Source organism: Bos indicus, chromosome 28 (assembly GCF_029378745.1).
Source record: "Bos indicus isolate NIAB-ARS_2022 breed Sahiwal x Tharparkar chromosome 28, NIAB-ARS_B.indTharparkar_mat_pri_1.0, whole genome shotgun sequence".
Classification (NCBI taxonomy): Eukaryota; Metazoa; Chordata; class Mammalia; order Artiodactyla; family Bovidae; genus Bos; species Bos indicus.
Window position 1 is genome coordinate 35,985,916 of NC_091787.1, and position 144,179 is coordinate 36,130,094.

At 45.5% G+C, this 144,179-nt stretch overlaps 1 protein-coding gene across 2 annotated transcripts; it reads left to right on the plus strand.

The window, feature by feature from the left end:
- Positions 1–13,415: 13,415 nt before the first annotated feature.
- Positions 13,416–100,304, plus strand: SH2D4B (SH2 domain containing 4B). 2 transcript variants are annotated; one of them, XM_070781876.1, is made up of 8 exons: positions 13,416–15,216; positions 35,918–36,077; positions 37,652–37,799; positions 53,105–53,252; positions 70,062–70,278; positions 74,202–74,326; positions 93,995–94,215; positions 97,472–100,300. In XM_070781876.1, the coding sequence occupies exons 1-8, from the start codon at positions 15,033–15,035 to the stop codon at positions 97,562–97,564; spliced, it is 1,296 nt and encodes a 431-aa protein (XP_070637977.1). In that variant the 5' UTR covers positions 13,416–15,032; the 3' UTR covers positions 97,565–100,300. The 2 variants fall into 2 exon arrangements, with proteins under 2 accessions (XP_070637977.1, XP_070637978.1); XM_070781877.1 differs by lacking the exon at positions 93,995–94,215 and having other exon boundaries at positions 13,416–15,230; positions 35,914–36,077; positions 97,472–100,304.
- Positions 100,305–144,179: the final 43,875 nt, after the last annotated feature.

The window sequence follows — 144,179 nt, forward strand, 5'->3', positions numbered from 1 at the left end:
GCACTATAATACGGCGACTGTGATACAACTTTGGGATTCAAATGGATACTGTTCTGGTGAACTTGTCAGTTTTAGAGATTCCAGCTTTGGAGAAGGAGGAAGTCTGCCTCACAAAGGTCTGGGAGAGTTCTCTCTTCCTCAGTTTTCTTGCCATGCTCTGCATTTTGTATGTCAGCAGTGGCTTCAAAAGCATGGTTTAATAACTACCAAATTAAATTATCACCTAAGACTCTATCACCTCAAGTGACTTTTAAACTAATCTTTCTCTCTTTTTTCAGTATAAGTTGAGACAGTCCACGCACAGAGTATAAAGTAACAAGTACGTGTTCTGTTCCCCAGTGACATCCACCACAAAGTACCCTCCTCGGAAATGTGCATGCATATTCAAGTATCTTTTCCACACAAACGAGAATTGTGTTTTGCAATTAACTACTTAACTATATCTCAGAAATATTTCTCCGCAGCCAAATACCCATCCACAATGCATTATCACAGTCCACTGAAGGACTGCCATGAGTGAATGAACCTAGTTTTAGAATGGGGATTGTGTTCACAGTCACAGGTAAAAGAAAACCCAGTTCAAACTGACCGAAACAATGAAGGGAGGTTTTTGGCTCCTGAGCCTGGAAAGTCCAGAGGTGGGGTGAGTTTCAGGGTTTGATCTGAGTGACTCAGTGATGTCAGCACTGAGGATCTGGTTTCCTTTCCTGTCTGCTCCACCTGTCAAGGTGTTCTCATCACCCAAGGCAGAGGGAGGGAAGACCCCACCACGAACCACCTGGAGCTGCTGAAGAGGACGGCATGGTGGTAAAGCCATTGAGGGGATCCCCTCCAGCAGCCCCCTGTGTGTGTTCATCCCACTGAAATGCCGTGGTGGGGGAACCAGACTCCTGTAGAGGAGACGGACATGGGAAAGACTGCCAATCACCCCTATTCACTCCTGTGGATGAACATTTTGGTTACAGGGTGTTTTGTTCTTACAAGGGCTATTAAGAACCCCACTATATTTTACTATTAGAATTACTTCCAAGAAGGTTTTTGTAAGGAAAACATTTTAAAGAAATTCTCCAGGGAGGTGGGCTGCCATCATAATGAGCAGCTACTCAGGGCTGGAGTGTTCCTGTGCTGCCAGGCTATTGAGTGGTAAGGGTGGCCTGAGCACCTGGGATGTACGGGCTAGTTCTGGGGTGAGGGGTGGTGGGCAGGGGATGGGTGATGTGTCCTCCAGGAGCCTGTGGCCTGCGACAGCACAGCTTCCACAGGGAGGCTGAGCAAGGTGGCCCTGCAATCCACCTTTGCCTTCGGAGACAGCTGGTCCTGTGAGAAAGGAGTGGTTTGAATGGCATCCTTGTGTACAAATGAGGACATGTGCACTGGAGATCCAGGGCCGCCCTGAGGTTGCCAGGGAGGGAGCTGCAGAGCCCGGCAGACAAGCCTGCAATGGGGCTTTGGGGTCCAGATGGCTCACTGCCTGACTGCTGGGTCGACCCCCTCCTGGAGAAGGGCAGATCACCTGATGGGCTCAGCCTATTGGTGTGGCCACTTCCCCAGACAGGTAGCTATGTGCCAGAGGCAAAACTAGACAGTGAACCCAGGGTAGGTGGGGAAGCGGGGGCGGTCTTGGCTCTGTGAGGGTGTATTCCCGCGGAGACTGAGTGGGGTTGCCATTGATCCTTTGCAGTACCAGGCTCTCTGCTCTAGATTAAGGCTTGTGCAGGAGCTCAGGCTTGAAAACAAACACCCCAAGCAAATACCTCACTGCCTCAGTTTCTTCATTTCTCAGGTGGAAATAATTTGAGCTCTTGATTTCACAAGGTTTCTGGGAGAATCTGATGAGTTTGTGTAGAGGAGAGACAGCAAGGTAAACTTGAAAGGTGCTATCAGCTGCCCAGCCACCTACTGCTCACTAGCCTGTAGCCTTTGGGAAGTTATTTAACCACTTTGGGTGTTTTTTGTGAAACACACCTCCAACATGAGGTTGTTTCAAGGTTTAAATGAGATGAGGTGGCTCATCTAAGCATTTTAACATAGGTTTAGATGGATTACTTAGTAGGCACCCCTCACAACTACTGCTAATGCAATTATTGAATTCTATCTAACTACCAGTCCCCACCAGGCTCAGCTGCCTGGGTTATGGGAAACACAGCTCAAGCTCCCAGCCAGAGCTGGGATCCAGCTCTGCAGCTCCCTCCCTGGCAACCTCAGGGCGGCCCTGGATCTCCAGCGCACAGGAAAGGCTTGTTCCTTTTAGGAACAAGGCTTAGGTCTGTTGGGGGCTCAGCCGGTATTTGAGGTTCAGGGTCTGTTTGCTTTCTATGTCATGGTGGTGGGGAGGCAGAAGACGGGTTTCTTCTTGCCGGGAGTGTGGATCCTGCCAGAAACCAACACAGCCTGAGACGTAGCTACTGAAGCCCCCAGAGGAAGCAGTGTTCCTCTCCGGCCAAGGGGGCCAGCAGGGGGCCACAGCCTGCCTTCAAGAGCTCCTGAAGGGATGATCTGGGGGAGACTGGGGAAGGAACCTGGGTTAAAGGAGCTTGGACGAGAAAGAAGAACCTGAATAGATGCTCTGAAACTAGCAGGATGACGTGTTTGGATGGGATGGGAAGGCTCCTATGGTTGGAGACCATATTTGGTTCCATTCCAGGCAGGGAGAACAGAGATGAGAGAAGTGCTGGGACCCACCCTAGGCCTCAGAGTGAGGGGCTGAGTCCAGCGGAGGGGCCTGGAGCAGGCCTGAAGCCAAGGCCAGGAGGTGGTCCGTGCACCTCCCACCTTGACAAGCGAGCGTGTCCAACCCTGATGCAGGATGGCTGCAGCAGGACTGGAGGCACTCGTGTGTGTGTGTGAGAGACGCATGCAGTCCTGGAGGCATGTGTGTAAGACATGTGCATGCAGTCCTGGAGGCATGTGTGTGTACGTGTGTAAGACACGCATGCAGTCCTGGAGGCATGTGTGTGTGTGTGAGACACGCATGCAGTCCTGGAGGCATGTGTGTGTGTGTGTGTGTGTGTGAGACACGCATGCAGTCCTGGAGGCATGTGCGTGTATGTGTGTAAGACATGTGCATGCAGTTCTGGAGGCACACATGCATGTAGGTGTATATACGTGTGTATGCGCACGCATGCACTACAGGTGCTGGAAGTCCTGCTGTACTAGCCCAGGTCCCCAGGAGGAAATCTTCATTTCCAAGACCTTTCGGATTTTATTTATAGCCCTAAGGTCAGGAGGGCAGCTGGTTAACAGTGTCTTAAGACTGTTCTAAGGCACATGAGCCCAGCAGTCTCACCTTCGGGCTCCACCTCGTGGCGGCACCTTCTTCTGGGTCACATCATCCCCTCTCTCCTAGCCCTCACCGCCGAGCCATTTCAGCCTTACTGTGCCTTCGCAGGGAGCCCGGGGTTGCAAGCTTTGTTTGTAGGTGATTTGGGGGGTCCAAGCAGTCATCAGCTGGGGCTGGGAGGAGGGCTGTGTTTTCTTTTTAGTTTTAGATCTGTTCTTGCTTTGTTCTACTTTTAAAAGTCAGCACAGCTATGATCATACATGTGGAGAACTGACCTCTGGGAGGGACTGAGCACCCTGTTGCTAGACGTAGGCAAACCCAGGCTGGACACCTCCTGTTGGGGGTGATATGGATGGGGCTGCCGGGGAGGTTTCCACTGCATGGCAACTCTTCTCATCCCTGAGAGGCTCTCTTTCCTGTGTATTTTGTCAGATTATTTTTCAAAAATGCGGCATCACTCATCTACATGTTAAGCACATGCGAAAGATTTAACTTATTAATTAAACAATGGATCTGGCAAGATTAACAAGCAGTTCAAAGGAGAAATTGCAGTGGACTATAAATCTAAAAAGAGTAAAGCAAATGTTGAGACTGGCTTTTTTTCAGGGGGAAAGGGTCAATGGTCATTCCCCTTTCCTGAAGGATCATGCAAATATACTATATGCATGTCCATAGACAAGAAGTATTTTGCATTAACTACAACTTAAAGAGTTGTAAAACAGCTCAAAGGCAATGACATTTGAGAATCAGGATCAGATAACTGAAGGCTGTTCTCTAAACCATGCAGAGTTTTCCACCCACAATCTCTTGCTTATTCCAAATTTCCTTCCACTTCTTGTTACTCTGGCAGAGCTCACTTTAAAAAAAAATAGGACCCATTCAGGGAGTCCAAAGGAGCCAACTTCTCACTGTGAAGTGGAGCCGGGGGATGAGGGTGTCTCCCAGGTGCCCTTGGTCAGGGTCAGCCACTATCAGAGGGGTCCTAAGGGCACTGGCTGCCTTCTCAGTGGGGACTGAATGGCTCAGGTCTGCTGCCCAGAGAGCCCACTGTCAGCAAAGCTGCTTTAGACCCACGGGGTCACCCGCTCCTGCAGACATGTAGGATTTGTCTTCGTTCCTCCAATTGTAAATCTCAATCATATCCCATTACCCTTCCAGTTTCGCCCATCTAAGCTTAGGGGACTATTGCCCGTTAGCTAAATCCAGGCCACAGCCTGGATTTGAGGGCTCCTGGAGGGATGATCCAGGAGTGTGGGATCACCAGGGCCCTGAGGATGAAATTGGCTCCTCCAGTCAACAGAACATCCGGTCACCTCTTCTAAAAGTTAGACATCTCACGTGTATCTGAATCTCTTTCCAAGCATAACTGCATTTTGAAGTGAGCTTTCCTCCCCTCTCTGCGGATCTTAAAACAATTCTTGGAAGCTGCAGGGGGTGGGTGGGTCTTTGCAGGATTCTCATATAAAAGAGAATCTGTAAGGATGTTCTAAGAAACTGGAGTGTGGGGGCCCAGTCCCTGGCTGGTGAACTCCCCTCCTTCCTCCGGGCAACACAATTCTTACACCTGGCCAAGGTGTGCATTAAAAGTTTTCGACTGTGTTTTTGTTTTCTCTTTCTATATTCCACCCTACACCTTCCTCGATCCCCAAACTGTATGGGGACAAATGTCAGTCACTGGCCTTGGAGGCAGCAATACCGGTGAACGTCCACGTGGTTCTCAGGAGTGAGGCTGGAATGGGCTCATCTAGGACCAATATTCGTTCCTTCTGTTCCAAGTATCTGCTGCTCAAGGGCAACAGTCAGATAGCCTCATTAAGAAACCTACTTTGGGCAACACTGCTGGGCAGGTGAGGTATGTTTGACATTAGAGGAAGCTTAACACACGGGTGCCACGCATGTTGAGTAGCAGAACTGGGTTTATAGCCCAGGATGTCCACTACAAGGACTGTTCTCACCCTGTCTGAAGACACCAACTCACAGGACACAATCAGTGTACATAGAAGGGGCCGATGTGGGGGCCACACACTGATGTGGTCTAGTGTGGAGGCAGCACAGTGCCAGTGAAACAGACAGAACTGGGGACCATTTCCTCTGTAAAGTGGGGATACTGATTATAACACTGCAGCTTCAGCAACAGTGCGATGATTCTCTATGTGTGACCTCCTAGACCAGCAGCTGTGGTATCACTTGGGAACTCGTTAAACATGCAAATTCTGTGGTCCCACTCTGGGCCTGTGGTAACAGAAACTCAGGAATAGAGCTCAGCCGTCATTGTTGTAACCAGCCCTTTGGTGATTCTGGGGCTTCCCTGATGACTCAGACGGTAAAGAATCTGCCTGCAATGCAGGAGACCCAGGTTTGATCCCTGAGTCAGGAAGATCCCCTGGAAAAGGGAATGGCTACCCACTCCACTATTTTTGCCTGGAGAAATCCATGGACGGGGGGTTGCAAAGAGTTGGACATGACTGAGCAACTAACACTTTCACTTTCACTTGGTGATTCTAACACAGGTTCAAGTTAGAAGACCACTGCATTAGAGTCAGCATTGGAGAAGGCAATGGCACCCCCTTCCAGTACTCCTGCCTGGAAAATTCCATGGACGGAGGAGCCTGGAAGGCTGCAGTCCATGGGGTCAGTCGCTGAGGGTCGGACACGACTGAGCGACTTCACTTTCAATTTTCACTTTCATGCATTGGAGAAGGAAATGGCAACCCACTCCAGTGTTCTAGCCTGGAGAATCCCAGGGACAGGGGGAGCCTGGTGGGCTGCTGTCTATGGGGTCACACAGAGTCGGACACGACTGAAGTGACTTAGCAGTAGCAGCAGCAGTCTAGTCAGCTGGTGGCTGGAGCAGGGAAGAGGGTGAGGACCCAGTGAGGGAGAATCTTAGGAAAGAGGCCTGGATGCTTGCACATCACTCGTGCCCATGTTCCATCATCTGAAGCCACGTCAGGCTGCCAGCTCAAGGTCTCTCTGTACGCCCAGGAAGAAGAGGCGAGGCTAGATATTGAAGGACACCAGCCGACTTTACCCTAAGTCCCACAGCTTGGGGAAGTGAGGATTGGGGCTGGAATCCCCCTTTGTAGGGAACTGAGAACCCAGCCTGTGGGGGGTTGTTTGCCTAGCTCACAGCCTCTGCTCAGCCTTCTCACTGCTCTGAAAAGCAGCCTGGAGGTAGCAGGCGCCTCTTCAAGCTGAATAGTATGTGGGATCCCACAGGGACAGATGTGGTTTGTGGGCAGATGGTGGCGGGGAGCAGGAGGCACACGTACTCTTGTCCATACCCACCAGGGGTGACCACTGGGGAGGTGAGACACCACTGCATGGCCCCAGAAGGACTGTTTGGCTCAGAACAAGACCCCAGAGGGTGGAGGTGGAGGATGGAAGGGCAGGAACCTGTTAGGGCTCACTAAGACTTAGGTTTAGGTCCTGGATCATTAGCAGCTGTCGACTTTGACAACAAAATTGGCCTTGGAATAATAAAACTGTCTGCCTCATAATCTTATTCTGAAAATTAAAGAAGTTAGGAGAAGAAAGGCCTTAGCATAGTGCCTGTGGCTTCATGGTGGGCATGCAGGAAGTATTGGCAGTGATCTCGGCTCGCTCTTCCAGGCCCGGATGGGAGCCCAGGGCTCCCTGGAGTTCTCAGGTGCTTATAGGGTGAGGGCACTGCTGCTCCTCTCCACTGGGCGGGATGGCCTAGGGGCCTGGTGGGGCCAGGCCTGTGGTTTGGAGGTGACTCTGCAGCTGAGAGAGGCAGCAGGCAGGCCTGGCTGATGCATGGTCTTTAGTAGGTGCCAGGGGACCTGGGGAGGTCTGTGTGGGCGGCTGCCCATAGCACAAGCCTGTTTGCCATCTGCGGTCTCAGAGTCGCCTCCTGCCCTTTGAGTTAATAAGAATCAGTCCTGGGCTGACACAGTCAATCTGTTATACTTGTGCTGAGTGGCCTGGTTCCAGGGGGATTCGGATGGAGTCAAGCGTTTTCCAATTAGCAGGACCAGGGCTCCTGGAGAGGTTTAGGGAGGGGGAATGCAGATAAGCGTAGGCTGTCTGTCTGTGATGGAGAGGGGGCAGCCCGCTCAATACTCCCTCCACCTGAAGACCCAGAGCTCCCTGCTGTACGAGCGGTGTGCAGCCCAAAGGACTCGGCATCCGGTGAGCCGAGGACCATCTCTGGAAACCACCTTTTTTTTTGCTGTGTCACTGGTTTCCTGGGGGAGGTGATGAAAGGGGGGCTGGGCAGCAGGAAGGGGGGATGGCTGCCGTCAAAGAGAGAGCGGAGCCGAGGAGGGACCTCCAGTGGGAAATGGGCCATCAGAAACGGCCCTTAGAGAGGGTCTGGCCGAGGTCCTTAGTGTCATGTCCAGTTCACCCCTGCGGCATCCTTGGCAAGACAAATGCAGGACTAGCTAAGTAACATACGGGTCATGATGACCTTAACGGAGAGGAGGTGAAGCAGAAGGGGACTGTGATAACAGGGAGGAGGGTGGGGTACTCTCAGAGAGGCATGGGGCATGGGGACAGGACCAGACTTCACACTGCCCCGTGTTTTCTCTCCATCAGTGTCTCCGCCTCTTGGAACGCTGGCCCGTTCCCAGACTCCCCGAGTGCTGCAGCCACAAGTTCGAACTGTAGTAGAAAATCAGCTGATTTCTCCTTGTTTTGCGTATCGGTCCCAGGCTCAGGAAACACACCTGTGGAGAACTCAGGACTTTTCCTGTAAACCAGAAGGAGTCTGGGGACATAGAATTAGCTCCCAACACCCACCAGCCCCACCTAGTATGTTGATTCACCAAGTCAGTGAGGAACTCAGTCCCATATTAAGGAGCAGGAAACAACTCCCACTGCCACCTACTGTGAGCCTGGCCATGTGGCTCTGACATAACTTACCGCACCCACTGAATGCTGATCAAAGCCTTGTGCAGAGACCTGATTACTTAAGCTCTGAGCCACTGGAAGGTCAGGTCTGGCTGGCTGCAACCCTGGGCTCTGAAGCTAGAATCACAAATGTGTGTGTCTGTGCTTTTTATTTAACATCAGCATTGGTGTCCTCAACCTGTACTCCACCCTGTACTCTGACCCCAGCAATTCCATGGTGGGAAAAGCCCCAAGCCCTCCTCATGAACTCTGCTAATACCTGGCACTCGGGCCCACAGGCCTCCCACTACTATGTCCCTTAATGGTTCCTTTTTGTCCCTCCTCTGTCCTGGCAGAATTAAAGTTCACTTTTTTTTCCTCTTTTAAATAAATCTCACAGCAAGCGTTTTGTGAGTTAAATCATTCTGATGAAGATCTGGAGCAGAGTGGTCCACCTTCTCAGGTGTGCAGCCGTCCCTTTGCTTCTTCCCCTGCCTCCTCTGGGCTCAGAGATCCTGGTTTTCAGTCCTGGAGCAACTCAGCTCGCCACAGCTTGGCCTCCCAAATGTGCATATATAAACCTGGCATGGTTTCCAGAAGTTCATGGGCCGTTCCTTTTTTTTTTTTTGGATTTACTTATTTATTTTTGTGCGTGCTGGATTTGAGTTGCGTGCAGGCACTTCCTCTAGTTGTGGAGAGCAGAAGCTGCTCTCTAGCTGTGGTGCTCGGGTTTCTCACTGCGGTGCCTTCTCTTGTTGCAGAGCACAGGCTCTAGGCACGTCCGCTTCAGTAGTTATGGCTCACGTGCTTAGCTGCCCTGCGGCATGTGGGATCCTAGTTTCTGGACCAGGGATCAAACCCATGTCCCCTGCATGGGCAGATGAAGTTTTAACAGCTGGAGCACTAGGGAAGACCCTGGGCCTTTCCTTTTATTAGGACCTGTTTACTCTCTTTAGAAGGCACTAGGGTTTAAAATACTCTTTTTCCTGATACATTAGACTGGGAGCATCCTACACATGCTTTTCCCCACTAGTAATATATCACGATTACATTTATGCCAACAGATATGCTCAATGTCAGTTCTAATATCTGTATAGTATTTCATTCTATAGACTCACCATGATTTATTAATCTAAGCCCCTTTTATTGAATCCATCTGTTATTTTGAAATTTCCCACGATTATGACTAATGATGCAGTAGTTATTCTTTTGTATGTCACAGAACCCCTAAGGTCATGACCACTGAGGGCGATTCTGGTACAATCACAGGTAACAGGCAAGGATCTAGCTAATTATCCCAGCTCTGATTATTGAATAAATATCCATCCTCTCCCTCACCCCATTATTAAGTGTCAATTGGATCACATTCTAAATAATGACATACGTATTTGGATCTGAGTATGGGCTTTCTCCGGTTTCCCTGGTGGCTCAGTGGTAAAGAATCCACCTGCAATGCAGGAGACAGTGGTTTGATCCCTGGGTTGGGAGGATCCCCTGGAGAAGGAAATGGCAACCCAGTCTGGTATTCCTGCCTGGAAAACCCCATGGACAGAAGAACCTGGCGGGCTGCAGTTCATGGGGTTGCAAAAGAGTCAGACACAGCTTAGTGATTAAACAACGGCAACTGGGCTTTCTTATTTCGATCTATCTGGTTTTTTGTGAGTGTGTCAGAACTGAAATGTTTGTTTTAGAAGTCTGAATACTGGCAGTATAGCGTTCAACATTCCACTGTATTTTCTAGACTGTTCTCATCTGTTCATTCATTTGGCTACCTTGGGAAACACTTTATCAAAGTGTCTTGCCCACATACCAGTTAAATTTCAGGTTTGGCTTGAAATTCTAGAAATGGATGAATTATTTGAGATTGTATTAGTTATGCTTCGCTGCATGACACATTACCCCAAAGTTCAGCAGCTTGAAATAGCACTTATACATCTTACATCCTGTCTGAGGGTCAGGAAACTAGGACCAGCTTGGCTGGGGGATGCTAGCTCAGGATCTCTCGTCAGGTGGCAGTGAAACTGTTGGCTGGGGCTGCAGTCTTATCTGACCAGATCCTCTGCCACTCACGTAACTGTTGGCAGGAGACTTCAGTTCCTTGACATGTAGGTTTTGTAACATGGTGTCCCCAGAGTGAATGCTGAGAGAGAGAGAAGAAAAGAGAGAGAGGAAGGGAGAGAACCTGAGGAGGAAGCAGAAAAATCTTTTATAACCTAATCTCAGAAGTGACAGATGATCACTTCTGGTGCATGCTATTACTGATCACACAGATGACCCTAGTGTGTGTGAGAGAGGCCACCCAAAGTCACAGATACCAGGTGTCCGGGATCATCGAGAACCATCTTGAAGGCTAATTAATACAGAGGTGGAGTGAACATGTTACGGTACTGCAGCTTTTCAATTGTGAATGCAGTGTGTCCCTGCTGCTGCTGCTGCTGCTAAGTCGCTTCAGTCGTGTCCGACTCTGTGCAACCCCATAGACAGCAGCCCACCAGGCTCCTCTGCCCATGGGATTTTCCAGGCAAGAGTACTGGAGTGGGGTGCCATTATACCAACTTAAATCCTCAGTGTGCTCTCAGCGAGGATATTCACTTTTTTTCACATAGGTCCACACAATGTTTGTTAAATTTATTCGCAGTGTTTCATATCTGGTTCCTATTGTGAACTGGATGTCTTTTAAGTGGCTGTTGCACTCATACAGGGACACTATTGATTTTTATGGCCATGATTTTTCAGGGGAGCTTAACAGGTAACAAAGCAGAAATTCCTCTAGACTGTCACTGAGCCTTTGGATCACAAAACAGAGACCAGATAAGATCCTAAATGTGCTCTTGGGACCAGTTTCCCCAAGTGACTGCGTGCTAGGGAGGTGGGAGGAGAATGTAAGGAAGGCCTTCCCGCAGTCCGTCTTTACGTGGGGCTCAGGGCAGCAGCAGCAGCAGGGCTGCCTGAAGTCAAGATGATGAGGTTCTCTGACCATGACTTGACCCTGCCTTTAAGGGAGCCCTGTGGTCAGGGCCTGGGGGGATAGCCAGGGCAAGTGGCCAGTCAACCTAATGCCCCAGAGACTTAGCCCATCTGCCCACGACTTCCAGGTATGAATTTCCAATAGCATCTCCTCAGAGCCCTGTTCTGCAGCGTTTACACAGCCTCTGGTCGATTCCCACATGAATGTTCCATCATCCATTCTCATTTCTAGCAGCTACAGTGTTTATCCAGCACCTGCTGCACACCCAGCAGAGCTCTCAGCACCAGGGATCAGTAAAGCACCTGCCCTTGTGATGCTTGTTACAAGTAGGGAGAGAGAGACAACACCAAACCAACTGTAAAATAGTCTTTTACAGAGTAAGTGATACAGGAATAAATAGAGCAGAATAAGGGAGGCTTCCCCGGTGGCTGAGCAGTAAAGTTTCCATCTGCAATGCAGGAGATGCAGTAGACACTGGTTCAATCTCTGGGTTGGGAAGATCTCCTGGAGGAGGAAGTGGCAACCCACTCCAGTATTGTTAACTGGAAAATCTCATGGACAGAGGAGCCTGGTAGGCCACAGTCCATGGGGTCACAAAGAGTCGGACACGACTGAGCATACACGCAACCAAGGAAGGATTGGGAATATAGAGGGGCTAAAAATTTGAGCAAAGACTTGAAGGGGCTGAAGGAGCTAGCTGAGACCTGGGCAGAGGGAACAGCCAGTATAAGGGAGGGAGTGTGTATTTGTGGAAAGGTGAGAATGGGAGTGGTGGTTTACAGGGACTTTGCGGAGGTGGGAGGGGTGGCTGGGAGGAGGCAGATTCTGTAAGCCTTGGACTCTGAGTGAAACAGGAGCCACTGCAGGGTTTCAAGTAGAGGAATGACGTGATCTACACTTTAAAATGACTTTAGATGTAAGCAGATGCCTGATAGGAAACTCTGGGATAAGGAAATGCCCTCTCTTGTGCCCTTGGTCCCCACGGGCCATGCTGCTACAGTCCTCATCACCTCCCTCAGAGACTTTGGCCAGAGTCCGCTGACGTCTCCCAACCTCCTGCTCTTCTGTCTCAGAGAAATGTCTCCAAGCCCTTATGCAGCTTAGGAACCTCTGGTGACAGGAAGGATTATCCCTGCCAAGGTTCTAGCCTTCCTGCTAGGAAGGTCTGGCTTTGTCTGCATGTCCCTCTTTGGGGGTGGGTGCCAGTGTGGGCAAGACTGTGCATGTCCTGTCCCGTGTCCAGAGGTCAGTTTTCTTGGGGGCACATTTCAGCACTTCTCAAATATATTTATTTCACGCATAGGAATTATATATCTTACTCACTATATAAAACAATACAGAACGGACTAAAGTGGGCTTCCTCCCCCTTCCAACAAGAAAGCAAGGAACCATGTGTGTCTTCTTTCATATTCTTCCTTCGTTTATACGAAAACAATCAAACATAGAATTTTACAAATGGATTGCACCATGCACAATACTCTGTCACCTTTCCATTTTTCTGCGCTGGACATTTTCCTCGGCCAAAGCAGACATATAGACTCTATTCTTTGTGACAAGTGTCAGTGTTCCTCATTAGGCCACTCCCCACCCCACTGAGGGACATTCGGGTGGTTTCCAGTTACTTTCGTAAGAACATTGCCTGCGTGCACCCTGCCCCCAGAGGGAACTGCGTTAGCATGCAAAGTTAAACACATCACATCAGCCGATGAAAAATGAAAACAAAATAAAACCAGTTGGAAGGCGGTAAAAGGCCATGTGTAAATACCCCTGGGACTCCTCACCTGGTTCGTTTCCAGTCGCTGGGCGCTATCTCGGCAGGAACTGCCACAGGCTCCTTTGCTCTGCGCTGCCGCCGCCTTGGCGTCCGGGCTCTGGACCGCCGTCGTGTACCGGCGCAGCGCGCCAGCGGCGGGAAGGGGTCCACCTGCGCGCAGATCCCGGGGCGTCCGGCGCGCTTGGCCGGTGCTAGCTGCTGGCTCTCCCTCTGGCTCTCCCACGGGCAGGCGCGCCCACTCCGATTGGCCGTCAGGGGGCGCTCCAGGCCGAGTCTAGCGGCCTCCCTCGCCCGGGGACCGCGACCGGCGGGCGGAAGCCAGGCCGGAGGTGGAGCGGGGAGCGGGGCCAGGCAACACCCACCCGCGCCGGCCCTAGCACGTCCTTCCGGAAACCCGATCCAGCCCGCGCCCCGGCCGCGCTCCACGCTCGGCCTCCTGCCCCACTGACCTGGGATAGCCAGGGAGCTCTTTGCCCGCTGGAACACAAAACGGGGCGCTAGCGTCATCCTTCCCATTTGGCTACCACCCACCCTCTCTCAAACATATCACTCCCACAAGGATGACACTATCACCGCCCTGGCCAGAGGACCAGACCTCTTGCCGATGGCAACCGGCCCGTCCCAGCAGGCCTGTATTGTGCACGCTCTCTGCCCTCCCTGAGTGGGGAGGAGAGAGAAGAGGGTGGCTGGCATCCAGAACTACAGCGCTGCATGGCAGGAGCCTGTGTGTCGGGCCTCCATAGTCTGGGTCCTACTGGGACAGGCCAGCCAGACCTGGGGGTGGGGCAGCCTGGCCCTCCATACTTCCTGTGACCCCCTGGGCATAATGAGCACCCACTCACACCTGGGTTCCATCACTCTGGGGTGCCTGATCCATCTTTAGTCCTCTTGGGGAGGGAAGAGGATGTGAAGGTTACCATCCGTCCCAGGCCATAGTGCCAAACTCTGTTTTCTCCTGCTCAGGCTACAAACCATCAAAATATTCATAGTATCTAGTGGATGTCAAATTTGAAAATTAGATGAAGTCCCCAGGTGGCAGCCTATGGAGTGGGTAGCCAGAGACAAGTCTCTTACCTTCTCTGAACCTGTTTCCTTGTCTGAACACAGGGGCAGCTGGGAGTAGCTCTGAGTGCTTGTTAGGGTGAACTTCGGATCTGTTGCATGAGCAACACTATCCATCCTCATGGCCAAAGACAGATGAGCTCCCTCCAAGCAGAAAGCAACATCCCCCTCTGTCCAGGGCGCTTCACATTCAGGGCATGGAGAGCACAGAGAAAACACACTTGTATTGTTTGTGATCATGTCCAGATACTTGCAACAACAACAACAAAAGGACCAGCAGTGACCACAATTGACCCCAGACTGAGCCAGCCCATTCCAGGGGAAAGGGAGAGGATATCTGCCTCCTTCATGTCCTTGAATCCTGTGATCAAGCCCCTCCGGTGTCCCTACTGATTCCATTTGGCTTTCTTCCTTAACTGCAAGCCAGAAAGAAGGGCAGATCTCTTTTCCTCCAAGGCAGAGTGTTAGAAGCATTATCTTAGTAGGCCAACGTCCTGGAAAAGAGAAAGACTGGCAATGATGGAGCAACTAAAGCGAAAGACAGCAGCCGAGAAGCTCCTGGCTGGCTCCTCTGGCCTGTTTGATGTTGACTCAAAAGACATGGAATTCATTGGCAAACCTGCCTCCTCCTCCTCCTCTTACCTTTGGAGGAAAGATCGGTTCCTGGTTGGCTGGGGCAGTGTCATTGATACAGCTGGTGTCATCGTTACCTTCCACTAACAGATCACTCGACACCTGCTGGGCCAGGCAGGGCCAGGCCTGGGCATTGCCCGCAGAGCTGGAGGCTTTGACTCTTCCATCATCTGAGAGCCCAGGGGAGGCCACGACCCAGCCTCTTGGGGACCCAACAGAAGGACTAGACTGTTCCAGGCGCCGGATTGCCATTGCAGGTCTTGGCTGCCTCTTTCCTTCCAGCTGCCTGATCCCTGTTGTTGTCCCGAGCAGAGGAGATGAGTTCGTCGTCGGCTGGGAGCTGTGGCAGAGTGACAATGCTGCACGGAGAAGGGGCTCTGGGAGTGGCTGTGGCGTGAGGAGCCCGGGGTGAGGAGTGGCCTGGGGTGTCCTGCTGCGTGCGCATCCCAGGCGCCGCCATGCTTCAGCAGATCCTGCATGACATGTACATCGACCCCGAGCTCCTCGCTGAGCTCAGCGATGTGCAGAAGCACATCCTCTTCTACAAAATGCGCGAGGAGCAGCTGAGACGCTGGAGGGAGCGTGAGGCTTGGGAGGCCCTGGCCCAGGTCGAGGGCCTCAGGCCCCCGAAGGTCAAGCGAGGTAGGTGGCTGGGAGTAACCAAAGGCCTGAGCCCTGGCCTCCTGGGAGATGGAAAAGTTGATAATATCAGGCTGCATTCTTTAAAATGTGTACTGATGTGATGAGGGTCAGGGGCTTGAAACCCTTGTTCTGTGAGCGTCCTATCCCATTAGCCTGGGCGTCTATCTTTTATGCAGGGCTCCAAGGCTGCACAGAGGACTGCCTGGGGACCCTGACGGCACGGACAGAGGGCAGGGTGCAACGAAGACACTCCGTTCCTCCCTCCCTCGCGAGTGCAGCTCAGTGGCTCCAGCACGGTGCCCCGTGCCCCTCCTCCCTGTCCTGTGAGAGGATGCTTTGGGTTGTGCTGGAGCCCCACTGGGCCTCTGGACCTGCATTAAGCGTGAGCAGCCCCAAAAGTAGTAGCAACTGCAGATGAGAAGCAAGGGTTCCACCCACATTTCAGGTAGTTGCCATGCAGTGATGTGCCAGCCACGGCTATGGACTGGGGCGCCTGTGAGCGAGGGCACATCTGAAGCAGACAGGCTGCTGAGTTGTGCGGTACTCGAGACCCTGCTGGGGAGGGCACTTTGGGTGCTGCACTTTACCATTCACAAAACCCGTTTGTCTTCTCTCTCATTGGCTGCCCACAACAGCCCTCCTCTTAGCCTCTATACTGTTGGCCAGAGTGAGGTGTAGACTTGATCAGTTTGCAAGTTTTCAGTCTAGGATAAGGTTCTGCCTCTCGATAGACATACAGGCCCCTGAGTGACCTGGCTCCCTCTCTTCACTCCAGGCTCACCATTAGCCCCTGCCATGTTCTGCAGGCCGCACCTGCACCCATCTGGCCATCTTGCTGTAGCCTCTCTCTTTACACACATGATTCTTCTCTTGAGGAATGTTCTCCTGCCTTTGTCCTCCTGACAGACTCCTGCCTCTTGCAGTCTCTTGGGGATGCTCTTGGCACAGGAAGTACTTGCTCCTTGGTGACTGCTTGGACCCATCCCTGCCCTAGCACTTGGCACACTGTCAGTGTCTTTGATCCTTTGCTTGCTTGGCTCTCCCACGGGACTCAAAGCTCCAGGAGTGAGATCATTCTCCATCCTGTCTTCCACCCTTGGGTCTAACACAGAGTTGTCATAGAGTATGAAATCCCCGTTTTGAGCAAGACGTGGTAGGACCCCAGGGAGGCAAAGCTGTGACTTGGCTGCCTGTGGCTCATGCCAAGGCTGGGACTGCACTGGCAGCTTCATCACTGCTGGTGAAAAAGACAGGCCACTTTCCTGCCCCACCCGCCCAGAGCCCTGGGGCCGCATGTCATGACTCTCCTGGGAGGAAGACAGATGCCTAAAACTTTAACTACAAAAATATTTTTACTACGATTTGTCACACGTTGACATCTACATTTTCATGCATAAATTATACATTAAGCTCATTTGGGTTTCTGGTGCAGAAGACTCTTTTCCAGATAGTTAATTTTCTGATTTATAAAGAATGGAGACGAGGAGGAGTGTGTGTATTCCAGGTCAGAATCCCGCTCAGATGTCAGCTCTTTTCTGCAGTCCCAGAGCTGTCTGGGAAGACCTCGGGGAAGCCCTGGGGGCAGGCTCAGCCCCAGAGGCTGAAGAGCTTCTTGGTATGGGTCTGGGTGCACATTGTCTGCTTCTTGTCCTGGAATCTTGATAAAGGGTTGCAACAAACATCCCACCTGTCCGAGACCTTTAATATTTACCATGTGCTTGCCCTCACTGAATGCCCCCATAGTCCTGTGACCCAGTCTCAGATGAGGAAGCCACAGCCCAATCCTCCAAAGTCACCTAGCTGCTAAAAATGGAGTCAGGATGAATATCCTGTGACTTTGACCATGGTCCAGTGACTGATGTTTTTCTATTCATTCACTTCTGAACTCAGTGCTTCAATTCAATGGATGGTCTGTGCGTGTATTCATTTGTTCATTCATTCATACCTTTAGCCAGCATTGCTAAGCTTGGTGAACTGGACAGAGCTTCAGCTCTTGAATCCATGGGTAAACAGATCAGATCCAAGAAAGCATGCCAACTGGAGTGTCAGGAGTGAGGCTTGGGAAAGAAGCAGCCATGGGGTGGCTCAGGGCAGGGTGTGTGGGCACAGGCTCTATCAGCTGGATCTTTTCCTTCCTTTCACAGACACTTCCTTCCCAGCTGGTGCCTCCCTCCCTCCAGTCTGTCCTGAAGGAAGCGCCTGCTGTGCCCTGTTGTACATGCCAGACTCTTGGGATCCCTGAGCACAGCTTAGTTCCCGTCAGCCTGGAATGACCTCGAACCTCCTCCTGCCCGTTGATCCCCCAAGTCCCATTGGTCCCTGGAGAACTCCATCCCACCCTCTCTCTTCTGAGGACACTTCTCAGCTCCTAGCAGGCCTGACCTTGCTGTCCCTAGGACTCAGGCAGGGCAAGGTGCATCCTGACCCCGAGAACGTCTCAGCTTTCCAGTTGCACCTGCAGAGGGTAGGGATGAACACTGGTGATATGGATTATTCCGGTTTACAGAAACTCGGTGGTTGTTCTGGTCCTGGGAGGGTCCCCAGAAGTGAGCTGGGCTGAAAGAGGATGGTCATGGCTGGGCGCATCTCACTCCCCTGATCATGCAGGTGTGTCTTTTTGGTTTAGCTTTGTACTTTGCTGAGACGCTTCTGGTGTTCTGCCCTGTTGTAGAAGGTACAGACCCTTAGCCTATGTTGTTTTCCCATTTCCCATCATATTTGCTAGTTTTTCATGTTTCTGGCAAAATTGATGTCTGATGGAAAATTGTGTTGTTTGTTGAGACTCTGGGAAGGCGTGTTACATTACATTCTGCTAGATTTAAGCCACAGCCATCAAGCATGATGGTGACTGCAGCTCCTCACATGTGATGTGGGTTCTTGCAGCCTTCACAACCTCCTGGCCCTTTCTGGGTTTTCTTGGGGCTAGAGCTGTGTGTCACCTGGAACACTGGATTCAGGACACATGTGTTCCTACTGCTGTGGTGACCCAGGAAGCCTCTCCACCTGGTCTTGCTGGTTCTGGCCACGATTGGCAGTCCCTGTCAGTGTTAAATTGGTTTCTCCGTGACCATCTCCTTATCTGTCTGGACATCCTCTTCCTGGGGTCCAGACCTCTTCCCCCACTCTCCTTCCTGCTCTCTCCTTTCATGTGGCTGACATTGGCCACACTGCAAGCCAGACCTGCAGCCTCACGGAAGTGCCTTATTCTCACCCACCCAGCCAGCCTTGTGCCTGCCCCTCAGTCTGGCCTACGGGAGACTGTAGGTCTGGCTGTCCAGCCCCTACTGCTTCCGTTCCCCAAGGGTCAAGAGGCAGCTCCCACCTGTTAGGCCCACCTCTCTCTGTCCTCCCATCCTATGCCACTCCTACAAGCAGCCCTGACCTGGGGCTAGAGGGAGACACCCGATCCAGCATCCCGTCTGAGCTCTCAGCCATTTCCACTGCACATCTGCCCTGGACTTGGTGCCCAGGTGGGCCTGGTCCATGCTCTAATGAAACTTGTGGGACACAGTCTTTCTCCCTGGACATCCACCTTGTCTCTGTTTCCTGGGAACCTTCCAGTAACCATGGCAACCTCACCTGCTGGGCCTAGACCCTCCTAGCCTCAGTGTGTTCCCTTTCCAGGCGTGGGAACCTGTACTAGCCTGCAGACATTCCCAATGCATCCATCTTCTCAGTGGTCCCCCTGTCTCAGGCTCATGCCCTGTGACCTTTCTCTGCAGAGTAGCCAAAGTGCCCTTTCAACACACTAAGCTCAGGGACCTCCCTGCCCCAGTGGCTTCCATCCACTCAAAGGAACACAGATGCTTCTTGAGGGCCTCTACCCATTCTCCAACCCAGTTTCTCCCTCTTTGGAGTTCCTCTGCGTGGAATGCTCTTTTCCCAAATCCTCATGAGCCTGGGTTCTCCCCTCTGTTCATTTCTCAGTTAAATGTTGAGCTCTTCACTGACTCTTTGCCCTTAAGGAGCCCCACCCTTGTCTTTATTATAACATCCAGCCTGACTTCCCTCAAAGCACTTTACCTCATCTGAAAGTATCATTTTTCTTTTTTTGTGTGGTAAAATATACACAACATAACAGAGAAGGCAATGGCACCCCACTCCAGTACTCTTGCCTGGAAAATCCCATGGATAGAGGAGCCTGGTGGGCTGCAGTCCATGGGGTCGCTAAGAGTGGGACTCGACTGAGCGACTTTCCTTTCACTTTTCACTTTCATGCATTGGAGAAGGCAGTGGCAACCCACTCCAGTGTTCTTGCCTGGAGAATCCCAGGGATGGGGAAGCTTGGTGGGCTTCCGTCTATGGGGTCACACAGAGTCGGACCCGACTGACGCTACTTAGCAGCAGCAGCAGCATACACAACATAAAGGTTACTATTTTAACCATTTTAAAGTGTGCAGTTCAGTGACGTTTAGAATATTGTGCAACCACCACCCGCGTCATGTACATCACCCCAGAAGGAAAGCCCATATCCATTACTCGGTCATTCCCCATCCTTCCCTCCCACAGCCCCTGACAAGCACTGATCTGCTTTCTGTCCCTGTGAATCTGCCTTGGAGGTTATCGTCTTCTTTTTCCCTCACGTCTGTTTGCTTGTGTACAGTCTGTCTCCTCCATTAGCCTGCATGTGCCGTGTCAGCATGGCTGGGGCTGCGCCGTGTCCATCCTAGCAAGTGAGGAAAACCTGAGGATTGTGGTTGGGGCCAGCTGTGGGCGGGGAGCAGCTGAGACCCTGGTGTGCTTGGTGTGTCAGAGGGGCTTGACTGAGGAGACAGGTATTAAAGGATTTCTCTTTTGAGTAGAAGGCTGTGAGTTGTGGGATTCCCAGGTGACTCAGTGATAAATCTGCCTGCCACGCAGGAGACATGGGCTTGATCCCTGGGTTGGGAAGATCCCCTGGAGAAGGAAATGGCAAACCATTCCAGGATTCTTGCCTAGGAAATCCCATGGACAGAGGAGCCTGGTGGGCTGTAGTCTGCGGGTTCACACAGAGTCGGACATGACTGAGCGACTGAGCACGCATGCGCACATGACTGAGCGACTGAGCACGCACGCGCACGGTGTGAGCTGTGCAGTGTGACCTCTCCCCTAGACGTTGAAAATCTTCAGTAGAAGTCTAACAGTCTCAGTATACTTGTGTTTCGTGATATATATTGTAGAAGCTGAACTATAGTCTGTAATATATGAAAAGTGTTAGTCACTCGGTCGTATCTGACTCTTTGTGACCCCGTGGACAGTAGCCCATCAGGCTCCTCTGTTCCTGTAATTCTCCAGGCAAGAATACTGGAGACGGTAGCCATTCCCTTCCCCAGGGACCTTCCCCACCGAGGGACTGAACCCCAGTCTCCTCCATTGCCCGTGTATCGTTTACCACCCGAGCCGCCAAGTGGTGGGAATTCTGTCACCTTTTCACTCGTACTTACAACTCATTTCCTTCTCATTTCTTTTTTTTTTTTTTTTTAACATACAATTCACCATTTTATTTTTAAAATTCCTTTTAGGCTTTACATTTTGGGTCTATGATCCATTTGAGTTAATCTTTGTATGTGGTGCAAGATGTGACCAGTTGTTGCTGTAATTTTGCATAGAGGTGTTCTTTTCTAGCCACGTTGGTTGCTCTGTCCTGCATACCTTGTGGGACCTTAGCTCACCAGATCAGAGATCAGTCGCTCAGTCGTGTCCGACTCTTTGCGACCCCATGAATCGCAGCACACCAGGCCTCCCTGTCTATCACCAACTCCCGGAGTTCACTCAGACTCACGTCCATCGAGTCAGTGATGCCATCCAGCCATCTCATCCTCTGTCGTCCCCTTCTCCTCCTGCCCCCAATCCCTCCCAGCATCAGAGTCTTCTCCAATGAGTCAACTGGTGGCCAAAGTACTGGAGTTTCAGCTTTAGTATCATTCCTTCCAAAGAAATCCCAGGGCTGATCTTCAGAATGGACTGGTTGGATCTCCTTGCAGTCCAAGGGACTCTCAAGAGTCTTCTCCAACACTACAGTTCAAAAGCATCAAATCTTCGGTGCTCAGCCTTCTTCACAGTCCAACTCTCACATCCATACATGACCACGTCAAACCCACACCCCTTGCATTGGAAGGCGGAGTCTTAACCACTGGACGCTGGGTAAGCCCTTCCTTCTCATTTCTTGTTTTAGGGTTTTGACTTCGATTTTTAGGTTGACTGACTCTGCTTTTTTCCTTTGCATCTGCCTAGTGTTCATTTCCTTGTATCTTTTCTTTCCCCCTCATTTGATACTACCGTTTTTTTTTAAGGGAGTCGACTGAAAAGTGTATATTAAATAGCGTATATTCGTTTAAAGCTTTAAAAATATATACTTGAACCCATTTTATCTTTATCAGGAATGATAAAGATAAAATATCCTTGTTTTTTATTTTAATATCCCTCTCCATGGTTTTGTTGGTATAATCAAGAATTTTGGGTTGATTTTGTTTAGTTATCTCTCAAGACTTATTTTTTATGCCAATAGTGGTTCTATAATCAAGTCATAACAACAATAATTACTTGGACACTAACTCCACTTTGTACTGCTAGTTCTCCACATTTTTTCCTCTGAGGGGAAAGTGATAAATATTTTATCCCCTCTCTGTGCCCCCTTGTACAAATGATTTGGCCAACCCAGCAGCATACCATTCATTGTTTGGATTCTCAGCACATCACACAGAAGTTATTAAACATCAAGGGAAATCCGTGTTTGAAGCTGTCTCCTGTCCCATCCCTGTTCTTGCTGTCATATGCAGTTGGCATGCTGATTTTCTTCAACTCCCTTTTTAAATTTCTCTCTTAGTTCCAACAGTTTTCCAGTAGCTCCACTTAGAGGACAGTGAGTATGTAGGAACGCTGGGAAATCAAGGGCATGGAAGCCCTGGATTTGGGGACTGTAACTCTTTGGGGTGTCACTCTGCTTCCCCTCATCTGGGATGAGGCAGGGGCTTTCTGGGTGGCAGTGAGGCTGAAGTGCACAAAGTTCTCACGCTGGCTCTGGCCGGGGGCCTCTGCAGCCCCCTGGCTCTCTCCCTGTCCTTCTGGCCTTCCCTGAGCCCAATGCCAGGGTTCTGACAGAGGCAGCTCTGTCAGAGCCCTCGGCTCCCTGTCTCCAGCATTTGCAGAAGCTGCAAAACTACAGACTCACCAGGTAGGCAGTGGGAGGAGCCAGGCAGAAGCTGTTGTGAGAGGATGTGGGGGCATGGCCTTAATCGCTTCTGGTGCCCAGCAGGTGTGGGTGTCCTCAGGGGTGAGGGTGCAGTCTTGTTGAATGTGGACAGAGGTCAGCCTTAGACAGAGCCCTTAACTGTCAGCTCTGAGCATCCTGGATATGGCAGACAACTGAAGGTATGGCCTTGTCCCACTGAAGGTTTTAGGGAAGGGGGCCTGAAGGAGCCCTCTGTTCCTCCTGGAATGGAGGCTCAGGTTCTGGAGGCTAAGGAGGAAGGCCCAGGATTGCAGGAAGAATGAGGCCTCAGAGTAGCTTCTTTCTCTGGAATGAAGGTGAACTCACCTAGATGGAATGTCTCACCCATCCTGGGCCCATGAAGTGCCTGTTTATCTCACCCCCTTAGGGACCTGAGGTTGGGTCCTTTGTGTTTCAAGAAATCTAAGATGGGCAATTGAAGAGTTACAGCCCCCAAATCCAGGGCTTCCAAGCCCCTGATTCCCCAATGTTCCTACAAACTCATTGCCTTTAAATGGATCTACTGAAAAACTGTTGAACCTAACAGAGAAATCTAAAAAGGGAGTTGAAGAAAATCAGCATGCCCACCTTAGATTCATGAAATCTAAGATGCCAGAGCTTGAAAGACACACTATTTTTATATACTGCTAAGAAAGCTGTAAGTGAAACCATGATACACCTTGTTTATAAGACACATCCTGATTTCAGAAACTTTTAAGATGTGTGTCGTCAAATTAATAAAATAGGTTATTATCTCTGTTTGAATTGAGGTAGAGTTAGAATCCGGGTCCAGGTTTGTTGGGGCTCCAGGTCCCCACACTTGAGTGCACAGCATCTTCCTCCTTCTCACAGCTACTCTTATGGTGAAACAACATATTCCAGGTGACTAAAGACCAATGCAGAAAAAACAAAAACAAAATTCTAGAAGTAATCGAGGAAAAAATGAGAGCATATTGGGGAGAGTGAAGGCTTTCTTAAAATAAGACACAACAAGAAAAATAAGGAAAATAAAGATAAATATGACTAAATTTTTAAAATCTTTATAAAAGGTACCAAACTGAGTTTAAAAAGAAAAACAGGAGAGATAAATGAGAGGAAAATATTTGCAACATTTGTAACAGGCAAAGGACTTGTATCCAGAGATGAAAGAAACTTCCCCAGTCAGCAAAAGAAAAATAGTAGAAAAATGGAGGAAAGATATGAACAAGCCATTCACAAGAGGGAAATTTCAAATCCACAATGACCATGAGGAAAGGTCTTCAGCATCACTAGTAAAGTATGTCATTGCCAATTAAAACAATAATACTGGCAAAAGTTAAAGAAGTTTGATAGTAGTAATGTTGACGGGGATCCTCCTACAAGGCTGCTGCTGCTGATGCTAAGTCGCTTTAGTCGTGTCTGACTCTGTGCGACCGCATGCACGGCTGCCCACCAGGCTTCCTCGCCCCTGGGATTCTCCAGGCAGGAATACTGGAGTGGGTTGCCATTTCCTTCTCCAATGCATGAAAGTGAAAAGGGAAAGTGAAGTTACTCAGTCGTGTCCGACTCTTAGAGACCCCATGGACTGCAGCCTACCAGGCTCCTCCGCCGTGGAATTTTCCAGGCAAGAGTCCTGGAGTGGGGTGCCATTGCCTTCTCCGCCTACAGGGCTAAGGAGGGACATATAAAGAGGGAGAGAGTTTCTGCAAGTACCTGAAGAGCTTGGCCCACAAGGATGGGATTCTCTTGCCTGCCTACCCCTCACCATTTTCCTGGATGCTGCCAAGAGCTCATGGGCTGTATATTTTTCACTAGGTAAAAAAAAAGTTTTTTGGAGTGTAGATGATTTACAGTGCTGTGTTAATTTCAGGTGTACAGCAAAGTGAATCAGTTATGCACACACATATATCCACTTTTCTTAAAAGATTCTTCTCCCACACAGGGCATTACAGAGTGTTGAGCAGAGTTCCCTGTGCTCTACAATAGACCCTTATTAGTTATCCATTTTATATATAGGAATGTGTATGTCAGTTCCAGTCTCCCAGTTTACCCCACCCCCTCTTTCTTCCCTGGTAACTGTAAGTTTATTTCCTGCAGCCCAGGGACTGATTAAACAGATGGAGTTTTGCTCAACTCTGGCTTCTCCTGCCTGCTGCAGGACCCCAGCTGGGCATGCCAGGCTGAGCTGCTCGGGTTGTATTTTCTCCTCTTGCTTGAGAGGTGTTCATGCCTGCCACCTCCCTTCTTCCCTGTCCACCTCACTGCCTCCTCTTCCACCCGGAGGTCAGCAGGGGCAGTTTCTGAGAAAGGCCACCACCTGGTTATCTCGTGACTCCCTGTAACCTGACGCCAGGTCTCAACTCTCCTTAGTGGAGTCATGCTGAAGTAGCAGGTTGCAGGCAGCTGCCGGCCCCTCTGTTATCTCTCGGAGTGCCTAGTAGCATCACTGCTTTCCAGGTTTTCTCACATTAAAAACTAGCAAAGCTTCCTAGGATTCTCTCATTTGAAACCAGATTCTGCATTTAGCTTTGGGGTTTAAATTCTTCAGGTGCATTTCCACACCTGTTTCCCGCCTGTCCTTTCAAAATGACATGATTCGGGGCCTCAGGGAGCATTTATTTTTATCTTACCATTGCATGGATATGCTTATTATTGGCCACCATGGTTGGGTTCCCTATACATTCCATAAATGATTTCAAACGTTTAAAACTTGTTGTTTCTTTTATAATGGCTGAGAATGTAGTCTATCCAGGTGAGTGCTCTGTGTGCACTCGAAAGAAAGTGTTCCATTATAGTGTGGACTGTTCTATAGTTGTCGGTTAGGTTAAGTTTGTCCATTTCTTGTTTAGACTTCTGTACCTTAACTAATTTTTAAAATTACCTTGTCAAATAATTACCAGGAGAGTTTTTCTTGTTGTTGTTGTCCAGAACAGCTTTATTGAGACATAATTCATAAACCATACAAGTCACTAGTACCCTCCAGGCCCCTTTATCCCTGCTCCAGCCTTTAGTAACCACTAATCTTCTTTAGGGGCTTCCCAGGTGGTGCTAGTGGTAAAGAACTTGGCTGCCAATGCAGGAGACATAAGAGACACAGGTCCGATCCCTGGGTTGGGAAGATCCCCTGGAGGAGGGCATGGCAACCCACTCCAATATTCTTGCCTGGAGAATCCCATGGATAGAGGAGCCTGGCGGGCTACAGTCTATAGGGCTGCAAAGAGTCAGACATGACTGAAGTGACTTAGCATGCAGTCTTCTTTAGGTCTCTGGATTTCCCTATTCTGGACTTTCATATGGATGGAATAATATAATATGTGGACTTTCGTGACTGGCTTCCTGCACTTAGCATAATGTTTTCAAGGTCCATCCACAATGTAGCATATATCCGTATGTCATTCTTTTTATGGCTGAATAAGGTTCCATTATATGAATGTATCACATTTTGTTTATCCATTCATCTCTTAAAGGATATTTGGGTTTTCACTTTTGACTATTGTGAATAATGCTTCTGTAAACACTCATGTGCAAGTTTCTGAGTGGATGTATGTTTTCATTTCTCTTGGGTGTGTAGCTATGAGTGGGACTGCCAGATCTTCTGATAACTTTATGTTTAATAACTTGGGGAATTGTAGATTGTTTTCCAAAACAGTTGCACCATTTTAATGTTCCACAAGCAGTGGGTAAGAGCTCCAATTTCTCCACACCCTCACCAATACTCGTTATTATTTATCTTTTTGGTTAAATCCATCCTGGGAGGTGTGAAGTGTTATGTCATTGTGGTTTTGGTTTGTGTTTTCCTGATGAGTAAAGATGTTGAGCATCTTTTCTTGTGCCTATTGGACACCTGTATATCTTCTTTAGAGAAATGTCTAGATCCTTTGCCCATTTTTTGACTGAATTGTCCTTTTATTATTGAGTTGTAAGAATTTTTATGTACTCCAGACACAAGTTCTTTATCAGATATATGATCTGCAAATATTTACTCCCACTCCTTGAGCTGCCCTTTTACTGTCTTGATGGTGTCCTTTGAAAAACAAAAGTTTTAAGTATCAAATTTTGATGACATCCAAATCGTATATATGTTTTTTGCTGTTTATGCGTTTGGTGTCATATCTAAGAAACCACTGTCTAATTTAAGATTATGAAGATTTATGCCTATATCTATATTTTCAAATTTGTTAATACAGAATAGTATATGATATTCTCTTTTATTTATTTATTTGGTTTTGTCTGTGCTGGGTCTTTGTTCCTGCTGCCAGCTTTCTCTAGTTGCAGAGAGTGAGGGCTCCTCTTTGTTGTGGTTGGCAGGCTCTCGATGTGGTGGTTTCTTTTTTTGCAGAGCACAGGCTCCAGGGTGTGCAGGCTTCAGTCACTGTGGTACAGGGGCTTAATTGCTCCATGGCATGCGGAATCTTCTGGGTCAGGGATCAAACCCATGTCCCCCACGTTGGCAGGCGAATTCTCATTCACTGTACCACCAGGGAAGTCCCTGATACTCTCTTTTAATCAGTTCATGTTTTACACTCTCTTTTTTATTCCTAATTCCATATATATATTATATATACACACATAATATATATATATAAACATGTATATGTTTATATATATGTTTTAACTTAATTTAAGCATGCTGGGTGATTTCCTATCATATTAAATTTTTTCAAAGAACAAATGTTTGGTTGTATTTATAATATATATGTCATATATTCACTAATATTAGTTTTTTCTTTAGTAATTATTTTCTCTTTTTATTTTCTTTTATTAATGTCTTAGATTGAGAACTTGGTTTATTCATGTCTCATCTTTTTTTTTTTAAAAAGAAAGCCTTAAAAATTTCTCACTGTAAAATATTTAAACATATAGACAAAAATAATAAGTAGTGTAATATGTACTTACGGACCCATATTACTAACGGTTAAAATGGTGCCTTCTTTGTTTAAAAACAAATTCTTTATTTGGCTGTGCCGGGTCTTAGTTGCAGCATGTGACATAAATTTAGTTCCCTGAACAGGAGTCAAACCCGACCGTCTACACTGGGAGTGCAGAGTCTTAGCTACAGGACCACCAGGGAAGTCCTCCCTTCTTCGTTTTTATTAAAGTGTGAAGTACACTTTAATATCTTTCTAAAATTTCACTCCTCATCACTCTCCCGATATGCAAGCCTATTATAAATACAAAATGTACCATCCTTATATCTTTTCTGTACTTTAATATATATTTTGTAAGCAGTATGTTGCTTAATCATTATATGAATGACATTATACTATATGCAGTCTGAATGTAATTTATTGGTTCTTCATTTTTTAGAGAGATATGTCTGTGTTGTTCAAACCTATTTATTTTTCTTGCTATGGAGTACTGCATTATAAAAACATACCAAAATGTATTTATCTGTTTCCCTTTACTGGTCATTTATGTTGTTTCTGATTTTTAATATTTGGACAGTGTTTCCATGAACCTTCTATTTCAGGTTTTTCTGGGCGCATGTGTACTTGGAAGTGCTTTGTAATAATGTGTAGCATTTTTAACGTTACTAAATATTTGCCGAATATCATCAAAATGATTGTATCAGTACCTTCTACCATCAGCAATTTATAAGAATTATTGTTGTTCCATATCCTTTCCAACAAGCAGACTTTTCCATCAGACATTTTTATTCTTTCCAGTCTTGTAGGAGTGAAATGGTTGTATTTTTTCATCATCATACACTCACAGTAAAATTGATGGTGGTTTCACTCCTTGATGAAACAGTAAACCTTATTATTTTATTGTGTGACAAACTGGAAGGCTACATAAACCATTTCTGCTGCATACTGAAGTATGATGGCTGTCCTGAGGAAAAGCAGGATGTGATTTTTTGAGTTATATGCTGAACTAGCCTCCTTTGTCATGGAATGCCATTTTTATTTGAAAGAAGACTGACAAACGATGTCTTTTTTCAAACTTGCATATTTGAAAATTAATAAGATGACTCTGTCACGTCAAAGAAAACAACTGATAAAATTTAAGGCAGTGATAAAATTCCAGCTTTCAAGCAAAAATTAGAATTTTTGGAAAACTTATTTCAGCCACAATGAGCTTATTGGATTTCCAATACGTAGAGGCTTTTCTTTGAGGTTTGAAGTGATGTTAACAGACATGATTTTATGATATTGTAAAATAAAATGGGTCCACATTTGGAAGATCTGCTCGACTCCATGGACCAGTATTTTCCAAAGGAACATTGAGAAAAGTTGCTAAATCATGCATGAGTGAAAGATCCTTTCAAAGTTCAACATAAACCAATGGATTTTAATTTTATTTTACTTAGAAATTTTAATTTTTAATTTTGAGGTAACCTTAGACTTACAGAAGAGTTGCAAAGTTGTTCAGAGAATTTCCCTTATACGCTGCATCTAGCTTCCACTAATGGTTACATCTTATGTCACCATGATACATTGACCAAAACTAGGAGATTAACATGACCCATGAATTTTAATAGGACAAAGTACAATAAATTCACTGATATTGTTTCAGGTTTCACATCACAACAAACATTTAAGAAACTACCACTTTAGTTTTGGTGTGGTATAATAAAAGATTATCTATAATATCTGAAAAGGCATGGATTTTTCTCTTTTCTTCTCTTTCTTATTATATATCTGTGTGAAGTCAATTTTTTTCATATGCTTCAACTAAAATTATGTATTACAGCAGAGTCCAGCTGCTTTCTATTAAGCTGGACATTCAAAGGATTTGCAAAAATGGAAAATGAAGCCACTCTCCCAATTAAATATTTGTTATTTTAGAATATATAGCTATTTTTTATAAAAGTGCTGTATATGTTATTATGTAATGGATTTGCTATTATTTTATCTTTTTTTGATCATGCCCTGCAGCATGTGGGATCTTAGTTCCTGACCAGGGATTGAATCCCTGCTCCCTGCAGTGGAAGCACAGAGTTTTAACCACTGGACACTAAGGGAGTCCTGATATGTTATTATTTTCAATAAATATATATTACAATTTTCTGTTTTAATTTTGAATATGGTAAATATTGATAGGTATAATCCACATAAACAAAAATTCTTTGAGATGCTCAATATTTTTAAAGAATATAAAGGGGTCTTGAGAGCAAGTTATTTGACAATAGTTGCTTGAAATGATACATAGTATGTAATGAGTTGACTTTTCTACAATGCATCTAGACTAGTGCTATCTGTATACCATTCTTAGAGAACTGAGAAAAAAGTCACCATTCAAATTATGTTTTCTAGGGCTTATTTCTCTCACAGGACTCTAGTAAAGAAAGATTGTTCTAGACATTAATAAGTCAATACATGTAAAATATGTTGAACCATGAATAGCAGATAAGCCTTCAGTATATGTTAACTGTTACTATTGCTTTTATTAATTGGTGCAGTTATTTGACAGTTGTGCATACTCAAGTATCTTCTCTCAGTTGGTTGCTGATTTTTAATTGTCTTTGTGGTATTTTTTTGTGTGAGAAAATTTTTAAGCTTTAATCTGTATTCAAATACATCAACATTGTCTCTTATATTCTTTTTATGTCTCATAGAAGAAATTCTTTCCTTCCCCAAAGTAATAATGATATGCTTTTATATTTTCCTCTAAAGGTTTCTAAGTGTTCCCTTTCACAGACTCACGAAATCACCTTTGTCAAGGTCGTTGGTGACCTCCATGTTGTTGAATCCAGCGGTCAATTCGGCCTTCATCCTGTTGACCCATCAGTAGCCTTTGACACAGTTGACCTGTCTTTAATCCCCAAAATGCTTTCTCGCCTTGGTTTCTGTGATACTGGGCTCTTTTTGTTGTCCTCCTGCCTCACAGGCTTTTTTGTCCTCATCTCCTTGGGGGTCCTTCTCCTGTCTATATGTTGGAATGTGCTGGACTTCTGTCCTTCCACCTCTTCTAGTTCCTTCCTATACCCACTCTTTATCTGTTCTCATCCATTCTTACGGCTTTAAATATCTATCCAGTGATGCCTATAAAAAATTATATTTTAGTTCTAGTCTCTCCTCTGAACTCTTATTCGATTGCCTGTAGGATGTCTAGCAGACATCTCAAACTTAACTTGGCCCAAACAGAAGTGTTGATTTATCCAAGCTATTTCTTTCATGTTATTCCTTTCAGTAACACCACTTTTCATTCCGTTACTTAAGTGGAAACATTGGAGGTTTCTCGTTCTCTCTCTTTCACAACTCATATCCCAAATTTAAGCAAATATTGCTCTTTCCTCCAGAATATATCTTAAATCTTAACCACTTTATACTGCTTCCACCAGGATCATCTTAGTCCAAGAAACGATTATCTAGCCCCTGGACTATTTCAGACGCTCACTGTCCTACCAGGTGTGCTTGTTCCCTGCTTCCCACATAATGGGGAGAGCGAGCATTTTGAACTATCCATGAGATTATGTCGCCTTCCCCACTTTCCACTTGTCATGACTTCCCATCCCACTTAGAACAAAATCCACAGTCCTTACCCGCGAGGGTCGCTGAATGAACTGAAGCTGATGCTTCTCCAACTGCATTTGCGATTTCCCTTCTTGCTCCCTCTGCTTGCAGCCATTGTAACCTCCTCGCTGCCCCTTGAGCTTGCCAAGCGCATCACCAGCACGTGACTTGAATCCTCCTCCGGCCCCTGTCTCACCTGGAGAACTTTGACTCCCGTCTACCCTGTAGGAGTCACAGTCCTGGTGACCACCATTTCCTTCAGGACCCACGTGGGAGCTGAGGCTTCCACCCTGCAGACTGCTTCACGTCTGTTTAGTATTGAGTCCATGGAAGTATCTCTTGTATTCCTATACATTTGTTCTTGTTATTTTGGTTCTATATTGTTATGTGTTTGGACAAGAGAGATGTTTTCTTAAACTTTTTTTTTTAATTTTAACTTTTATTATTTTGGCTGCACCACGTGGTTTGAAGGATCTGAGTTCCCAGACCAGGGATTAAATCTGGGCCCTCGGCAGTGAAAGGGCAGAGTCCTCACTATTGGACAGTGAGGGAATGTGTGGAGAAGGAAGTTTTATCTTCACTGGGACAGCAAAAAGAAAAGGCTTTAAACCTATAATTTTTCTTTTGAGCTTACTGTTACTTGTACTCATATATATATTTTTTTGCTACAACTTTTCCCCTTGATAATGTATAATTTCAGTTTTGATTTGCCCTAAGATCCATGAATTCTCTAGGAGTATTTTCTTGATGCCTATTTCCCCTCATTGATTTCTAAATTTTGTGTCATTATTAGAGAATATGGCCTATAACATTTTTCTCACAAATTGCAAGATCAGAAGAATAAAAGTATATTCTTAAACTTTAAGGGGTAAAGTTCTATAGTTGTTAAGTAAAATTTATTGACTATATTATTCAAAAACTTTATATTATCAATTTTTAAAATCTATTTGGCTTGCCAGCCTCTGAAATAAATATTGTAGAACTCTCCACTATGGATATATATACATTTTCAAATTCTCTTTGAGTTGTTAGGAGTTTTTGTTTTATGTAGTTGTCTGCTATGTTGTCTGTTGTATAAAGTTTTATGACTGTTACAGCTTCTTTGTGGGTTGCATCTTTTATTATCACATAATATTCTTTGCCTTGTCTGACATGTTTGTCCTTGAATTTGCTTTGTCTGACATTGGTACTTCTGCTTTCTTTTTGCTTGCCTTTGCACGGCCTATTGCTGACTATTTTTAACCTTTTTCTTTTTTACGTGTGTGTTATATTTAAACAGTACAGAATTGGATTTTACTTTTTTTTTTTTTTTTTGCTTCAGAGAAGCACGGATTCATTATTACTTGCAGCCAGTAAGGAGAATACTTGGCCTTTCCGAAAGCAGTGTCTGGATTTTACTTTTTATTTACATCTGACAGTCTCAGATTTTTAATGGAGAAATTAATTCTGTTCCCCTTTTTGTGTTAAAGAGTATACTTAGGGTTTAGGGCTTCTGTGTTATTTTTCATTGTTCTCTGTATCAGTTAGGAATGTGCTCGGCTGTAAGTGACAGAATGCACCATTAATAGTTGTCTGATTAAAGAAATCTTTCATATTTGTATTACCACATTTCATTTAATAATTAAAGAACTTTATTTCTTGGAGTTCCTCATTTTCCCTAAATAATAAGAAGTCTGGAGGTGTACTGCAGTGGCTCGATTAGTTTAGCTTCTCAGTCAGATCGGCAAGGCCTCATCTCCTCTCACATTTCTGCTTACTCATCTCTGGCATGTGGCTTTCTTCCTCATGGCTGAAAAAGTCCTCCAGCAGCTCCTGACATCACTTCTTCATTCCAGACAGGAAGAAGGAGGGGAGGTAAATGAGCAAAGAGTGAACACATTTCTCCTAAGAAGTCTTCACCTTTTGTTTAGAACAAGAAAGCCTTTCGCTGGGACATCTGCCCACATCTTCTTGGTCAAAAGTGGGGATGACTGGTCACTTCTAGGTCAACTACTTGCCAATGAGAATAATATTACGTGATGGGTTTAGACCAGTTTCATTTGTCCTTTGGGGCTGGAGTAGAAACTTGCCTTTCCTGAAATGCAGGGATCTCTGTTACTTCCCAAATTGGGGTTTTTAGCAAGCAAGGAAGGTGGCTGGAATGGATGGTGAGGAGGTAACTGATAGCATCTGCTATGATAGCTACTCATTTTCTGTTGTTTTCTCTTTTCCTTTTAAGTATTGTTCCAGGATTGAAAAACCTGTTATCATGCGCCTTTGCCCACAGCTAATTTGGAAGGTCTGCAATTCTGTAGTAGTCGCTTCCTTGCTTCTATCAGTCATAATTAAACTTACATTCCTCTAGTACTGCATTGCTTTTAACATAGTAAAAAGATAACAATGCCTTTATATATCAGCCAGGGGAGTTAATGCTGCCGTCTGCAATTGATAAATTCTGAAATTTCAGTGAGTTATAATGGAGGTCTAGTTCTGATTACGTCACAGCTTGACGTGGATTGGGTAGCTGTGGCATGGGTCGCCTTCGAACACTGACTCATGGATCAGGCCCGTTTTCTCTCCACCATCTTGGAGTCGTCAATTTCCTGCTGGGTGGGTGGGAAAGAGAACGTGGAAAAAGGCACGCTGACTGCAAACAGCCTTAGCCCGGAAGTGGCACAAGTTACTTCCCCTGATGTTTCATAGACGAGAATTCAGTCACGTGGCCCCACGGAATTGAAGGGGACCTGAGAAAAGTCACCTGCTGGGCTCAGGGAGAGGAGGTGGCGTGCTGGACATAGTGCAGTCACTGTCACAAACTGTCATTCCAGTCATCCATGCATTTGTTTTTCTCTGCATAGATACACTCACTGCCTCCTTAACGGGGGTGCCTGCAAGTCTCACCTGGTCACTGCATCAGCCCAAAGTCCACAGTCTACATGTGTACGGCATTAGGCCCTCTAAGGTCCTGATGTGGCTCAAAAGACATGTCATCCTCACACCCTCGAGACATGATACACAGTGGGGGGAGCAGGGTCAGAATGTCCACTGTGGAAAAGGTGGGAGTATGAGCCCCACTTAGTCACTAGTCTATAGCATCATGAGGTCCTCCAGGTCAGACTCTGTGAGGACTCCCTGCGCTGGCAGTGAAGGGATGACCTTGAATGGACACTGACCGTACTCTGGAGGCTCCTCCTTGTTCATTATTCCCCTAGGTTGCATCCGAAGTGAATACAGAGGATCTCATCCTCCTTGGACCATATAGATATAGACTTTGAAACCTGCCTCCTGGTCATCGAGGTTGGGTGCCCAAGGGTTGTTAAGTCATTAAGTCCAGACTCAGAGACTTAGTAGGCTTCTTATCTCTTTGCTTCCATGTGCCAGGAGCAACAGCTAAGATTCTTCTCTGGACGTATTTCAGAAATTGCGTTTTCCTTTGCATCTTTATCCCATGCCTCTACTTTTCAACTGAAGGTCATCTGCATTTAGGCTGTTTGAAAAATAAGTGTGAAAGACTGCACCCTTCGTGTCTTGTTTTAGCCTGGTTCCTCTCAGGAGCAGAGACAAGGTTGGGAGACAATCACACAAGAGTTTATTCAGGAAACACCTGTGAGAGAAAAAGGGCCGGGAGCTGGAGGAGGCTGGGAGAGCCATCGCGCTGTAGTCAGTGCAGGCATGACCTTGAGTGAAAGAGAGGGGAGGGAAGGTTGGGTGGAGGCGTTCCAGGCTGTCCAGGGAAGGTTTGTTACAGCCTCTGAGGAGTTGCCCTTCACAGGAGTCTCATGTCTCCCAGGAACCAGCCTGCCATGCTCAGCTGAAGACTGGGAGCATGACCTTGGGCTCAATTCTTTCTGTTTCTTAAACACTTAAAAAAAAAAAATTAAAAAAATTTTGGCTGCACCACCCAGCATGTGGGATCTTAGTTCCCTGACCAGGGACTGAACCCGTACTCCCTGCAGTGGAGTCCCAACCACTGGATTGCCAGGGACGTCTCCTCAATTCTTTCTTGAACTCATTTCTTTCCCCTAACATCTTGCCAAACACAGCACCTAGAAACTAATGCATACTCCTAGTGCTGTGTTTTCCAACCTCCTTTCTTAAGAGAGACAAGTTCAGAAGGCATGAGGGTCTTTGTTTTAAGTTACAGTGTCTGACAGCTTTACCAGATGCTTCGTTCCTGCATCACATGAATCTTCAGCCAACCAGCCTGATAAACACCACTACTAAAGCATTGACAGTCAGTTGATATTCTTGTTGCAGCCTGTACCCCACTTTGGGGTCAGATCTCCATTTTAGTCATGGTTATCAGTGGAATCTATTAGAACAGGCAGACTGAAAAATCTCAGTGACTTAATCCAACACAAATTTATTTCTTGCTCAGGTTATGGGCTGATGTGGGTCAGGGAGATGCAGGGGCCGGCTGCTTCCTCTTGCAACACCACCATCTCCAATTCTTTGCTTCCAGTCAACAGACAGGGGAGATGATAGACAGAGATGAGAAATGAGAGAGAGAGAAAACTCAGAAGATGCTTGACTCCAAAGTGCCTTGGCTTGTATGAAAGTGTTAGTTGCTCAGTATTGTCCAACTCTTTGCAACTCCATGAACTGTAGCCTACCAGGCTCCTTTGTCCATGGAATTCTCCAGGTAAGAATACTGGAGTGGGTAGCCATTCCCTTCTCCAGGGGATCTTTCCCATCCAGGGATCAAAGTCAGGTCTCCTGCATTGCAAGCAGCTTCCTTACCGTCTGAGCCACCAGGGAAGCTTTGGCTTGGAAGTGACACAAGTCTTCCTTCAGTGAGTCACCTGATGTCTGCTCTGCTGAAGATCTCAGGTCTCTGGGCTTGGACACCAGTTCCAGCCCTGAACACCTGCTCCAGCAGGCTGACCTGGCTGCCATATTGCTCCCTAGAGGGAATGGGAGGGGGAGATGGCTGTGGAACAGGTCAATCTCTGTCTGGCATCCTCTTTGCAGATGACAAGGTTTTGTATGGTGATGTGATGGTTGTGCACCCCTGGTCAACCCAGGTCATTCCTCACTCATTACAACTCTGACCTTTTTTTTTCCCTTCCTTCTCCTTCTTCCTCCTGTTGTGAGGCAGCGAGTGACAAGCACATCCAGTGGCTGCTGGGGGCAGATGGCGAGGTCTGGGTCTGGATCATGGGAGAAGGTCCTGGTGACAAGCCCTATGAAGAGATCTCTGAGGAGCTGATTGCAGAGAGAGCGAGGCTGCAGGCGCAGCGGGAAGCCGAGGAACTCTGGTGAGAGGTGCCAGCGGGTGTTGTGGTGGGGAGAGGGTGCTGGTGCCTGAACACGGAGGCTTGGGGTGGGCTCAAATTAAGGATAATAGATTATGGGTGGGAAGGAGAAGCCAGTGCCAGGCAGCTGGCAGGCTGTTTGGAGCTGTGCTAAGATTAGGTGGCCGAAGAACTAGTCTTATGTCAGGTAGAGCTTGTGGTCCAAGTCCCAGTTCCACTCATTAGTGGGGAGGTGATTCGAGGCCTCAGTTTTCTACACCTATGGTTTGGGGACCACAACACCTTTTTAATATAGTTGGATTTATTGAGATAATACATTTGATATTCTTTCGCCTCTTCCCTCACTGAGTTGTCCCTAGGACAGCAGGGCAATTTGAATATCACTCTTAAAGTCTGCTTGTTCCTCTTTGTGTTACCTCTGTTTTTCACACAAGATGGACACTGAAGCCTCTGCTGATACTGGGAGGGTCAGACTTCTTTCATAAACAACTTACGACGTATTTGTTGCTAAACTTGGAAGTTTGTATGAGGTCGGTGCCAACATTTTTCCCACAAGTTTTAATCACGGTGTTTTTGTTGTTGTTTTTGACTACACTGGGTCTTCCGTCCTGTATGCAAGCTTTCTCTACTTGCAGCGAGAGGACTTCTCATTGTGGTGGCTTCTTTTGTTGCAGAATGCAGGCTCTAGAGCCCAGGCTCCAGAGAAGGCAAGGGTCTTTGGGGTCGCACAGAGTTGGACACGACTGAAGTGACTTAGCAGCAGCAGCAGCAGCAGAGCCCAGGCTCAGTAGTTGTGGCGCACGGGCTTAGCTGCCCCTCGCATGTGGGATCTGTCTGGACCAGGGATTGAACCCCGGTACCCTGCATTGACAGGCAGATTCCCAACCACTGGACCACCAGGGAAGTCCAATGACAATGTTCTAAATAATAAAATTGTGACATATATTCATGTTGAGGTTTGACAGAAAACAGCAAAATTCTGTAAAGCAATTATCCTTCAATAAAAAAATTAATTAATAAAAAAAATTGTGACATATGACCAATATTAAAAACTATAAAGAATTAATTAAAGAACAACTCAATACCCATCACCTAGGATAAGCATGATGAGGATTAGGGCAATACCTGCTCTGTAAAGTGCTGTATTCACACCTTGATAAATTGATTACTGTAGATCCACAGCATTATTCAAGGTACCTGTATAGTATCCCATTACATGAGGAACTCAACTTATTGATCCTGTTGAGGGACATTTGTGCTGTTTGCCCTTTTTTTTAATGTTATAAAAATCCTCTGATGTGCATCTCCCTACACCTTTGTAAACTCAAGCAAGAAATGGGATTCCTGAGTTTGTTTTTTTTTTTTTTTTTTCCTGGCTTCCAAAGCAGTTCTGCTGATTTACATTCCTGTACAGGAGAGGAACGGTTTTTTTCCCACCTTTGCCAACATTTGTGAACCTCAGACACTTGCCATTCTGATAGACCAAGAATGACTGGGCATGGCTTTTATTTGAAATTCTGTCGGCATGTGGTCCCTTCTTTTCCCACGCCTCCTGATATCTGCTGTTCTCTTGAAAGGAAACAGAAGGAGGCAGAGATCACCAAAAAGTTCCGGGATGCTCTGGCCAATGAGAAAGCCCGGATCCTGGCAGAGAAGTGGAAGGTGGAGATGGAGGACCGCAAGGCTGCCAAAGTCCTGGAGGAGCGCATCCATGAGGAATTCAAGGTGGGCCAGTGCCTGGGTGTCGGTGTGAGGCCACCTGTTGCAACCCCCAGGCTGATCTCTGGTTGGACCAGTCCTTGGCCAACCACTCTATGCTTTAGAGCACTCTCATAGTGCTTTATGAGAATAGAAATCAGACGTGTCTGAGTAGGAAGGAACTTGATATACCATCTTGGCTAATTCACTTCTCCTTGTACAGATGAGGAAATTGAGGGCCAAATAGGGAAGAGACTGTGTGTAGTGGTGATTGGTTTGGGGACAGAGCCAGGATCAGAACTCAGCCCTCTGCATCCCAAACCAAGGGTCCTGAAGTGGGGCCTGAAGAGAGCTGAGTCTGTGGTCAGACCAGCCTGGGATCCAGTTCCAACTCTATTGCTCACTGTTGTGTGACCTTGGGAAGCTTGCTGAACTTCTCTGAGCTTCTTGTTTGTAATATTCGTAATAACAACAATCTCCTTGAGATTTTTGGAGGATTCAAGGAGATGAAAAATGTAAATTTTTCTGCCCAGCACAGGACATTGTTTGTAAGTTTGCATATCTGTTCATTCTGAGACTCAGAGTTTGGAGCTGGTAAAGGAGCTTTACAGTCCTGTAGCAAGAAGCTTAAGTTTCCTGAAAAAAAGCTTAGGTTAATATTTTTTCTTCTGGTTCCTATTTTGAGATTTTTTTTTTTTTGGCTATGTAGGAATAATATATTTCTCAGGGGGTAGAAAACTCAGAAAATACTCTAAATAAAAAGGGAAAAAAAAAAACAGAGAGAATCATGCTGAATCTCAGCAGTTGTATATTTTTGTGAATTGTATATTAATGGCATTTGCCCATTTTTGAATTTTTAAAAACATTCCCCCTATAATGATTAGATAAAGGGGACATTGGCCTTTTAATATCATTTCTGTTGTAAATATTTTTTCTCAGTGTTGTTGTTGCGGTTTTCTTAATTTTGGTTATAGTGGTTCATGATGTACAGAAGGTTAAAATTTTTATTAGCCAATTATATGAATCTTGTTCTCTATTAGTTGTTTTATGCATAGAAAGACCATCATCACAAGCTTATAAAAATACTAATCTACATTGCTTTGTATGTCTTTCCAGATCTCATTTCTTTGTACTCAATTTTCCTTCACTTTGCTGTGTGGTATGATATATGGCTCTCACTTTATTTTATTCCAAATGGCTAGCCCATTATGCTAACATCATTTACTATGTAAATCATCCTCTCTCCTCTCATTGGATTTCCTGCCTTGATTCTTACTTCTTACTTACTTTTGGATCCTTTTGTGGATTTTTCTTCTTTGACTGATTATTCCTGAGCCAGATGTAATTGTTTAATTGTATGTAACTTTAACATAAATTTTACCATCTATTAAAGTTAGAGTGTATCATTATTCTTCATTTCTAAAATGTCCTTGGCTAATCTCATCCATTTTTTCCCCATTAGAGCTACTTTTGAATTATATTCTCAGTATCCTCTTCTCCCCTAATATCCAAAAAAATCTGTGTGGTGGTTTTCATTGAATTGCATCAATACCATTGCTGTATTTGTGGAAGATGAACATTTTTTATAATATTAAATCATTAAATCTTACTCAGGAATGTGATAAGTTCTTCCTTTTATCCACAGTTTCTTTTTTTATCTTTGATATAGTTGTTTTTTTTTTTCTAAATACCTATAAATGCACTGGCCACCCAATCCCAAACATTCTCAGTGACATATGAGGGCTTCTTTTTTTTTGGACTTGGGTAAAATTTATTGTTTTCTTTAAGTGCTCTATGTTTCTTTCTTTTAAATTTTATGTTTAATATTTTTATTGTTATTGTGATTGTGCTCATTACTTTTAAACCTACTGCAACTTCTATATATTTGCATTGTTATTGGTCTCCTTATTTAACTTTCCCATGAGTTGCCCTTTTTCTCTAGGAGATTCTTTTGCATTTTTAAGTGAAGGAATATGTACTCTCAAGACACTTCATTAAAAAAAAATTCAAACTTGGAAAAAAGTGGAAAGAAAAACGACATGAGTACTCATATATTAATATTACCACCTACATTTACCGATTATTAATATTTTGCCTCGATTTCATGCTCTTTGCTCTTCTCTTTCTCCGTCCACACATGCATACCCACAGGCGCACACACGGTCACATAGACATACTTGTACTTTTTCGTTGCTGTCAAACACTTTGAGAGAAAACTGCAGACATAGTGCTTTCTAACCCAGGAGTTGGCAAACTATTTTCTGTAGAGGAGCAGATAGTATTTTAGACTCTGTGGGTCATGCTGTCTCTGACACAACTACTCACTAGGACATCATGGCACAAAAGCAGCCACAGACAACATGTAGACAAAAGAGTGAGACTGTGGTCCAACAAGGTTTTCAAATAATGCCTGTCATTGGCCTGGGAGCTTCCCGATCAAACTTAATCCTTCAGTGTGCATCTCCCACAAAGAAGGACATTTCCTGTCATAGCCACAAGAATCATTGTCACACTGATTGAAATTAACCATGTAATTCCATAGTAGTGACTCAAATCCCATCCACACTGGAGAGATACTTAGTTTGTATTGCTGGATTTTGCATAGGAGCCTGGTGGGCCACGGTCCATAGGGTCGCAAAAGAGTCCAACGTGACTTTGCAACTAAACAATAACAATTTAAGTCTGCTGGGGAAGAAAACCAGTACTTTTCACATGTCTCCAGCAGTGAGCATCGCCTGTTCCAATCCCTAGCCTCCCTCCTCCCCAGAGGTGGGCTGAGTCCCAGATGCCGGGAGGGTAGCTTGGTGGACTTGGAGTCTTGGGGCTCGGTTCCCAGCAGAGATTCTCTGATGTCTCCTTGAGGACCTCAGTGATTGAGGGGTAGAAATTGTATGCTGGCTCTGTGTTGGGGTGTATGGAGGAATCAGTAAAGCCATATGTTCACTGAGGAACCCAAATGCAGGCTTTTGTGTTATTTCCAAAGGTTATCGTTATTGTGTGGTTTTTTTTTGTATGTGTTTTTTCTGTGTGAACACATATAAATGTGTTATATGTGTTTAATATACATAGTAAGTATGTCTGCTCTGAGGAGCCTCAGAAGTGCAAGTAGCATCTTTGAGGCCTTGGAAGGCTCATTAAGGAACATCAGATCAGACGTTGGGGCTGGATGGTCCTTGTTAATGAGCTGAGATATTTTCTGTCAGTGCGTCCGTACTTAGTTGCTAAATCATATCCGACTCTGCTACACGCCTGTAGCCCGCCAGGCTCCTCTGTCCGTGGAATTCTCCAGGCAAGAATACTGGAGTGGGTTGCCATTTCCTTCTCCAGGGAATCTTCCCCACCCAGGGATAGAACCCGTGTCGCCAGCATCTCCTGCCTTGGCAGGCAGATTTGTTAGCACTGAGCCACCTGGGAGCCCCATTTTCTGGCAGAGCTGTCTATAAATGAACTACCCTTTTATTGTGACAGGCTCTCCATCACAGGAAGTGGTTATGTGTAGGCTGAAACAGTATCTGAGAAGGTTTCAGTGGTGGATTAAATATGCCTGGCAGCAAATACTTGGCCTCTCCTTCCTTTGAGAGGAGGAGTCTGGTTCCCCACCACTGAGCCTCTGTGACCTTGTGGCTAGCCTTGGTCTGTAGGGTGCAGTAGAAATGACTGTGTGTAAATTCCGAGGATGGACAAGAGCAGATTGCACCCTCTGGCAAGGCTCACTTTTGGAAGCTGCCTCACAAGAAGCCTTCCTGCCCTAGGTTCCCAGGCTATCTGCAAGGACACCCAGGCTAGCTAAAGAGAGGCTGTGTGAAGGAGCACCTAGGCACCACACACGCGAGTGAAGCCTTTGTGGTTCTTCCAGTCAGTGACCTCAGCCAAGTACTCGACCATGACTGACATAATGTGCAGCCGAAAGGCCACCCAGCCAAGCCTGGCCCGAACTAGTATCTTCAGAATCTCAAGCACATAAAACGTTTGTGTTTTAAGCCACTAGATTTTGCTGATAGCTTGTTGTTATAATATTTAGCAATAGATAACTGCAACAGCTTTGCCAAAGGGATTTACGCAACAGGTTAGAGATTGGTTAGATAATTTTTATTGTGTCTTCCTACATCAAGAGGCTAACATAATACGAATCTTGCATGCAGCAATGCACCGATAACATTCATCTAATTTAATACTTTTTCCCCTGAGACCAGAAGTGGAGGTTGTTTGGAGGAGGGTGGTGGTGGTAGTAATAAACTCCCTGTTCTCAAAGAGCTTACCAGGTGCCAGGGAAGAGAGAATTCTGAGCAGCCACTCAGCCCCAACCATGACCGGAGGCACCTTAGAGGGCAGAGGTCCTTCCAGGAACCCTGCACAAAGACAGAAAATGGAAAGGAGATAAATGGGGTGACAAATGATCTGCTGGGGGAGAGAAAAAAGCACATGATGGGTGGAGGCAGACAAAAATCTGGAAAGACTGGCTGTGAGGCCCTTGAATGCTATGCCAAGGAGGTGGACTATTTTCTGTGGGCAAAGCAGACCTGCGTGTATTCAGAGGGCCATGTTTGATCACGTCTTACGAGGAAAACTGGTGATGTGATTCAAGTGATGAACATTTAGGGTGCTGCTGCTGCTGCTGCTGCTAAGTCGCTTCAGTCACGTCCGACTCTGTGCGACCCCATAGACGGCAGCCCACCAGGCTCCCCCGTCCCTGGGATTCTCCAGGCAAGAACACTGGAGTGGGTTGCCATTTCCTTCTCCAATGCATGAAAGTGAAAAGTGAAAGTGACGTCGCTCAGTCGTGTCTGACTCTTAGCGACCCCATGGACTGCAGCGCACCAGGCTCCTCTGTCCATGGGATTCTCCAGGCAAGAGTACTGGAGTGGGGTGCCATTGCCTTCTGAGGGGAAGCCAATTAGGAGATCTTTGCAATGGTCAAAGTGGGAAATGATGAGGGTCTGGACAGAGTCTGGGACTATGAAGAGATAAAGGGGATGGACAAAGAAACGCTGGTGGTGAAATCAACAATCAGTTAGATGTTGGTATGTGGCGCTAGTGGTAAAGAACCCATCTGCCAATGCAGGAGGCCTAAGAGGCATTACTGACTCAATGGACGTGTGTTTGAGTAGACTCCCAGAGTAGGTGATGGACAGGGAGGCCTGACGTGCTGCAGTCCATGGGGTTGCAGAGTCAGACATGACTGAGAGACTGAACTGAAGAGACTTAGGTTTGATCCCAGGGTCAGGAAGATCCTCTGGAGGAGGGCATGGCAACTCACTCCAGTTTTCTTGCCTGGGAAATCCCATGGACAGAGGAGCCTGGCGGGAGGGCAGAGGAGCCTACAGTCTGTGGAATCTCAAAGAGTTGGACATGACTGAAGCGACTTAGCACATGAAGGAAAGCAGAGAGCAAGGCGTCTGAGCCCCAGTTGGAGGGATGGCTAGATGGCACCAGCCTTTTGCATGGGGATCTGGGAAGGAGGTTCAGGCTTGGAGGAGAGAGAATGTGCTTGGAATGGTCATGCTGAGGTTGGTGTTTGTTGCTTTTGTTTTTCCACCCAGAACAGAGAAGAGTGGGGAATGGAGGAGAGGAGAGAACCTGTATGAGAAACCTGGTGCTTGAGGGAGTTTGTCTGGGGAGCCTGGTCATAGGAAATTCATAAAATAGGAGGCATACTCCCAGAACCTTCTGTAGGGTTAAAGACAGAGTTTAAAAATAAGAGCTACAGATAGCTAGAAAACTGTTTTTTTTTTTTTTGTTTTTTTTTTAAAACAACATTCTGTTGTGGCTGACACTGTGCTTTGTCACTCAGTCATGTCTGACTCTTTGCGACCCCATGGACTGTAGCCCACCGGGCTCCTCTATCCATGGAGATTCTCCAGGCAAGAACACTGGAGTGGGTAGCCTATCCCTTCTCCAGGGGAACTTCCTGACCCAGGAATCAAACCGGGGTCTCCTGCATTGCAGGCAGATTCTTTACCAGCTGAGTTGCTGGCACTATTTGAATGCAGTTTACATGCATACAGAAGTTTTTTTTTTTTAGTAAAAAGGTCGTGGAGCCAGATAAAATTTGCATTTTCCCCCGTTTTTTTTTTTTAAACTCCTCAGACTGCTTTTGGGTGCTTCTCTCTCTGCTTCCACCCCCAGCACATGGGCAGCAGGGCTCCTGCTCTGCCCCTCACCCTCGAGGCCTGTGCCCTCCCTTCCCAGCCTGTAAGCCTCCTGCCCCATCCTGCCTCCTCCGGGTTTCCGTGATGGGGAACAGACTCGGCGCAGCTAAGTTCTCCTTTCATTTCCCTCTGTTTTCTACTCCAAGCCATTCTCTTTCTGTTCTTTTTCCTTTAAGGCTGGAGTTCATTTTGGCCACCTCACGACACGCTCTGCAACCATGCTATTGCTGCTTTAATTTCTCTCGAACATTTGTAGACTTTCTCTGAATTTCTCTTGGACAAGGCTGGCATCAGTGAGACACAGCATGGGGCGGTTTACCCTTTCCTCATCACAGATCATCACAAACGCTCTCTTCATCAATTCATTAAGTCACCCGCTCTTCTGGTCAATGTTTATGGAACAGCTACTATCTGCCTGGCCCTGTGCGGGGTACTGGTGATAGAAAAATGAATGATACGGGCCTGGCCCTGTCCTTTGGGAGCATGTTGTCCTACAAGACACAATGGTATCACTGGGCCAGGCCAAAACCAAAAAGGACTATGCCTTCCAGAAAAAGCATGTGTCTTCGTGACATTTTCCACTGGGGTGAGATGGACTGCGCGTCTGTGGGCTCCTGTGGTGTCCTGTTACTCATGTGTTATCAGGAGAAGGGGGACTGGATCAGCTGGACAGCTCAGAGGGCTTTGGGCTTGCCAGAAAAAGGCAATCGACTCCTAAGGTGGAAGGCAAGTGTTTGCCTACCTGCCTTTCGGCTGTATTGGCCTTTCGCTGCGAACCCAAAGAAAGATGGCCTTCAGTGATCACAGATGGGCCAAAGGATTCTGAAAGTAGCAACAGTGAGAGTTTCCAGGCAATTTTAGCTGTAAAGGTTGAGCATTTTTGCAAAACCAGGGTGAGGATGATGCCATACTCTTTATTTGTGGTGGAAAATGTCTTCTTTTATCAATTCATTTCTGTGAAGAGCTTACCTTTGCCACAGTAAGTGACCGGTCATGTTCCTTTGAGGTGGAGCTTGATGCAGGTTTCTGGCTCTCTTTTAAAAGTATTTCTTTGTTTCTTTCTTTACTTATTTGATCTTTAGTTATGGCACGGGGACTGTTAGTTGTGGCACGTGAGATCTAATTCTGTGACCAAGGACGGAACCCAGTCCCCCTGCTTGGGAGCACAGAGTCTCAGCCACTGGACCACCAGGGAAGTCCTTGGTTTCTGGTGTTGTCCCATTCTCAGGAGAAAAGAATTGAGTGAACTGTGGAACTGCCATCCATCCATCTGTCTGTCTATTTATTGGTAGTAAATTTTCCTCCATCTTTATTGAGGTGTGATTGACAAATCAAAATTGTATGAGAGGAGAAGGCAATGACACCCCACTCCAGTACTCTTGCCTGGAAAATCCCATGGACGGAGGGGCCTGGTGGGCTGCAGTCCATGGGGTTGCTAGGAGTTGGACACGACTGAGCGACTTCACTTTATTTTTTCACTTTCATGCATTGGAGAAGGAAATGGCAACCCACTCCAGTGTTCTTGCCTGGAGAATCCCAGGGACGGGGGAGCCTGGTGGGCTTCCGTCTATGGGGTCGCACAGAGTCGGACACGACTGAAGCGACTTAACAGCAGTAGCAGCAGTAAGGTGTACAACGTGACATTTTGATATACATATACATTATGAAATGGTGACACAATCAAGCTGACTAACATATCCATCACCTCACCTACTCTTTTTGTGTGATGAGAGCACTAGTTTGATGAAGCCCATGTCCATTAAATACAGTGTTCATTTATAGTCCTCTTGCTGTACGTTAGATCTCCAGAATTTTTGCTTTCTATATAACTGAAGCTTTGTGCCTTTTTGCCACACAGCTAAAGTATCTATAGATAGATTTTTAAAAGTAGTATATGTGTATATACAGCGAAATATTATTCAGTCTTAGAAGGAAGTCCTGACATTTGTGACAACGCAGATGAACTTGGAGAACATTATGCTAAGTGAAATAAGCTCGACACAGAAGGCCAAATGCTGCATGATCTTACTTAAATGTGGAGTCTAACAAAGTTGAACTTGTAGAAGCAGGGAGTAGAATGGAAGTCGTGGAGTTGGGATAGGAGTGGGTGGGGAGGGAAGTGGGCACTGGCATTTACCATGCTGCTTCCTGTTGCCACAGCTGGTTGGAGTCGGAACACTGTATTTAATTTGAGGTGGTTGGTCAAATGCCATTTATCTATGGTACACCAGTCATAACCCTTTTCTGGGGGTACTAAGTCTCCTTGTTATGGTAAATTGTGTCCAGTTAAAATACATATGTTGAACTCCCAACCCTAGGGTCTCAGGATGTAACTGTATTTGGACCTAAAGGTCTTTATAGAGGAAATTAAGTTCAAATGAGGTTTTTAGGGCAGGCCCTAAAACAATGGCTTCCCAGGTGGCTCAGATGGTAAAGAATCTACCTGCAGTGCAGGAGACCTGGGTTCGATCCCTAGGTTGGGAAGATCTGGAGAAGGGATTGGCAACCCTCTCTAATATTCTTGCTTTGAGAATTCCATGGACCGGGGAGCCTGGCAGGCTACAGTCCAAGCTAAATCAATATGTTTGTTACCCTTAAAAGAAGAGGAAATTTGGACAGAGACATGCGTGAACACAGAGGAAAGACCATGTGCTGCTTATAAGCCAAGAAGAGAGGGCTCAGAAAGAAATCAACCCTGCTGACACTTTGGTCTTGAACTTCTGGCCTCCAGAACTGTGAGACAATAAATATCTGTTGTTTAAGCCTACCTTCCCCAGTCTATGGTGCTTTGTTATGGCAGCCGGGAAAACTAGTATCCTCACAAGGAAGTAAGACTGGGGGGTTGAAAGCCCTCTGGCTCTGACATGCCTCAACTGTCTGTAATTTCCCTGCGATCACTCCTGTTTGGAAGACTTCTGTGAGTGGACGATAGATCTATAGTCCCTGGTGGAAGCTCTCTTGGTTAGTGCGCAGTGTATTGAGCAATGTGGTGACCACAATCCGATTAAGGATTCCTGGGAGAAGAATGGGAAACCCACTTTGCAAACTGTGATGTGCCATGCCAGTGTGACGCTTCGTTTTTATGCTGCTGAGATGCTAGTGACTGATGAAAGTGAAATACAACTTTGGGGTAAAATTCGATTTTTTCTGTTTTGGAGGCAGACAGACTTTGGTTCCAGTTTTGCATCCGTCATTAACTCTCTGCTCTAGTATTTTGCATCTTAAAGAACAACCAACTCACCCTCCCTTTTCTAGCTTAACCCCACATCCCCCTCTGGCTGCTGCTTCCTGTCTCTGCTCATTTTTAGAAGGAAATGTCTTGAAAGGAGTTGTCTGTGATCACTTCCTCTCTCTCCCCCATGCTGCCTGGATGGCTGCCCATTCGCTCCACCAGGGCTGCTGTTGACAAGATCTCACATCTCGTGGTCCTGAGACCACGTTCTGCGGTCCCTTGGTGCTTCTCTGTCATCTCTTGTGGTGTCTCAGTAGCCTGCAGCTCGGCTCACCACCCCCCTTTTCTTCTCAGCTTCTCCTGCAGACGTAGCCGCCTCTGGGTTTTTATCTTACCCCTTGGTCTGCCTTCTCAGTCTCACTTTCTGGCTCCAACTCTTTCTCTCAACTTATAAATGGCTCAGTGCCCCCAAGGCATTCTGGGTGTTTTCTCTGATCTACGTTCTTTCTCTAATTGACAACATCAAGTCCGTGGCTGAGAAACATCACCCCCGTGCAGAAGGCCTCTCACTCAGCCTCTGCAGCCTGAGCTTAAGTCCCTGGGCCCCTTAAGCCCCAGGTTTGTGCATCCCCCTACCCACAGCAGGTCTCTTGGATGTCAGATGGCATCTCAGACTCATTAAACATAGAATTTTGACTTGTTTTCCTTCCAGCTGTAGTGGATAATTCCCTACTCAGACATGCCAAACCCATTTCCAATGCTGGGGCCATTGAGCCTGTGGTTCCCTCTCTCTAGAAGTTTCTTCTCCCTGAGATTCACTCATCAGCCTTCGTATTATTTAGGTCTCAGAGCAGTCCCTTCTCAGAGGATTTCTGGTCACACTGTCTAAAGTAGCTGTCTAGACTCTATCACTTACCCTGTTTTAATTCTCTGTATACTTTATTATATAATATGATATATTGAATAGTGTATTATATAAATATTATATGTAATACGATATATTACATAGTATGATATATAGTACTTCTGATATTCTGATATATTTTTTATTTTACCAGATGAGTGTTTTTCTGTCATTGGAAGGCAAGCTCTGAGAGAGTGAGGCTAAGTGCCTTTTTCACAGCTATGGCCCCAGTGCCTGGAGCAGGCAGAGTCTCCTAGGTGCTCAGTAAGGATTTGGTGAATGACTGGAGAAGCCCCTTAACATCTTTATCCCTTAATTACTAACTCCTAGAGAGTGGGTCGTTAGGAATTTGTCTTTTTTTAGAATTTAAAAACGTGATTGTTGAATTGGAGAAAAATTCTCAATCTGTGTCATTTCAGAAGCGACAAAATCCTTGTTTGTTTGTTTGTTTGTTTTTTAAACGAGGGGCTCAAAACTCAGTTCCCGTCTTCTTTGTTTTTTCTTCTTGATCCATTAAACTATCAGCGGACTGAAAAAATTATAAGCCACAGAAACAGAAAATGAGAGGAGGGGAAGAACAGATGAAAATAATGCCCAAAGAAATTTGGTTTCTGGAAGACAGAGGGAGAGTGATGGGAGGTTAGCGGGCACCTGCAGGAAGGGGCTGGTGGTCCTGAATCAGCTCAGCCCAGAGGCCCCACAGGCTCGAGACTTGGGGACAGCGGGTTCAGTGAAGGATGGCGCTGCGAATGAGGGACTGGGGGCACGTTTCTGCACGGAGCGGCTGGACCCTCAGTTCCCTGCACGCACCTGTCTCTTCAGGCTGCTTCATCCCTCCCTCTGACCGGGAGTGGAAGGGACAACACTGGGGCTCAGCGTATCAGGACAAGTGGGGAGAACAGATGGGGGCGGGTAGGAATCCGGGGGAACAAGCACAGGCTTGAACTCTGAACCGTGGGACCTACAGTCAGGGTTGCCTGTAGGGTATCCAGAACTGGTCACATTGTTTTTTTGGTGGTGTTTTTGTCTATAGCAAGTTAATAATTTGAGCTACATAGACTCAGCCTATTAACTCTATTCTGGTGGCCCAATCTCAGGTGATCCTATTATAAAAATATTCTGTTGGCCAGGAACATTCATCTGCTCACTGGGCTACCCTTCTGGAACCAGGGCTTGGCCACTGGACCTGGGAGTGACTCCATAGTTATGAATCCTGGAGCTCCGTAGAGCACTTGGTTAACCCTTTGCATGGAGGAGAGGGTCAGAGAGTACCCTGAAGGGCTGAATGGGACCTGGTCTGGGTTTGGGGCATCTTACCTGAACCTACATCTGCCCCTGCCTGTCCTGGGGTACCATTTCTGGGAAACTTGCAGGGACAATTTGCAAAAAGGTACCTCAAAGCTTTGGTTTCTCATGAATCATGGGGCTCAGGCTAGGGGTCCTGCTTGCTTGAGTCTAAAGGCTGTCCTACCTGTAGCGTGCCTCCTATGCAGACTCCTGGGATGTTGGTGGTCAGGCACCACCCAGGTGGACACAGAAGATGTCAAATAATTGCAGAGAAAGAACCTCCAGGTGTTTCCACCTGAGGGTTCTCAGTGGAGTGGCTGATCCCTCATCCAGTCTTCTTAGAGTGAAACCCAAGGAAACCCCGAATACACACTCCGAGTCTCTGTTTCAGATATACTTTTTTTTTTTTTTTTTTAGTTTGGCTGCCTTGGGTCTTTAGTTACGACACGTGGTGCTGTGCGGGCTCAGTAGCTGTGGTGTGTGGGCTTAGTTGCTGCAAGGCAAGTGGGATCTTAGTTCCCCAACCAGGAATCAAACATGTGTCCCCTGGATTGCAAGGAGGATTCTTAACCACTGGACCACCAGGGAAGTCCCTCAGAAACACACTTGCTTTCCTCTTTGAATTGTGAGCAGTCAGGGAACACCAGACATCAGAAGAAAACCTCTGACACAAATGATAGGTACCAAATAAAACAAACTTTAAAGAAAAGAACAAAACAAAACAAAACAAAAAAACCCAGAAGAAATAGACCTACATCAGAATATGAGGGAGAAAAATCTCTAAAATCCTCAGAGATGAGTTCTGGCGTTTATGAAACAAGTACAGAATGCCACAAAGCAAAAAGGAACAAGCAAAGAATAAAAGAGGGCTTGGGAATTATAAATGTGCTAGCTGAAATAAAAAATTCAGTGGAAGGTTTGGGGGATAAAGTCAGTGAAATCAACCAGGAAGTAGAACAAAAAGGCAAGAGGCAGGAAGTAGGAGAGAAAGGATAAGGCACTTAGAGGGTCAAATCAAGAAGTCCAGCAGTTGACACATAGGAATTCTAGGAAGGAAAAAGCAAAATGAGAGGAGAGAAATTATCAGAAAAATCCGAAGCAGAGATGTAGTAGACTAGGACCTGAAACTCCAATCAAAAGCACCCTGAGTGCCTAGTAATCAATGAAAGAAACTCCACACCAAGACACATCTATTAAAAAGCTTCAGAATTCAGAGATAAAGAGGAAAATAGTGCCTTATGCAGAAGAATGAGAATCCGAGTGGCAGTACTGGATGCTAGAAGATAAGGAAGTGAAGTCCTCTAAGTTCTGCAGGAAAATGATTTTAATCAAATTCTATGCTTAGCTAGCCTAGCAGTTATATGCGAAGGTAACATAGATATTTTGACATGACTCTATATGGATATATAAATAATATACATATGATACAAAATATGTATATAGATCTAGCTATACATATGTTGCTGTTGTTTAGTTGCTAAATTGTGTCTAACTCTTTGTGACCCTCTGGACTGTAGCCCACCAGGCTGCTCTCGTCCAGAGAATTTTCTCAAGCAAGAATACCGGAGGGGGTTGCCATTTCCTCCTCCAGGGAATCTTCCCAACTCAGGGATCCAATGTGCATCTCCTGCATTGGCAGGCAGATTCTTTACCACTGAGCCACCAGGGGAGCCCCTGATGGCTTTACAGTGAACTATATTTATTTTAAAAAAATTTATTTATTTATGGTTGCACTGGGCCTTCATAACTGTGCATGGGTTTTCTCTAGTTGCAGTGAGTAGGGGCTACTTTTTGTCCTGGTGTGCAGGCTACTCATTGCGGTGGCTTCTCTTGTTGCAGAGCCCAGGCTTTAAAGCGTGGGCTCAGTAGTTGTGGCATGTGAGCACAGTCATTCTGGGTCATGTGGGATCCTCCTGGACCAGAGATCAAACCTGTGTCCCCGGTATTGGCAGGCAGATTCTTCACCACTGGACCACCAGGGAAGTCCTGTGAACTATATTTAATTATGTACCAATCTTTGATATAATTATGAATTGTGATGTAAATCTATTGTGAGGGTGATGAGAAGAAAAATATGGGTTTACACCAGTGTGGGAAATATAAGTGCTAAATATTCATGTACCAAAAAAAAAAAAGGTAGTAATGTCTAGAATCAATAAATCAATAATGGCATTGAAACATGTATAATATCATATATGAAACGAATCGCCAGTCCAGGTTCAATGCATGATACGGGATGCTTGGGGCTGGTGCACTGGGATGACCCAGAGGGATGGTACAGGGAGGGAGGTGGGAGCGGGGTTCAGGATGGGGATCACGTGTATACCCGTGGCTGATTCATGTTGATGTATGGCAAAACCAATACAATATTGTAAAGTAATTAACCTCCAATTAAAATAAATAAATTTATATTAAAAATAAATCAATAATTAGCAGCATTATTCAGACATGGATATAACCACACAAAGGAAAGCTAAAATAATTGAGAATGGTGACCTCTAGGCACTAGATAAGAGTGGGGTACTCTTGCCTGGAAAATCCCATGGATGGAGGAGCCTGGTAGGCTGCAGTCCATGGGGTCGCTAGGATTCGGACACGACTGTATAACTTTCAAGTAGACAACCTGAGTGACTTCACTTTCACTTTTCACTTTCATGCTTTGGAGAAGGAAATGGCAGCCCACTCCAGTGTTCTTGCCTGAAGAATCCCAGGGATGGGGGAACCTGGTGGGCAGCCGTCTCTGGGGTTGCACAGAGTCGGACACGACTGAAGCGACTTAGCTGTAGCAGCAGCAGCAGGTTGGGTAAAGTGGTTTAGAGAATTAATTTTTTTTTATAACAAGCCCTCTGGCATGATTGACATGTGTGTTCATGTTGCTTTGATTAAACAAAAGTAAAGGAAAATACACACAGCCTTTTTGGAGCTTGAAAGCAGGACAATATTTGGAGATTTGGGGCCCCCGAAACTGTTTTCTCTTTGAAATATCTTCTTTGGAAATGAGGTTAAGATATAATCATATCCTCCACTCTTCCCCAGTAGCATAGTGGACACCTTCAGACCTGAGGGACTCATCTATTGGTGTCATATCTTTTTGGCCTTTTATACAATTCATGAGGTTCTCACAGCAAGTATACTGGGCTGGTTTGCCAATCCCTCTTCTAGTGGGTTAAGTTTTGTCAGAACTCTCTGCTATGACCTGTCCATCTTAGGTGGCCCTGCATGGCATGACTTCACTGAGTTATGCAAGCCCCTTTGCCATGACCAGGTGGTTGATGCAAACAGACGACTCATTGGAAAAGTCCCTGATGCTGGGAAAGATTGAGGGCAGAAGGAGAAGAGGGTGTCAGAGGATGAGATGGCTGGCTGGCATGACTGATGCAATGAACATGAACTTAGGCAAACTCCGGGAGACATGAGGGACAGGGAGGCCAGGTGTGCTGCAGTCCATGGGTTTGCAAAGGATTAGACATGACTGGGTGACTGAACAGCAACAACAATAATCATAGCCTGCTTAACTTGCCTCCAAGAAGACCAGGCTCCCCTCCTCATGCCCACTTCCCTCTTCCCCAGAATGGAAGTATGACCAAGCGTGGCCCAGAGTTCTCTTATTATTGCAGAAAGCGTCACATATTTGATTCACATATTTCAAGTCATTTGATCTTTACCATGGCCTGATCAGATATAACTGTTACCACTTCATGTGTGTAGAGACAGAGTCTGGAGTGGCCTCCTCTGGCCACCTTTCCATGTGACATCTTAGCCCTGACTGCCTGTGACCTGTTACTATCACCTAATGTCATTCTGTCTCCATGTTTTTTAGAGGAAAGAGGAAGAGGAGAGGAAGCGAGGAGAAGAGCAGATTCGCCTCCAGGAAGAGCAGAGGGCGAAGGAACTCTACTGGACCCTGAAGCAGGCCCAGCTGCAAAGCCACCCCAGCGAGAAGGAGGAACGTGAGTGGGAAGAACAGTGTGAGTAGCACTTGCTTTTTTTTAAAAAATTAATTCAGTTCAGGTCAGTTCAGTCATTCAGTCAGGTCCAACTCTGCGACTCATGGATTGCAGCATGCCTGGCCTCCCTTGTCCATCACCAACTCCCGGAGTTTACCCAAACTCATGTTCATTGAGTCAGTGATGCCATCCAACCGTCTCATCCTCTGTCGTCCCCTTCTCCTCCTGCCCTCATCTTGCCCAGCATCAGGGTCTTTTCAAATGAGTCAGCTCTTCACATCAGGTGGCCAAAGTATTGGAGTTTCAGTTTCAGCATCAGTCCTTCCAATGAACACTCAGGCCTGATCTCCTTTAGGATGGACTGGTTGGATCTCCTTGCAGTCCAAGGGACTCTCAAGAGTCTTCTCCAACACCACAGTTCAAAAGCATCAATTCTTCGGCACTCAGCTTTCTTTATAGTCCAACTCTCATATCCATACATGACCACTGGAAAAACCATAGCCTTGACTAGGTGGACCTTTGTTGGCAAAGTCATGTCTCTGCTTTTTAATATGCTTTCTAGGTTGGTTGTAACTTTTCTTCCAAGGAGTAAGCGTCTTTTAATTTCATGGCTGCAGTCACCATCTGCAGTGATTAGTTAGGTCTGCTGGATCTTCCTTTCCGTCTGCAGTGATTAATTAGGTCACTAGATCTTACTTTCAGCATGCAGACTCTTAGTTGCGGCATATGGGATCTAGTTCCCTGACTCAGGCCTCCTGCATTGGGAGCTCAAAGTCTTAGCCCCTGGAACACCACGAAGGTCCTAAACTTTCTTAATGAGGACTGGGAAACTGGCCTGTTTTCTCAGCCACTTTCCTCCCACATGTCTATTTGCTCAGTCATCATTCCAGTTCATCTGCTTAGCCCAGATGCCTTTAACCTGTGTCAACCATGTATATGGTTCTGCTAAGGATCCAGAGGGTAAGAGCTCCATCCTCAAGGAACTTACTTGCCTGTTGGGGAGATTTCTTATACTAAAGAGTAAAACTCTACATTTACTGAGTTACCAATAATTTTCTGGCTGTGTGCTAAGCCCTGGAGATCCAGAGATAAGGGATCATGGTCTGTATCTTGGGGGAACTCGCTGCCCAGGCAGGAGCTAGACACACAGGCTAAGGGCTTTGAGGGAAAAGGTACACGTTCTGTTGGAGCACATGGTGGCTATTCTGGTGGCATTCCAGATGAGAAGGTATAAAGTGAGGCTGCTGGGAGCATGGGGATATCAGACAAAGAGGCTGGAGAAGGTAGTCAGGATGGAGGACCCAGAATATGATGAAGGGATGTGGTCTGCTTAGGAAGTTAGAGATGTATGTGAAAAAGTGAAAATCACTTGGTCATATCTGACTCTTTGCGACGCTATGGACTGTAGCCTGCTAGGCTCTTCTGTCCATGGAATTCTCCAGGCAAGAATACTGGAGTGGGTTGCCATTCTCCTCTCCAGGGGATCTTCTGACCCAGGGATCAAGCCAAGGTCTCCTGTACTGCAGACAGATTCTTTACCGTCTGAGCCATTAGAGATGTATAGGTGGCTCTTAATCTTGGAGAGTGTCGGGGGTGGCAAGAAGTTAGGTGGGAAAGAGGAAGTGGAACTAAGCTTGAAGGTGGTGTTTTAATATGTACGCGAGACTTGCTTTAACCAGGTATGGATAGGCATGCAGATGTGGAAACGACTGTTGCAAGAAGTTTTTGCCCACAGATTCCTAGAAATGGAGAGCATGGCATGCCATGCAGGGCCACACAAGAAGCACCAGGGTGAGTCAAAAGGCAGAGGAAACAAGTAGAAAAAGTGGGCAAGAGCCTTTACTATGGAGTCATTGGGAAAGGTAAGGCATGCGTGTGTGCGAGCTCAGTTGCTTCAGTCGTGTTCGACTCTGTGACCCTATGGACTATAGCCTACCGGGCTCCTCTGTCCATGGGATTCTCCAGGCAAGAATACTTGAATGGTTGCTGTGCCCTCCTCCAGGGGATCTTCCTGACCCAGGTATTGAACCGGTGTCTCTTAAGCCTCCTGTATTGGCAGGCGGCTTCTTTACCACTAGCGCCACCTGGGAAGCCCCAGAGGTAAGGCAGGACAGGGTGAACAGACAGGACTGGCTGAAGTGAAGTGGCGTCGCTCAGTGTGTCCAACACTTTGCGACCCTGTGGGCTGTAGCCGACCAGGCTTCTCCGTCTATGGGATTTTCCAGGCAAGAATACTGGAGTGGGTTTTTGAATAATTTCAGCAGGCTCTGGGGTATAGGAGCTGTCTCTAGTTCTCTATACCTGGCACTGGGGTGATGAGGGCAGATGGACAGACTGAGGAGTACAAGAACCAGATAAACGAGGTGGTTGGGGTATGGGCTTTGCATTGGTTGGTTTGCATTTGAAAGGTGCACTTGCAGCTGGGTCCTTTGCTAGCTCTAGGAAATGGCTAGATCTTGGAGGGGCAGTATTTGAAGGACCAGCAAGATCCCAGATGTCAAAACTTCAAAACATACAGGAAATAAAAAGACACGACTTGTATGCATGGACAGAGGAAACTTGTAAAGTCGAGTGACATAGTTCAGGCTGGTTTGGGGAGTGAGAGAGAGGAGGAGACTGTGGCATAATTGACTTTGGAGATGACTAGGGCCACAGCAGGGAGAACAGAGATATGAGGTGCCTTCCGCTGGCTAGCATTCTGATCTTCAGCATTTCACAACCATCTGCCCCATTCATTAGACAGACTTTAAAAAAATTGAGATAAAATTCACACACCATAAAATTCATCCTTTCAAAGTATGCAGTTCAGTGGTTTCTAGTATACTCACAAAGTCGCCCCACCATTACCACTCTCCAATCCTAGAACATTTTCATCCCCAGAGAAGGAAACTCTCTGCCCACTGGCAGTTACTCACCCCCTCCCACTATATCCCTGGAAATAATCTAATTTCTAATCTAATTTCTGTCTCTATGGATTTGCCTGTTACAGGCAATTCATATAAATAGAATCATGTATTATGTGGTCTTTTGTGTCTGACTTCTTTCATTTAGTGTATCTTCATGTTGTAGCATGGATCAGTCATTCATTCTTTTTTATGACAATAAAATTCTAATGTGTTCATATACCACACATTTGTTTTTCTGTTTATCAGATGATGGCCATTTGGGTTGTTTCTATGTTTTGGCTGTTACAGATAATGTTGCTCTGAGCATTTGTGTATGTTTTTGTGAATATGGATTTTCAATTCTCTTGGATATGTATCCAGGAGTGGAATTTCTGAGTCTTATGATAACTCTATGTTTAACACTTTGAGAAACTGCCATTCTGTTTTCCAAACTGACCATACCATTTACATTTCTACAAGCAATGTGTAAGTGTGCCAATGTCTTCACATCCTTGTTAGCACTCGTTTTTGGTGTTTTGTTTAATATCCATCCTAATGAAATGCTATCTTATTGTGATTTTGATTTGCATCTACCTAACACTTGCCACGAAAATACTGAGGATTGTAAGAAGCTACTATGAACGATTATAGTCCAACAAATGAGATAACCTAGAAGAAATGAATCACTTTCAAAAACGTACAACTGAACAGACCAATTACTAATAAGAATGTTGAATCAGTAATAAAAAAATCTGCCAACATAGAAGAGTCCAGGACCAGATGGCTTCACTGATGGATTCTACTGAACATCTAAAAAAGAATGAACACAAATCCTTCTCAAAATATTCCAAAACATTGAAGAGGAGGGGAGGCCAGCATCATCCTTATACCAAAGCCAGACAGAGACAGTATAAGCAAAGAGAGTTACAAGCCACTATCCTTGATACACATAAATGCACAAGAATCCTGTAATATTTTGCTACAAAATATTTGAACATTTGGAAAGGCCCCGTGGAAGAAACGGCAGGTGGTTTGGGAAAGCTGAGTAGGAAAGGGGAAGGTGGAGAAGGGCGTCCCAGCAGAGGGAACAGCACTGAGCAAAAGTGGGGTCCTTGTGTTCTTGGAACACAGTACATGGTTTTAAAAAAACTTATTTATTGCTGCGCTGAGCCTCGTGGCTGTGCGTGGGCTTCCTCTAGTTGTGGCGAGAGGGGGCTGCGCTTTAGCTGAGGTGCTCAGGCTTCCTGCGGTGGCTTTTCTTGTGGAGCACGGACTCTAGACACACGGGCTTCAGTAGTTGCAGCACACGGGCTCAGTGGTTGTGGCTTGTGGGATCTAGAGTGAAGGCTGTGTAACTGTGGCACCTGGGCTTGGTTGCTCTGTGGCATGTGGAGTCTTCCTGGACCAGAGATCAAACCTGTGTCCCCTGCATTGACAGATGGACTCTTAACCACTGGACCACCAGGGAAGCCAGCACATGTTTTGATGTGCCTGCAGCCTGGGCTTCATGTTGGGTGATGATGGAAATAAGGCTAAAAAGATAAAACCTTAGGCAAGACCTAAGAAAAATTTGTTCATATAAATTTGGAATGGATGGAGAGATAGGTGGAAAAAGAAGGCAGGACAAAAGTTTATAGTGAAAAAAAAAAGTGAACAATCACAGAGTAAAGTCACACAAGCCACAGTGTTCTGGGGAAGGAGCCCTGGGCTGGGAGCCCTGTCCCAGAGTGAAGTCACATGAGCTACTGTGTTCTGGGGAAGGAGCACTGGGCTGGGAGCCCTGTCCTAGCTCTCCTGCTTCCTACTGTATGACCTCAAGCAAGTTCTCATTCTGCTCTGTTGCTCAGTCTCTTCATTTGTAAAATGAGGGTGAGCATGGAGAGTTGAGGCTTGTTGGGAGGGTGAAATGAGAGAGAGGAACCCAGGTGCTCTCTAAGCTGTGAAGGGCTGTCACTCATGGAGCATTCCTTTTTTTGTACCTACACCCTGAGATGGAAAGTTACGGGCTGGGCTAGTGTTTAGCTGGGGATGGAGGGTGGAAATCATTTGGTGCAAGTGCTGCCTGTTTGCTAATTAATGGGCTGTGTGGCACCCGAAAATGGGAAAACCGACCCTAAACAGAGAAAAGATGTGATAATTCAGGCCCATGATTCCAGTTCCCTCATTTTATGCTTTCTTAAAGAATGATGAGCTTAACTCTGAAGCTGTCATTCAAATCCAGCAAAGCCATTCTGCACTCAATTAACTTAATATGAAAGCTATAGTGGGCCATTAATCTACTGGGAGCAGCAGTTTTTGATAAAACACCTAAATTAAATTCTCCAAGTTAGGAAAAAAAGAGGGAATTGTTCCCTTTAGTATCACTTGAATACAGAGTTAGTTATTCAGTTCAAACAGCAGAGCAGGCTCTGACTTCTAAGAAGCTCTGAATATATCAGGCAGAAATTCGCTCAATAGTTTCTCAGCAGGAATTTGTAGGACTGTGAGTTAGGTAACATCTAGTTGCCCAGAGATTTTTAGATGAGCCAGTCTGACTTGGCTAATGGTATCGCTTATAAAAATTGGGACAGTGTTACAGTTAACCCCTCCCCTTCCTCTTTGAGCTTTATGATCCCAGTTGTGGCCCCCAACCCACAATCTACATCCTCGTGTCAACACTTTGTGGGATTGTGGTCAGAGCTGAGTGAGAAAACGTGTGCTCAAGTCTACTAGGGAATCCAGTTGTCTGGGTTCTGTTCTCTTCCCTCATAGAAGGGCATGTGCTCTGGAGTCTGGGTTTAAACACAGGGATTCTAGGAGACTCCCCAGGGATTCAATGGCTAAGACTTTAATCTTCCAGTGCAGGGGGCCTGGGTTTGATCAGGGAACTCAATCCCACAGGCTGCAACTTAGAATTTGCATTGCCACAACTAAAGATCCTGCGTATTGCAACGAAGATCAATAACCCCATGTGCCGCAACTAAGTTCCGGTGCAGCCAGAGAAAGAAAGTCAGTGATTCTAAACTGCTGTGCACTTGACCCAGGTAGAACCCGGGGGCTTGTGGAAAGGGGATATGGTCTGGAGATGGGATGGGGCAGAGAATTTGGGGTTTGAAGGACAGCTGAAGAATAGCAAGAAAAATTTTTTTCTCTCCACTGATGGGATGGAAAACTGTGGAGTTGCTCCTTGGGCAACTGCTCCTCAAACTCCAGGTGCCATATATTTTTGGTTTTACAGCTCAGAATAATGCCAGCCGGAGCCCCCCACATGCCCGATTCACGTCCTGCCTAGGGTTCTCTCTCCTCCTGATTGCTCAAGAATCCCTGGGGAGCACTCTGGTCTTAAGGAACCCCTGATGTTGCCCCTGGTGGCCAGACGGGGTCACTGTTGGCAGCCATCAGGATTGTAAGCCAAGCAAGGATGATTGACAGCTGACCTCAGAAGCCTCTGAGTCCAGGTAGAGAGAGCCCTAGACAGAGATTTCTTGTTTAGCTGTGGGTGAACCTCACTGGATTTCTCTGAGGCTCATCAGGGTTCATTGCCTCGGTGACAAACCCATTCTTCCCCAGGTTATGGCTGTTCCCCAGGCTACCAGAGGCCTGAATGTATATCCTCCAACATCTGGACCACATGTTTCTCTTTCTTAGGGGTCAGGAAACATTCCCCATTTCCCTGACAAGGGCTTCTGACTCTATGCAGCCCCCCATCTTACACCACTTCCCCACATCCACCCCGCTGTGCCTTAATGAGACTGGACCCTTTCTAAAGGTTGTATTCCAGTCCCCCTATCTCACAGCAAAGACAATAATATTTAATGAACTCTTGCCACGTGCCAGGAATTGTCCAAGCCCCGTCTATATACACTCTCATCGATGTCTCAAAGCAACCCTGTGAGGCCCTCATTTTACAGATGAGGAAATAAAGTAGAGCCAAGGTAATTCAAGTTGCCTAAGGTTCCCATGAAGCATAAGATGGAGCCGAGTTTAAACACATCTACACACATACACAGCTTGAATATTTATTGGTGCCTTTTCATGTATATAGGATTATTCACTAATTTTCAGAGACATTATGCTATTCACCCAAGGGCTTACTACAAATTGATAATGCTTTGAAGCATTTGGTTTCTCTGCAGGCTCTAACTGGCTCATCTGAATTCTATTCAGCACTGAGTCTTTTCTGTCTGGGCAGAAGTAGGGAGAATGGTAGTTAAGTGCTCTAGAAATAGGTTTCATAATGAGTGGCAACTGGTGATCTTCTAAGACCTCATGCTCCCTGGACCTTCCCCCGTGAATCCCATAGGCACCTCTACCTCCACTCGTTCAAAACCCAATGCTCCTCTTCCCCCACCTGCTTCATCACCTGGCTGTCAAAGGCGGAAACTTGGCTGTCATTCTGGTCTCTTTTCTGCTCACTACTAATCCCCAAACCTACCAAGTTATAAAGATTCAACCTCCTCAATATTCTTGGAATCTACACCCCTTCTCATCATCCTGACCATGTCTTAACTTTGACCCCATTTCTCTTTGTCTAGCTTTCTGTTTTGCAAACATTCATGCTTGTTCCTGTCAAGTTCATTCCCAGCAATGTAGCTAAGTCAGTCTTTGAAAAGTTCCAACAGCATCCTGCTTTCCTGCTTAAAGCCTTTCAGTGGCTTTCATCACTCTTTGGTAAAGTACTGAAATTGATTAGTCAGTGTTTTTGGGTTTCCTAAATGGCCTTATCTCTTTCTGCATCTTTACCTCTTGCTCCCTCCCCACAAGAGCTTCCTTCCAGCCATTCTGTGAGAAATGTTCCAACTCCCTTTTGCCTCTGGGCCTCTGCTCCTGAGCTTCCTCTGCTAGAACAGCCCCTCCTTGGCCTCTCTTGTTTGAATCCCTTGAGTCCACCAGGCATTAACTTAGATGCCCTCCAGAGAATTTCTCTGCTCTCTCTGGCTCCCCAGCACCCTGTCCATACCGCACAGCTCCATGCACCATTAGCTGTTGTGTTCCCCCTTCAAGGCAGTGAACTCTCCGAGGATGGGGACTGTGTCTTGCTCGTTGCTGTTTTTACATCCCCTAGCAGCAGCCAGGCTGCCAGCCGACAGGGTGACCTCGTGAAAAATTAGGAAAAAGTGCCCGCTTTTCAAGTTGCTGCACTGGCATCTACCAGGAAGCTGTCACAACATCTGTACATACTGATGGTGATCATGGGTGACTGTGCCCCCTGGAGTTGTGCAATGCACAGCTCCTGCTTGTGCAACGTGGAGCTGGCACAAGGGAGGCACTGTACACGTGTGCTAAATAAATGTGTTTTTTGTGCCCAAATGTGTTACTTAAAGTGTTAAAAATCCTGCCGCTTGCACTGACTAGCCTGGCCACGTTTCTGGAGCTGTGTAACTGCTCACAGATATGCTTCCAAGAGGAAACCCAGCTCCTGCCATTTCTCTTCAGCGTGGGAGAACTGAGCAGGAGTCTTGAGCAGAGGCTTGGACGTGATTCCAGAGCAGCCCGGAAGTTCGATCCCTGGGTTGGGAAGATCCCCTGGAGAAGGTCACGGCAACCCACTCCAGTATTCCTGTCTGGAGAAGCCCACGGACAGAGGAGCCTGGCGGGCTACAGTCCATGGGGTTGCAAAGAGTCGGACACGACTAAATGATTTAGTAAACACATACATGGGATGAAAGAGGGGGTGGTCTCCATTTTCCACGGAGGGAAAACTAAGACCTAGGGAGGTGAAAACGTGTCGTGGGCTAGACAGAGAGTCAGGAGCAAAGCCAGGCAGAACGCTCAGCTCCCCTCCCGGCCTGGGGCAGCTGAAACTCCCAGATCCAACAAGAGTGGGGCTGGACTCCTAGGACTGGGGGTCTCGGTGTCTTTTAAGCATGAGGGCTGCAGGCCGGCAGTCCTGGAAGGTGGTGTCTCAGTTCTGAGTGGTGGCCCCAGGCCGGGCAGGTGTGGGTACATCCTTGTGATAGGAGGGCAAAGCTGGAAGGGGCCTTTCCCCCTGATCTGCAGGTAAGAGAACTGAGGGGTGGCTGGGGGCACACACAGCTGGGTACATTTCTAGCTAATGGCAGCACCTGCTGTGCTCTGGCCTCTTCATTCTAAGCCCAGTGCTCCCCAAGCCAGAATGTTACAGAATGGTTTATTATTTTTTTTTAATTTTAAATTGTGGTAGGGGCCTTCCCTGGTGGTTCAGTGGGTAAGACTCCGAGCTCCCAATGGAGGGGGCACAGGTTTGACCCCTGCTGGGGAACTAAGATCCTGCATCCTACAGGCCACATGGCAAGGCCAAAAAGAAGGTAAAAAAACCCCAGCAAATGCATGGTGGTTTTGAACTGTGGTGTTGGAAAAGACTCTTGAGAGTCCCTTGGACTGCAAGGAGATCCAATCTGTCCATCCTAAAGGAGATCAGTCCTGATTATTCATTGGAAGGACTGCTGCTGAAGCTGAAATTCCGATACTTTGGCCACCTGATGCGAAGAACCGATTCATTGGAAAAGACTCTGATGCTGGGAAAAATTGAAGGTGGGAGAAGAAGGGGACGGCAGAGGATGAAATGGTTGGATGGCATCACCCACGCAATGGACATGAGTTTGACAAAAGGCTCTGGGAGTTGGTGAAGGACAGGGAGGCCTGGCGTGCTGAAGTCCATGGGGTTGCAAAGAGTCAGACACAACTGAGCAACTAAACTGAACTGATACAGCTTCAGACTGACCATTTTAACTACTTGTAAGGGTATAGTTCAGTGACACTGAGCACATTCATGGTGCTTTGCTACCGTCACTGCTGCCCACCTCCAGAGATTTGCTTTCTTCCCACATTGAAACTCTGGCCCATGAAACAATAACCTCTCATTTCACCCCACCGCTAGCCCCTGGCGGCCACCACTTTCTACTCTGTGAATGTAGCTACTCTAAGTGCAATCCGTGGAGTATAAATGAAATCATACAACGCTTTTCCTTTTGTGTCTGCTTATTCGCTTAGCATTAACATCTTTAAGTTTCAACCACGTTGTCGTTTATGTCAGAATTTCCTCCCTTTTTAAGACTCAACAATATTCCTTTTATGTATATACTGTGTTTTGTTTATCTGTGTATCCATTGATGGACATTTGTGTTATTTCCATGTCTTGGCTATTGTGAACCATGCTGTTATGAACATGGGTGTGCAAATATTTGTTTGAATTCATGCTTTCAACTCTTTTGGGTATACATCTAGCATTGGCCTTGCTGGACCATATGTAATTGTGCATTTAATTTTTTTAATGGAATTGCTGTACTGTTTTCCACAGAAGCTGCACCATTTCACAGTCCCACCAACATTGAGTAAGGGTTTCAATTTCTCCATATCCTTGCCAGCACTTGTTATTATCGTATTTCTTTTAATTTAAAAACAATAGCTATCCAGATAGGTGTGAAGAGGTATCCCTTTGTGGCTGGTCCATTTTTCAGACTATAAATTCAGCTTTTCTTCTGGTCTTCAGTGTTTTCCTGTTGTTCAGCTGTCTTTACATTATTTCTGAGAGATGAGGTTCACTCTCCCCTTTAACAGATGGAGAAAGGAGACCTTGGAACCCACCTTAGAAGTGGGAACGGCTATGATCCCCCTTTGTTCTGCGTGCAGTGCAGGCCCTTGCCGTGCCCACTGAACAGGCCCGTGCGAGGTCATCCTGGACTGGAACTCGGGCCGTAGGAGAAAGCAAAGCTGACTTGGTTGGGGCCCCACCTCTGCAGTGGGGTCCTCTGGAGTATGAGACTGTCTGATACTTGCTGCCTCAGGGTCAAAGGTGCTTGTGGTTGTTTTTACTGGGATAGAAGAAAAAAGATTTGAGTTCTGGCTGAGGGTTTCCATGGCAGATTCACATGATTACAGTTTGAATCTATCCCAGATTCAGAGAAGGAACAGAAGCAACCTTTGAAGATTTCAGAGCTTCCTTTAGGGTAAGATGGGAGTTCCCTGAGGTCCAGTGGTTAGGACTCGGTGCTTTCACTGCCCTGGCTGGAGAACTAAGGTCCCACAAGCTGCTTGTAAACAGACCCAGAATCCATGCTACTGAGCGTCAAGGTTGCCCCCTCCTGGACTGACTGAGAACTGCTTATGTCTGCATTTTGACGGTGCTAATGCCCCCGGCAAGAATACACAGAAGAACTGTACAAAAAAAGATCTTCACGACCCAGATAATCACGATGGTGTGATCACTGACCTAGAGCCAGACATCCTGGAATGTGAAGTCAAGTGGGCCTTAGAAAGCATCACTACGAACAAAGCTAGTGGAGGTGATGGAATTCCAATTGAGCTATTTCAAATCCTGAAAGATGATGCTGTGAAAGTGCTGCACTCAATATGCCCAGCAAATTTGGAAAACTCAGCAGTGGCCACAGGACTGGAAAAGGTCAGTTTTCATTCCAATCCCAAAGAAAGGCAATGCCAAAGAATGCTCAAATTACTGCACAATTGCACTCATCTCACACGCTAGTAAAATAATGCTCAAAATTCTCCAAGCCAGGCTTCAGCAATACATGAACCGTGAACTTCCAGTTGTTCAAGCTGGTTTTAGAAAAGGCAGAGGAACCAGAGATCAGATTGCCAACATCCGCTGGATCATCAAAAAAGCAAGAGAGTTCCAGAAAAACATCTATTTCTGCTTTATTGACTATGCCAAAGCCTTTGACTGTGTGGATCACAATAAACTGTGGAAAATTCTTAAGGAGATGGGAATACCAGATCACCTGACCTGCCTCTTGAGAAACCTATATGCAGGTCAGGAAGCAACAGTTAGAACTGGACATGGAACAACAGACTGGTTCCAAATAAGAAAAGGAGTACGTCAAGGCTGTATATTGTCACCCTGCTTATTTAACTTATATGCAGAGTACATCATGAGAAATGCTGGGCTGGAAGAAGCACAAGCTGGAATCATATGCAGAGGACACCACCCTTATGGCAGAAAGTGAAGAGGAACTAAAAAGCCTCTTGATGAAGGTGAAAGAGGAGAGTGAAAAAGTTGGCTTAAAACTCAACATTCAGAAAACGAAGATCATGGTGTCTGGTCTCATCACTTCATGGGAAATAGATGGGGAAACAGTGGAAACAGTGTCAGACTTTATATTTTTGGGCTCCAAAATCACTGCAGATGGTGACTGCAGCCACGAAATTAAAAGACACTTACTCCTTGAAAGGAAAGTTATGACCAACCTAGATAGCATATTCAAAAGCAGAGACATTACTTTGCCAACAAAGGTCAGTCTAGTCAAGGCTATGGTTTTTCCAGTGGTCATATATGGATGTGAGAGTTGGACTGTGAAGAAAGCTGAGCACCTAAGAATTGATGCTTTTGAACTGTGGTGTTGGAGAAGTCTCTTGAGAGTCCCTTGGACTGCAAGGAGATCCAACCAGTCCATTCTAAAGGAGATCAGCCCTGGGATTTCTTTGGAAGGAATGATGCTAAAGCTGAAACTCCAGTACTTTGGCCACCTCATGCGAAGAGTTGACTCATTGGAAAAGAGTCTGATGCTGGGAGGGATTGGGGGCAGGAGGAGAAGGGGACGACAGAGGATGAGATGGCTGGATGGCATCACTGACTCGATGGATGTGAGTTTGAGTGAACTCTGGGAGTTCATGATGGACAGGGAGGCCTGGTGTGCTGCGATTCATGGGGTCACAAAGAGTCGGACATGACTGAGTGACTAAACTGAACTGAGCTGAATGCCACCCACTCCAGTATTCTGGAAGAATTCCATGGACTGAGGAGACTGACAGGCTACAGTCCATGGGATGGCAAAAGTCGCAAAGACATGACTGAGCACCAAAAACTTTCACCTTTTTCACTTGCGATGAAAATAAAAGCTTTAGCTAACACCATGGTGCTCAAAATGTACCTGGTACAGTTATAAGTGATATATATTAGTTTCATAGTAACTTTATAACAACTTTATGAGGTAGGGACCGTTATTATGTCCATTTTACTTTTGACAAAATGGAGGCCCAGGGTGATTAACTAACTTGTCCGCTGTTACACAGCTGGTAGATGAAGTTGAGATCTGAACCCAGGCAGCTTGGCTCCAGAATCAGGCTTTGAGAAATTTGAAGAAAAGATCAAGGTCAGAGGCCTGATTTAGTATAAGACATTGCTTTTCCAAAGCACTTCATCGTTTAGAGAGTTTTATATGTTTCATTTAATCTTTATAATAACTCAATGAGGCAGACACTCACATCATTCTTATTTTGACGGAGGTAAACACTGAGGCCTGGAGGCATTCAGGGACTTTCAAAAGAAAGCTAGCATAGAGTGTTGATGAAGGTTGGAGAAAAGGGATCCCGGGCACTGTTGGCGAGAGTATAAATCGATGCAGCCACTATGGCAAACATTATGGAGATTCCTCAAAAAAATTAAAAATAAAGCTAACATATGATCCAGCAATCTTCCTTCTGGGTATATATCGAAAGGAAATAAAATCGGGCTATTAAAGCGATATCTGTACTCTCATGTTTACTGCAACATTATTCACAGTAGTAGCCAAGCTACAGAGACAACATAAGCATATGTCAACGGATGAATAAAGACCACACATACACACATATGTATATATACACACATATACATACATGGACCTTTAGAGGTTATGCTAAGTGAAAAAAAAGACAAAGGAAAATACTACACAATTTCACTTATATGTGAAATCTGAAAAAGTCAAACCCATAGAAACAAAGAGTAAAATGGTGGTTTCCAGGGCTTGGTGGCAGGAGTGGCAGGGTGAGGAGGAGTTAGAAGTTGATCAAAAGGTATAAAATTAGAAGGTGAATAAATTCTGGGGATGCTTCCCTGGTGGCTCAGAGGTTAAAGCGTCTGCTTGCAATGCAGGAGACCTGGGTTCGATCCCTGGGTTGGGAAGATTCCCTGGAGAAGGAAATGGCAACCTACTCCAGTATTCTTGCCTGGAGAAGAATCCCATAGATGGAGGAGCCTGGTGGGCTACAGTCCACGGGGTCACAAAGAGTCGGACACGACTGAGTGACTTAACTTTCAATGCACAGCTTAGTGACTGTAGTCAACAATAATGTGTTATATACTTCTAAGTTGCCTAGAATGAAAGTGAAAAAGTGAGTCACTCAGTGGTGTCTGACTCTTTGGGACCCCATGGACTGTAGCTCACCAGGCTCTTCTGTCCATGGAATTCTCCAGGCAAGAATACTGGAATGGGTAGCCATTCCCTTCTCCAGGGGATCTTCCCAACCCAGGGATCCAACCCAGGTCTTCCACATTGCAGGCAGGTTCCTTACCATCTGAGCCACCAGGGATCTCAAATGTTCTTGCCACAGAAAAGAAATGGTAACTATGTGACTGATGAATGAGTTAGCCAATGCTATGGTGATCATCATTTTGCAATATATTAAGTATCTCAACATCAGCACATAGAACACTTTAAGCTTATTTATGTACATCAATTATGTGTCAAACAAAAAAAAAGAAAGAAAGAAACACAAGAAGAGAAAAAGACCCAAGAAGCCCTCCTGGAGCTGCCGCTGACCCTGACCCCACATCAGTCTCTCTCCATAATCGAGGCTGGGCAGCAGGGCTGGCTTCCTGCTTGCAGCCTTGGCCGTGTCGTTACCTCTGAGTACCCTCTGTCCTGCTGCCTGGCATTTCTGAGCTGATCTGGCTGCATGTCCATCACAGCTGGTTTGAGTTGGTGGACACTTCTGCACAGAGGGGAGTTTGCAGAATGGTGGGGAGCTTGGTGGTCCTTGAACAAAGGGCGGGGAGAAGCTCAGAGGCCCATTGGGCTGGGAAAGAAAGTGGGTGGAAGGAGTGCTCCTTAAGGGCCGAGGGATTTACTTTTTGTCCTGCAGGTACTGGGAGCCACTGAAGGCTTCTGAGGAAGACAATGGCAAAACCAGGGCTGGACTTTGGGAGGCTGCATTTAGTCCCTGTGTGACCCACGGCCTGCGTCCTCCCCTAGCTGAGTTCCCAAAGCCTGTCTTCCTACTTTGCATGTGACATCCTTCTATCACTGACTGTGGCTATCTCTCAAGGGCTGTCAACTCTCAAAGGTCACTGGCCCCTGAAGAGATTTCGTTGTTTAATCTCCAAGTCATGTCTGACTCTTTTGCGACTTATGGACTGTAGCCCACCAGGCTCCTCTGTCCATTGGATTTCCCAGTCAAGAATACTGGAGTGCATTGCCATTTCCTTCTCCAGGGGATCTTCCCGACCCAGGGATCAAACCCGCGCCTCCTGTGTTGGCAGGTGGATTCTTTACTACTGAGCCACCAGGGAAGCCCTTCTTGTGGGGCAGAAGCATCTGTGTTCTGTCTGTAGTCTAGTGACTGAAAAGCCCATGCTGGGAAACTGTGGTGGCAAGTATTGTGGTGTTCTTAGTACCAGGAACTGAAATTAAGTTTTTTCTCCACCCCCCGCCCCCACCCTGCCCCCTGCCTCTTCTGGATTCCTCCCTCTTCTTTCCCTGGAAAAAATCCTGTTGATCTTTCCAGACCCAGTGGGGTGCTCGGTCTCCTGTGGTGGCTCCTGACTCCCTCACAGAATGTGAGTGCTGCAGCCCCTAAACTCCGAGGCTTGTTGAGTCTCTGTTCTCCTTATGTTACAGATATTTATTTGTCTTATTCTCCCAGCTACGCTCTGACTGTCATGAGGGACCGGTCTCGTCTTTGCTCTCTCTATATTCAGCCCAGAGCCTGGCAGGGTTAAATACTTAATGGGGTGCAGTCGTTCAAGCATATGTATCACCTGCTGACTGACGCATATGTATGCTAGGCACTGGAATGCAGCAATGAATAGACCAAAGAAAATTCCCCTCCCGCCACCCTGGCACTCTCAGTCTATGTGACCTCCACTTCTATAAATACTTTCTGAGGGACAGACTTCCCACAGCCTTCCTCAGATCTGGGAGATGTTGTGTTTCGAGAATGGACTTCGACCGCTTGAAGAGGAGAAGCTCTTTCTTTAAGGATGAGGACCATTTGCCTTGTATCCTGCAAATGCCAAAAGAACACAGGTCTCTGGCATTGGTAGGTTGTAGTTGCGTGCTATGCAGGTATTGGATGGACTTTGGAGTAGATTTGGACTTTGGGTAAGATTTTTCTTAAGGCTTGGGCCAAGGCAATCGCTGGACCTGTGCAATGGGAACACTGCCAGCTCCAAGACTTCTCTACAAAAGGACTGGATGGGGCCTGACTTGATGCAGTCAGACTACAAAATAATCAGTTTTAATTCTAGACCGTGCTTCAGAGGTCTTCCTCGCTCTGTGCACTTTCCCAGCTCCAGGACTTCCTTTTGAGTTTTAGAAGCAGCAACTTGCAGATGTCCAACCTGCCTAGAGAAATACGAAAAGACATGCTGGTGAAAGGGGCGTCGTGGCAGACGTGGTGGCTCTGTGGGGACAGTTACTGAAGCGCCTTCTTCCCGCCCTCCAACACACTCACCCACCAGCTGTCAAGGCCTCAGGAAACGGAAGAGAAAGGGAACGGGAACCGGGACTCCAGAGTTTCCCATAACTCATCCTCTGGTAGCAGGGAGTATGGGTCCCTGCCAGGCTTGCCCACTGACCCATCCAGGCAAAGCAATGTCCTTCTTGGGAACTCAGTTTCCACGTGAGTAACATGAGGAGGGATGAGTAACGGGATGGCCTTAAGGGCTCTTGTGGCTTTTTGTAGGAAATAGCAGGGGCTCTGGTACCGGATACACCTGATTTTATTTATATTTTTATTGATTTATTTTTTAAAATTTTGGCTCCACTGAGTCTTCATTGTGGCATGCAGGCCTTTTCTCTAGTTGGGGTGTGGGCTTAGTGGCTCCATGGCAGGTGGGATCTTAGTTCCCTGACCGGGGATCGGACTCCCATCCCCTGCACTGGAAGGCAGATTCTTAATCACTGGACCACCAGGGAAGTCCCTGAAAATACCCGATTTTAAAGCTTGGGAAGTGGGCACAGTGGTGAACATGCTGTCTCTTCCTTTCCAGTACGTCGATCCAAGGCGGCTGACGAGGAGAGGAGCCGCCGAGCCCAGCGCGCCCGGGACGAGTACCAGCGTCACTCGCTCCGCGCCATCCAGAAGGGCACCGTTGCCGGACTCAGCTCCAGGTTCCGAGAGCTCGGCCAGAGCCACGAGCAGGAGGCAAGACTCCACCACCACCTCCCAGGCCCGGGGCCGCTTTCACCCCTGGCCGTGCCTGGCAGGTGGGTCGTGGTGTTGTTTGAGACCTTTGATTATGGCCAACATGCCCTTAATAAGAAATCTTGAAGACATTAATTTTATACTCGGGCAACTATTATCTACAACAGAGATTCCCCAAAGTGGGACCACTGGATTAAGGGCTACATGTATTTATAGTATTGATAGTTAAGGTCAATTTATCCTCCACAGAGATGGTACCAGTGAACACTCTTATTCTTTAGCCTTGCCAGCAGTATGTTGTCAGATTTTTGTTTTTTGTGAGAAATAACATCTCAGTGAAAGTTTAAACCTGCATTTCTTCTTCTTCTTCTTTTTTTTTTTTTAAAAACCTGCATTTCTATTTATGCATGAGGTGAAGTATTTTGTATATGTTTAAGGATTTTTGATATTTCCGTACCTGTCTCTTTCCTGCCTCTTCTTTGTGTTATTGGTCTTTTTGTCATCTATTTTTTTGTTTATTGCTATTCAGTCACTAAGTCGTGTCCAACTCTTTGCAACTCCATGGACTATGGCACACCAGGCTCCTCTGTCTTCCACTATGTCCCAGAGTTTGTTTAAATTCACGTCCACTGAGTCAGTGATGCTGTCTAACCATCTCATCCTCTGCCATTCCCTTCTTTTGCCTTCAATCTTTCCCAGCATTAGGATCATTTCCAATGAATCAGCTCTTCACATCAGGTGGCCAAAATATTGGAGCTTCAGCTTCAGCAACAGCCCTTCCAATGAATATTCAAGGCTGATCTATTTTTAGGAACTCCTAAAATATAGGAGAAAAGATTCTCTTCTTTGTGATAAAACATTTCCCCCCCTGAATCTGTCGTTGGTCTTTTGACTTTTACGATAACATTTTCTGTCATGCAGGAATTTTTGATTTTTATGAGATCAGAGTTTCTTTTATGTTTACTGGATTTAGAGACATAGTTAGAAGTCTTCTTCCTCTTGTGCTTTTTTTTTTTTAAGGAGACAAATAATTTGTCCTTCAGGCCCAGAAGACAGAGCTGCATGGCCTGCTGCAGTCTGGCTCCAGGCTCTCTGGGTGTAGCTGTCAGCAGGGGAGACATGACGGCCACAGTGAGCCACCTTGGGTGGGGCAGGGGGACCAGGGACCAGGCAGACGGAATGGCAGACCCAGGCACCAGAAGCCGCGCATCAGCCTCTTTCCTGTGGCTGCCCTGTGGCACAGGTCCCTGTGGCCTCACTGCCCTCAGCACTGTGGTGCCAGCACATGCTTGCCTGGCTGTACTGCGGGCAGGCACATGGCTGATGGGAGAGAGCTGCAGGGGCAGGAGCAAGGCCTCTGGCCAGGTGGCCTCTTGGAGCGTCTCCCCCGAGCATTTACATTCTGGGGGATCAGATTCTCTACTTGGAAACGAGGGACAAGAGTGAATGAATTTTCCTTGCTGTCATTTATAACCTCCTCTTGCCTTCTAAGGAGAATGAGTCTCAGAAACCAGAAGATTTTTTTCTCCCCAAGCATAGTTATTTACTGGGGAATGCAAGTGTGAAGGAAGAGGCTGGGGGCAGGACTGTTGTTTCATAAAGAAAAAGGGACTCTGAGGTTCCTGAGAAGAGGGAAATCCTGAAGGGTGGATACAGGGCAGCAAAGCTGGTTAGAGGGGCTCTGCCTGTGGAGGTGGCTGTGGGGAGGAAGGGATTTGGAGAACAGACCCCACTGATCATTGGAGAAGGTGATGGCACCCCACTCCAGTACTCTTGCCTGGAAAATCCCATGGACGGAGGAGCCTGGTGGACTGCAGTCCATGGGGTCACTAAGAGTCGGACACGACTGAGCGACTTCACTTTCACTTTTCACTTTCCTGCACTGGAGAAGGAAATGGCAACCCACTCCAGTGTTTTTGCCTGGAGAATCCCAGGGACGGGGGAGCCTGGTGGGCTACTGTCTCTGGGGTCGCACAGAGTTGGACACGACTGAAGCGACTTAGCAGCAGCAGCAGCAGCAGCCCCACTGATCGTGCCTCTGAGCCGTTCAATGGAACCTCACCCTCTGTCTTTCTTGTGTGTTAGTCACTCAGTCGTGTCTGACTCTTTGCGACCCCATGGACACTGTAGCCCACAGGCTCCTCTGTCCATGGGGATTCTCTAGGCAAGAATACTGGAGTGGGTTGCCATGCCCTCCTCGAAGGGATCTTCTCAACCCAGGGATCGAACCCAGGTCTCCTGCATTACAGGAGGATTCTTTACTGTCTGAGCCACCAGGGAAGCCCTGTCTTTCTTATGGAATCATTTTTAAAATCTGCAGTGTTCAGTATTGCATGTGAGTACATGGATTCATTTTAGGGCAAGAAAAATAGGAGCTCATTCTGGGGTTTGCCAGGAAGCCCTGGGCTCATCATCCATTTTTGTTGGTGCAGAGCAAATGCAATGACTGCATAAGGGGACAGCTGATGTTTATTGTATAAGAGATAATGACAGTGGTGGTGAATTCTAAATGCCAGTGCTATTAGGTGGACCAGACAGCAATGACAGTGAGAATTTACCAGTTTTCTGTCACTCAGGTGGAAAGGCTCTAAGTTGCAGTTGTTTAAGGTGGGCCCAAAGTCTGCTCTGCTTTCAGACCATAAATTAATACAATGGAATTTTTAAGCTTCCCTGGTGGTTCAGTGGTAAAGAATCTCCCTGCCATTGCAGGAGACGTGAGTTTGATCCTTGGGTCGGGAAGATCCCCTGAAGAAGGAAATGGCAACCCACTCCAATATTCTTGTCTGGGAAATCCCATAGACAGAGGAGCCTGGCAGGCTGCAGTTCATGGGGTCACAAAACAGTTGGGCATGACTTAGCGACTAAACAACAACCACAAATCTTGCTGCATATCCACAAACAGCCGTGCATGCTGTTATGGGGCATATGTTGTCAGACCCTTACTGGGCTTCATGTTAGAATGGCTCCAATAAAACAGAATTTCTGTATACATCCAGGAGCCACAGTACAGACACAAAGACAAGTAGAATCTGGGCTTTTGTGGGAAAATATCAGAAAGCATGGAAGTAGTGCCCGTTCATCTCACTCTAGGGATCTTCAGACCCTCACCAGATCGCCGGTCAAAAGTCAGCCAGTGTAGCGCCTTGTTCCTGCCCCTGTCTCTTTCCTCTGTCCTTTTCCTTTTTATTTTTTGGCGGTGAAGCTCAGCCATTTTCAGAGTAGATTGAGGCTGTTCCCTGTCCTGATACTGCGTCATAAATCATGAAAGCTAGTTGGCCAAGACAGGTGTCCCCTTAGATGGCGGGGGCAGGGGCAATGGGCGGGGAGATGGGCGGGGAGATGGGGAGAGGCAAAACCAGCATCCTCTTTGGTGGGGGTTTGGGGACGGTGGAGGACACGCACATATAATGATTTTGCTGGTGTTACATTAGGATCCTTCTTCATAGATTCTGCTGTTTATGCCCTGGCCTTTTCTCTCCCTCAGACATCCCCTCCTGTCCTATTTCCCACTTGCACTTGTGTGACTTTTTCTTTTTTATTTACATTAAAAGAAGTGTTGACCTTACCAGGCAACAGGCGGGATCCCAGTTCCCATACAAGGGATGAACCTGAGGGACCCCGCCCCACTCCTGGATTGGAAGCATGGAGTCTTAACCACTGGACCACTGGGCTGCCAGGAAAGTCCCCCTCCTTTAAAAAAATTTCTTTATTGGAGTATAGTAGCTTTACGAGTTATGCTAGTAGGCTTTTTTTCCCCAAAGCAAGTGATAACAGTTTTCTTTTGGGGAAAAATACGAACAGCTGGTACATTATAATCTGCAGAGAGCCCTCAAGTACTTGGATTTATTTAATCCTTTCCACAAGCTTGCGTGTGGGCACCAGGCTTGTTCACAGTGATCTTCCCAGCTCCCTCCCCCTCCTTCCTGCCCCGCCCCTGCCCCCTCCCCCGTGACTCTCCCACGCTCTGTGGTCTCTGTCTCAGCAGGACCTGGGAGCGGCCCCTGCGCCCCGTCTCCAGAGAAGTCATAGTCCGCTGGTTTAAGGAGGAGCAGCTGCCTCGCCGAGCGGGCTTCGAGAGGAACACCAAAGCCATCGCCCCCTGGTTCCACGGTAGGCTGACTTTCCAGATCCCTGGGGCAGGTTTCCACATCTCAGCCTCCCTCTGGGGTTGGGGCAGAGTCTGAAGGACTGCTACAATCAGGGGAGTGAGGACATTAGACTCTGCTAATTCTGCTCTGGCCCCACAAAGACTGGCGGTCTCCCAGGGCTAAGGCTCAGTGTTGCTGGGCGCCTGCGGAGAGGGCAGTGGAGAGAGGTCTGGTGTCTGCCCTTTCTGTGCTCACTGAATGTGCTGAGCTCGAGGCACGGCTTTGATTTCCCCATGGCATGTGCTGGAACACTAAGTGACCTTCACAGAGATCGTTAGACACCACGGCTTAACATCTCTGTGAGGGCGTCCTGGGGCCCACAGGCCCCAGGGCTCTGGATGTGCACTGCCCTCTCTGCTGGGAAGGGATGAATAGGACTCTTGCGCACTGCCCTCACTTCACAACCTGCTTGGCCATCAAGGGCCCCACAGAGGCATTTTTCTCTGGGAATTGTGACCCCCTTCCTTCTCCTGGGCCTCCTTATACCCAACAGGATGGAGGGGGTCCTTATGGCTCAGAAAGAAGACAGTCAACATTTATCTGTGACCTCACTGTGTGTCCCTGGAGATTCCCTGCCTGTAACCTCTGTCTCAGTTATGTGTCCCTGTAGCCCCTGGGAGAGCTTCCATTGGGACCACTGCTTGCCTTTTTATTCGTACATTATTGTAATCATGGAAGCACAAAACTAGCATCTTAGGCGCCTGCATAGTGTGTGACTCATAGTGTTGAGGTGGGGGTTTGTCAGGGCCATTGGCTGCTCTGCCAATGGAGAAGGCATGGCAGAGGTCCTCAAATTTATCTTTAGCTCTATTTTTTATCCCAGTTTTAAAAATGTAATTTTTATATTGTCATAGAGCAAACAGAAACGTGATTTAAGTCTTGCAATTCACACAACTGACTCCGTGTTCTTCTGACAGGTCTACCATAAAGCACGCAGAAAGGTTGCTAATACATGGACCAGAGCTATTTAGTGACAAAGTTTTCATTGATCTGTGACAAGAGGAAAGAAAAAGGCTCATATATGGAGGGTGGCCAGCTATCTTTGCTTGGAAAGGACTGTGTCATATTCAAAGATAATACCCTGTCCTCAGTTTTAGTGTTAACACGTCCTGTCTCTTAGGAACTGATGGTGACAGTAAACAACGGTTATTTTTTTATATATTGCCTTTGCTTAGAAAAAGGGAGGTGTTGGTTTCCACACTTTTGGTTTGATTTGTTGTTGTTTTTTAGTAGCTAAGTTGTGTCCTACTATTTGCGATGCTATGGACTGTAGCCTGCCAGGTTCCTCTGTCCATGGGATTCTCCAGGCAAGAATACTGGAGTGGGTTGCCTTTTCCTTCTCCAAAGGCTTTTTATTGATGCTTACACCTAAAATCCCAAAGTCTGGAAGTCCTGGTATGGTCCAACTTCTTTCCCATTGTAGCAATTCTCTATAGCATCTTTAGAAATAGATTTAAGGGCCTAGATCTGATAGATAGAGTGCCTGATGAACTATGGACTGAGATTCATGACATTGTACGGGAGACAGAGATCAAGACCATCCCCATGGAAAAGAAATGCAAAAAAGCAAAATGGCTGTCTGGGGAGGCCTTACAAATAGCTGTGAAAAGAAGAGAAGCAAAAAGCAAAGGAGAAAAGGAAAGATATAAGCATCTGAATGCAGAGTTCCAAAGAATAGCAAGAAGAGATAAGAAAGCTTTCCTCAGCGATCAGTGCAAAGAAATAGAGGAAAAACAACAGAATGGGAAAGACTAGAGATCTCTTCAAGAAAATTAGAGATACCAAGGGAATATTTCATGCAAAGATGGGCTCGATAAAGGACAAAAATGGTATGGACCTAACAGAAGCAGAAGATATTAAGAAGAGGTGGCAAGAATACACAAAAGAACTATACAAAAAAGATCTTCATGTCCCAGATAATCACTATGGTGTGATCACTGACCTAGAGCCAGACATCCTGGAATGTGAAGTCAAGTGGGCCTTAGAAAGCATCACTATGAACAAAGCTTGTGGAGGTGATGGAATTCCAGTTGAACTATTTCAAATCCTGAAAGATGATGCTGTGAAAGTGCTGCACTCAGTATGCAGCAAATTTGGAAAACTCAGCAGTGGCCACAGGACTGGAAAAGGTCAGTTTTTATTCCAATCTCAAAGAAAGGCAATGCCAAAGAATGCTCAAACTACCACACAATTGCACTCATCTCACACGCTAGTAAAGTAATGCTCAAAATTCTCCAAGCCAGGCTTCAGCAATATGTGAACCATGAACTTCCAGTTGTTCAAGCTGGTTTTAGAAAAGGCAAAGGAACCAGAGATCAAATTGCCAACATCTGCTGGATCATCAAAAAAGCAAGAGAGTTCCAGAAAAACATCTATTTCTTCTTTATTGACTATGCCAAAGCCTTTGACTGTGTGGATCACAATAAACTGTGGAAAATTCTGAAAGAGATGGGAATACCAGACCACCTGACTGGCCTCCTGAGAAATCTGTATGCAGGTCAAGAAGCAACAGTTAGAACTGGACATGGAACAACAGACTGGTTCCAAATAAGAAAAGGAGTACGTTAAGGCTGTATATTGTCACCCTGCTTATTTAACTTATATGCAGAGTACGTCATGAGAAACACTGGGCTGGAAGAAGCACAAGCTGGAATCAAGATTGCTGGGAGAAATATCAATAACCTCAGATATGCAGATGACACCACCCTTATGGCAGAAAGTGAAGAGGAACTAAAAAGCCTCTTGATGAAGGTGAAAGAGGAGAGTGAAAAAGTTGGCTTAAAACTCAACATTCAGAAAACGAAGATCATGGCATCTGGTCCCATCACTTCATAGGAAATAGATGGGGAAACAGTGGAAACAGTGTCAGACTTTATTTGGGGGGCTCCAAAATCACTGCAGATGGTGACTGCAGCCATGAAATTAAAAGACACTTACTCCTTGGAAGGAAAGTTATGACCAACCTAGATAGCATATTCAAAAGCAGAGACATTACTTTGCCAACAAAGGTCCATCTAGTCAAGGCTATGGTTTTTCCAGTGGTCATATATGGATGTGAGAGTTGGACTGTGAAAAAAGCTGAGTGCCGAAGAATTGATACGTTTGAACTGTGGTGTTGGAGAAGACTCCTGAGAGTCCCTTGGACTGCAAGGAGATCCAACCAATGCATTCTGAAGGAGATCAGCCCTGGATTTTCTTTGGAAGGAATGATGCTAAAGCTGAAACTCCAGTACTTTGGCCACCTCATGCGAAGAATTGACTCATTGGAAAAGACTCTGATGCTGGGAGGGATTGGGGGCAGGAGGAGAAGGGGACGACAGAGGATGAGATGGCTGGATGGCATCACTGGCTCAATGGACGTTAGTCTGAGTGAACTCCGGGAGTTGGTGATGGACAGGGAGGCCTGGTGTGCTGTGATTCATGGGGTTGCAAAGAGTCGGACACGACTGAGCGACTGAACTGAACTGATAGCATCTTTAGTGGGACTCCCCCTTGCTAATCTGTACTAGAGAAGAAGCCTCCTGCCGCACAGTCAGTGTTAGGGAGTCACTGCTGCAGGTTGGCTGAGGCTCTCCTCTTGGCTGATCTTGGCCGAGCATCATCACTGGGGTGGGGGGGACTCTGCTCCGTGTAGCTCTCATGCTGCTCTTGGGACCGGCAGGCCAGCCTGGGCACGCCCTTCTCAGGAGCCAGAAAGCAAGTGGCAGCCTGCCAGGCTCTTGAAGTTTAGCCTCCACACCAGCATCCATCACTTCCACCTCGTGCCATTGGCCACAGTGTGTCACAGGGTTGAGAAGGTGGGAAAAATACTCTGCTCCTTTTGTGTGAGGAACTGCAAAGCCATGTGTCAAAGAGTGTGAAGGCAGGGAGGGGAGGAGAATTTGGGCCAATAATGCAATCGACCACAATCCTAATGTAAATCTTTTCTTTCCCTGGGGTAAGCATTCATCATTAATTTAGTTGAATTTTAGGTGCAAACTTCAGGTGTAAGAAGGACTCTTGTGACTTTGTATTTTCTTCCCTTCTGTCAAACACATATGGATGTGTTGTTGAACCGTAATCCAAACAGCAATGTGGACCGGGAGTCTGGAGATCTGGGGTCCTCTCTAGAACCTAGCGGCTCTGTGAGCTTGGGTGTGTCCTTTCAATTCCTCGTCCGTGACCATAACATTGACTCCATGGGATATGTATGAAGATCAAGCCAACAAATGTGCTCTGTCCATGAGCACATAAACATGGGTGCTGATGCCTCCCGGAGTCTGAGACTCCTTCTCTGCAGAGAAAGTCTGGGAAAGTGGACTCGGAGCACAGAGCAGGAGGGGAGGAGGAGGTGACTTCCCACTGGGACCACAGGGTTCTTGATAAAAGTCTCCTCTGTTAAAAAGAGAAAAAATGTTAAGTCATTTCTCCTTTCTCCTGTGTTCATTGTTATGTTCCTGGGTTTCTAAGAGATATTTCTGGTTATATAAAAATACTTATGAGAAAAGCTATTGCATGTAAGCTTGGCTTTGGGGGAAAAAATATCTATTTTTGGACTTCAACATGTATCTGAAACTATTAAGAATATCCTCTGTCTAAATACTGCCTCAGTCAGAACCCATTTCTCCTCCTGAGCTTTACTTCTAAAAATCAGTCGTACCTGGTTCGTGGCTTATTGTCTTGGCAGCAACCCACTGGCTGTCGCCAGAGGACTTGCCCTGAGGGCTTGGCAGGGACTGCGGGTATGCAGTGAATAGTGGAGTTGGGGCTTGGGTGCTGGAGTGGGCCTCCTGATGGCCTGTCCTGCACTCAGGTGGGGTGTTCACCTCTTAACTTTTTCTGACAACCACCAGGGCAGGGCACTCCCCATCCATGTAGTCGGTGCAGCTTGTAGGGACCCAGCGGTTGAGGCTGGCTTTCTGTGCAAAGCAGAGCTCCCAAGTAGAATGGGCACTGCTTCCTACCTCCGCATGCTATGTCTTCAGGAGACACATGGAGGAGAGGATTGTTGAAGGTCCCAGAGCTGCAGGGTTCTAGGGTGGGTCCATCCCTTCAGGCCCTTTGTCCACCTTGTTCTTAACAACAGCACATCTGATTGTGTTTGAAGCATGTCCGGGGAAGGACATGGAAGTTATAGCAATCATTTTTAGTAATTATTTTGGTGGGGGGGAATGTTTGTCTTGCAAATGTGTGTGTGGTGGGGGAACAAAGCCACCAGTCCTCAATCTCCGGAGTCCCATCTGGAAAAAGGGAGATCGTTAAGCGGATTCGGGGCTGGGAGTTCTAAAGAGACACATTTCACTTCAATAGAAGAAAGATGGTTGCAGCTACTGTTGGGCAGAGGGACGGCTAGTGGACTCTTGAGATGGGTGACCAGAGGGCCTTTAAGAATGTCCGTTCTCAGCGTCTGGTATGCAGTTTGATTCTGCTGGCACTGCCCCGGGACCACCAGTCTTATTCGCCGCTCAAGCTTCCAAAGTTTTCTCAGGTTGTTGGGAGCATGGGAAAGGTTGGCCAGGGCGTGGGGTTAGGCACAAAGCGGGCACCTGGGTGGGAGTCTGTGGGCTAAGGAGTGAGGGTGTTTTCTTCCTAAACATGACTGTTGAGCTCCTTTGTTCTTATTTGTGTCTCTATTCCTAGTACTGTCTTCCGTCCAGGAACTGAGGCTCAGGCAGTGGACACCCCCTCCTGGATGGCCCTTCCAGGAGTCCTGTGGGAGATGGGGGAGCAGACACACCAGGCTGTCCTGCAGCCCCCCAAGGAGGTGGGAAGGATTGTGCCTGTGGAGGCAGAGGGTGAGAGGCAATGTGGACTCCCCCAGCTGCATGCTCTGGGAGGTCACATCCTCTCCGAGCTGCACGGAACAGAAAGAGCTTGGCTGGCTGATCAGTACTACCCGTTGGTGATCCTCCTGGCAGGCTGCTGCCATGAGGTCTTGTGTGTTTGCCTGGCTGTGTAGCTGTGCAGAGTGGTTGGATGTGCACTGTCTCAGAGGGACTCTCAACTTCTTGAGTTAGTCACGGTTGGCCTTCTACAGATAGCATCACTGATGGCCAGAAAAGCTTGAGAAATCACCCTTCTGTACCCAGTAGTAAATGTGGGAGCTGGGATTGGCTCTGGCTCCATTTTTGTTCCTCCATTCTGGTGGCTCCTTGAATATACAGCTGGCCAGGGAGGGAGACGGGAGCAAAAAAGTGCTCCTCTGGATTCACAGTCGCTTTATACTATGTATTCACTTGAACTTCTTTCATGCGTGGCTCGAGTCCTTTTATTTTATTTAGCTTTGGCTACACTGGGTCTTTGTTGAGGCACTTGGGGTTATTTGCTCTGAGGCAGGTGGCATCTTATTAGTAGTTCCCCGACCAGGGATTGAACCTGCATCCTCTGCATTAGAAGGCAGATTCTTAACCACTGAACCATCAGGGAAATCCCCTTGAGTTCTTTATTTTAAATCTCACCCCTTCTCATTCCTTGGACTTTCCAGAGCAGAGCTGCCTCTAGTTCCTAACCTAGCTTGATGGGAAATCAGGGAATGCCTTGTACAGTCTTTGGGATCAATCTCGGAAGCTAGAGTGTCTGGAGCTGAGAAGGAGAGAGTGAGCCAGCTGAGGCTTTTGTCCTCAGCCCCCAAGAACAATAGAAAGATAGGAAGCTATGGTGAGACTTTGGAACCTGTTGAGAGGTGGCAGCCAGAATTGGAGGGGTGGGGCAGATAGTGAGACCTGAGCATCAAATCCATGTGAAGCAAGAACTAGCTGCAGAAACCAGCGGTCATGAAAGTAACGGTGGTGTTATGGAGATTAAGTGTATAATATTTATAGTGTTTAGAACTTGCAATAAATGCTTCTACTTGTTATATGGAATAAATAAACACGGTAGCCTTTGGAGATGCATATCAGGATTTGAAGCATGTGAATGGTGGCTTCATACCCTTAGGGTACACCACTCCTGTCACTTGGAAGTAAAGAAAAAGATAACATCAAACAAACTCTTCACAAAAGGAAGATGGGATGTATTTAGCCTTCCCCTCAAAAAAGTAAAAGTCTGAATTTTCTTTCATTATGAATATGATACCCATCTTGAAATTTTTTAAAGAAACTGTGAGGGATAACACATGGGTCATTTGGAAGGGATGGTTAGCATGTTACCATCCATCATGTCAAGTCAGATGACTGATTTTCCTCTCCGGAGCAGAATTTGGAATGGAAAATTTCCACCAACTTTTATCCTAAATGCAAACATTTCTAAAGAAGAAAAAAAGTAGGTCGGTTGACCTACTTTCTTCGTAAGTTCTTGCTTAAGCTGTTCCAACTAAGAAATAAAGGAACCTTTTTCCTTCTTTTTTTTTTTTTTAAATTGTGTACTGGCTATAGGGTCTCAAAAAAAGATGACAAAGAAGAGTGGAATTATTTTTTGCTTTAGGAAAGCCTCGATTGTAATGGTGTTCTCAAGATTTTAACTCTTTCCTTTCCCCTAGTTCCATGTTTCTGATTTCAGGCCCTTTGTGTCTTGTCTACCTAACACTTTTTCTTTTTTGATGCTTTGCTGAGATTGTTTTGTGATGCGCAGGTGTGGGTAACTAAAGTGTGTGGAAAGGGACAGACGTCGGAGGATCTAGATGGCTTGGATTTGATAGAACTGATTTTTTATTCTCTATTGGGATTAAATAAAAGCACAGAGTAACAATATACTGTGATTTCTGTTGTTATTGATTTAATATACTTCTGATGGTCTCATCATATTTCTGGTGGTTGCAGGAGATTCTTCCTAATTTGCTGACACTGGGAAGTTTCTATCATCGGTTAGACGCAGGAAACTGCCTTTAGGTTTTCCGTGCCCCAGGACCTGTAGTCTAGTTTCCCACGGATGCCCAGCCTCAAGCTTGTCCCAGCCCTGGGACGAAGGGCTCCAGCTCAAGCCAGAACCTTTTCATGGCCTCACATTTTTATGATGACAGGCATGAGACGGAAGCCTTTGGGGTGGGAGGCATAGCTGCTGTCTTCCAATCACTAATGTCTTCTAGGTCAGAGGCCTCAAGAAGTGGAACACTTCTGAAAATCACAGGGTGCTAACTTTGATTCAGTCTGACCATCTTTTTTAGCAGTTAGTTGTCCTGAGGTGGAATAAACTACGTCCAGGAGCCCTGAGCACACCTACTGCTGAGATGTGTAAACAGAGGCCAGACTGCCCTTCAGTCAAGACAGTGAAGGCCTGGCTTGTCCAGTCTGATGGGGATTAGGTCAGATCACATGACTTTTCTCCCCTACCTTCCCACCATGAGCTCTTCTTTCTCTGCTTATCTAGAAACAAATATGGTGGCTTTGACATTTGCTAGAGAATGGAGTCTGGTTGCTACAGTAGTTGAGAAGCTTTCTGGAAGTGACTTTTATAACACTTATGCTTAAGTATTAAAAGTCTGTCATACTCAAATTACCTTGTTTAGTAATTAAGTTCTTTATTTTTTTTAAATCATAATTTTATTTTTCTTCACATAAATTTAAAATTATATTTGTGTCGCATTAAGCTAATATCTTCATTCATTTTACCTATTTTTTAAAATTTATTTATTTTAATTGGAGGCTAATTACTTTACAATATTGTATTGGTTTTGTCATACATCGACATGAATCCGCCACGGGTGTAAACGTGCTCCCCATCCTGAACCCCCCTCCCACCTCCCTCCCTGTACCATCCCTCTGGGTCGTCCCAGTGCACCAGCCCCAAGCATCCTGAATCCTGCATCGAACCTGGACTGGTGATTCGTTTCTTATATGATATTATACATGTTTCCATGCCATTCTCCCAAATCATCCCACCCTCTCCCTCTCCCACAGAGTCCAAAAGACTGTTCTATACATCTGTGTCTTTTTTGCTGTCTCGCATATAGGGTTATCGTTACCATCTTTCTAAATTCCATATATATGCGTTAGTATACTGTATTGGTGTTTTTCTTTCTGGCTTACTTCACTCTGTATAATAGGCTCCAGTTTCATCCACCATAAGTTCATTATAGATTCACATGTCAGAGCCATTTGCCTGTGTGAGTGCATGCTCAGCTGCTCTGAAGCTTTGCGGCCCTATGGACCATAGCCTGCCAGGCTCCTCTGTCCATGGATTCTCCAGGCAGGAATACTGGAATGGGTTGCCATTACCTTCTCCAGGGGAGAAGGTTTGATCCCAACTCAGGGATCAAACCCAAGTCTCCTGCGTCTCCTGCATTGGCAGACAAATTCTTTACTGCTGAGCCATCAGGGAAGCCCCATTTGCCTCCAGCTTTCATTTAAAATAGAGAGGATGCTTTGACGTGTTTAGGTCACATTCCTCCTCATCAGCCCCCAGGAGTGCACAGGGCAGGAGGGCGTTGCCTGCTCTAGGTTGCAGCCTCCTAGAATTTCCTGCAGGCGATCGATGTGGCTAGCGTGGCTTGCGATTAACATGTGTTTCCTCCTATAATCATCACGAATAGACTGTCTGCCCCCCATGCAGAGCTCACAGTGCTACCAACATTTGTACAGCCACATTTCAAGCTAATTTAAATGTACAATGAAAATGCAGTGTACTTTTCTATAATTTCTCTGATCTCATGAAGTTATCACCAACCCCTTTTACCCCTCTAGGTGGTAGGGAAAAAATGAACTCTCATCCATTCCGTTTAGTGTCATTCTTTTCAATGTGGTCATCTTTAGTTAACTTGGTCATTTTGGGGAGAATAGGCTTTGGGATTGCGGTTGTCTCACTCCACTCCCTGCTTCTCTCCAAAAGGGCATCTGAGTGTCAGAGTCTTCTCTGCACTTGTGAGGAGATGGTCAGGGGCAGGACTGCCATGCGTGTTGTCTAGACTTTGCAAGAGGATGTGCAACTGAGGGTATGAGAGAGGCCAAGATCTGGGTCCCTGATCTACTTCCAGGTCCTGTCCCCTGCTTGGGGCCATGTCTGTCTGGAGGTGCTCAGAGGTACCACTTGGATTGGTGGCATCCCTGGGCAGATGTTGCCTGATCTGGTACCATTCCTCAGGTGTACACTGGTCTGTATTCATGGGGTTTGGTTGGTTTGCTTCATGTGTGGGATCACACCGGCTTTTATGTTTTAACTGGTAATTTAGTGAAAATTTCTTTTGTGCTTTGTGTCTGGTAAACATCAAACATCCAGTATTTCATTTATCCCTTGCACAATTCTCTGTGCTGTGCTGTGCTTAGTCACTCAGTCATGTCTGACTGTGACCCCATGGACTGTAGCCTGCCAGGCTCCTCTGTCCGTGGGGATTCTCCAGGCAAGAACACTGGAGTGGGTTGCCATGCACTCCTCCAGGAGATCTTCCCAACCCAGGGATTGAACCCAGGTCTCCTGCATTACAGAAGGATTCTTTACCAGCTGAGCTACCAGAGAAGCCTGCACAATTCTCCGGAAAAGGTAATAATAGTACTTGTTAGAGTTTGAGGTTGTTGAATTGTCTGGGCAGGGGCACTAGGGAGCAGGCTCCTGTGTAAGGTATTTAAATCATTTGTTGATTATTAACATTAAGCTTCAGTTTTATGTGAGACACTGTGCTAAGCACAGGGCGTATGGTGGTGAGCAAAACTGACAATTTCCTTCCCCTTGTGGCACTTACATTCACTTGCAATTGACAGAAAGCTATCAAACCGATACACTCAAAAGAGATTAGTCCAGTTTCAGGCTTTGCTTGATTCAGGGAGCTTGTTTTCAGCAACTGGCCTCTCTCCATCTCTCAGCTCTGTTGCTCTCCGTGTTGTTTTTATTCTCAAACAATACATCAGCCTGAGGTAGCATGCCTGCACTTGTTCTCCTAGTTTCAAATCTAGCTGAATAGGGGACATACTTTTCTCTCAAATAATTTGTATTATTAGTCCCAATATTCTGCCTTGTTGACTCTGGTGTGGTCACATGCCCACTCCTGAGCCAGTCATCATGGCCAAATGGTTGAGCTCTCTGATTGGCTAGGCTTGAGTCACATGACCACTCCTGGAGTAGGGACAAGTCCATCCCATTGCAACTGGATAGACTTGAGTGGAAAGGTGTGGCTCCCCAAAAGAAGGTCACCATTCCCTTGCCAGAAGAAGCACAGATGGTCCTGAGTGGGCAAGACCAATGGAGGGCCACCATATTGAGGAAAATAACTGTCCTAGTGAAACTCACAATCCAGTCAATGAGACTGGCGTGAATCAAATAATGAATTTTTACTTCCAGTTGAGGTTAGTGCTACGCAAGATCCTTGTGTAGCCAGTTTCAGAAGTCATTTTGCTGGGTGGTTGCAACCCTGTCGTGAATAGTGGCATCCATAATTTGAACCTGGCATGTCAGCTTGGAACAGGCAGGCAGTCATGGCAGGGAATGGTGCCTCTTGTGCATAATACATCTGAAACCAAGAAGCTAGTCCAGTGAAACCCTTGTCTCAGCACTTAGCTGTGGCTAAATTTCATTTGGAGTTATAAAAAATGAAGGCATTGGAACTCATTCGTCACAATCTCTGTGGCTTCAGGATGCTCTGAGAAACTGTTGAGAAGGAAGAGCTTAATAATTCCAATCCCCTTAATGTTATCGTCTGGAAAGTGTGGCAATAAGAAAGGAAAGTCACAGAAGTGAATGAGAAATAGCTGAGCAGTAATGGAGGTGGTGTTGGCTGGCCGGTGAGGCGTAGCTTTGGTGAAAGCTTTAAGAAATATGCATGTCAGATAAATTGAGACCCATAAAAAGTAAAATGTCATGTCTGGCCTGCCTGCCTTTCTTCCTTTTTGGGGAGAAGCCCTAACAGAGAAATAAAAGGAGCTCGTTTGGTTACTCAGGTTCGATTTGAGCTGATGATTTCAGGGACCAGTGTGGAAGTGGTGGAGGGGATGGGAACTGAATCCTGGGTCTGCTTTAGGATTTGCTAACGTGTGGATTTATGGGTCCGTGAGAGCAGAGTGTCTTCTGCAAGTGTGCTTAAAGTGCCTCTCTTCCCTGGGGCTGCTGTCGATTAGTACAGATGGAGCAACTATTTTGATAGTGAACTCTGAGTTTTGGTGGTGTTTGAGAGGAATCCAGGGAGATGATTAGGGGAGGCGTCAGGAAGAATGCTTGGGGATTTGTGCCTGAGGTGCAATAATAGACCTGAGCGGGGAGCAGCAGCTGCCCCACCTCACGGGAGTATTGGCTGCAAACTCCCACCCGTGCTGTTGATGTGCAGGTGCCAGGAGCCTGAAGTCATCCTGGACTCCTTTGCTGTGCTGGTGTACATGTTCCCTGCTGCCTCCCCCACCTTCTCACCCTCACCTGATGAAACCACGGGAAGCGGACTGCTGCCCTGAAGGGCCCCTGACCCTGACCTCGGCCCTGTCTTTTCTGCGCAGAGGCCCCACAGGGGGCGTTGCAGTGAGTCAGATTACCTCCGACCCCCAGAGAAGCCTTGGGCACCTGTGGGACCTGTGGGTCAGGTCAGGTCCGACACCCTGTTCCCCTTAGTCCCCATCAAGGGCCTCCCTCTGTACGCTGGGCTTCTGCCAGATTACAGCTCTTTTTCCTTGTGCCACTGACCCTGGTGAAAAGCAAGGCATAAAGTCACTGGAGGCCCCTGCACAGCCTTCTGCTCACCCATTATCCCTCTTCCTTTCATCAGATATGATCTCTATTCTGAGTATTTTGTCCATCATTTTTTTGCTTCATATATTGTTTATATCTTGATCTCCAAACACAAGTGTTTAGCTTTGTGAGTTTTTCAGTTTAATATAAATGGAACTATACTGTATTTGTTTTTCAGTTATTAGCTTGTTTTATACTTCATTGAAAAATAATTTTTTTTTCTCATTGCGTCTTCCCACTTCTGCTGTTTGGAGGTTATACCACTCTCAATGCCTGTCTTTCAGTGGTTAATTCAGATGATTTCACATGCATGCTTTGTTAATATATATCTTTAACCTCTTGCTAAACAAATTCTAATCATCCTACTCTCAAATGATAAGGTATTATCCAGTAATTTAGTTCTATCTTTTTTAAACCCTCAAATTACCCATGATTATTGTTACTTTGTAAGTCAATATATTTTAAAAATTGACTTAAAGTAGCCATACTCATCATTTCTTCTAGCATCTCAGATTCTCTGTCTAGGATTATATTTCTTCTAAATGATATATATTCTTTAAAATTTTCTTAGTAGTCAAACTCTCAAATTTTTTCTGAATATATCTTTACGTTTCCTTTCACCTTGAGAGAGTTTCATTAAACACCACTATTTTTTTTCTCAGCATCCTGAAAATATTACCAACCCGTTGTCCTCTGGCTTCTGTTACTGCAACTGAAAAGTCAGCCACCAATTTGTTTATTCTTTGTAGGGAATCTGCCTTTTCTCTCTGGTTGACAAACTCGGACACTGAGTAGCTTTGTGCCATTTCACGATTATGTGCTGACTAATTCTCAGCCTTCATTCTTTTTTATAATTTTGACTTCTTTTAAAAAAATTTATTTATTTATTTCTGGCTGTGCTGGGGCTTCGTTTCTTCCCGTGGCTCTCTCTAGTGGGGGCTGTTTTCCAGTGTGGTGCACGGGCTTCTCTAGGGCTCTTGGCTTCAGTAGTCATGGTGCGGGCTTTAGAGCAATCAACATTCGCTCTTGAGATATTCCCACCTCTTCAATCTCCTCTCTGTTTAGGGGTGTTCGGATTATTCATGTATTAGGCCTTTCATTCCATTCTCCATGTCTCTTAACCTCCTGAGAGGTAGATTAAATTTATGTCACGTCATATAGATGTCCCATGGATGTGCCATTCTTGGTCTTCACTGGGACGTTTCACTCACTCACCTCTTCTGCCCCTCTTTCACCTCATCATCACTCCTTTCTGCTCACATAGCATCTACCCAGGCTTCAAGGCGCACTTCCCATCCCTCTTCATTGCCTCTATGAATCTCGCCCTGACTTCCAGAGGTCTCATTAACCTCCTCCTTCTTGGTCTTTCACAGTACTTACTGTCTCTGCATGAGAGAACACGGTGTAGAGCAAAGAGCGCTGGACTTGGAGTCCGAGGCCCTAAGTTCAAATTCTGACTCTACCACTTAATAGCTCTGTGACCTTGGGTGAGTCACTTGTCTTGCTGAACTTCAGTGTCCTCAGCTATGAACTGATGATGGTAGGGTTGTTAGGAGACTAAATGCGATGGGGGCCACCAAGTCCCCAAGGTACTGCCCAGTGCTGGCTTCAATATCAGGCTTCTCATGTGACCCTTGGCCCTCTGCCTCACAATGGAAACTGTTCCTGGCTGACTAGTGGCTTGGGAGCTGGATACCAAGGTTGCAACTGTGGAAATGTAGCTGTGAAGCAACCCTTACGTGAGAAAGCCATCACGGAGTTGAAATCCCTGGCTTGTATGTCTCTAATCCGTACCCTTCAATCGATTTTCCACTCTTGAAGATTCTCGTGTCCTTCCTCTGTTTGGGGAAGATCAGTACTCCCCACTGCTCTCAGAATGAAGTCCATAATCCTTCTAATGGTGTCGAGAGTGCTTTGGGGCCTGACTCCTTCCAACCTCTACACGTCTTTCCACTGCCCAGCTCCTCCTCAGCTCTCCCTCCAGCCACAAAGAATCATGTGCTCTTTCCTTTTGCAAACTGCCCCCTTTTCCGTGCCCCTCTGTCTTAAGCTTTCTGTTCTCAGTCTAACTGGCACTTCCATCCCTGGGCTCCAGAGCTGGGTGGGTTACCTCTCTGAGCCCATATTCTATGGTCTTTATCACTACCAGTTACAGTGAGCTCCTCTCACACCACATCCCCCCCACCCCCCATAAAAAATTCTGCTAATCTTGATTTAAATCCAGAATCAAAGATTCTGGAAGGCAGGAATTGTTTCTCATTCAATGCTGACTCTCAGATGCCCAGCATGGGGCCTGGCTCCTAGGGAGTGGTTGATAAATGTTTATTGGAGGAAAGAAAAGGGAAGAAAGGAAAAGGAGGTGTTTTTGGAAATTACAGGAAAAACTACGTTTCCTGTTGTCTGAGGGTGAAAACTGGCTCAGATAGAATCGGTAGCTGTATTCTCCAACAATTGTCAACAACCCTGGAGCATTATCTGGAAAGGCTGTATCCCTCAGCAGAAGATCTTGATTATTAGCAGAGTTAGAAAGTTTCTGTGGTCCTGATGGTGAGCTCACTCCCTAGCCAGAAGCGGGGAGGTATGCCCCTCCATTTACTCAGCCAGGAGGTTATAAAGTGTATCAAAGGAGATGGGATGGGATGGGATACAATTAATGCTGATTCCCAGTACACTTAGCTTAAGGGTGATCTGGGGAGAGAGAGATGGAGAGCAGAGTAATGGAGCAGGAAAGCAACTGCTTCTTCCCCCAAGCAACCTTCACATCCCCCAGCCACCAACTAATTCTCCTGAGGGTTGGTTTTCTGTAAAATTGTCTTTGCCATCCTGAGCTATGAGGCCGTATTACCTTTGGTCTTGGGACAGATTACAGTTTTGAGTCCTAGGAAGGCATCAAAGAGGTATCACAGAGTTCACTGATGCTTATTATTTGAGCTGCCTGCTGTTTCCCCCATATGGAATAGCCCAGGCTGGGGCCCAGGGACCCAAGTGGTCCCCTTCAGAAAAGGTCACCCTCAGCAGCCTCTGTGAGAGGACTGGGTGTGTGGCGTGTGCGTAGCACGCCCAGCAGTACTATGATCGTCGCTGCTATCAGCATGAGGTAACAGCCAACAGTAGCACATATGTCGTGTACTCCGGTACTCTTACCTGGAAAATCCCATGGACGGAGGAGCCTGGTGGGCTGCAGTCCATGGGGTTGCGAAGAGTCGGACACGACTGAGCGACTTCAGTTTCACTTTTCATTTTCATGCTTTGGAGAAGGAAATGGCAACCCACTCCAGTGTTCTTGCCTGGAGAATCCCAGGGATGGAGGAGCCTGGTGGGCTGCCGTCTATGGGGTCGCACAGAGTTGGACACAACTGAAGCGACTTAGCAGCAGCAGCAGCAGGGTATCCAGTACAGATTAGTTACGTGGTATTGGGTAGTCATTACTTCTCAGGCACATTCACATGTGTGATAAGCACATTCACGCATGTGATAAGCACATTAATACATTACTGTAATGGAGTCTCAAACAATCTAAGACATAGGTGCTATAATCAGTACCATTTAATAGACGAGGACACTGACCTGGGTTTCAGAGGGGCTTAAGTGCCCTGCCCAAGGCCACCTGTTGATCAAATCCCTGAGCTGTGATTTTAGTTCATGTGCATATTCACTGCTCTAAAGTAAACAAGCCCCCCTCCCCCCAACATCTCTGGCACTCGGAATATAAAGATAAGGTTGCTTTGTCTGTTCAGGTCATCCAAAAGCAGAAGTCCAAGAACTTTATTGGAGGAAATGCCTTTGAAGGATGAAGGAAGAGGGAGTGGGACAGGTGGGGAGAGTCTTAAGAACATGGTGCAGGTCTGATACCTGTAAACGGGCAGAGGGAAGGAAGGACGGGTGATTAAGAGGAAGAGCCTGACACGGGAGTGCAGCTCAGAGGAACACCTTGGTCAGGCTGAGGGGAAGCCCCCGAGAAAAGACTGCTCAGTAGAGGAGTCCCACATAAGAGAGTGTCTTGTAGGGTCATCAGGAGGAGAAAGGGATGACAGAGGATGACATGGTTGGATGGCATCACTGACTCAATGGACATGAGTTTGAGCAAACTCTGGGAGATGGTGAAGGACAGGGAAGCCTGGCGTGCTGCAATCCATGGAGTTGCAAAAGTCGGACAGGACTTACCGACTGAACGGCATTAACATAGGATAGGCATGGTGGCTCTGCTACCCCTGGACTCAGTTATAATACCCTTTGCCCTGAATCAGGCATGTGGTACCTCCTGGGCATGGTGGATCCTGCAGGGAAAACAGCTGCAGATGCTGCTCATTGAAGCAGGGTCTCTCTGGAAGGGAGGCTGAGCAGAACTCATGGCTGCCAGTCTCCATCCTTGAGCTGGTTTCTAGCTGGTTTACTAATGTACTATAGAGTCTGGGCAGAAGGTCATGAAAGCCCAAAGGTGAGCTGTCCCAACACTTCCTGGGATAAAACAATTCCTGATGGGTCAGGCAGAATGTGAAATGAATAAAGAGAAGCCAATAGGGCTAGTTTGGGCTTCCCTTGTGGCTCAGCTGGTAAAGAATCTGCCTGCAATGCAGGAGACCTGGGTTCAATCCCTGGATTGGGAGGATCTCCTGGAGAAGGGAAAGGCTACCCACTCCAGTATTCTGGCCTGGAGAATTCCATGGACTGTTTGTCCATGGGGTCACAAAGAGTCAGACATGACTGAGCAACTTTCACTTTCAATGGGGGCTGGTTTAGGGGAGAACAAATTGAAGGGCAGAAATGTAAGCTTAGTCCTTTTGGCTCAGAGAGGCACCTTTTTCCAGTTCAACCACCTTGAAGGATGTTTTCTAACCCACACAAAGGTAGAGTATAGGCAGCCAGCAGCCTGTGATTCCTGGGAGAGAAGAGAAATCCTTCGGTGAGGGTTCCAGGTCAGCTGAGAGAAAGCGGGCATTCAGAGCCTGCTGTCCACTGTTCTTGAGCCAGGCTTTGCCAGATGGAGGTCAGTGGAAAGATCTTCCAGGGTTTTAGATGGCAGAGAGGAGGAGAAGGGGACGACAGAAGATGAGATGGTTGGATGGCATCACCGACACAATGGACATAGGTTTGGGTGGACTCTGGGAGTTGGTGATGGACAGGGAGGCCTGGCGTACTGTGGTTCACGGGGTCGCAAAGAGTCGGACACGACTGAGCGACTGAACTGAACTGAACTGAGACGTGGCATTGTCATTTTGGTGTTACTGGTCACTTTGGTTATTAAAAAATCAAGTCACATCAAGTGTTTCCACCCATTTTAACTCTCCTCTCCACCGCCAGTTGACCCTGGGCTTCAGCTTGAGGTACTTCGAGTTGGGACAGAGGTGGTATCTTCTGGTCCTCCTCCTTCATAGGCCTTGGCTTCGTCTCTATCTCCCTTTACTGACCCCTCCACCCCAGCCACCTTTGGGATCTAAGGCCTCTGGTATTGGGGCAGGGAGGTGGCTGAGGGACACTGCTGAGTCTTTTGACAAATCCTTGGGACGCCCTTTTGGTTGGTCTTCTTTTGGCTGCCGCTGCTTCTCCAGCTGAACCCACCAAGGCCGTCGGGGGCATCTACCCTCCTGCGTGGATGTGTGTGCCATCCTCCAGGTGCCCTGTGGTGGGGGTGCTTCCCACCCGCTTCTCTCCCCCTATCTTCCTGGTTTCTGCTTATCCCGCTTGGTTGGGGTGGGGGTTGTTGGCTCGATTGCCTCCTGGTAAGTCCTTGGCCCCAGGAGGAAAGAGGTGGCCCCCATTTATGCTGTTGGCTATCTTAACAGGGGACCTGTGACTGTGTGGTGGCTTCTGTGTCCTCTGCTTTGGGCACAAGGGGGTCCTGCCACACCTCCTGTGAAGCAGGAAAGATCAGAGAAGGGAGTGTCCCTGCACTGAATCATGGCAGAGGCACTGGGGGTGCCCTGATGGGGGGTGGGGGTGCTGAGTGTGCCTTCAGGGTCAGCGTGACGAGCAGCCCAGCCACCTTCTGCCCTCTGCTGTGTGACTGGCAGAACCCTGCTGAATGTATGTAGATGGTAAATACGTGGGTGTGTAAGAGGACATTGTGTTGCAAATTTACCTTTCCCCCAAATAACAGATGAGAGCAGGAGCCCACATTCCCACAGCTCTTCTGTTTATGAAATGATTTTTCAATTCTTGGTCTCACTTGAAAATCATAACATGCCCTTGAAATAGATAGGTTAAGACGGTCATTTAAGTGTTAAAAGGCCTTGGAGAAGTTGAGGGCTTGGCTGAAGGTCCCATAGGCAGGTGCCAGCAGGGATGGACAAGTAGACTAAGTCTCACTCTCCTTTTCCCACCACCCTGCCCTCCAAAGCCTGACCCACCAGACACATGGCCCCTCCGATACTCCCCAGAAGAGAGCAGCTCCTGAGAAGTCTTTCAGGGGATTGACACTGATGCACAAACACCTCTTAAGGCCAGACCTGACTGTCGTACTCTGGTGAAGCCACATTGTGTAGAACTGCAGACCATGAGAATGTTTTGTTCTTTGAGCTGAAGTGGTGCTTAATTCTGTGCCCCTATTAAGAAACTGTTTGCCTTGTGTCCATAGATAGACAGAGGAAATCTTTTTACTTCCTAAGAGGAACTGTTGTCTCCAGGTGCTTACTCACAGGTACCAGAGAGATAACCAAGGCAGTAATCGTAAGTCATTCTGGTCTGTTCATTAAAGCAGGACTCTCAAGGATCTCCACAGCACAATGTCTGTTGTCTTGTATTTGTAATCGATAGGCGCTAAAATTCCAGCTCATTACTAGTTCTTTGCTTGCCCGATTTTACCCAATTAATCCAAATTAGTGTGGCTTAATTTGGAGGAAAGCATGCTAACCTGGGGTCTTAGTAGAAACTCTGCCCCCAAGCTCACCGCCGCTAGTTGCTCCGGGCCAAGAGGTCCCCTCACTGGAATAAGGGAAGTGTGGACAGCTCCTGAGGCTCCCCTTTTCTCTAGACCTTTCACAGAGGCTGAGGGGCAGGGATGAGCTGGGAAGCGTGGCTGGATGAGAAAGGGGTTGCAGAATCTGCTGACATTTTTTTCTTTTCTTTTTTAAACCAGGAATTATCAGCCGAGAAGATGCCGAAGATCTCCTTGAGAATATGACCGAGGGTGCATTTCTGGTCCGGGTCAGTGAGAAAATCTGGGGTTATACCCTCTCCTACCGCCTGCAGAAGGGGTTCAAGCATTTTCTTGTGGATGCCTCTGGGGATTTTTACAGCTTCCTGGGAGTGGACCCCAATCGCCACGCGACACTCACAGATCTCATTGATTTCCACAAGGTATTCCTCTTAGGGTTGCTGACGTGGGGGAGGGCAGGAAATTCCAGGCTGTGGGCATTCTAAGAGATGAGGATGGAGAGTGAGCAGGTAGCCCCAGAAATTCTTTAGGATCACAGGGATCTAGATCATCCTGATCGAAGAGGCCAGAGATTGTCTAGACCAGGCTCTGGAATTGCTGTTTTTCTCTGGGCAACCCTTTACTCATGCGGGCATCTCCAGCCCTGGTCCGCAGGCGTGTTCTCACCTTGAGTACCTGAGTGAGAAGGGGGCTGGCTGGTTGACTTGCCTTCTGTCCAAGCCCATGTCTCACCCCCAGCTTTTCCAGGATGTCCCTCTTGAGCATGTTCTAGACAAGCCTCTGGCAGCTTCGTAGGGTTGGCTGAAGTTGAGCAGGCAACCCTGCAGTTAGAGAAGCTTTTCTGGTGCCTCTTGTTCCAAATACAGCCTTACCACTTTTGTGTGTGACCTCCAGCAGTTTCCTTATTCATGCCAAGCTGAAGTCCCCTAACTAGGCAAACAAATGTCTTATAAATAATACTTAGCTTGGCTCCTGTGAGTCTTACACGGGGACTGTGTGTAACAGCGCCCTATAACTGTGAAGCGGTATGCGCATTCTTGTTTCCCACAACTCTATTTGTTATTTGTTCCCCTGCCGGGGACCTCACATTAGAAGAGATGTTGCCTTCCAAACAGTGTGTATAAAAAGAAACAACTTTTGTGTTAATGTGGCTTCAGTACTACCTGTGAGAAAGCCAGCTGTGGAGCTCAGTGACCCAGAAAGGTAGGGCCCAGGATTCTAGGACGGAGAGCTGTGACAACACAGGGGTCCCCATCTCCCTGAGCTTGGCAGGTGTAGAAATGTTCACAGAATTCCGTAGCCATCTCACTGGGTTTTTGCTATAAAAGGGACTCTGGGATTCGTATTACTTTTTCTTTATGGATATCCCCAGGTCTCTAGGGCAGCTCTTACTTCAAGTAAAGCGCATAGAAAACTATCCAATTACAAATAGCTAGATGCTGGGAGGAGAGAACTGCCTGGAAAACTCGGTTAACCAGACTTTCTCCTTACATTTCAGCCATAGGACAGAGGAAGGAGGGGTGTGTGGACGTTGGCACCTGCTCTGTTTTGAGCGCTGTGCCGGTTGCGCTCATCCATGATTCGTGTTGTATTTAACTTTCGCCATGACTCTGGGTCCCCAGGTAGTACACTTGTAAAGAATCTGCCTGCCAAGGCAGGAGATGCAAGAGACGTGGGTTCAGTCTCTGGGTCAGGAAGATCCCCTGGAGAAGGGAATGGCAGCCCACTTCAGTATTCTTGCGTGCAGAATTGCATGGACCAAGGAGCCTGGCGGGTTATAGTCCGTGAGGTCACAAAGAGTCGGACATGACTGAGCAACTAACACTTTCACACCATATCCTTGAATGCATGTTTTGAAAGCAGAGTCCCTGAAATCAAGCTCCAAGTTTTAAGCCCCTGCTTCATTATTGTGTGTCATTTTGGGCAACTATTCAAATTTGGGACTTTAGTGTCTTCCTCAGTGTTGTTGTTGCTAAGTCGTATCTGACTCTTAGCGACCCCATGGACTGTAGCCTGCCAGGCTTCTCTGTCCACGGGGATTCTCCAGGCAAGAATACTGGAGTGGGTTGCCATGCTCTCCTCCAGGGGATCTTCCCGACCCAGGAATTGAACTCGCGTCTCCTTCATTGGCAGGTGGATTCTTTACCAGTGAACCACCACGGAAGCCCTTCCTCCTCAGTAAGATAGGGTTAATAATAGTACTCACCTCTTCAGGGTCAGGAAGGTTTCAATGAGATATCACTGTGTAAAGCACGAAAACACTATACCTTACATTTGTGTATTATCAGGACAAGCTGGTTGTTGCTGACATGTGTCTGTGGGATCTTTTGATGTCCAGGCATGCACCATATCCTTGGTGTGGATGTATCTTACAGTTTCGTTCTCCATCCTCCTTTTGCTGGTCACTTTCGTAGCTTCCAGGTTTTCATGATCACAAACAGTGCTGTATGTGTCACTTTGGGCACACATGCAAACATTTTTCTGGGATGGATCCCTCACACTGGAATTGCTGGCTACAAGACTATGCACATTTTACTTTGTAAAGATCTGCCAGACTGCCCTCCTAAAATGTAGCGCCAATTCATGCTTCTTCCAAAACTATATGAGGCTGTTCCCCGACACTGCTGCCAATACTGGGAATTATCAGTCATTTTAATTTTTTCCCACCAGATGGGCAGACAATGTATCTCACTGTTGTTGAGCTTGCATTTCTCTCATTACCACTGATGCTGAGGATTTTTTCACATGTTTAATGGCCACTTGGATTTCTTCTGTGAATTATCTGTTTATATCCTTTGTCCATTTTTCTACTCAGGTGTCTTTTTCTTACTGATGTGTTGATGTGTCAGTTCTCCTGGCGACTAAATTGCTCTTTAGTTCTGTCCATTCCGCTCTCCAGGTCTTCTATTGAAAAAAAGTGTTGAACTTAAATGGGCGTCCCTTTCATTTCCAGGTTCTTTAATGGGTTCTTTTATTTTATAATAGTCCATTCTTGTTTCATGGGTGATTTATCTTCTTATTTCACTGAGGAATTTAATACATATCTCTGAAAGACTCTTTGTTTTATAAACCTGATATTTTCTTGGGAGTCATTTCAATTGTTTGAGTTTGGCATCTTTCTTTTATGGTTATGATTTTCCTTAAATGTTTATAAGTTTTGGGCTTTGGGAGGAATCTTTGAACTTTGAAATTCCTATTTGTTCATCTGTGGATACAGTTGCTGTTTCTCAAATCCAGGCTCTTAATGTGGCGAAGGTTGGAGTTGACAGTCAGCAGCTCATCTTTGGGAGTGGAATTGTCTGAACCGTTTGGATTGCTTTGGCTTCTGCTCCTCACATCCTCACCTGCCCGAGGCACAGACCTCTGCTGTCTGGGGCTCCCCCAACCTGCCCACTGACAACTTGTTCTCCCCCCTGCCCTACATTTACTCCTCTGACAATCTCATCACATGTTGATTTTGGTCTTGCTTTGTTGGTGGCCTTCCTTCTTATTTTCCCATGCTTTTATAGATTTATTTCTTTTTAAGAACACTTTTTCTGTCATTTCTATAAATTTGAATGAGGAGGAGGGAGATACATATTCTTAGTCTTTCTATCTTGAACCAGTCTCTCTCTGGTGGACATTTATTTCCTTTTTCTGATTAAAAGTGAATTTTCCTTTTTTTTTTTTCCTTTTTAGGAGGAAATTATCACTGTTTCAGGGGGAGAGTTGCTGCAGGAACCCTGTGGACAGAGGGACAGCCCACCAGACTACCATCTGTTGTTTGACTGATTCTTTTCCCCCTTCTCAATTGGACTTCATTGGGCATCCTGTTTTTGAACTCAAGAACTTCCCAGCTCAAATCCTTATGGCCTTCTGGAAGATCCACTAACATCCAGAGGAACAAGTGGATTGGTATATTTCAACAAATATGAAATATATGGTGTATGTGTTGGTGGTTCCTGACCCAGTGCCCAGGACAGAAATTGCTAATAGCTGATGCAGCTCTTTCCTGAAAAATTTAGATACGACCTCAGAAAATAAAGCCGTTTTGTCAGGGCTGACCTAAACTGAACTCCTAGAGTACACGGTCATGTTGTAATTAACCAAATAATTCCAGTGCCGAACTCTGAATTTAACCTATGGTAGACATTCAATAAATGTTTGTTGAATGAATGTACTTCTTTTGAAAGTTTTCCAACACTTGTCAGCAATGATTTCTAGTAAGTTCTATTTGTCGCTGTTTATAAAGTCATGGAGATTAGGGAAGAAATATTGTAAAGAATTTATATGGAAGGCATAGGTACTGTATTTTAAATGATATTCGTTCTCACTGACATTATCATTGGAATTACCTAAGGCCTCTGAGTCCCAGCTTCCAGAACAGATGACTTCGCCCTGCCTTTGTATTTTCCTCTTCTTCTGCCACCTCTCCTTTTTCTTGGAATCATATGTTGGCCTCAGTTTTGCAATATTGAGGCAGTGGTTTCTTGTATTTCTACAGATGTGCCTAAGCCCCAGGGAGAATTAAAAATCCAAGGATGGTTTGTAGACCTCTGATATGGCCTTTGCTTTCTAGGATGTGGTCCTGTTTATGCAGGTTACTCAAATAATTAGCTCTATCCTCACAGTCCTTTTGATTTTGATTCTACTGTCCATTTATACTGGGCTTCCCAGGCGGCATTAGTGGTAAAGAACCTGCCTGCCAATGCAGGAGACATAAGAGACTCGGGTTCTCTCCCTGGGTCAGGAAGATCCCCTGGAGAAGGAAATGGCAACCACTCTAGTATTCTTGCTTGGAGAATCCCATGACAAAGGAGCCTTGTGGGCTATAGTCCATAGGGTTGCAAAGAGTCGGACTCGACTGAAGCGACTGAGCATGCATGCTCGCATGCCTATTTGTACTGAGTATGTGCTATTTATACTGTGTTTATACTGAGTACATTCTTCTTATTAACAAAAAGACTCTCCCAGTAACTCCTCAATAACTTTCAGCATCGGTGTCTTTGCATGCTCATGTTTTACATTTATGGATTATATGTATTTGTATATGACATGTTATCATGGGAATTTTATAGGCTGCAGAATCAAGCAGACTTGGGTTCAAATCACACCCTGAAACTGACTAGTATTATAATGCTGGCAGTATTGTATTTTGTGGGAGTAAAAGGATGAATGGACTCTGGCCATCAGTGGACTGGTTACCTTACTTGATAGTTGTATCAAATATCTCTCATGCTCTATTCCACCACTGACCTCACCCATTCCTCAGATCACCTTGGCTACTTGCTACTTGTTTTACTCCAGTCTCCACCACTAAAACCAGTTCTGAATGGGCTCTACTCTTCCCTACCATGTTGATCAGCTTCACGTAAGCATTGGCCAGTGGTGCCTTGCCACGTGTGGTGCTATGGACTATTCTTCTGTTACTGCAGAGGCATTGAGACACCATGCAACCAAGGAGAGCTGGGAAGTTAATTCCCCATGCAGGGAATTTTGGATCAATGGGAGACAGAGGCTGCTGATCAGTTCTTCTCCCTTCCTCCTCTCTTCTGGATGGACTATACCACAAGGCAGTTCTTCTTATGCAAGACATATTAAGACAGTCTGATAAAACCAAGCAACTGGTCATGATGAAACAAGCAGTAGCTGGATCAGTTCCATCCCCTCCATCTCTGTGTCACTTCTGCTTTTTTTTTTTTTCCTTCTCTCCTGGTCCCTTGGGACTTTGTTCCCATGTGAAACAGCAGCACATAAGCATGTGCCACAGGCTTAGCATTTTGGGGAAGCCAGGGTAAGAATCCATCATACAAATGTGTTTTATATAAAATCTGCATCGTGACTTCCTGGCCTCCCTCCTATATCACTGCATTGCAGGGGCCCTGAATGGATGCAAGAAAGTGACTGAGGGAATCGGCTTTCTGAACTGCAAAGTGCTTTAAAACCTGATTATTATTATTATTATAATTACCTTCTTTCTAGTAGACTCTGAGGAATCGAATTAGAGTTTTGGCTGCTATTTAACTAGCCATATGACGCTGTTCATGTCATTTAACCTCACTAAAGTTCAGTGTAACTGAGAAGAGAATTTCCTATATGGCCATCACTAGGCCTCTTGGCAGGTCAGTCAAATGATAAACATGAGAGTCCTGTGAAATGGAAGGTATTGCTGGTGACAACTGCTTTAACAGTGACGATGGTTTCAAGTGTCAAGGGGATAGGATGTGATGATTTGCTAGGTGTTAGGAGGAACTAACAAGAAGAAACTTCTCTTCAGCAGCAGCTTTGAAAGCAGACCAGGATGGGTTGAGAACTCGATTCCCTGAGCTGTTGTTCCTGTCACCCCTAATTAACTTGTGAGAGACAACAGCTGAGTTTCCCATGCCCAGCTCATTTATTTCCTTTTATTTGGGGCCTGCATTTTCTGCATGTCTCATAGATTTTAGGTTTTACCTGGCCTTAAAATAAATTCCTTGTAAGTTGTCCTGCAAATGAAATTACTGTCTGGAAAACTGCAATCTCATCTTGAGAGTTTTATTATGCTAATAAATGTCAGGATTCTCAAATAAAGGAATTGCCTATTTTTTTTCCCTGAGGCCTACAAATATAATGAGAAACAGTCAGCCAGCTACAGGACTCAGCAGAAGGAAAATTTACAACCCACAACTAGAAAGAGAAGTTGTAAAAAAACACTGTGCAACTTAATGGAGGATAAATTTCAAGGAGTGAAAGGGGAACTTGGGGAAAGATTTGGGGGAAGGTCCCTGTGTGTGGAGTTGGAGCTGCACACTGTGGCTGGAGGGAATATGTAAGGAACAAGGGCTGCGAAGGGCTACTGAGAGGGAATCCTTAGATGGGACATGTGTTGGGACTTCCCTGGTGGTCCAGTGGTTAAGACTTCATCTTCCAATGCAGGAGCTGTGGGTTCGATCCTTGGCTGGACATTATAAATGCCTTACAGCCGAAAAGCTAAAACATAAAACAGAAACAATATTGTAACAAATTCAATAAGATTTTTAAAATGGTCTACATGTAAAAAAAAAAAAATCTTAAAAAAATAAAAAACAAGAAAGGACATGTTGAATAGGAAGATCTGAGTCTCTGGGGCACATACCCCCTTCTGTACCCTTAAATTCTTCATTATCCTGAGGATAAATTTGGAGGCAGAAAGACCTTTGTTTTGTGACTCTAAGCAAGTGTCTCCAACTCTCGGGGCCACAGTTTCTCCGCAATGCCTGTCTCAGAGCAGTCGCTGGGAAAATAGCACACGATTTTGTAACAGTAACGACAAACGCTGAGTTCTGTGTGTGAGTGTAATTCTCACAGCCGTGCTGAGGGAGACAGTGCCATCATCCTCCTCTTGCATGTGGGGAAACTGAGGCACAGAGAAGCTCAGAACTTTCCCAGGGGCACTTGTCAGAGAAGTTGTCTTGCAGCACTGGGGTTCCCCAGTCTGGCTTTGGAGCCTGCGTAGACCTCACACCAGTGCTTTTCAATCTCGGGTGTGGAAATGCACACGGGTGACGTTCTTAGAGTGTCCTCCGGCGGCTGCGGGGCGGGGCCTGAAGGTGTGCATTTCTGACAAGTTTTCAGGTGCTGTCAACGCTGCTGGGCCTTCGACCACAACTGGAGCAGCAAGCCTTGCAAATTAAAGCTGCAGGCCAAACTCGGCCTCTCTGCTGTGTTTCTACAGCCTGAGCCAAGAGTGGTTTTTATATTTTCAGTTGGCTGGAAAAAATTAAAAAGAAGAATAATATTTTATGACCTGTGAAAATTACATCGAATCCAAATTTCAGTGTCCATCAATAAAGTTTTACTGGACTACAGCTTTGCTAGTTTGTTTACCTAGTCTTTGGCTGCCTATGGTCTGCAAAGCCTAAAATATTTTCTGTCTAGCCCTTTATGGAAAAATTTGCTGACCCCGGCATTAAGTTATGGTGTGTATGTGAGAAATAACTTTTGCTTTCTTTTGCTGCTTTATCTAAATTCTACTCCTTAGGAAAGATGCTAACACCATTGTTTATATGTCTGAGAAACCTAAGTAAATGTGTTACATGTTTCCATTTTAAATTTGAAACTCATCTCTAGTAATCAAAGAAAAGGCCTGTTTCTTTGTCAAAGGATTTTAACCAAATATAAGCAAGCACTATCACAGTTATATAGATACTTTACAAGGGCACAGGGTCATTTGCTTTCTCGAATGAATCATACTTCCCTACAGTTCTTTTTGTTTTGTCCTTCAGTCTGTGAGGTCCTGGAGGCCAAGTGATGCCATATACCTGTATGTTTTATGGTGCCTGGAATAGTCGCTGTTGTCAAATTGCATTTGTTATGGATTGGGGACAAATGGGCTGTGTGGATTTCAAAAGGCTGGTTTCACCTTTACGGGAGTCCTGGGGTAGAAAAGCCCAAGCTGAGCATCACAGCTGCCTTGGGTTGGAATCCTGAATCTACTGCTCTCATCTGTTAAGAGGAATAAACAAGCAAGACCAATAAGCTCAAAAACAGCTCTGCTAACAGCTAGTCTCAACTGGGGGAACTGAGAATTCAAACAAAAATCACATTTTGGCAAAACTGTTCTGTGACTTGCAAAACAGATAAACGGAACCAATTAAACAGTAACTCCCCATCTCCCCTCCTTCCAGCCCCTGGAAACCACCTTTCTACTTTCTGTCTGAATTAATGTGATGACTCTAGGTACCTCATGTAGGTGGAATCACTGTATTGGCCTTTTTGCCATCGGCTTGTTTCACTTGGCATAATTTCTTCAAGGTTCATCCATATTGTGGCATGTATCAGATTTTTTTTCCTGTTTAAGGCTGAGTAATATCCCATCATATGTGTATACATTTTGCTTATCCATTTTTCTGTTGATAGACATCTGTGTTGCTTCAACCTTTTGGCTGTTGTGAGTAATGCTGCTATGAACTTGGGTGTGTATTTACATGACTCGTGTGTTCTAAAGATCTCTTGGGTGTTTCAGCAACTCCCTAGTTTATAGATTCTGACCAATCCCTGCCAAGGTTATGCTGTGATCAACTTCAGCTCCAACAAGTTATCTTATCTAACTCCCACAATTCTTCTGGTATGTGCTCCCCCTTGCTGCGACCAGCTGATCAATATAACATTGGTTACACATGTATTCCAGGAGGGCTTTCGCTGGTGGGCTTTATAAAGATAATGTCTGTAAAGTATGGGATCCATGATAAACAGTTAATAACAGCTGAATGTCCCTTCTCCATTGACCATGCTAAGATCAGCTGTGAGAGTCGCCATTGTGGGCAATAGTCCATGTCCATTTCTAACATCATCTTACAGGATGAGCTCATGGACTTGCTGGGCTATGAGCTTATACTCTAGGAAAGTGTATAATGTGGACAATGGTGAGGTTTCAGAGCCAGAGACAGACTCAAAAATGGTTATGCCAGGGACTTCCCTGATGGTCCAGTGGCTAAGACTCTGTGTTCCCAATGTGGGGAGCCTGGGCACGATCCCTGGTCAGGAAATTGGATCCCATATGCAGCAATGAGGATCAAAGATCCCACGAGCTGCAGCTAAGACCTGGCACAGCCAAACTGACATATATACACTACCATGTGTGAAATAGATAGCTGGTCAGAAGTTGCTATGTAACACAGGGAGCCCAGCCTGGCACTCTGTGATGACTTAGAAGGGTGGGGTGGGAGGAGGGGACAGAGGCTTAAGAGGGAGGTGATATATGGCTGATTTGCATTGTTGTATGGCAGAAATCAGAGAAGGCAATGGCACCCCACTCCAGTACTCTTGCCTGGAGAATCCCATGGACAGAGGAGCCTGGTAGGCTGCAGTCCATGGGGTCGAGAAGAGTTGGACACAACTGAGCGACTTCACTTTCACTTTTCACTTTCATGCATTGGAGAAGGAAATGGCAACCCACTCCAGTGTTCTTGCCTGGAGAATCCCAGGGACGGGGGAGCCTGGTGGGCTGCCGTCTATGGGGTCGCATAGAGTCAGGCATGACTGAAGTAACTTAGCAGTAGCAGCATGGCAGAAACCAGTATGACATTGTAAAGCAATTTTCCTTCAATTAAAAAATAAATTAAAAAGATAAAAAATATCTTAAAAAACAACCCCCCTTCAAAAAATGGTTATTCCAGATACTCTTCTGAAGGAAAATTTGTTACCCTAGAGGCATCACATGTTAGAGGCCCAGCAATCAAAGTGACCCCACTCCGGGGGAGCTGAAGGAGAGAAGGCCTCAGGAGCATCCGTGTTCTGTAGAAGGGGGAGGTAGCAAGCTTATCTATGGTGGACCCTTAACGTATTCACCAAAGGGCTTCTCCCCTCCATGGACGCCTCATCTTGCATCCCCCACCTAGGCAGGAGGAGGGAGCAGAGTAGAGGGAAGAGTAATTCATTGAGGGTCATCAACATGCATCCAAATCTAAGTGGCTGAAGAATAAAAGAGGCTTCTAGAAACAGGAAAAAAATGGCATAAGTAATGGTATGGCAGTATAAAAGTGCATGAGTGTATGTATGCATATATTCCAGGAAAAAGGCTTTAAAGGCCCCTGTGATCAACAAGGTCCTTCAGAACCAAACTTGGGGTGCATATATGTGTGTGTGTGGCGGGGGGGGCGGGAGGCGCTCTTTAGCATCTCTAATCTACGCCTCCCTTATCACACAAACTGAATATCTGCACAACTAAACTCATCATAAGGGACTCATTCTGCTTAGATTCTCACTCATCAGCCAAGTGTCTTGGACACTTCTGCAAGCAATTTGTACCCCTAACTTGGGTGTTGGCCAAAACTTCAGCCTAGCCCTTCCATAACTTGGTTTCTTCCTCATCTATCTTTCCTTGACTCTAATTGATGTTTCATATTGCTATTTATGCCGGTATGACTCTGGTTAATTTCTTTTTTATTCTCACATCTTCATGGGGTTTTGGTGGGGTTTTCCTATTTGGCTTGCTCTGATTGGCTGTAATTATTGTTTGTCATTTCGCCTTTCTTTAGTGATTCTTTCCCCTGCACAGCTGCTGGGCAATTTAATAAGCTGGGGGCCCACCCCCTTCCATGTTGCATGTGTGTGGTTTTCAACCTTCTATTTCTACTCATGGTTGTTGAACAGAACTACGGAAAGTTCTCTGAGCTAATGAGGCCTCTCTCCTCATTTCCAGTTTCTAAGGCTTCTTGAAAAGTAAAGAACACTTGTGGCTTACAAGCAACTAAAAACACAGAGCAACCAAAATAGTATGCTGAAATACAAAAATTAGTATTTAAACAAATAACTAAATCCATATGAACATCCGTGATCTAGCAACTCAGGGCCCTACTCTAAAACGTTGTTTTAGGAATAAATCAGACACTTTCCCCAGTTTGCCTAACAAAATATCGTTTTCCATTAACCGCTTAGCAATTTGTTCAGGAGGCATGGAATTCCTGAACACAAGGGCCATGGGAAAACTAATTAATGACACTCTGCATTAGAAACATTCTTAACCTTAAAAAACAGAGGCTAACTCACAGCTGAAACAGAAACACAAAAATCATTTTAGGAACAACTTAACTTTTATTACTTAGTACACACCAAGGGAGGAATACTTTGTGTTAAAAGCACTTACCTGACACTTCTATAAAACAATGGAGCCCAGGCTGGTAGATGTAGCATACAGAGCCCTCAAAGAGAAACCGTCAATATTCACAACAGAGATTTATGTTCTCAATTAAGCAATTCAATTATTGGTTTAAGGGAGGAACCATTTCTCCCAACAATTTACAAAGCCTCTGAACACTAATTTTTAACCAGTTGTACTCAAAAGTACAATGGTGACTCAAAAAGGAGAAAACGTTAGGAGAGACATTTCATAGGCTTTTATAAGCTTTTTGTCTTGTCTCAGTTTTTTCTTCAAATGGAATAATTTTCTCCCCCATTGCATATGTGATTTTTTTTTTTTCCTCCAGTGACACTGAGGATGGCCAGGAAAAGATCGAGGGGCTGTTGGTGTCTATGTCAGTTGGGGCCCCAGTAGAAAGGATGAGGGGGCCTCAACAAGAGTCACCGGATGAGGTTTTATTCACGAAGGTGGGGTGTAGGGGACCCCTGGTGGAAAGGGCAGTGGCTTAGTGGCATCCCACACAGCACCCCCAGGCCCTCATGCTGTAAGGAGGGGAGAGCAGTTCCAGCATGTGGAGGGAGGGACACGTACAGCCGGCCATTCTGAGCAGGTCAGGACTGTGTCCGGGGACAGAGCCAGCTGACATGACCTTGCAGGGAGGCAGCCTGGCCAAGAAATAAATAGCCTGCAATCACCCTGCTCCCTGTTTCTAACCTCTGCTGGGTGCCCCAGTGGCTGAACCTGCCTGTGGCCAGAGGGTCTGAAACTCTCAGTGAACTCTGCACAGGACAGCCACCAAAGGTGGAGGAGTCAAGAGTGTATCTGGGTAGTGGGGCAAAGTTAGTCTGAAGGTGTCCCAGCGTTTCCTGCCAACCTTGAGTCCTTGTACGTATTCAGAGATAGTGTCTCTGCTTGCTGTCCTGTTCCATCCACCGCAGTCACCTTTCTAGGTCCATTTGTGAAGTCCGTTAACAGATCTTTTTATTTTGCTTTTGAAGGCAGAGGCCGTATCTTATCACCCAGCCTCTGGCTTTGAAACTTGGCTGTAGTGTTTCAGCATCTCCACCACAAGGACCTTCACCTTTCTCCCTGTACCTGAGGAACAGGCCGCCTGGCGGTGGTCACCGGACCCCGGGATGGCAGACCGCCATATCCTCCGCACTCCAACATTCTCTAGTTCACGCTGCTTTTCATGGATTTTCCAGTATCATCATTTTTAGCACTGAGCCCATTCTTCATACATTCCTGGCAGTGATCATTTGAACAATCTCTAGTTAAAGGTTTATTTCACTTCTAACTTTCTCCACTTTTCCCATGGTATAGATTTTCTCCTTTTTTGAATCTCCAAAGACAAAGCAATAATAGGAGACAAGGGAAATTCATCAGAGAAGCACACACTTGGAGTCAGTATAGTCTGAGCATCACGAGGGTTTTTTCCCCTGAACCTGGGGCTCAGTGTCCCAGCCCAGGAAGCCAGGGCTCTGCTGCTGGGATGCTGTGGAGACTTTGGGTCCCCCCTACCAGGTGACTCTGTCCATTTTCTTTGTGTAGTTGTTTTATGGTTTTGGCAGAACAAGAGGATGGCCATTTAAAATGGTTGTCATTTCCTTACTGGTTAATCTGAGCATGGAATGAAATTTCTAGTGTAAATTCTGCAGATTAGAAGGAAGAAGTGCAGCTCAACTACAGTTTGGACTGGAGGCAGAGTCTAATTGGACTGTATTTGAAACTTTGCACAATAAAAGGGAAACAAACCAGCAAAGAGGGGAAGGGACCTCAGTTCTGTTTGTGTCTGCCCACACAGGAAATTATCCATTCACAGGGCTACATGATGGGCATGAACAGGATGATCTAAAGCAGTTTCCAGGGATCCTGAAAACAAAAAAAAAAACCAAATAGACAGTAATGTTGCTACTCTAGAGAGGCTAACCCCTTGGTCTGGGCTGGACCTCAGTATCAGTCTATTTTAAGTAAGTGGAGACTCTGTTTCTGAGGTTAAGTGTCCCCTCTGTGGGGCACAGGACAGTGTGGACATGCTGTCTTTGTGACCATGACGACATGTACTATCTTCATGATTTAGGTAACTGTGTGAGAAATGCCACTTTAATTTTCTGCAATTAAACCTAATTTATATCAAGTCCCCATTTTCTGAATAAAATTTGGTTATTTCAGGTTAAAGTAAGTGAATTCCCAGTCTCTCTTCTTCCCAGGATGGATTTACCAATATCATGGACAGCAAGCAGCTTTATCCAAAGTCCACCAACTTAAATGTTTATCACATCCAAAAACACCCTTGCAAAAATCCTTGGCCACATTATCTGGGCGCTGTGGCACAGCCAAGTTGGCTCATAAAATTAACCATCACAGCAGCCCTTAACTCGAGAGGCTAATGATGGGGTTCCGCACTGGCCTGCTGATGACATGACCTGGGCCACGGTGACCCTTAATCAGTGGTCCCTTCTCTTGGGGGTCTGCCGCATTCACACGGCTGCCATTGGTGCCTCAGACTGGAAGAACACAGATGTCCTTGGCATCCCAAATCAAGCCTGTGCTAAAACCCTCTGCCTTCTTCTTGGTCCTAAAGTGGAAGGGGGAGATTGCCCCCTTCCCTCTGGCCGCACCACACCAGCTCTGTTCTTTCTCTAAGGTTGGCCAATCCAAAGGCACAGGATTAAAAATAACTCTGTCTGCAGAGTCAGCCGGGGTGAACTCTTCTGGGAGCTCTACTGTGAAAGCACGTTCGTCAGGGGCTCACAAGCCTGTCCAGTCCTGCCTTCCTTCTGCTAGTAGGCGACAAGAAGTGAGCTGCTGTAGCGAATCGCCTGTGTCCTCTGGGTATTGTATGTGACTTCAGAAGCATCTGCATTAGCTCCAGCTTCTAGGCTCTTCCTGAGGGGATGGGGAGCTGTGGGCCAGCTGTGCCTGAGAACTCCAAATGCTCTTTCACCTTCCAGAGACAGGGGTTCATGTCACACTAGACCCTTTCTAAAGACAAGTCCCTTCTGACCTTGGGAACTCCATGCATTCTTTCTTTTGTCAGAGACAGTGTGGCTAGGACTTGCAAGATAATGAAGAAAATATAAATCCAGGTTGGAATTCCCTGACCCTTGCCTGCTTGCCTCCCGTCAAGGTCTGCATTCAGCTTTTTACTTTGTTTGGCACCCTGGAAGCAATAAGCCCCTTACAGCCAGCATTTATTCACTTTTTCAACATTTCCTCAATGCCTTCTAAGCACCTGCCCTGCGTTGGGTGCTGGGAACATAAGGCTAAATCAGCACCAGGCAGTGATCCTGAGGGGGCTCCAGTGTAATGAGGCCACTGGAGCAGACAGAGGCAGAGCTCCGTCCGTCCCCGTGGACCCCATTTCATCTTTGCCACAGTCAACACTCTGCTTTCAGGAGCACAGTGGCAGCTGCCAGTCTTCCTGGAGCGTGGTGGTAGGGCGACTGTAGCCACTTGCAGGGATGTGCCTTGGAGTTATACCTTCCTTCTCCAACCCTGGCTGCCATTAACCAGTGCCCGTTGGGCACTGAGTGTGGGAACCCCGCCCCTCACCTTGAGTTGAGTCAATTCTGAGGCACAGTCCTGAGGTCCCCTTGGAGGTCAGCTTGAAGCCACCCTGTTTTACTTTGGCCCAAGATCGCCTCCTTGTTGGCTTTCTCTTCTTCCTGTCCTGTTTTCCCACTCCCTCGTGTATCTTTCCTGGAGACTTTCCTTCATAAATCATTTGTATGAGATTTCTCCTCCCAAGGTCTGTTTTTGGGGGAGTCTGTCCTAAGGCAGTCAGAGAAACCTAGTTAGAAAAATATAAAACCACATGATCAGATTTAAGGGGTGCTGGAAACATAGCTATAGGACACAGAGAAAAGTATAGCAGGGAAATTCTGGCGCATCATGATGCTAGGCTTGTGGACATGCATCTGTTATCTATCTGGCTGCCTGGTTTCAGAGCCCTTTATCTGAAGGGGTCTGGCTGGAAGCCAGGATTCTACCACAGAATTTGAGAAGCCCAATTTCCCTATTTTCTGCCTTCCTGGTTAGAAGGGCGAAGTCCCCCAGACTTGCCCAACTGCACAGTCTGCCCAGTCTCTGCAGCTGCCCAGCCTCATTTCCTGGATCGGTGATGGGGGTGGGGGGCTGGGGGTAGGGCCAGCCTTTGGGGGGCATTGGTGGACACACACTTATGGCTTCCTGTGCTTGGTAGTGGCAGCAGAAGGGTGGCCCCTGGGCTGTTTTGCACTGAAGTCTTGGTTGTGGTTCTGTCTGTGATTTCCTACACTGCCCTCCACCTGCCCAGCCACTCTCCCCAGCCTTCTAGGTGATTCTCTCAGCTCCCTGATATCCTCTGATATGCTATTCTACTGCTTATGTCACTGAGGGACAGACTCTGTTGAAACCAAAAGCTCTGGCTCATCCTTGAGTCAGAAGTTTGGGGAGGATTGAGGGAGAGGACAGGTAGGGGTGTGTGGAAAGGCGCAGAGGTGTGTAAAAGGGCACCGGGACTTGGCAGTCTGTAGTTACTGGGGATGCAGTCAGCGATGGGCTGGAGAGGGTCATGGCGGAAGGCTCTTACAGGCTCTGCTATGGAGATGGGGTTACAGTGTTTCAATCAGTCCCTGCTTCAAAATGTAACCCCAAATTGGGGGTGGGGTGGACTTAACCTAAACTCTGATGTAAAATGAACCACAGTATATTTCATTCACAAACAAATATTTCTGCAATATCTGCTGCCTCTAAACTCCCGGGTTCTTGGGTTCAGAACTATTATGGAGAAAGGATCCCTCCCCATTTATCTTAAATTCTAACCCTTCTCCCACAAGGGGAGCCAAGGTGATGGGGATGATGCTTTTAAAAGCAGTTCACATTCTGTGTCTAATTTGGCTGCATTATTTTCATCATCTCATTTTACAGATGAGGAAATTGAGGCTCAGATAAGTTAGAGGGTTCTTTGAGGTGGCTCCGTGACAGAGCACTGGTGTTAGTATGTGAACCCAGGCCTTCCAGCTCACAGAACTGAGTCTCCTTCTACATGCTCCTCTGAAGATTTTCTGTGCAGGTCACGTTCCAGTGTCTGCCTGGAGCATGTGTGAAATACGGCTCACCTCCAGCGTGGCGATGAGGCATCAATCTTACTTCTTCTGTGTCTTTCCAGTTTGGGTGTGAGAGAAGATGCACATTCATCAGGGCCACCTGAGGCCGCTGTTAAGGACCCAACTCTAACTGATCCACAGCCTCGGGGTTTACAATTACAGGTGGATCTAACCTTGGCCATGAGGGGCTAATAAAATGAAACTGTGACGTCCATAAGTTTGAGATGCTATGATTTACATGTTTGTGTAAATCACAGCACTTTACCAGTATCTACGAGCAGTAAGCTGCTGAGGACACAGAACCTATGGGGAGAAAATTCATGTAACAGTAATAGACACTATGGACTAAATGTCTATTACATACTGGATACCATCCTAGGTAGATGTATATGGTATCCACATCACCCACGAAAAGTGCAGTCAGGTGTGTGCACGCTCATTTTATAGACCTAGAATTCAAGGTTCAAGATGATTTAACCATTTTTGTCTGGGGTCATATGGCTGGTGAGTAAAAAAAGGGGTTCAGACCATTCTGACTTCAAAGTACACGCACTTTCTCGTCTCGTCACTCAAAGCGTGGTCCTTGGACTAGCAGCATTGGCGTGACCTGGGGCCTTGTTAGTAACGCAGCACCCCAAGCTCCAACCTAGACCCAGCTAATCAGAATTTGTGTTTGAACAAGATTCCCAGGAAATGTCTGTTCATGTTAAATTCCAAGGCCCCTCTCTAGGCTCCACAACGAGGCTTCATAGTTTCAGGATCTTGAGGATGGAGTTCTGATTGCTATAGTCTCAACTGAGCATGTACAGGACAAAGTCTCATGGAACACTTTCCTTCCCCTCCATGTGTAATAAGTTCTGCTTTAGTTCTACTAAAGTTCTACTTTAGCCCCACATCTTTTGTACAGGTTCTAAAACTGCTGGAGAGGAGCCAGAATCTCTTAAAGGGAGGGTAAGCCGGGCTGTGATATTCGGTTTGGCCAGCAGGGGGCACCTGCAGCATCTGCTGAGGCAGCCCCTCCTGCAGCAGGAAAGACAGGTGGGAGTCTCAGACCATGGCAATAGGAAGGGTGTAATGTAGGAAGTCATACTACTTGTGATCCACAGCCTCGGGGTTTACAATTATAGGTGGATCTAACCTTGGCCGTGAGGGGCTAATAAAATGAAACTGTGATGTCCATAAGTTTGAGATGCTATGATTTACATGTTTGTGTAAATCACAGCATTTTACAGGTATCTACGAGCAGTAAGCTGCTGAGGACACAGAACCTATGGGGAGAAAATTCATGAAACAGTAACAGACACCATGTACATACTATGTACATACTGGATACCATCCTAGGTAGATGTATATGGCATCTACATCACCCATGAAAAATGCGGTCAGGTGAAAAAGCCCTACCCTCTGCTTGCTTAGCTTGGGGAACTTAGACCTGTGGCCCAGACGTGTAGGGGTTTTTGTTAATGTGTGTGTTTCAGGGTAAATGATGGCTTTAAGTTAAGTGTGAGTTGTTCAGTCATATCTGACTCTTTGTGACCACATAGACTGTAGCCCGCCAGACTCCTCTGTTTAAGGAATTCTCCAGGCCAGAATACTGGAATGGGTTGTTATTCCCTTCTCTAGGGGATCTTCCTGACCCAAGGAACAAACCCAGGTCTCCTGCATTGCAGGCAGATTCTTTACTGTTTGAGCCACCCAGAAAGGCCCATGTACCTCTCCACAGCCTGTAAACCTGTGGATGCAGGAGCATGTGGACAGGGGATGGGGGTCCTGGGTTCTAATTCTGCCTTTGCAGACTCCCAATGTCATTCTAATTCTGCCTTTGCAGACTCCCAGTGTCATTCTGGAGAAGGCAATGGCAACCCACTCCAGTACTCTTGCCTGGAGAATCCCATGGATGGGGGAGCATGGTAGGCTGCAGTTCATGGGGTCGCTAAGAGTCGGACATGACTGAACGACTTCACTTTCATTTTTCACTTTCATGCACTGGAGAAGGAAATGGCAACCCACTCTAGTATTCTTGCCTGGAGAATCCCAGGGACAGAGGAGCCTGTTGGGTACCGTCTATGGGGTCACACAGAGTCAGACACGACTGATGTGACTTAGCAGCAGCAGCAGTGTCATTCTGGACTTGGAGTCCTTTTCTCGGCTATCTGAGGAATAAGCTGCATAAAATCAGCTCAGGTCTATTCACCTCTATAATATTTTATGAAGTCATAATTAAAGTGCCCCAATAGAACATTGTCTATTTAAAAGAATTATTTTGTTAAATCAAACTGTGTAAAGCTAATTATCACTCCTTAATTCATCTATTTTATAACTTTCACTTTTTTTCTGCCTAAGTCTTTTTTTGTTTTTTGGTACAAAAATGAATATGTAAAATATGAAAAGAAATAACAACAAAACACAAATTTAAATAAGTTGCCAAATACCACAAACACCCTCAAGTTCAAAAAGATGGTATAATGTTTTCACTAACTAGCTCTTTTTAACACACCTCTATGGTACTTTCAACTTCCTACATATCTTGGATTCGTACTCTTTGATTATATCTCTGTAAAATTATCATTTCATAATATTTTGCAAATGAATTAAAAAGATAAGCTATTGCTTCCTCCAACAGAGTTGATCAAAATTTATGTTTTAATCTTGATATTTGGGTTGTATAAACATCAGATGGGCTTCCCTGATGGCAGGGGGGTAAAGAACCCACCAGCCAACGCAGGAGACACAGATTTGATTCATGGGTTGGGAAGATCCCCTGGAGTAGAAAATGGCAACTCGATCCAGTATTCTTGCCTATAAAAACATCCTGTGGACAAAGGAGTCTGGCAGGGTACAGTCCTTGGGGTCACAAAAAAGTTGGACACAGCTTAGCAACCAAACAGCAGCAAGTGTCAGACACAGACACACGATAGTATCGCTACAGGATTGTGTTGTACAGACAGAAAAACGGAAGCAATTGTATTTTAGCCAATTCCCATTACCCCAAAGAAAATATGCAGTGCACTTATAACTTTATACACAGTCTTCTTAAGTGTCTTCTTGAGAGGAGAGAACTTCCATTTGAACTAATGTCAATGAGAATGCTGGCCTCCACCATCAATTGTATATATCTGATCATTTGAAGACTTTTTCACTGATTAACTTCTGGCTCAGGACATTTTAAACCTTGTTTCTCCTCTAACCAGTCAGCATACACAGTGTGGAAGCTGTTCCTACACTCCTGCTTTCTCCAAAGCTCTGAAGGAAATCCCAGCTGAGATTTCATCGCTGGTGTGGGTCCCTGTCTACGGCTGAACAAGACTTTGATCTCTTCTGCCCCTAAAAGGTGTCCGCAGAGGATGGGACCACTTGAAATAACTTCTTTCACAGCTGTGATTCTTCTTCACTTCTTCTGAGCTGGCTCAAACCTCAGTGCCATTTCCCTCCTAGCTCATGTGTCCTTTCCTTCCATTAACTGTTTTTCTCAACAAGTTTCCAAAGTTTGGAACTATGAGTAGGCTTGGGAAGGAAAGAGCTTCATTCTACTTTTCCCTCTCAGGAATGAACACAAATGGAAGCTAATGGTTTGGTTATTCTTTTTTTTCTAGAGAATATTTCTTAGGCAGGCGTCCCTGCCTCTTCCCTGTCCTGATGATTCTCTGCCTGTTTTTGTTTGTTTATGCTTTTAAATTACACCTCAAATGAGGATGTAGAGAGTTAACTTCAGAATGAGGGAAATGCTATGGGACAAATGACCTGACTTCTTTGATAAAGAAATGACATAAGAAAAATATTGGAGGTGGGGTGAAAAAGTTTCTTTTCTGGATGAAAAGAAACTTAAGAGACACATCCACTGAACGTGATATATGGACACTGTTTGGATCTCCATTTGAACCAGTAGCCTGTAAAAAGGACATCTGTGAAATACGGTGGTCTGGAAATCAGCTGATACTAAGGAATTTTTGTTAACTGGCTGGGTGTGAGCGATAGTTTGGATTATGGTTCAGCAAATGATGGACACTCATTCTCCTACTACTACCTGTATCCCTCCCAGGGGCAGGGCCTCTACAGATAAGGACGAGGCAGGCCCAAAGTTCTATAGAGGCAATGGTAGTGGCCTCAGTTCACGGGGTTGTGATAGGTTAGTGGGGTTAGACCCAGCTTCCTCTGCCTGATTTCTCCCATCATCTCCTCCCATTGTTACCCCTTTTCCTGCCCTTGGGCTGTCCTTTCTCTTTCGCCTTTCCTGAGGAAGCTCTCCTTTTGGCCTTACTGTTCTCTATTCTCCACCCTACTTTTGACCTGCCTCCTCCAGGCAGCTGTCTCTACCTCAGCACCTGTTGTTGCCCCGTCCCTGGAAGTCCACTGTACACCCTGAGTTTATATGCATTAGCATACAGGTCAGCCTTTGATCACCTGCTCGTCTCCCCAGTTGGACATGGGGCTCTTTGGGGAAGGGCAGGAGCTGGCTATTATGTATGCTGCACCCGTCTTATTCTATGTGCTCAGAGAGGGTTTGCTGATTGAAAAGTATATCAAGTAAAGATATTTTACCCTGGAACATATATTTGCATAAAGATGGGGTGGCCGAGCAGTGCCTATACCAACTGGAGGTGAGTTTGGAGGCAGTGAGAGCACCAGATGGGAACCTGCAGACCCCCTGGAGGATGAGTGATGTAGCTTTATTTCATCAAGTTGCATCCCTGATCATGGCACTTCAGAGATGCTCCCTGGGCAGACAAGAAATTTGTCAGCTCCACCGCAGGGGTTCTCCACCTGTGGCACCCTGTAGAATCACATGGAGTGCTGAGAAGTCAGTTCTCTTGTACAGCCCTCCCTGCCCCTCACAGACTCATTAAAACAAAATCTATGGAGGTAAGCTGTGGACCTAGGCATCTTATTTTTAAAAATTCATCTAGATGATTCCAACTGCAGCCGAGGTTGAGAAGCACTGGGCTGTGGAAATCTTTGCCCCACTACAAAGATGGGATTTAATGGAGTCATTTACAAAGCTGCCAGCTGTTCCTTGTAGGCTGTGCCAACAGAGAGAACAAGCTTATAGTTTTTTATTTTTATGCAATATGGTGAATAATCCTAACAGTAAGCAAGGGAAGGTTCTTAAAGCCACATGCTGCAGGAGAAATTCAGAGGGGTGGGAAAATTCCCTTTTTGTAGAGGAAAGGGGCTGGTCAAACATTTCAGACACTTTTACCTTCTTTGTTTGGGAAGGAAACTGGAGTGTGCAGTGGGGAGAGGGTACAGCGGGCAACAGGGTAGGAGGAAGGGGACCTAAGGAAGAGCATCACCCTTGAAATTTGTAGTTAAAGGATGAATTAAGCCTTAGGTGGACTTGGCTACTTGGAGCCCAGTGTTCCCAACCTACCACCACTCTCTGCTTTGGAGCTAAAGTGCTCAGAGGATGTGACCCAGTGGGGTGTGGCTGGGAGCTGAGGCAGGTGTGATTGGCTGATGGGTGCTGGTAAAAAGAGACAGTACCAGCCAGCTTGTGACCCTCTTTTACCACAACCAAGGGTCTGTCTCCTTCTTAGCACTTGCTACCCTAGCTGACCAATGAGTGGGTAAAAGGGATGAATTACTTACACGATACTTGAGGTTCAAAAAGGGACACATGTCCTAAACTTCCTAAATAATATAAACTCCAGCCCTGCCCACGAGGTCTTGCCGTTCCTGGGTTCTCCTTGGACAAGTGCCCTGGGGCTTCCATGAACCCCGGTGGCTGCCTGTGCCTCTTGCTCTGCTTCTTCTGCTAATGACATCATTGCTTCCCTGGGAAGGACCCTGTGATGATGATCTGGCTCCCATTAGGAACAGAAACCCAAACCCTCCCTTTCTGCAGCCCATCTTAAAGGGCTGGAATAATTCTTCTTTCAACCCTCAGTGTTTAAAGCTGCCAGCTCTTCTGCTAAGACTAGCTGTTCTCATTGGATGCCTCTGGGGAACTTTAAAAACTGATGCTTGGCTCTCACCTCCAGCTTCTCTGATTTAATTGGTCTGGATGCAGTCTGGGCATAGTGATTTTTAAAAGTTCCAGGTGACTAACTTGCAGCCAAGGTTGAGAACTTCTGCCAGCCCAATTTTTCTTCACTGTGTATATAGAGAACATCCACAAACTCAACTGCCTGCAGAGGGTGAGTGGTTAACATCAGGATTATTTGGGGTCTCTCACCTGCCCACATCCAGTGTCTTTAAAAGCCTTGTGTAGGCTGAAAACAGTGGCTGCAGGGTGACCCTCAGTGGGCAGTGAGAGACCATTCACTCAAACATTTTAAAACAAAAACTTATTCATGCACGTATCCACTAGGTGAAAGAAATCCAAGACTGCGGGAAAAATATTCCTTTCGGGGAATAAGACACTGTTATAGTATATTTAAGCTAAAAAAGTCATAGTATATTTCTAGCAAATATGTAGTGTATTTCTAAATGGGGGCTTCCCAGGAGGCTCAGTGGTAAAGAATGCACCTGCAAAGCAGGAGATGTGAGTTCAGGCCCTGGGTCAAGACGATCCTCTGGAGAAGGAAATGGCTACCCACTCCAGTACTGTTGTCCGGAAACATCATGGACAGAGGAGCCTGGTAGATTATATAGTCCATGGGGTGGCAGAGTCGAACACGACTTAGTAACTGAACAACAACAACAGCATTTCTAAATGAGGTTATAGTGCGTTTATAACAAATCATCCGGCTACACGGGTTTCCTAGTTCACCCACCTTCAATACCGGTTCCACAAGACCAGGGACCACCGCTGTGGATTTCCTGTTATACTGATACTGTAGAGGCCAGAGGCTGGCACTCAGCCAATGGTTGTTGCAAGAACAGATGACTGCCTGGATGGGTGGATGGATGGGTGGATACACGATGAGTATATGGATGGCTGAACCAGAATTGCTGCCTCCTGAGAGGCTCTGGAAAACCAGCCTCTCACTTGGGGTTTATGGTTCTTTGCACAAGCCAGGATTGGCAAGGGACATCTAAAAGCAGAGTAACCTATAAATTCAATTTTTTAAAAGGCCAGAACTTCAGAGCCCCAGAAAGCTTTATTTTAGCTATTCACATAGTTGCAATTTAAGATTTTAGAAGAGTAGCCATCTCGTCAGCTTCTCTGTCTTGTGATGTGCAGGCCCCACGACTGAAGAGTGGAAAGCAAATGTATTCCAATGAAAGCCATCGGCCTCAAAGAGTGACCTTTCCGATACAATGATTCATAAGAAAAAAAATGCCACAATGAAAAGAATAAGATTCCTTTCATTTTTTTACCAGCTACTTTTATTCCTAGAGGAAATACCTTTCAGCTGCCCTCTCTTCCACTATTGTGCTGGTCTTTTCTCTGCAACCAGTACAGAAGGGGATCTCCCAGGACAAAGACACCTCGAGCTGGTGGGGGGGAGATGGGAGGATGTGAGGTGGCTATTGTCGACTCCCGTCCTGACCTGGTTTCGCCCTGGCTACACCTGATCTGTCGGCAGAACTGCAGGCTTCTCACCTCTCTTACTAGTCAGTGAGAAGAAAGTGGCCCATGTCCAGCATCACAGTCCCCCTCCAGCCAGGGATGGTGCATCCCAGGATGGGCTGTTGGTAGAACTGTGTCTCAGATGACGGATGGGTTCTTCTGTTTGCTCTGTGAGAGGTTTCAGAACTTGATATTGGTCAAGGCTTTAAGACAGGGGGGTGAAGAGGTCATAGGAACTCCTGGGTCAACAGTCTATTGACCCTTGATCCTTTCCCAGGAAAGGGACTGAGGCCCCCTGAACCCTGTTTGTAGACTTCATCATAAGTGGTAAAGCCCATGCCTGGTGGGCATCAGTGCTCTGCCCCTGTCTGCAGGAGTGAGTGCGCCAGATGATGGCTGAGGTATGCCCCACGTGGAAACATTCCCAAGGAAAGGGCATCAACTCTCCTTCGTCAACATGTGCAGGGCTGGATGTGAGGATCTAATGGACCTGGTGAACCCACAAGGCATATCCTATTTTGAGGATGTGAGCTTTCTGTTAGAGTCCTTCTCTGTGCTGGGCTCTGTGCTTTACACATTTTATTTTCTTTAATCCTCACAACAGCCCCTCAAATGAGCATTGTCACCTCTTCTTAGAGAAGAGGACACAGAGGCCCAGAATCATACAGCTAGTAAGTGAATGAACCATGCTTAAAATCATGGCATGTTTAATGAAAAGCCTAGTGACTGACACCCAAGGGCCCTGTAGAAATTCCAGAGGCTCCGCAGGGCGTGAGTAGGAGAGGTGGGAGGAGGAACACATGGGCAGGACAGTGACCTTGTCAGGCTGTGTCAGGAAGAACAAAGCTCCTGAGAGTCTGAGACTCAAGATTAATAAGGACAGGTTGGGCTCAAGGGCCTATTAATTTTGTCTGGAGTTAGTTGAACAAGGACAGTATCTGAAATGTTAAGTTTGGGGCAAGGGTAACAGCCAGAGCCCAAAGAACACTGTTTTGCTTCCCATTCCCTGTGGGGTGCACCCAGTTATGTACTGACTCGATTTGGATGGAAGAACCAACACAATGGGACCATTAAAGACTCCCAGAGACAAACTGTATCGTTTATATAAAATGAAGAGTTTTAACAGGAATAAATTCTGAGATTACCCCTAGGACAGTAACAGCAGATAGAAAGGTACAAGTCAGAAGGATCAGAGCTTTAGGACCTACATCAAAAGGCTCGAGGGTTTTGGTCTCAGTGCTCCTGACAGTATGGGCCCTAGCGGAAGAAGCAGTGGAACCACAAAATGATGTGTGTTTTTGTGCTATGGAAATCTCATTTGGGGGTTGCATGGTTCAGATGCTGCTGCTGCTGCTGCTGCTGCTAAGTTGCTCCAGTCGTGTCCGACTCCCTGCGACCCCATAGACAGCAGCCCACCAGGCTCCCCTGTCCCTGGGATTCTCCAGGCAAGAATACTGGAGTGGGTTGCCATTTCCTTCTTCAATGCATGGATGCATGCTAAGTCGCTGCAGTCGTCTCTGACTCTGGGCAACCCTATGGAGAGCCGCCCTCCAGGCTCCTCTGTCCACAGGATTCTCCAGACAAGAATACTGGAGTGGGTTGCCATTTCCTTCTCCAATGCATGGATGCATGCTAAGTCGCTGCAGTCATCTCTGACTCTGGGCAACCCTATGGACAGCAGCCCTCCAGGCTCCTCTGTCCACAGGATTCTCCAGACGAGAATACTGGAGTGGGTTGCCATTTCCTTCTCCATGGTTCAGATGATGTTTGGTGAATTGGCAAATGCATAGGGAAGGATTCATTCATTCTTTCTTTCAAAAATACTAGTGTGTCAGTGCCAGGCTCAGGCACTCATAGATTCCCTAATGAAAAGTGAAAGTATTAGTTGCTCAGTCATGTCTAACTCTTTGTGACCCCATGGGCTATAGCCCACGAGGCTCCTCTGTCCATGGAATTCTCCAGGCAAGAATACTGGAGTGGGTTGCCATTCCCTTCTCTCCAGGGCATCTTCCCGACCCAGGGATTGAACCCAAGTATCCCACGTTGCAGGCAGATTCTTTACCACCCAAGCCAACAAGAAAGCCCTTTCTTAATGTACAGACTGAGAAACAAGTTCAGAAATAACAAGACTGATTCAGATCCTAACCTAAGTGCATGACAAAATTCCAACAGGGGTAATGTCAGAAAGTAACTGGTGAGTGGAGGTTACTTTTGATTGGGTGCCCAGGAAAGCCCTGTTTGAGGAGGTGACATTTGAGCTGATGTATGATTGACAAGAAGGAGCCAGTCATGCAGAGGTCCAGGCAAATGTAACAGCAGCAGTGGATGGCCTGATGCAGGAACCAACCTAGTGAAGAGCAGAAATGAAGGAGTGAGCTTCAGTCCTCTATTGATGGGAAGTATGGCAGCGATGGCTAACTACTCAGCAGGCTTTTTTCTTCTGCTGAGCACCCAAGTCTTGTATATTTTCTAGCCACCCTTAATATTAGGTGTGTGACTGTCCGGTTATGTTTCAGCCAATGGAATGCAAATACAAGTGATAGATGTCCCTCTAGTCCTGGCTTCTGAAACCCCCCATGCCTACTCCGTGTATGTTTTCTTTCTGCTGGTCTGATGGTGATGAGCAAAATGTTATTAAGAGCCTTGTTTTGAAGATTTAAAAATTTTTATTGTTAGTTTACTTTTTGGAAGATCAGATCAAGGTTTCTGTTTGGGATACACTAGGTTTGAGAGGCCATTAGACATCCACAAGAATTTGCCTACCAAGAGGTTAGGAGGCACAGTCTATAAGATCATTTTCACTCCAACACCAATTGCAAGTTTGGGGACTTTAAAAACTGTCTTGATATTTAATAATTCACTAGAAAGATTCACAGAATTCACTGAAAGCCATTCTATCCATATTTATGGTTTGCTACGAGGAAAGAATACTGATTGAAATCAGCCAACAGAAGAAGCTCGTAGCAGAGTCCAGAAATACCAGACATGGAACTTACATTGTCCTCTCCCCAGCATTGTTCTACTGGTGTTAATGTGAACAATATGCATGGAATACTAACGACTGGGGAAGCTCATCTGAGCCTCAGTATTTGGAGTTTTTATTGGCATCAATTGTGTAGGCATGATTGATTGCTCACATGACTGATCCTAACTTCCAATACCACATAAGTCAAGTTCCCTACCCTAAATCGCATTAAGACTATTTTGCACAATCCAAGGCTCTTAGGCAAATAAAGATGCTCCTTTCAGGCATGACATTTTCAAAGGCTTAAAAATAACCTCTCAGAAGCAAAGGGCAGAGGCTAGACTTCTTCTGGGGCAAGGTCAAATTCTTTACTGCACAACATCCAAAAGGGAGTGTGAGGTAAACAGTTGGTATATGAATCTGGAGCTCAATAGAAATATCTGAGCTAGAGCTAGAATGGTTGGGGGTGGTCTTAGACATAGGGATGTTATTAACAGCCAGGGCTAGATAGAGGGAATTTGAGGGCCTTGAATAAATCCTGAGTACCCAGCATTTGGAGGTAGCCAAAGAGCCTGAATTTGGAGAAGGCAATGGCACCCCACTCCAGTACTCTTGCCTGGAAAATCCATGGACGGAGGAGTCTAGTAGGCTGCAGTCCATGGGGTCGCTAGGAGTTGGACACGACTGAGCGACTTCACTTTCATTTTTCACTTTCCTACATTGGAGAAGGAAATGGCAACCCACTCCAGTGTTCTTGCCTGGAGAATCCCAGGGACGGGGAAGCCTGGTTGGCTGCCATCTATGGGGTCGCACAGAGTCGGACACGACTGAAGCAACTTAGCAGCAGCAGCAGCAGCAGCAAAGAGCCTGAATTAACAGAGGACACCAGTTAGTATCAGCCAGTGAGGTAGGAGAACACTAGACACTTTCAGAGAGCTTCTGGTATAGCTATCTATCTATCTATCTATCTATCTATTTACCTATCTATCTATTTACTTATCTACCTATGAAAATGATTAAAGGTGTCAGAAAACTCGCATACAACAGAATTTAAAGGAAAAATAATTTATTAGTATTTAATGGAATGCTTAATATGCATTAAAACTTATGCTTGCATTGTGCACAAACTCTTTGAGCTATCTTCTCCTGTAAATCCCCCATTTTATGAAAATTACTAACATTTAGTAAGTGCTTAATATGAGTTAAGGCTGGTGTTCAATTATGCACAAGACTCTGTGAGGTATTTTCTCTATTAAATCTTCCACATTACGGAAGAGGCATTATGGCTTAAGAGAGTAAAATAACTGGACCAGGGCCAAACTAGATTCTCTCCACACCTGCCTGACTTCAGAGGTCTTGTGATTAAGCACGAGGCAACACAGCTTCAGTCTGGGCACTGGGGACTGAGGACGGAATGAGGGGCCCTTAGTGAGGACAAAAGTGCTCCTGCAGGGCCGCCATTCAGAAGCAGATGGATGGCTCAGCAGGTGAAGAATCGCCTGCAGTGCGGGAGACTTGGGGGACAAGGGTTCAATCCCTAGGTCGGGAAGATACCCTGGAGGAAGAAAATGGCAACCCACTCCAGTATTCTTGCCTGAAGAATCCCATGGGCAGAGGAGCCTGGTGGGCTACAGCCCAAAGGGTGGCAAAGAGTCGAGCATGAAAGAATGACTAAGAACTATAGAACTGTTCTATGTAGCAGCAGAGGGCAGAGCCAGGGCCCACCCTGGTCTGCTGAGAAGATTTCATTTCACACAGAGAAGACTTCCTGGGGTCTAGGGCTCTCTGAGTCAGGCTCAGGTGGTGTGGGAGGTGTGCAGGCTCGGTGAGCCATGGTCACAGAGGGTAGCCACGTGTCCTCTCTCCAGCTGACCTGCTGTTCCTTTTATGTGGACCCCATGCTTTCTGAATCATTAAGTGTAACCCAAATACCACAATCTCCACTCCTCTAAACTTTTTCTTCTGAAGCCTTCACTGCCGTTGGGGACATACCTGTGTTGTTGCCATATAAAGCTATACTGAGCACTAATTATGTGCCAGATGCTATGTTAGAAGTGTCTCAACAACCCCGTGAGGTTGATAGTATTCCCATTTAAAGGTGGGAGGAGAAAAAATGAAGCCTGAAGCTACTGTGTTTCTCTATGAGAAGCATTCTACAAAATGTGATTATCCCCAGCTCCAAACCAAGCATGGCATCTAGGCTAGTACCTAATTCTCAGGCTTGCCCATGCATGGAGAAAAATGGGATATTGAATACTTAAAAGATGTTATTGTCACATTAATGCAGAAGCTTGGAGTGATCACAATGTGAAATTTACCTGGTAGCTCAGCAGTGAAATTGCAGCTAATTAATTTTGCCTGATTCGATAGAATCCTCCTCAGTCTTTAATCTTCTGTCTGCATTTTGCCAAAAGATGAGTGGGGGGATATGGATGGAAATGTAGTCTGTAACCTGCAAAGTAGCTTCTGTGTGTGGCCACTTGGCATTTCCTCTGTAGGCCACACGGGGTATTCAAGCACAGACATTCTCTTCTCATGGGGGTCTGGGTGGAAAGAAAGCTGGAGACTCTTAGGACTGTAGAGTAATTGAAAATAAGGAATCTGGAGAAGGAAAGACAAGGGGATTTAAGAGTCTAGGTGTACAGATTTGGTGGAGAAATTCAGAGAATATTTTTCAAGCTGGAAAGGTTCTTAGAAATCATCAGTTCTATTCCAAACCTCCCTTATAATATTGCAATTGTCTTTAAGTTAATTTGGACTGACCCTGGGAACTTGACCTGGGAGGATCAAGTTTGGACAAGGACCCTTGAGCCTACCATCCTGGGCTTGGTAAAGCTCAAGGGTTGAGGGTGACATCTGAAAATAATCTGTGGCTGTAACCATGAGGAACAGCATCCGATCCATTTAGATCTGACTGAACTGTGCCTGACCTCATCTAGATGCATTGGCTGGTGGAGGGACCCCTGTTAAGCCAAGGTTGGGGTTCCAGCCTGGGCTGCTGAACCAACTTAGGTCTCAAGCTAAGGGAGCACAGCAGCAGGGGTCCCTCAAGCCATGACTACAAGTCCCCAAAGCATGCCAAAGCTCCTTTTGGGGAAACTTGTAGAATGTTTGCTGTTTTGCTGGTCAAAATCAGGACCATTCCCAAACTCAAGCCATTTCTCAGCATTCTCTCTCTCTCTCTCTCTCTCTCTTTTTTTTTTGCTCTGGATGATTTTAAAGTCTTTGTTGAGTTTGTTACACCATTGCTTCTGTTTTTTATGTTTTAAGTTTTTTTTGGCCGTGAGGCACGTGGGACTTTTAGCTCCCTGACCAGGGATTGAACCCACATCCCCTGCATTGGAAGGTGAAGTCTTAATCACTGAACCACCAGGGATATCCCTCAGAATTCTCTTCTTTTCCTTTGCTTGACCCTGTCTTTTTTAATGTTCCCATTAGCCATCCTGTTCTATAGCCTGATAAGAAGCAGTCTTCCCATCTTTCTCCATTCTTGCTGGTTCTACCAGTTGGTCTCTAGCCCCCTGGGAATACCAGTTCATGAAGGACTGAGCTTCCCAAGAAAAGGAATTTGGTTTAGAAGTGTTGGAGAACCCCTGAAGGTTTCTTCTCCTTTGTTAGATTCTTTGTAATTCAATAACATTTATTTTTATAATGGTGGTTAGATTTACAGAAAAAATTGCCAAGACAGAACAGAGAATTCCTGTGTACATCTCACCCAATTCCCCCTATTGTTAACATCGAATATCAGTGCAGTAATTTTGTCACAGTGCATACGTGCTCAGTTGCTCAGTCATGTTTGACTCTTTGAGACCCCATGGACTACAGCCTGCCAAGCTCCTGTGTCCATGGAATTTTTCCAGGCAAGAATACTGGGGTGGGTTGCTATTTGCCTTCTCCAGGGGATCTTCCTCACCCAGGGATCAAAGCTGTGGCTTCTGTGTCTCCCATATTAGCAATGGGATTCTTTACCACTGAGCCACCTGAGAAGCCCTGTCACAGTGAATGAATCAATATTGATATATCATTATTAACTACAGTTTGTACCTCATTCAGTCTTCCTGAATTTTTATCTAATGTCCCTGGTCTGCTTCAGGATCCCATCAGGGATATCAGATTTTATTTCATTGCCATGTCTCCTTTGGCTGCCCTTGGCTGTGACAGTTTCTCAGACCCACCAAAGTCTTTCAAATAGGGGTGATATCTGGTCAGATTTGTGCTTTGGAAAACTCTGGCTCTAGAGTGATGGAAGGTAGGTATGCTCTTAGAGATGGATCTCAGGGTGTCTGCTGGCATCTAGGCTCAGACCACCAGTCTTCGGGGCAGGGGTCTGGAGCGGGGGCTATGCTGCTCACTGGGTCAGGGTCATGCTCTGTCCCTGCCAGAAGCATTGTCAAGAAACCTACTCTTTTTATCTAGGTTTTTAGATTTTTAGTGTATAATTGTTCAATTTATTATTGTTTCATTTATATTGTTTTTGTTGCTAGTTCCTATTTCATTCTGTTGTTTGTTTATTTTAATATTTCCCCGTTTTATTTAGACAGGTTTTGTCAAATTTCTATGCTGTTAATTTATCAAAGAACTAGCTTTTGGCTTTGTTAAATATCTATTTTTTGATTATTAATTTCATTTATTTTTGCCTTTACCTGTATTATTTTCTGCTTTTTTCTTTTATTTTCTGCAACTTCTTGAATTGACTATTTGCTTTCAATTTTTGCTTTAATTTTCCTTGATGAACTTACAAATATCTGAAAGGTTCAGCTTCTGCTATTCCTACAGATTTTGAAATGAGGTGTCTTAATTGTTACTGAGTTTTTAAGTATTTATTAACTTTACTTATGATTTTTTAGCCACCAACTTATTAGTAATATGTAATCCTGTTTCCTGATACAGAAGGTTTTGAACTTAAATTTTTGTTGATAATTTCTAATGTTATTATTTTCTGAGTAGAGAACATTCCTCTGTGATACTGAGTCCTTAGAATTTTCTGACACTCCCATGACTTAACACATGCTCATTTCTTGGTGCATATTAAGTGTTCAATTAAAAAATTTCATTTTATATTTATTGAAAGTCCTCTATATTCAATACCTGCGTTATTCAGATACTCTATATTTTTGCTCAATTTTATTGCTTTATTTATCAGTTTCTGGGAGTGAATATTCATTTCGCAGCTGTAACTGTAAATTTATACATTTATTCCCACAGTTCTGTCAGTTATTTCTTTATATATTTTGAAATTATATTGTAAAGTGCATGAATATTCCTAATTATTAATATATTTTCTTACTCTGCTATTCTCTTTGATCAATACGTAATGTTGTTACTCTTCTTGTTTTGAATTCCATCCTGTCAAGTGTTAAGATTGCTCTCCCAGCTTTCTTTGGCTTCACATTGCCCGGTTTATCTTTCCCCCATTAAAAACTTTTTAAGGTTTTCTCTATTTTTTTTGTTTGAAAGGTGTCTAAGACAAGATATTATTGGATACTTTTAGTGAATCCATTGTGGAGGGGTGTCTCATTTTAAACTGTTGTTTGATCCATTTGAATTTTTTATTATTAGATTATGTTCTTTATTTTGATTTAGCATTTGGTCTGGGAAGGTGGTCTTTAGTGAGATTTGAATTTGTATTTTAGTTTTGTCATTTATTAGCACGAAACTAGGCATATTTTTTATTTTAACCTAATTTCTTTCATTTCTTTTGCAAATGGCTAATAACATGCATCTTGCATAACCGTTGTGAGATTAAATGTTTACAAAGCACTTAACAAAATAGTTACCATATAATAACCATTTGACTCATCTCTCTACTCACTTTCCTCTTTATTGAGGAAGCATATCCTACTCTTCAGAATAATATTCAAAGATATTTCCCATAAAATTTGCCATATTTTGGCACTGAGTGACCCATGATTTCTGCCCCACTCAATAGCTTTTCTTAATCTTTTCTTTTTTCAGTTAGTCTCCGGATACTTTGTGCCATTTGCCAATACCCAGAATGCGAGTGAATTATTTTGACTTAACTTAAAATATGTCATGATTTATTACCTTTAATATCATTTTTCAGGGAAGATAGAAAAATACATACTCAAACTCTTTAAACCAAGGGATGAACTTCAATCTTTGCAGTGAATTAGTTTGGTGGAATTTAGTTCTGTTCATTCAGGGGGCCAGCCCTCAAGAATTTTTACTTTTACTTGAGGATGAATTTGGGAACATTCTCTGTTTGAAAAAAGAGGCTTGCTGTACTGTCACAGGAAACCTTTTTTTTTTTTGGAAATTAATTTATTTAATTGGAGGCTAATTGCTTTACAATATTGTAGTGATTTTTGCCATACATTGACATGAATCAGCCATGGGTGTACACGTGTCCTGCATCCTGAACCCCTGTCCCACTTCCCTCCCCATCCCATCCTTCAGGGTCGTCCCAGCACACCGGCCCTGAGTGCCCTGTCATGCATTGAACCTGGACTGGTGATCTATTTCACATATGGTAATATACATGTTTCAGTGCTATTCTCTCAAATCATCCCACCCTCGCCTTCTCCCACAGAGTACAAATGTCTGTTGTTTACATCTGTGTCTCTTTTGCTGTCTCACATATAAGGTCATTGTTACCATCTTTCTAAATTCCATATGTATGTGGTGATATACTGCATTGGTGTTTTTCTTTCTGACTTACTTCACTCTGTATAAGAGGCTCCAGTTTCATCCACCTCATTAGAACTGATTCAAATGCATTCTTTTTAATAGCTGAGTAATATTCCATTGTGTATACGTACCACAGCTCTCTTATCCATTCATCTGCTGATGGACATCTAGGTTGCTTCCATGTCCTAGCTATTGTAAACAGTGCTGCAGTGAACATTGGATTACATGTATCTCTTTCAATTCAGGTTTCCTCAGTGTGTATGCCCAGCAGTGGGGTTGCTGGGTCGTATGGCAGTTCTAGTTCCAGTTTTTTAAGGAATCTCCACGCTATTCTCCATAGTGGCTGTACTAATTTGCATTCCTACCAACAGTGTAAGAGGGTTCCCTTTTCTCTGCACCCTCTCCAGCATTTATTGTTTGTAGACTTTTTGATAGCAGTCATTCTGACCGGCAAGAGATAGTACCTCATTGTGGTTTTGATTTGCATTTCTCTGATAATGAGTGATGTTGAGCATCTTTTCATGTATTTGTCAGCCATCTGTATGTCTTCTTTGGAGAAATGTCTGTTTAGTTCTTTGGCCCATTTTTTGATTGGGTCATTTATTTTTCTGGAATTGAATTGTGGGAGCTGCTTGTATATTTTTGAGATTAATTCTTTGTCAGTTGCTTCATTTGCTATTATTTTCTCCCATTCTGAAGGCTGTCTTTTCACCTTGCTTATAGTTTCCTTCATGTGCAAAAGCTTTTAAGTTTAATTAAGTCCCATTTGTTTATTTTTGCTTTTATTTCCATTACTCTGGGAGGTGGGTCATAGAGGATCCTGCTGTGATTTATGTCAGAGAGTGTTTTGCCTATGTTTTCCTCTAGGAGTTTTATAGTTTCTGGTCTTACATTAAGATCTTTAATCTATTGTGAGTTTATTTTTGTGTATGGTGTTAGAAAGTGTTCTAGTTTCATTCTTTTACAAGCAGTTGACCAGTTTTCTCAGCACCACTTGTTAAAGAGATTGTCTTTTCTCCCTTGTATATTCTTGCCTCCTTTGTCAAAGATAAGGTGTCCATAGGTGTGTGGATTTACCTCTGGGCTTTCTATTTTGTTCCATTGATCTATATTTCTGTTTTTGTGCCAGTACCATACTGTCTTGATGACTATAGCTTTGTAGTAGAGCCTGAAGTCAGGCAGGTTGATTCCTCCAGTTCCATTCTTCTTTCTTAAGACTGCTTTGGCTATCTGAGGTTTTTTGTATTTCCATACAAATTATGAAATTATTTGTTCTAGTTCTCTGAAAAATACCATCGGTAGCTTGATAGGGATTGCATTCAATCTATAGATTGCTTTGGGTATTATACTCCTATTCATTATATTGATTCTTCTGATTCATGAACATGGTATATTTCTCCATCTATTTGTGTCATCTTTGATTTCTCTCATCAGTGTTTTATAGTTTTCTACATATAGGTCTTTTGTTTCTTTAGGTAGATTTATTCCTAAGTATCTAACAAACAAAAGCCCAGGATGAGATGGCTTCACAGGTGAATTCTACCAAAAATTTAGAGAAAAGCTAACACCTATCCTACTCAAACTCTTCCAGGAAGATGAACTGCCAAACTTGTTCTATGAGGCCACCATCACCCTAATACCAAAATCAGACAAAGATGACACAAAAAAAGAAAACTACAGGCCAATATCACTGATGAACATAGATGCTAAAGTCTTCAACAAAATACTACCAAACAGAATCCAATAACATATTAAAAAGATCATACATCATGATCAAGTGGACTTTATCCCAGGGATGCAAGGATTCTTCAATATTTGCAAATCAATCAATGTGATACACCATATTAACAAATTGAAAGATAAAAACTGTATGATTATCTCGACAGATGCAAAGAAAGCCTCTGACAAAATTCAACATCCATTTATGATAAAAACCCTCCAGAAAGCAGGAATAGAAGGACCATACCTCAACATAATAAAAGTCATACATGATAAACCCACAGCAAGCATTATCCTCAATGGTGAAAAATTGAAAGCATTTCCCCTAAAGTCAGGAACAAGACAAAGATGCCGACTCTCACCACTACTATTCAACATAGTTTTGGAAGTTTTAGCCACAGCAATCAGAGAAGAAAAGGCAATAAAAGGAATCCAGATTGGAAAAGAAGAAGTAAAACTCTCACTGTTTGCAGATGACATGATCCTCTACATAGAAAACCCTAAATACACCACCAGACAATTACTAGAGCTAATCAATGAATATAGTAAAGTTGCAGGGTATAAAACTAACACACAGAAATCCCTTGCATTCCTATACACTAATGATGAGAAAACATAAATAGAAATAAAGGAAACAATTCCATTCACAGGAAACCTTTTAAAAGTGAATCTGTAATAGAAAACTGGAGATGGACTTTGCAGCAGCTAGAAAGTGTTTTGACTTGATTGAAGTAAAACTAATGCATTGTCAGAAAATTAAGTAAACAAGTTTGCCAAAGTGTATAGAACAAACACAGGCAAAACTAATGAGTGCTAAGGGGAGACTGGAAGTATTAGGTAATTGTTGGTACAACAGACAGTACCTGAGAAAGAATGTGAGGAGGGGTAGAAGGTTGGAGATGTTCTAGGTAGCCTGGGGAAGGAGCATTTAGATGGAGAGGACAGTATACACTGAGGAATTCAGGTGTGGAACAGCACAGCTGTCTGTGCACCTACAAGTGGCTCTAAATTGGTCCTGGAGGGGCAGGAAAATGGTTATTGCTTGTGCATTTCTGGCCGCACTCAGATGGACTGGAAGCAGCAGACGGGTGCTAGCAAGCACAGTGTTTTCTGAGGTTAGTCTGCATTTCCTAAAGACCTCCGAGGCATCAAGTTAAGGGAGGATTGGTTGTTCGGGGGAAGGCCACAGACAGGCAGACAAGTTGGGAAGTTATGGCAATCATCCACATGACAGACAGCCAAGACTGGAATCTGGTCATGTCATCTGAGAATGGAGAGAAGGGGATATGTTTGCATCAGATCAAGGAGACAAATTGACAACACTTGGCTATTGATTGGATATAGGACTTCAGGACTGACTCCCACTTTCCAGAGTGAGTGACTGAACAGATGAGAAAGCCAGTCATCAGGACAGAGTCTCTACAAAGAGGAGACAGTGGGGAAGACAAGGAGCTCAATTCAGGACCTGTTGAGGTGAGGCTACCTTTTCAGAAACCTTCCCCTCACCACTCAAATCTTGTCCTCATTTTAATAGGGTGCTTGTTGAAACCAACTGTCACTTACCTGCCTCTGTTGTTGGCATATCATAGCAGCTCAGTTTCAAACACGTGGCAATTTAGGGAAAGTATTTCATACATTAGAAGAGAGCCTGGAGCTAGAGCAGTCTTGGAGAAACGGCGCAGGAGTTGAAGACAGACTCAGTGTACTGTGAGTTTTGGCTACTCAGATCCTCAGGAAACTCCTTACAGTGGACAAAACCCGCTGAATCTCTGAAGAATGGTAAGCCGGTGGGGCCAGGTGGAGGGAAGAAACTAAGGCCAAAACTCATGCAGGAGATGGCTGTGAAATGGTGGAAGTTTTCTGGCCAGTATTCAACCCTGGAGGAGGCTGATGCTGGGAGCAGGAAGAGAGTGATTTCTCCCTTAAGGGCAGGCAAGTGGGCTGGTGTCCTCAATGCCTTCTCACTGCCTTCCTTGGCCCACAGGGCAATGACGGGGGGATTTGCCCCAAGGTGGGAAGAATGAGAGGTGGAAACATGAGGAAGAGAGCAAGCCAGGCTTGTTAGGAACCACCCAGGAGTTCTGTGGTCCCCAAGTGAGGTGGTGCCTTCTCCTGCCCTGCAGCCCAGCCACTCTGTGCCTCACACTGATCTCCAGCCAGGTTCTCCTGACACCTTCCCTGGCCCCGATCCTCTTTCCATGGGAAAGTCACTACACTGGTGGGGAAAGGAGCACTGCAGAAGGAAGATCCAGGGAAGTCTGTATCACTGCCTACCTGAAAAATGAGCTAAAGTCCTAATTTGTAGTGGATATCATTTATGTTTTAATAGAGGTTCTATAGATACTATCTTATACTCCAGCCAAATTCCTAGAATTTTGGTGCTTTTAGGTCTTCTTATGGAAGGGCATTCAGTCCTGCCACAAGATGTCCTTGTTTGGGCTAATGCACGTGCTGACTTTTTCAGTTTTGTGGTTGTTCAGCTGGGGATTTGTGTGAAATGACACAGGCAGCACAAACCAGTGACACATAGTGCTCTACTCAGCTGGTTGGAAGTCTGGGAATTAAAACACCGTTTGCTGCTCATTATTTGATTGATTGGGTAGGTAATTTATTTATGAAGGTTGCTTTCACTGCAGTAGCATGGGGACTGGTTTGCTAATGAGACAGTCACAGGACATGGAGTTCTCTACATGAGGGGGGCAAAGTCGTGAGGGCCAAAAACATGGGTTTTAGATCCAAGTGATGTGAGGTGGAATCCTGCCCCCATTATTTATTTGCTGGGTGACCTTGACTTCCCTGTATCTCAGTTACCACACTTATAAAATTGGGGCAATGATATGTGCCTCAAGGGGCCATTGCAAAGATTGGATGAGATAAACAAAAGAAGGTACCTGCAACTCAGTAGGTACTTCATTAGGGTGACTTTTCCTCCCCTCTAGAGAAGCTGGATTGGAAGAAAGATAGCAACTAGAAGCGGCTAACCTGGAACCAAGTGCCATGGCCAATCCTTCCAGTTCTGAGAAGCTCTTAGTCTCTGAGACACTTGCCTCATCTGTATGAGAGGATTAATATCATTGTTCTCTCTGATGATTTCTGACAGACGCTATGAGGTGCTCAACTTATAGTGTTGAAAATCCTTTAAGAGCCGTGAAGCCTTCCTAGTTACTGTGATGTAGGAGGATGTGTGTGAAGGGTCAGGATGGAGAGCGGAGGGTGTGAGTCTGTCTAGATAGGATTTGTAGGTGGAGAATATTCACTCAGTATCCGACAGATATTTGTTAGTATGGGTTTGCTGCCGCTGTCGCTGCTAAGTCACTTCAGTCGTGTCCGACTCTGTGTGACCCCATAAATAGCAGCCCACCAGGCTCCCCCATCCCTGGGCTTAAGCTACGTCAGTTCTAGGAGTTAACATGGTCTGTAGGAGTGTATGGAGGTGAGATTGATCCTGATGTTAAATCAGAGGAAGGCAGTGGGATCCCTCTTGACATGAAGTACCCCTGAGAGGAAGACAGCATCATGGTGCAAATGCCTGGCTGCTGGTCAAGAGGCCACTATAGGAGGGGTGAGGTGAGATCACCAGGAAGCCTGTCCTTCACTCCAGACCCTTGGGACAGATGTCTGATCCTTAAAATAAGTGAATCTGAAGGGGCTATATCCTACTGATCTTCTACAACCCAGCAGTGATCCCGGTATTAACCAGACCTACAGTAATATACTTTAAATGAACAAATGTGTTGAGTGTCTCTGTGGGACACAGAAAAGATGAGGCACTGATAGATTTGGAATTGAGGATGGCAGTGGCATTGACTTTAGTGCTCTTGGCATTGAGCTTTGGCATCTAATGAGCATCTGAGCCTGGTTGGGCACTGGGTCATGGGCCTCACTTTTTGAGTGGGTCAAGGAAGGAGAAATTCCCATAAAAGGTGCTGGAGGACAAGAGGCAAATTGCAGATACCTAGTGGTAGCTCTGAGGTCTCATTCTCAACAGTATTGCAGATACCTAGTGGTAGCTCTGAGGTCTCATTCTCAACAGTCATGTGTGAAACCTCTTGGCCACTTTGAGAACTGGAAGGAACTTGAGAGGGATCAATGTTTCCATGGAACACATTGTAGTTGTAGTTAGAGAAGCATTTTTGATAACCAAGCTATTGTATATGTGTAGGGAATGTTGGATAGAAACAAGGATGCATGAAGTAGAGTCCTCATTCCTAATAGAATTTATAGTCTAGTGCTGAAGTGAGAGCATGTACATCCCTGATATAGGAAGGAGGGAAGAAATTAGGGTCAGAAGAGAGGTCAAGGACAGGTGGCATGAGAACTCAATGGAGGGTGAAGTGTCATCTGGCCAGAAAATCAGTGTAGGGGTGGGCTTTGATCTAGGTGGTTGCCTCTACCAACGTCATGTGTGTACCATGTTCCTCTCAACTGTGGCCAGGGAAGTAGGCTCATGAGAGGAAGACATGGCTGTGGGATCTTTGCTTCTTGTCCCTCCAGTCAGATCTTAGAGATACCAAGTTTCCCTCATCAGAACTCTCTGCAGCTTGACGCTGATAGTCTGGCTTCCATGTGTGTGCTCAGTCACCTCAGTTGTGTCCGACTCTCTGTGACCCCATGGACCATGGCCCCCGTCAGGCTTCTCTGTCTATGGGATCCTCCAGACAAGAACACTGGAGTGGGTTGCCATTTCCCTCTTCAGTGATAAAGTATGAAGTGAGTGAAGTGAGCAAAGTGAAGTTGCTCAGTCGTGTCTGACTCTTTGTGACCCATGGACTGTAGCCTACCAGGCTCCTCCATCCAGGGAATTCTCCAGGCAAGAGTACTGGAGTGGGTTGCCATTTCCTTCTCCACTGGCTTCCACAGAGCCACCTAATGAATCTCCCCAAAGCATGACCATTTATGTCACGACTCTGCTCTCAAACCTTCAATGCCTCCCAATTGCCTCTGCAAAGATTTTTCAAACTTCCCTGGTGATAAGAATCTCTCACTGGTACATCAGGACTTTCCCCTGGGAATTCTAAATCAGGATGTTTAGGTTGTTCCCCAGCAATCCATTTCCAAAATAAGCACTTCAGATGATTCTTAACCTCAAGTAAACTTGAGAAACCTGCAGAATAAATTCTAAACTCGTAAGCCTAAGACTCTGGAGAATGCAATAAAGTAGTCTGCAGAAAGAGAGAATGGACGATATTCTGGGAGAGGCAAGGATGAAAGAGACAGAGCTTTCCACTTTTTATAAGACACCCTGTATTCTGACAATAAAGACCTTTGTTTTGCCTAAAAATGCATGAGCAACCAAGGGATCTTGCTAATATATGAAAGATATTAAGAGGTACACAGATTGGTGAAAACACTTTCACTTCCTCTGACTCCACCTGAAGAAGGTAGCTCAGCTCTGTTACCCTCTCTTACTTTTTCTTTCCTTTTTTCCCTTCTGAATCTCAGGGAAAGGAATGTAGAGTTTATCAGATGCCAGAATATCCTTGATCTACTTCAAACTTCTCTTTGTTACCCAAATTCATTCTAGAGCACACTCAGTAAGTCCTCTGGCGTCTCCCTGAGGAGATATCTCTGCTTGAATACCTGGAATGATGGGGAGCTCACTATCTTACATAATAATCTTCATATTTTAAGAATTTCAGTGGTTAAAATTCATTTTTATCTTTCAGCATTGAATCAAGCTTGACTCTCTAAAGTGAACCAGAACAATTCTGTTCTCTTTTTCACATTATTTTTCAGCTATTTGAGATTTGATACATGTTTAATCTTCTCTTCTGTGACTAAACTTCTCCTTGGCTTTTACACATAATTCCTCACATTATTATTATTATTTTGAGTTAGCCTGGCTTCCTGGTAGCTTTTCTTTGGGAATCTGGGGTTTGGTTAGGAAAGATGATCATGTCCCTTACTCTGGCAGTGAAAGTTTGTTAAACTAAATGTAGTGTGTGTGTGTGTGTGTGTGCGTGTGTGTGTAGTATATATGTAACATATGTGTAACATATATGTCATATTAGCTAGGGTATAAATATTTTGGTAATACATTTGTTGGTTACTTTATAGTTAATTTATCACAGCACTGACTCAGAGACCCTTCCAGGCAATCAAAACCCCTGACCCTTTTCACAAATACTGTTAAGCCAGGTCTCTCAGCTAACATTCTCCATTTTTCCAGGCATTCCCAGGTCTTTAGAGGAACGTCAGGATACTGAGTTTTCTTTTGCAAGAGTAAAGTCTAGAATTAGCATAGCACTGGGTTTGAAGTTTGACTCCTGGATCTGGTTCCAGCTCTACCATTGACTCACACTGTGACGACTCCACTTTCTTCTCACTGGGTCTCAGTTTTTCTCTTCTATAATCCAGGAGGCCAGGATCATAATATGGGTTTCCAGCCAACCTCTGGTTTTGGCAAGGTTCTATGGAAAGGGCAGAGATGAGCTCATAAAAATATATCCATACCTCCAAATCCCATTCCTGTTGGAGAGATGGAGGCTCAGGGAGAGGTTGGAAAAGTAGGATGCTGGGAAAGGTCCATGTGCTGAGCATCAGGTGGGACCCATACTTGCCCTGGGTGTCAGTGGAGAACAGTTCTGTGGCATGGGTGAGGCTGGTTTGTTTAAGGCTGTAGTTTCTGGATGGATAAATAAGGCTACAGTGGAATCTCTATAGCCAAAGGCAGGGGCTTCCACCAGCTCTGTGGCATTAGCAATTCAGGGTATAGGCAACTAAGATCTGCTGAGGATGTCAGTGGATCCCTTAGATAACGTCAGGCATGGGTGCTGGGGAAGAAGCTTCAGGAATGTGGCGAGGAGGCAGGCCACTGTGCTCCCTGACCCCATCCTCCCCAGTGACTGCTCCCCACTCCCTGCCCAGGACCAGAGATCCTTAGAATTTGAGGCGTGTGCTGTCATCCTGGTGCAGGCACAGATGGAGGGGTGGTGAAGCAGCACCGTTTGTTTTTGGGAAGCAACAAAACAGAAAACCTTGTGTCATTTTAACAAAGAAAAAATGAAACAGCAGGCAATTAGGCAGGAGTGTATCAATTAGTGAGCCAGAAAAATGTTTTACAGTATTTTGATGATTCAACACTGTCAAATAAAAATGACATAATAAAACAACCCCCGAAACAAATACCAGAAAACCCACAGAAATCATTAAATAATCAACTTCATTTAAATGCACTTAAAATACATGGAAACAGAAAAAAAAAATCGAGAGATCCATTTGGTAGGGAACAGAGTTATTATGATGTGATTGAGCCCCCCCATTTGTTAAAGGAATACACTTGCACCAATTCTCTTCTCCTGTGCTCCTTTCAACACAATCTCCTTTTGGCCAACAAACTACTGTGAGCTTCCATCCACACCCAGCCTGGAAAATGTAGCTTAGTCTCTGCACACGGCAGCCAGGGACAGAGAAAGCACCTCCCTTATGGGTCTGACGCCACAGGCTCCTCCTCAGCCAGATCAAGGATCATATGGAATAAGTCATGCAAGTTGGAAGCTATAAGGCAGAAGAGTGTATTTTGTCATAACCTGGTCTTTGGATTGAGTTGGACTGCAGTGACTTAGCACGCACACACCAGCTTTGATACTCACTAGCTATGTGACCTCAAGGAAGATATACCTTAGCTCTGGTATGTCCAGTTTCTTCATTTGTAAATCAGGGTAATGATTCCTGCTTCAGAAGTTTATTGTTGGGATTACCTGAGAAAATACATAAAAAGCAGGTGACCTATTGTAGGTCCTAAATACATGCTATTTCTCTCCTTCCTCAGAGCTTCAGTCTCACGGATAATCAGCATTTTCCATCCTGACTTGCCTTAGGAGTAAAAGGAAGGGCCATTTGGCTTGTGGTGGCCACAAGTAGACTTGCTGGGTACTGGGCTCTGGAAGATTTTCTGGAAGATTTGTAGAAAGTTACTTTCTATCTATAGGGACTGGTTTCCTCATTTTCAAAATAGTTTTACCTCTAGAGGAAGCCTGTACAAGGAATTGAATGTCTTTTTCACCATCATCTCCCTCTTCTCTCTAAGTGGAGAGTGCAGGTCAGTTTCCATTTGCTTTTTATCTTCTCATTGAAGTAAGTCCTTCAGTTTTGGGATATTTTTGTTGTTGTTCAGTCACTAAATTGTGTCTGACTCTTTGTGACCCCATGGACTGCAACATGCCAGGTTCCTCTGTCCTCCACTATCTCCCAGAGTTTGCTTAGATTCATGTCCATTGAGTCAGTGATGCTATCTAATCATCTCATTCTCTGTTGCCCCCTTCTCCTTTTGCCTTCAATCTTTCCCAGCATCAGGGTCTTTTTCAATGAGTTGGCTTTTCACATCAGGTGGCCAAAGGTCTTGGAGCTTCAGCTTCAGCATCAGCATCAGCCCTTCCAATGAATATTTAGGATTGATTTCCTTTAGGATTGACTGGTCTGATCACCTTGCAGTCTGGAGTATACAAAAGTCTGTCTGTGGGGGTGGAATATGGCATATGGGGTAGAGGAGGTCAAAGGGAGTGCTGGGTGAGGTGGAGAGGAGGTTGCAGAAATAAGATGGATCCTGCTGGGATGATTGTCAGTATGTGCAACAGAGTTGTGGTTCAGTGACTCCAGAGGAGCCTTCCTGTGGCTGGCCCCTCAGCCTGGGAGCAGGTGGGCAGAGTTTCCTTTGGCTGAATTGGGGAAGGGCTGAGGCTGTCCTGGGTAGACCGTACACCTGTGAGAGTTTGAGCGCCAGTCTGAGATGCACCCTGAGCTAGTCTGGCCCAGAAATGTGCAACACTCAGGTTATTATGATCATAAAAATGCATTTATTCTCACACCCAGTACCCACAGTGCATCCATTCACATAAAGCCATGTGCTTTGAAACCCACACTTCTAGAACCCCATACCTCAGAGTGGGGCAGCTAATAGAGATCACTTACACAGCTCCATCATGATTCAAACAGGGAAACTGAGTACCAGAGTTCATAGGTCCAAGATGGCCCGCAGACCTGGAGGCAGGACCCAGCATGCCCCTGGTCCCCCTTCTCCTGTTTCACTCACTGCTACTCCCTAGACACAACATTCGTCAATTCTTCATCTATTTTTTCCAGTATTTGTCCTTATTTTTCTGAATTATGAAATTGGACTGCTGTTTTCGACCTTTCAGTTTTAGGCAATTACCCACTGACTTCTCATCAGTAGATGTACAGTTGGCTCTCCTGTCTTTTGCACCCCCCACCCCTTTTTAGTCTCCTCATCCACCCAAATCCTCTCAGTTTAATGAAAAACACTGTTCACTAAAGGTCAAGTTGGTCCTATGATTACATTTTCTGTCTTGTACAACTTTTCATTTTCCTGGAATTAAAAACCGTACATCAGTTTTCTATTTGCATAATTTGTGGTGTACCTGTCATCATTTTTTCTCCATCAGATATGCCATAAACTTGACAAACAGGTTTTGCCAGATGGAAGCTGCATTTTCAGCCATGTCTTGGATCAGCCCAGTTCCTTACTAGTCTGGCTGGAAGAACAAATGGGGTTATACTAACAGGAGGCATCTGATTTCAGGGGACCTGCTCCATCTGCTCACCCAGGGCCTGGGCTCTCCCTCTGTTACTGAGTCCAAGCATGCTCTGCTCGCTGCATAATAAGCTGATTAATCCAGTGAATCCTAGGTGAGGTGTCGAGGTAAGGAATAGGACTTTATTCGGAGAGCCAGTCGACAGAGAAGATGGCAGACTAGCATCTCAAAATAACCATCTTACGGTGGGTCTAGATGCCAGGTTCTTTTTATGGATCAGAGATGGGGGAGTTGGGGAAAGGTGAGGAAACAAAGTAAAAAGGCCATTAATCTTGCAAATATCTCCTAGAAATGGCAAGCCTCAGGCAGGGGGATGTGTTAGTTTCTTTCTTCCTTCCTGCCATCTACAGGTGGACAGCGTTCTGAATAAAGGCACTTTAGTTTAACAGTCAGGCATGATTCTCTGAGACGGACCATTATGTATGATTATTATAACAAAAGCAACAGAAAGCAAGTCAAAGAAACTGTTTGAATATGGAGTCAGAATTGACTTCTCCCTGCAATACTTCCTTGATCTAAGGGCTCTTGGAGTTCTGGGTACTCACGAATGGCTCTGACTCTGGCCATTTTCTGTGAGACCTTTCTGCTTCTCTGCTCCCTCCAGCTCTCATCACAGCATCTCCCACTGGGGGCTGTTGACTTCTGCTAGATGCCAAACTTAGTACTCTGAAGTTCCCATGATGCCAGCCAGTGCTGCAGTACCTGTGACAAAATGGGACTGGTGCTCCTCTGTCCTCTAGGTTACCAGGTGTTAGACGATATTGTCATGGCATTATCAGACCAGGGCTGAGCCCACCACTGCGCTGGGCCCTTCAAACATTCCCTGATGGTTGTGTGAAGGTTTTATCTTTGTGCTCTGCTCTAACGTTGCCCAAGGCCCACATTACCCGTTCACAGGAGTCCAGGCTCTCGTCCACAGGCTGGGTCAATAAGGGACTGCCAGGGCCCTTTCAGTTGGCTCCCCGATCTTTTGCTTGTTGGTATTTCTTTTCCTTCCGAAGGATGCTCCCTCCCCACATCTCTCTACTATCCTTGTCACCATCAGTCACCTCCTTCCTTCTCTCCAGCCTTAAATAAATTCAGGGAGCAAAATCCAAGCTCTTGCTTTGGGAAAAACATGTTGGAGCTGGAGTGTTGTTTTGTTTTTTAATGTTTTTAATTGAAGGATAATTGATTTACAGAATTTTGTGGTTTTCTGTCATACATTAATAAGAATCAGCCATAGGTATACCCATGTCCCCTCCCTTCCAGACCTCCCTCCCATCTCCCTCCCCATTCCACCCTTCAGTCTGTCACAGAGCCCCTGTTCCAGTTCCCTGAGTCACACGGCAAATTCCCATTGGCTATTTTCACCAAGATCAGGGTCTGTGTCTTGGAGACTTTGTTTCAGCTTGGAGTGCCCCTGGGGGAACTAGGGGAGGGGAGGGAAGTACACAGAAAATAAATCCATTAAAGCTTTTAATCTAATCTACCTGGGGAGCAATGTAGATGCTGCCCACGCCTGGATCTTCCGCATTTTTAAGGGAAAAGCTGCTTTTTGATTTGATTTTTGTTCCCTTTAGGAGCCAGCAAGTTCCTGGGACTGGCCTGTGAGCTGATTCTGCAACATATGTACGTCATTCCTTCTGTGTCCCTGGGCCACTCTCTGTTTCTGGGTCAAACCTGTCCTGGCCCATTTCACCTTTGCTGAGCAGGAGGCCCCCAGTCCTCTTCACCAGCCTCTTTTGAACGGATCCAGATCCAGCTTGGGGTTTCCCTGGTGGCTCAGCGGTGAAGAATCTGCCTGCAATACAGGAGACGTGGAAGACACAGATTCAATCTCTAGGTCTGGAAGATCCCCTGGAGGAGGTAATGGCAACCCACTCTAGTATTTTTGCCGGGAACTCCCCTGGACAGAGGAATCCGGCACACTACAGTCCAAAGTGTCGCAAAGAGTTGAACGTGACTGAGCGCTTGAACACACACATAGATCCAGCTTAGGCTCAAGCTGAGACCTGACATTCTTGATTTAAATGATATGAACTTTTGAATTATACTATTTTCAATATGAATTTTTTAAATTTATTTTTTATTGAAGGATAATTGTTTTACAGAATTTTGTTGTTTTCTGTCAAACCTCAACATGAATCAGTCATAGGTATACATATATCCCCTCCTTTTTGAAACTTCCTCCTATCTCCCTTCCCATCCCACCCCTTTAGGTTGATATGGAGCCCCTGTTTGCGTTTCCTGAGCCATACAGCAAATTCCCATTGGCTATCTATTTTACATATAGTAATGTAAGTTTTCCCGTTATTCTTCCCATACATCTCACCCTCTCCTCCCCTCTCCCCATGGCCATAAGTCTGTTCTCTATATCTGTTTCTCCAATGTTGCCCTGTGAATAAATTCTTCAGTACCATTTTTCTAGATTCCGTATATATGCATTAGAATACGATGCATTAGAATACGATGTTTATCTTTCTCTTTATGACCTACTTCACTCTGTATAATAGGCTCTAGGTTCATCCACTTCATTAGAACTGACTCAAATGCATTCCTTTTTATGGCTGAGTAATATTCCATTGTGTATATGTACCACATCTTCTTTATCCATTTATCTGTCGATGGATATCTAGGTTGCTTCCATGTTCTAGCTATTGTAAATAGTGCTGCAGTGAACAATGGGATATGTGTGTCTTTTTCAATTTTTGTTTCTTCAGGGTATATACCTAGGAGCGGGATTGCTGGGTCATATAGTGGTTTTATTCCTAGTTTTTTAAGGAATCTCCATACCGTCCTCCATAGTGACTGTATCAATTTACATTCCCACCAACAGTGCAAGAGCGTTCCCTTTTCTCCACACCCTCTCTAGCATTTATTCCTTGTAGCCTTTTGATGATGGTCATTCTGACTGTTGTGAGGTGATATCTCATTGTAGTTTTGATTTGCATTTCTCTAATAATGAGAAATGTTGAGCATCTTTTCATGTGTTTGTTAGCCATCTGCATGTCTTTTTTTGGAGAAATGTCTGTTTAGGTCTTTTTCCCACTTTTTGATTGGGTTGTTTGTTTCTCAGGCACTGAGTTGTATGAGCTGCTTGTATATTTTGGAAATTAATCCTTTGTCAGTTGTTTCATTTGCTATTATTTTCTCCCATTCTGAGGGTTGTCTTTTCACCTTGCTTACAGTTTCCTTTGCTGTGCAAAAGTTTTTAAGTTTAATCAGGTCCCACTTGTTTACTTTTGTTTTTATTTCCATTGCTCTGGGAGGTGGGTCATAGAAGTTCTTGCTTTGATTTATATCATCGAGTGTTCTGCCTATGTTTTCCTCTAAGAGGTTTTATAGTTTCTGGTCTATATTTCTTACATTTAGGTCTTTAATCCATTTTGAGTTTATTTTCTGTATTGTGTATGGTGTTAGGAAGTGTTCTAATTTCATTCTTTTACATGTAGCTATCCTGTTTTCCCAGCACTATTTATTGAAGAGACTGTCTTTGCCCCATTGTATATTCTTGCCTCCTTTGTCAAAAATAAGGTACCCATAGGTGTATGTGTTTATTTCTGGGCTTTCTATCTTGTTCCATTGGTCTATATTTCGTTTTTGTGCCAATACCAGACTGTCTTGACGACTACAGATTTGTAGTATAATCTGAAGTTAGATTATATACCTCCAGAAAGAAAAATGGAGTTCTTTCTCAAGACTGCTTTGGCTATTCGAGGTCTTTTGTGTTTCCATGTGAATTGTGAAATTTTTTTGTTCTAGTTTTATGAAAAATGCCACTGGTAATTTGGTAGGGATCACACTGAATCTGTAGATTGCATTTGGTAGTATAGTCATTTTCACAATATTGATTCTTCGTACCCAGGAACATGTTATATCTCTCCATCTGTTTATGCCATCTTTAATTTCTTTCACTGCTGCTGCTAAGTTGCTTCAGTTGTGTCCGACTCTGTGCAATCCCATAGATGGCAGCCCACCAGGCCCCACTGTCCCTGGGATTCTCCAGGCAAGAACACTGGAGTGGGTTGCCATTTCCTCCTCCAATGCATGAAAGTGAAAAGTTAGTGAAGTTGCCCAGTCATGTCCGACTCTTAGCGACCCCATGGACTGCAGCCTACCAGGCTCCTCTATCCATGGGATTTTCCAGGCAAGAGTACTGGAGTGGGTTGCCATTGCCTTTGCCGAATTTCTTTCACTAGTGTCTTATAATTGTCTGTGTACAGTTCTTTTGTCTCCTTAGGTAAGTTTATTCCTAGATATTAAATTCTTTTTGTTGCAGTGGTGAATGGGATTGATTCCTTAATTTCTCTTTCTGATTTTTCATTGTTAATATATAGAAATGCAAGTGATTTCTGTGTATTGATTTTGTATCCTACAACTTTGCTAAATTCACTGATTAACTCTAGTAGTTTTCTGATACTATCTTTAGGGTTTTCTATGTACAGTATCATGGCATCTGCAAACAGTGAGAGCTTTATTTCTTCTTTTCTGATCTGGATTCCTTTTATTTCTTTTTCTTCTCTGATTGCTGTAGTTAGGACTTCCAGAACTATGTTGAATAATAGTCGTGAAAGTGGACACCCTTGTCTTGTTCCTGATCTTAGGAGGAATGCTTTCAGTTTTTCACCACTGAGAATAATGTTTGCTGTAGGCTTATCATATATGGCCTTTACTATGTTGAGGTAGGTTCCTTCTATGCCTATTTTTTGAAGAGTTTTAATCATAAATGAGTGCTGAATTTTGTCAAAGGCTTTTTCTGCATCTATTGAGATTATCATGTGGTTTTGTATCTTTCAATTTATTAATATGGTGTATTGCATTGATTGATTTGTGTATATTGAAGAATACTTGCATCCCTAGAATAAACCCAACTTGATCATGGTGTATGAGCTTTTTGATGTGTTGCTGAATTCTGTCTGCTAAAATTTTGTTGAGGATTTTTGCATCTGTGTCCATCAGTGATATTGGCCTGTAAGTTTTCTTTTTTTTATCTTGTCTTTGTCTGGTTTTGGTATTAGGGTGATGGTGACCTCATAGAATGAGTTTGGAAGTGTTCCTTCCTCTGCAATTTTTTTGAGAGTTTTAGGATAAACATTAGCTCTTCTCTAAATGTTTGATAGAATTCTCCTGTGAAGCCATCTGGTCCTGGGCTTTTGTTTTTGGGGAGATTTTTGATCACAACGTCAATTCCAGTGCTTGTAATTGGGTTGTTCATAATTTCTGTTTCTTCCTGGTTCAGTCTTAGAAGATTGAACTTCTCTAAGAATCTGTCCATTTCTTCCAGGTTATCCATTTTATTGCTATATAATTGTTCATAAGAGTCTCTTATAATCCTTTGTATTTCTGCATTGTCTGTTGTAACCTCTGCTTTTTCATTTTGAATTTTGTTGATTTGATTTT

Coding starts and splice junctions, on each gene's coding strand:
- SH2D4B (XM_070781876.1), top strand. CDS start 15,033: ATGCTTCAGCAGATCCTGCATGACATGTACATCGACCCCGAGCTCCTC. Junction 15,217..35,917: donor GCCCCCGAAGGTCAAGCGAG/GTAGGTGGCTGG, acceptor GTTGTGAGGCAG/CGAGTGACAAGCACATCCAG. Junction 94,216..97,471: donor ATCTCATTGATTTCCACAAG/GTATTCCTCTTA, acceptor TTTCCTTTTTAG/GAGGAAATTATCACTGTTTC.